General features: G+C 39.9%; 1 protein-coding gene across 3 annotated transcripts; it reads right to left on the bottom strand.

Moving 5' to 3' along the window:
* Positions 1 to 50,832: 50,832 nt before the first annotated feature.
* Positions 50,833 to 108,423, bottom strand: LOC126281573 (dolichol kinase-like). Of its 3 annotated transcripts, none has more exons than XM_049980646.1 (8): positions 108,021 to 108,423; positions 107,661 to 107,902; positions 83,816 to 84,036; positions 79,915 to 80,103; positions 63,251 to 63,460; positions 53,660 to 53,921; positions 53,018 to 53,095; positions 50,833 to 51,476 (listed from the first exon to the last, which is right to left on the bottom strand). In XM_049980646.1, the coding sequence occupies exons 1-8, from the start codon at positions 108,068 to 108,070 to the stop codon at positions 51,340 to 51,342; spliced, it is 1,389 nt and encodes a 462-aa protein (XP_049836603.1). In that variant the 5' UTR covers positions 108,071 to 108,423; the 3' UTR covers positions 50,833 to 51,339. The 3 variants fall into 3 exon arrangements, with proteins under 3 accessions (XP_049836603.1, XP_049836605.1, XP_049836606.1); XM_049980648.1 differs by having other exon boundaries at positions 107,661 to 107,918; positions 108,021 to 108,422; XM_049980649.1 differs by lacking the exons at positions 107,661 to 107,902; positions 108,021 to 108,423 and adding an exon at positions 102,079 to 102,229.
* Between the last annotated feature and the right edge of the window lie 35,756 nt (positions 108,424 to 144,179).

Genomic DNA, 144,179 nt, shown 5'->3' with positions numbered 1-144,179 from the left:
TTGAGGAATAGGATACATATGAGAAATGTTTGTGACAACACTTTCAAGGATTTGTGATTACTGACACTATTCTATGTCTTGCCTTGTTCTTTTCATTGATATCACCAAGAATGTATCAAGTCCTATGTCAACTTGCCCCTTTACGTTTCATCCTCTTTAATGTTTGGCCAAATGTGTGAACTTCTTTTAAAATACTACTGTAAGTGCACCACTTCATTGCATCCCGGGTTGAGTTTTACCACTGTAGGAAGCAACTACATCAGTCCTATCTCCACGGGTTAAGCCGTCATTGTCATTTTGTGTCTGATGTGTGTAAAGAGCCATATGCTGATCAGAAGGTTAGAGATTCTATTGTTTTGTTTAGCTCTGGATTGTGAGGTGCAAAAGTGTGCCCTCCAGTATGAAAATCCATCCCTCTCCGAGGATTTTCACAGTTGTTCGAAGTGTCATGAGGTGCAGGTAATCTGATTGTGTCATGATGTAAGGTACCAGCAACCCAGCTCTTTCCTCCATACCAAGCTTCAGATAGTTTACAGGGGGAAGGCAAGGTTGCAGTGGACCACACCGCGGCCGGCCTTGCTCCCAGCAGCAGGTGCATCAACGAAATAAACAGGCTAGTAAACAGCAATATATATGTTCCCTGCTCCTGTCCTGCCATTATCGTTTCATTGACCATGAGCACCCAAACTGCCGAAAAGCTGGGCAACCTGTCATAATTGCAACAAAAAGGGTCACATTGCTTCTGTTTTAAATGCAAAAATTCAGCGCAATGATCCTGATGCAGATATGGATGTAAACATTGTATCAGCAGTTTCTGTTGTAGCAAACAAGCTTTTCATTGGTATTATGGTTGAACTGCAGTAACCTCTTTAAACTCACAAACTTATAAGGTCTTGAACTCCTCTCTTCTTCTCCCTGTGTCATCAAAGTTTGTAAATCACAGTAAACAGAATATTCCTGTTCTCAGCCAATTCTCTACCTCAGTGACCTACAAGTCAGCAGTCCAATCGCTTACATTTCTTGTTGTAGATAACACAAATTTGGAGAATCTTTTTGGATTAGATGCTTTCAAGTTGTTTGGTTTCACAATTTCAGATGAAATGAATTTAGTGTCTGAACAAGTGGCATACAGACAGATGTTTTATGTTCTGAGTTTTTCTCTTTGTTCTCTCTTGGATCGAGGTGTGCCATCAATTTCCGAGTGTACATTACCATGAAACATTCTGCTCGGCCTTGTGTTTTATGGGCCCATCTGATTCCAGTGGCACTCAGGGAACAAGTCAAAGATGAATTAGATCACTTTATGGAATCTGGTGCTGTTTAGCCTATTGCATCAAGTGAGTGGTCTACCATAGGGCCACTTATGCCTCTGTGGCAATTTTAAAGTTTCTGTGAATGCACAATTTTTTAATGAACACACATGTGATACCATACCCACATGAACTCTCTGTGAAGTTAACTGGTAAATATTTCTAAAACATTGGCTTGGCCTGTTTACAAATACCTTTAGATACAGAGTCACAACATAAGTTGGTTGTCAATACCCTTTTTGGACTGTATCAATACTTGTTGTTGCTTTAGTAATTTCCAGCACTCCTGCTATTTTTCAACATTTTTGGAACAACTTGTAGCATCTGTGCTGTGTTGTACAAACTAATTGGATGACACTGTCATTTCCAGTGCCTCCACTGACAAACAATTACAAAATATCCATACTCTTTTTTCCTACCCTCCAAGTGTGTGGGTTGAAGTGTAATTTAGAAAAATGTAAATTTTTTAACCTTCTATCATTTGTCGTGGGTTTGGAGTTTGTCACGAGGTCTCAAACCCCTGCAGCAACATGATTCTTCTATTGTGTCACTTCCATACCCTACATCAGTCAAAGAACTTCAGGTTCTTCTAGGAAAAGTTGCCTACTACCATAAATTTTTGCCTGGGGCTACAAACTGCTGCCAAAACGAGCAGTTTCTCTATTTCTTCCATCATTATTTTCAGGGATTCCATCACCTATTCCTGAACAACCACTGATAATACTATCATCATCACCATGAGCACCGTTACCACAACCAATGCCCAAGGTCAACATGGATGCAGCCCTGGCATTGCCAGTGCTGCCACATAGTTTAACATGGCAAGCTGGGTGCAGATTTTGTCCATGCTCAAAGCACTTCAGATTGTATACTCCCATTGCAGCATGCCACCTTAACTAGGGCCCAGCAGATGAGGAGCATAGCATGGATGTCTCAAGATTCGGTGGCCTCCCTAAGAAACCACGTGTGGCATGGCAGTACTGTGTCATCTGCAGAGAGTGCCTCAGAATTGTGTGTGTGTGTGTGTGTGTGTGTGTGTGAGAGAGAGAGAGAGAGAGAGAGAGAGAGAGAGAGAGAGAGAGATCACGATCACCATCAGAACCCACAACAGGCCCCAGTCTGTTTAAGGTTAGCCAAGCAACACAGGGCCTCAATTCTCTATGTGCATTCCTACAGCTCTTTGTGAACATAATTGGTTCCTGGTAAATGTTACTTAAATACTGTGTTCAAGTTATTAATGCTTCCATGGCTGTATTGTACTTATACCTATTTACAACAGGTAACAATCGTTTTTTTTCCCCAAGTAAAACGGTAGAAATTTCTGCCACTAGTATCATATTTCTAAAAGATATATTCAACAGCATTACCTCTTCAAATTCCAATTGATAGTTTTAGAGAAATAACATATTTAGAACTTAGGATTCAGCTGTTTGGAACATGAAATTCATTGCTGTCTTATATATCAGTTCGTAATTTCATACCCAAAAAAAAGGAAATATGTCATGTCAGAGAAGGATAAAACAAAGTATTGCACTGTTGACATGAGTATAAAAGAAGCACACAGGAAATGTAGTTCTCATTCTGCCAGTATCTTTCACATGTTGAATGCTGTTCAATTTGGGAGGGAAAAAAAAAAAAATTCTGCAAACCAAGAGCAACTAGATTTGCTACTTCTATATTGATAATGCAGTATGATTGCGAAGAAAGCAAATGATATTTATGCAGAAAGTTATCCCAGAAGATGATGTATGAAAAGAATGACAATTTGGCAAATGTGCAAAAAACTGATTAGAATGACACTGGAATACTATGCAGAGGGTAAGATGCAGGCTTTAGTGAAAAGAGAAAATAAAATAGATGATATAGCAGCTGCTTTCTATAATACACATGTCAGCTCCATAGATTAGAAGTGTCTTTAGAATAAGTCAGCCTAGCTTTGTTCACATTTGGCACAAAAACAGTTTCTAGTCATCATGTGTCAATTCACCAGCAGATTAAACAGTGGGATTGCAAAGATACATGGAATTCTGTTGGTACATTAGTATAACAGGTTCTCTTTACTGTGAAGCTACTTTTACAAATTATGGAAAGCTGAACATAAGAAATATACATGATTGAGGCATTGAGACTTCACACTGGGTAAGGCAGGTTGAACATCACAGGAAGTGGAGTGTGTATGTTTGCTGCAGGATTGTTGGAGACTTGCACGACTGGTCCTTACTTCATTGAATAAACCTTACCAAAGTGCAACAGGTACTCCTAGAGTAAGTATCACTTGAAATATGTAGATGCATGTGGTAAAAGCATAATAGGTGCCTGGCTCAACACTCACCTGTGGCTTGAAAAAACTCTCCCAGCTTTTTCCTGATCACCGGGTAGAATGTGAGAACATTATCAGATGACATGTATGTTTGCCTGATTCAACACCACTGCACCTTTTTCAGGATTAAATGCAAATATGAAGTCTGTTCACAAGTTTGGGTGACACAAGATGATTTAGAACATCACATTGTTGCAATGTGCACAATGATATTGAAACAATCTCTTCAGTCTGTCTAGAAGCCCTCGACCTGTGTTGACAAGCATGTATTGCAGTAGTGTCTTGTGCCAGTGAAACATCTTGCTGCGCTGATGTTTCCGACTGAAGTCGACATCACGTGACCATACTCATTTGCTTCAGAGAACATATGTACATGTTCTACCACTCTGAAAGGTGTTGTACCACTCTGAAAGTGGATGGCAGGGAGTGCATCACATCAAAATTAGTGTCTCACACTCCTACTGATTTTGGTGAGCATCGGCGTTCAGTTTGGAATTTGAACTGGGTCATTCACCATGGCTGGAACAGTAATTCATCTGTCTTTGATTGATGTTGGTCACATGCAGGTTCATTCTGTAATTGAACTGTTTTCAGGTAGCAAGTCTCAGGAGCATTTTTACTATTCCCTCTGGGACACATCACACAGGATGTTGTGTCAAAGAGCGAGTCAGGGATGTCGGAAGGAAGGAATATCAAGGTACATGGACTTTCGATAATTCAGAGAGAGAATGAAGATGACTGACCCCGCCCTGCCACAGTAGGTCTGTATCAAGTGAAATGTTAAAGGAGTATTGTTGCGTATTTTGTAGACTTACTATTGGGAAGGTTTCTTGACCAGTTTCATTTCTTGTAGCGGGGGGACTTTCTATCCAAGTTATATTGGAATGTGATGTTTTAAAAGAAACCCATTGATGTATAGATTATTATAGTGGGGGTTTGTATTTTAAATTTTGGCTTGAGAAGAGAGTTCTGTTTTGTCCTCATCAGGACTCGTCCATGGTGGGGAAGGTTCAGACTAAATAAAATCCATTCAATATGTAGTATTTGCTGCCTGACCAGATTCAGCAATTAATTGTTGTATTAAAGGATTTTCTGCAGGCTCTTACTGATTAGTAAAGCCTAACTAATAAAATACAGTATAAGATCAGATTAACAGATAGTATACCTCTTGCTGCCCAAAAAGGAGGAATTGTGCAAGACTGTCAACCAGCTGTTAAAAGATTGAGTGATTAGGATATCTGTGTCACCTCATGCACAGTACCTATTTTTCTCATGCCTAAGCCTAATGCCTCCAGGTCTAGGTTAGTTGCTGACTACAGGGCTCTGAATAAAAAGGTAGTACTGGAGTTGGTACCCCTTCCTGACCCACACAACTGCTTTACTTGGTTTAGCAGGACTGAGATCTTCACTGTTCTCAGTTTAAATCACACATATTATCAGAAACCGTTACATGAACAGTCTAAGATGATAACAGAATTTTGTACCGATTATAAGCTCTTTAAGTTTAATTGGATTTCAGCTTGGCTACAGGAGGTATGGTGCTATACTGTTTATTGGATTTGGTACTAGGAGACATCAAATTTAAATGTGCCTTCAATTATCTGGACGACATAGTGGTATATAGTTTGGACTTCCTAGGGCATGTAGAACACCTCAGGCAAGTTTTAGGTTGTCTTAGGGAAGCTGGGTTGACTGTGAAGCTGTCTAAGCTCACATTGGTGGGAAAAGAGATTTCCTTCCTAGGGGATGTTGTATTTGCTGAAGGGGTGAAGATCAACCAAGCTAGAACACCGGTAATTACAAGTTCCCTAGGTCACAGAATGAAAAAGACAGCTCGTTTCATTGGAATGGTAAATGTTTTTAGTAAGTTCCAACCCAACTTTGCACAAATTGCTGTTCCCCTGAACCAACTTCGTTGGAAGGGCGAGAGGTTTGAATGTGTGGGGAACCCCAGAAAGCTGCATTTAAGGCATTGAAATGTGCCGTCAGTAATGTCCGTGTTTTGGGTATTCCTAATTTCAATTTGCCACTTATCATGCAAACTGACCAATCTAATTCTGGTGTCATGGCCATTATCATGCAAGAGCAAGAGGGAGAACATAGGCCTGTAGCTTATGCATCAAGAGCATTAACAAGCCCCGACTCATTACTCTCTATATGAGCTTGAGGTGTTAGTGTTTTGTACACCTAGGAGGAGTTCAGGTTTTATCTTGAACACAGAAGATTCCATTTAGAAATGGGTAACCAAACCTTAAGCTGGGACCTGGTGTGGCCGGGTAAGACTGAGAGAGTAGCCTGCTGGGCAGTTGGCATTTCGGCCTTTCAGTCTGATTTCAAATGAATTAGGGACACTCAAAATCAGGTGGCAGATGCCTTGAGTTGTAGGCTCAAGGATGTCATTACGGAAGATCCGAACGAGACTGTTTTGGTCCCGTCTCCTGCAGAAGATGTGGTGGAGCGTCCAGGGGGAGTAGTGGCGATGGCTAATTGTAACTGAGGTCCTGAGCAGTTTGGAGGTTTAGGGGAGGAACAGCATAGATACCAGGATACAGGTGAAAGTCTACTCCTTGCAGAAGCAGCTGCTGTGTTAACACACTAAGGACGATGACAGGTTAAAGATTTGCGTACCATGAAAACTGGTGCCTGTCGTTTATACTTACTTCCATCAATCCTTGTGCAGAGCACTTTTGGGTGCACACAAGACCAAAATCAAACTAAAGGAACAGCTAATATGGAAAGGAATAGCATCTGAGAATAAGGGTTTGGTATCCAAATGCGGGCAGTTCTAAGCTATGCCCGATACAGATGTAAAGAAAGGGCTTTTGTGTTCCATCAGAGAATTTAAATCAGAGGTTAAATTATTCATAGATTATCTTAGTCCACTCCCACACATGAGGGATGCCAATAATATGTCACTATAGATGTGTTTACTAGGTTTGTATGGTTGCTACCAGTTAAAGGTACCACAACCAATTACAGCATCTGGCAGTTAGTACCCATCTGTGGAAGTTTTGGGGCTCCTAAGGAGATGGTTAGTGACAATGCTTTAGCAATTACTTCCCACACATTTCAGAGGTTTTATTTTAATTTGGGGATTAAGTGTATAACAACAACGCTGTGTTATCCTCAAATCTCATTTCCTGAACAGATAAATTGCAATTTGCAATATGCCTTGATTACTTACCATTCCATGACACAAAAGATGTCAAACTGTTCATTGAGATAGTTAAGCTTGGTCTTAAACACTGTGTGCCTTGTGGCCCATGGACCAAACAATTCTGGCCAAATTGATGCTGGGATATGAAATAAATTCACACTTAAGTAATCTCTGGCTCCTAACTGCCTGCTGCCCAAGCGTGTTGATCCTAAGAGCCTGCACAAGAAATGGAAGACTGCCCATAAAAGCATTCTCAAGGCTCATAAAAGGCAAGCAAGCTTCAACAACAGAGGCAAACATGCAGTGTCTGTGGCTGTCAAGGATGAAATACATATCAAGAATTTTTTTGGGGACAGAGTAAGGGCATGGAAGGCATCACAAGAAAAATGCTCCTGTGCTTTGTGGGGCCATGTGAGGTGCTGAAGGTTTTTTCATAGGTGAGCTTCCTTATGGAAAACATTCAGATGCATGAAAGGAGCAGGCTGCATTTGAGCCAGATAAAGCCAAGTGACATAAGGGGGTTGGTTAGGTATAAGCTTATGGGAACGGGGTACAAGTAGTGGTATATGGAATAAACTGTCCCCATTTAAATCTGCACATACATATATGTTGACAATGATTGTACACATACACATAGTAAATTGTACAATAACAGACTGAATTAACATGGCAGCTCTGATGAGCTATCTGAATCCCAAAGATTATGTTATTCATGGTTGATATGACCTATCGACACCACTCAGCCACCCCCTCCCCTCCCCCACAGTACGGAGTACCGCAGGTGAGTCCTGAGGGAAGACCATGTGGGCATCAACGCTGTTGGCATTTGTACCAGTTGGTAGATGCACGATCAGGACCTCCACCTCGACCGGGGCATGGTGCGGAGGTGGAGTGACAGGAGGCAGGTCTACATCAAAGTCGTTGAGTCAGCGAGGACGGACAATGTGGCAGCCAGCCCGAGAGCAGGCAGGCAGAACTGCGAATGGTGAGGTGTAGATGTGGCAAGCGTGGATGCTATTCGAACCGTCCAGCGAGATGAAAGCATGAATTGTTTTCAGGTTGCACTCACAAGGGAAGGTGAGGCTATAATGAAACACATTGACAGTTAACTGGTCATTGGGTGGCGAGGCCGTGGTGTCTGTGAGTAGAATGAGAACTCGCTCGTCGAGAGTGACAATTGAAATTCGTCCACACAGTGTGTGGGGGGGTACGTTGTAGAGCAGGGCGACTATGGTAGAGGGTGTCTGTGTAGTCGATGAAGCAGCAGTGAAATGCGCACACATGGTGGAGGTTGATGTGTGTGAGAAACCCGTGAAAGGTGATGGGGAGGTGTCTGGTGAACAAATCGGCATGATGGCCCAAGGAGAAACATTGTTGGACACCATGGAGGGAGAGAGACTGGCGGGAGAGTCATTAGGAGAATCAGACTGAGCCAGCAGAGGGGTGTCAGGGTCCATGAATGCTGGTTTGAGTCGATGTAATGAAACAGTTTGCGGATTGTCTTTGACGATGATGTCAAAAGTTCTATCACCCCACCGCCGGACTTTAAAGGGGCCGAGGTAAGGTGGTTGCAGAGGTTGTCAGATTGAATCGTCTCTCAGCATTACATGGGAGCAAGTGTTGAGAGCGGTTGGCATGTAAGTGTCCAGTGGGGAGTGGGTGCAGGCGTGCATGTTTGAAGTGAGTGCGCATTCGACTTATGAAATCTGGGCGGGGGGATCTTCTGGTACCTGAGGCAGAATGAGTTCTCCTGGTAGGACGAGGTTCTCCCCAAAAACGAATTCTGAGATAGTTCCCTGTAAGTCAGGCTTGAAAGTTGAATGGAGGCAGAGCAGTACCCATGGAAGTGCTTCAGACCAGAGGCAGTCATGGCACCTGAGGGCCATTTTTAGGGTGTGATGTCACTGTTCTACTAACCCGTTGCTTTGTGGGTGGTAGGCTGTGGTATGAATTTTCTTTATGGCGCAGGCATTACATAAAATGGTGAATGGGGGAGACTCAAACTGCCGACCCTGGTCGGTATGTGATGGTGGTCAGACAACTGAACCTAGCAATCCATGAGGAGATAAAACCCTTGGGGGGATGTTGAACTTGCCCAGTGGTGGGGTGGTGTGGCAGCTGATTTTGTGGCCTTGGCAGGGGATGCAGCTGCATGCCTAGGTCTGACAGTCTCGTTTTATATTTTTCCAAATGAAATGCTTAGAGACGAACCATCTAGTGGACGGACGCCAGGATGAGCGATGTTATGCAGAGCATCGAAGGCCTGCCAGTGCAGGGATGGTGGGAGCAACAGGTGTAAGGTACCGGTAGAAGAGTCACACCACACCTTGTCCACAACGCTGGAGAATTTAGCATTGGTAAACACAAGGGATGTGTGAGGATCCTTGAGGAGAGCTTGAGATTCCTCGTCGAAGGCTTGTAGGGTGGCCAGGTTAGATAAGACAATGATGTGTGAAATAGTATTGATCCATGAGAAAAAAATCTCCAGTGATGTTGTCCGTGTCGTTGATGTAGCAAACGTCGGTTGTGAATAGGGGGGTGGTTGCAGATAACATCTGTGAGGGGTTTGTGATCCTCGAGGATGAAGAACGAGCGATCCTTCACATTGGGGCAGAAGTGTTTGATGGCCTAGTAGACCACAAGGAGTTCTCTATTGGAAGTGGAGTATTAATTGAAAGTTAATGCTGTTCAAAAAATTCATGACTATGTTATTTTTTATATATAAAAAAAAAAAATACAGAGTTTCTGAGCATGCCCCTCTGCGAGTGATACATCTCAAATTTGGTCCTGTGCATATTGATTGTTTCACTATGACTCATTCGCATCACATCTGCTTGTTACTGACAACAATAGCAAAGAAGGAGCAAGTCTTGAAACACGTTGTGTGTCCCCGTTTTGGAAATTTTTAGAAAATAATCCCAGAAAGGCCCCCTTCTTAACCTCTACCTGAAAGTATTCAGAAAATATCAGCGTTCTATATGTACCGATTTTTCGCATGGCCAGTGCTTTTTCTCATGATTTATATGCACAGGCTCGACTCTGAGATATAATGCATTCAATAACTACCATATTTTTTTTATTATTTGACCTTGCATATTTCGACACTTTTCATGCAATTTTTTTATGAATACCTGCGTGCATATTTTAAGGTTTTTATGATACATATAATCCTGTCTCTAGTGATCTCCACTTTCATCAGCCCTGCTACAGCCCTGCCTCTCTTTTAAGGTGGGGAGGTTGATCTGGTCATCTGATTTTTGTTTCATACTTTTGTGATGCATGTATGCGACCTCATCAATTTCTGGTGTCAGCTCACCTTTATGCTAAGAAAAATTGTTCAGTGGGCAGAGATTCCAGATGTGGATAGTAGTTTTAAGTGCACAGTGTGCAAGCCTGTGGACTGGGGGACTGGATGACAAGAGGGCAGAGTGAGCCATGTAGCAAGAACCGGGTGCATGCTACATGTGGACTGTAAGCACGGAGAGTGCTACGGCATTGTCCGAGAGATGGGTCATTTGCCCGGAAGTAGCTGTTTAGTCAATGGACGGCAGGGAGTGCATCACAGCAGAATTAGTGCCTCGCACTCCTACTGATTTTGGTGAGCATCAGCATTCAGTTTGGAATTTGAACTGGTCATTCACCTTGGCTGGAACAGCAATTCGTCCATTTGTGATCGACTCCGGGCATTTGCAGGTTCATTCTAAAAATTGAACTGTTTTCAGGTAACAAGTCTCAGGAGCATTTTTCCTATTTCCTCTGGAACACATCATACTGTATGTGGCACGGAAGAGCATGGGCTTGTCACTGACTGTAGTGTCATGAAATTGAACCATGGCAGCATTCTGAAAATTTGCATATATTTGTGGCTAATTCGGTGCCTTTCTGATGTAGGCTTTCCGGGGTGTGAAAATCATGTTGAACTGAGTTCATGATATAAATAAAATAGAAAGAAACTTCCACATGGGAAAAATATATTGAAAACAAAGATTCCAAGACTTACCAAGCGGAAAAGTGCCGGTAGACAGGCACAATAAAATAACACACAAACACACACACAAAATTTCTAGCTTTCGCAACCAACGGTTGCTTCTTCAGGAAAGAGGGAAGGAGAGGGAAAGACAAAAGGATGTGGGTTTTAAGGGAGAGGGTAAGGAGTCATTCTAATCCCGGGAGCAGAAAGACTTACCTTACGGGGAAAAAAGGATAGGTATATACTCACGTGCGCGCGCGCGCACGCGCACACACACACACACACACACACACACACACACACACACACACATATCCATCCATACATACATACATATACAGACACAAGCAAACATATTTAAAGGCAAAGAGTTTGGGCAGCCCAAACTCTTTGCCTTTAAATTTGTCTGCTTGTGTCTGTATATGTATGGATGGATATGTGTGTGTGTATGTGTGCGTGAGTATATACCTATACTTTTTTCCCCCTAAGGTAAGTCTTTCCTCTCCCGGGATTGGAATGACTCCTTACCCTGTCTCTTAAAACCCACATCCTTTCGTCTTTCCCTCTCCTTCCCTCTTTCCTGAAGAAGCAACCATTGGTTGCGAAAGCTAGAAATTTTGTGTGTGTGTTTGTGTGTTATTTTATTGTGCCTGTCTACCGGCGCTTTCCCGCTTGGTAAGTCTTGGAATCTTTGTTTTTAATATGTGTTCATGATATTATAGAGAAGTGGTTTCAGCTTCAGGGAACTTTGTGATTGTGGATACATGTTCTCAGGTTCCATTGGCCGAAATTTGCATGTAACAGAGTTAATTAATTTCTGCAATTACAAAGCTGTCAATCAATCCCATCAAGGTTTAACTATATTGTTCCAAATTGCCTCGTGTTCAGGAGGCTGGATGAACATAAAATTGGTCATGACTGACAGTGATAATTTGTCATTTACAGAGTTTGTCCTTAGCTTGGGACTGTAGTAAAGTGAGCCATGAACTGAGGTATCTGATATTGAGGAAAGGTTGATTAGTGTGAGGCTACATTAGTGCGTGTAATGCTTAAGTGAATTGTAATTAAATTTTGTTAGTAGTTCTTCTGTAATTACCCTAACAGTGCTTTTCTCACAACCAGATTGGTTGAACTGCTGTTAAGTTGTCAGTATCCCTATGGCCAGTTAAGATGCACTAATGTGAAAGAGTTTCTTAACTTACGCTTGTTTTGTTTAGAAAGAATATCTTGGATAATTTTAAGTTTTTAAACTTACTGGTTTAAATGTTTAAAGAAAAAGGACACTTGGGCAATCTAGAACTACAGAGACAATTCAAAATACCTAGGGTCATAGTAATTTTTGTAAGGTTATTTAAGTAATATAGAATTTCAATAATTACCTTTAAATATTTTGAAAGATTTTACATTCTAAAAAATTTTCATGATATTAATGTTTTAACAATTATTGGTTTTAATATTTTAAGAAAAAGAAAGTATGGAATTTCTGCATACCTGTGCAAACTAAGTAAACCAATAAATGTTCAGCTACTGTGCTCACCCACTTACCACACCAGAACCATTGTGTTTTAGTTTGACCAGCTCCAAATGTTACCTTTCCCTTTTCAATCCTTAAGAGAAGATACCATGCACTATATTTTTCCCTTCCATAGCAGTCAGCCATTTTAGTAGACTTGCTCATTTATTTAATGCTTATAGATAACTGAAGGATCAAAATAAGGACAAGTGCTCAAATCTTACAAATATACAATCAAAAATCTACTCAAGCTTAGAATTCCATGTTGGGTGTTTATCTGTCATTGCAGTCAGGCATATACAGCAGGTAGTTACATGATGCTGGCTTCCGATCCAAAACATCAATGCAGCCAAGCAGTTTGCTGTCACGAGATACTCCCATAACTGATGGGAAGTCACTGAATAAAACAGAAGTCATTTCTGGCCTTCCCCACAGTACCCACATTACTGTTATAGGCCCTCTGTTCCTTATCTGCATTGTGGCACCAATGAGGTCGACACCAGCATCGATATACGTTTGTCTCTAGACTCCGAGCATCATCTTTGGACGCTAAGATAAGATTATCTTTGCTCTCTTCCATCATGTCCAGTTCTTTGCAAGTCTCTCCAACCTTAAAAAACAGATTTCTGAACTACTAAGCTCCGGCGTCATTGAACCCTCTGCCAGTAGCTGGTCTACACCCATACATATGACATCCAAGAAAGACGGGTCCTGGTGCATGTGCGGAGACTACAGTTGACTAAACACATCAACAATTATGGACACCTACCCCATGCCCAACATTGCAGACTTTACCAGTTCCCTCGCAGGTGTGACCACATTCTCTGTCATTGATTGCAAATGGGCTACCACCAGATCCCCATGGCACCTGAAGACATCGAGAAGACAGCAATCACCACCCCGATCGGGTTATTTCAGTTTTGATTTATGCCCTTCGGCCTGAAAAATGTAACCCAGACATGGCAACACTTCATCAACGAAGTACTATTCAACTTAAATTTCTGCTTTGCATATCTTGATGACAGTCTTGTGTTCAGCTCCTCCATCGAGGACAAAATTCAACATGTGCTAACTGTTATGAACACTCTTGTGACAGCAGGCATTGAGAACAACCAGGACAAATTGCAGCTACATCAACCCGTTGTCACTTTTCTTGGTTTTTGGGTCTCTGCCGATGGCATTTCACCACCCCCTGAGAAAGTACAAACAATACTAAACCTACCCAGACCTGCGCCATTCAAAAAGCTCCGGCACTTTCTGGGGACAGTTAATTATTATCGCCGACATCTACCTTGGGCTGCAGAGATTCAAGCCCCGCTGGTGGACGCCTTGGCAGGCACCCACACTTCTGGATCTCAGCCCGTTCCATAGACCCCTTCTATGACTGACTCTTTCACTGCCTTCAAAAATCTTCTTGCCGAGGCCTGCACCATTGCGCATCCTCATCCCAAAGTGCAGCTTTTCATCGCCACAGAAGCGAGCGATATTGCCTTTGGTGCTGTCCATAGCCAGACAATCGATGGCTAGACTTCGTCTCTGCAGTTCTTCTTGTGCAAGCTCACCAATGCACAACGGAAATATTCTGTGTTTGACAGGGAGTTGCTCGCGGTCTACGAAGTGATCAAGCATTTTGAGACTGATGTTGAGGGACGCCCTTTCTATGTTTTAACAGACAACAAACCCCTGGTTGCCACCATTACAGACCCGCTAGCTGACCCGCCTCCTTGCCGTTTCAAATACATGGACTTCATCTATCAGTTCACCACCTATGTCACACACATAAAGGGTGCTGACAATATAGTTGCTGATATCCTTTCACGAGTTGATGCCGTTCATTCACTGTTAGACCTCTCTGAACTGCCCAACCTCCAACCCGCCAACAAGGACATGCAAAACCGGATTTCAGACTCTACCTTTTCACTACACTTCATCCGCACCACCTTCCCTGGCATTTCTGGTGAGATCCGGTGCGATGATAGTACGGGCACATTATGCCCACTCATCCCAACTGTGCTCCATCGAGCTGTCTTCAACGCACTGCATAATTTAGCCCACCTCAGTGTTCGTGCGTCTGCCCGCCTCGTTGCAGAGCGCTTTGTGTGGAGAAATGGCAACAAGGACTGCCAGCAATGGGCACACTCATGCGTCGACTTTGCAAAGTACACTAGCACACTTCACCCCCTTCGGAACCTTTTTGATCCCTCCTGGGTGTTCCCAGCATATTCATATTGACATTGTTGGCCCTATCCCCCACCCTTAAAGGCTTTCGTTATCTTCTCTCGTCTATCGGCCGAACAACTCGCTGGGTCGAGGCTGTCCCACTCCCCAATATTATGGCAGAAACTGTTGCTCGAGCTTTCGTCGAGTCCTCTATATTCCTCTGCCTGCTAGCCACTCCCACCCTAAGGTTCAAGTCCCGAAATCTCTGGATAATTGCGAATACGTCATGCTCCAAGATGACACTGTTCGTGTTCCCCTCCAACCGCAATATACCCGCCTGTACTGATTTCTCCAGTGCTCAGCCAACACCTATGACATTCAGATAAAAGATTCAACTGTTACAGTCTCTCTCAACAGACTTAAGCCTGCTCATGTCAAGCCCGTTTCTAGCCCCCTTCAGGCCACGACCACGCCACTCACTGTCGTGGCTCACAACACTCCGACCACTCCCTCCACATCGGACTCACACACTCAATCGAGTCACTTCCAGCTCCAATCGTCGAGCTCTTCTCCGACCTCACCCTCTACTCCGGTCTCGCACACTCCGTCGAGTGATCACATGCTTTCCACGTCGAGCTTACCTACAATCACGCCCTCGCAGCCGACCCCCCCCCCCCCCCCCCCCCGTCTTCAACGTGCCCCTCGCTCGAGGTGTTTGTGCCTGCCCCCCCCCCCCCCCCCCCGGACATAAAACATGGCATATCTATAATACTACATCTACATCTACACCCATACAACGCAAGCCACCTGACGGTGTGTGGCGGTTGGTACCTTGAGTACCTCTATTGGTTCTCCCTTCTATTCCACTCTCGTTTTGTTCGTGGAGAGAAGGATTGTTGGTATGCTTCTGTGTGGGCTCTAATCTCTCTGATTTTATCCTCATGGTCTCTTCGCGAGATATACGTAGGAGGGAGCAATATACTGCTTGACTCCTCAGGGAAGGTATGTTCTCGAAACTTCAGCAAAAGCCTGCACCGAGCTACTGAGCGTCTCTCCTGCAGAGTCTTCCACTGGAGTTTATCTGTCATCTCCGTAACGCTTTCGCGATTACTAAATGATCCTGTAACGAAGCGTGCTGCTCTCCGTTGGATCTTCTCTATCTCTTCTATCAACCCTATCTGGTATGGATCCCACACTGTTGAGCAGTATTCAAGCAGTGGGCGAACAAGTGTACTGTAACCTACTTCCTTTGTTTTCGGATTGCTTTTTCTTAGGATTCTTCCAATTAATCTCAGTCTGGCATCTTCTTTACCAACGATTAATTTTATATGGTCATGCCATTTTATATCACTCCTCATGTCTACTTCCAGATAGTTTATGGAATTAACTGCTTCCAGTTGCTGACCTGCTATATTGTACCTACATGATAAAGGGCCTTTCTTTCTATGTATTCGCAGCACATTACACTTGTCTACATTGAGACTCAATTGCCATTCCCTGCACCATGCGTCAATTCGTTGCAGATCCTCCTGCATTTCAGTAGAATTTTCTATTGTTACAACCTCTCGATACACTACAGTATCATCCGCAAAAAGTATCAATGAACTTCTGATGTTATCCACAAGGTCATTTATGTATATTGTGAATAACAACGGTCCTACGACACTCCCTTGCGGCACACCTGAAATCACTCTTACTTCGGAAGACTTATCTCCATTGAGAATGACATACTGTGTTCTGTTATCTAGGAACTCTTCAATCCAATCACACAATTGGTCTGGTAGTCCATATGCTCTTACTTTGTTCATTAAACGACTGTGGGGAACTGCATCGAACACCTTGTGAAAGTCAAGAAATACGGCATCTACCTGTGAACCCGTATCTATGGCCCTCTGAGTCTTGTGGATGAATAGCACGAGCTGGGTTTCACACGATCGTCTTTTTCAAAACCCATGCTGATTCCTACAGAGTTGATTTCTAGTCTCCAGAAAAGTCATTCTACTTGAACATAATACGTGTTCCAAAATTCTACAATTGATAGACGTTAGAGGTATAGGTCTATAGTTCTGCACATCTGTTCGACGTCCCTTCTTGAAAACAGGGATGACCTGTGCCCTTTTTCAATCCTTTGGAACGCTACGCTCTTCTAGAGACCTACGGTACACCGCTGCAAGAAGGGGGGCAAGTTCCTTCGTGTACTCTGTGTAAAATCGAAGTGGTTATCCTATTAGGTCCAGCAGCCTTTCCTCTTTTGAGCGATTTTAATTGTTTCTCTATCCCTCTGTCATCTATTTCGATATCTACCATTTTGTCATCTGTGTGACAATCTAAAGAAGGAACTACAGTGCAGTCTTCCTCTGTGAAACAGCTTTGGAAGAAGACATTTAGTATTTCGGCCTTTAGTCTGTCATCCTCTGTTTCAGTACCAGTTTGGTCACAGAGTGTCTGGACATTTTGTTTTGATCCACCTACCGCTTTGACATAAGACCAAAATTTCTTAGGATTTTCTGCCAAGTCAGTACATAGAACTTTACTTTCGAATTCATTGAATTCATTGAATGCCTCTCGCATAGCCCTCCTCACACTACATTTCGCTTCACATAATTTTTGTTTGTCTGCAAGGCTTTGGCTATGTTTATGTTTGCTGTGAAGTTCCCTTTGCTTCCTCAGCAGTTTTCTAACTCGGTTGTTGTACCACGGTGGCTCTTTTCCATCTCTTATGACCTTGCTTGGCACATACTCATCTAACGCATATTGTACGATGGTTTTGAACTATGTGAGGATACAATGTTCGTTGCTCATCCGTTGCACATGACACAACCTCTGCCATTCCCTGCCACCTGGTGAAATGTGTTCCCCTATCACCCGACGTCGACCTGGACATGCTTCGTGTGTTCGCCACGCCCACGGGAGACATCGTCTTCATCGCCCCGTTCCACCAGCAAACCGCCGGCCTCCCTGTCTCTGCACGACCTGTTCGACATCCAGCGCATTTAAACGACTTCCAGGTTCAGTGGCCGAACCTTCCTTCACCTCTGCCGATGCCTTGGTCACCCCCCCCCCCCCCCCCGGTCTCTCAAGAGTACTCCATACTGTGGGGGGTGGGGAAACTATGAGGCGCCGATGAGGTCGACACCAGCATGGCATAGATATACGTTTGTCTATAGACTCCGAGCATCATCTTTGGACGCTAAGCTAAGATTATCTTTGCTCTCTTCTGCCATGTCCAGTTCTTTGTAAGCCTTTGATGTGTTTAGGTGAATAAACGAACTAATGAAAAATGGGAGTGTTGTTTGGTGTAACTGACCCGAACTTCCCCCTCAATATAAAAGATTTAGGAGACAATCTGAGCAGTCGTCTCAGGTCATTTGCAGATGGTGCTGTCATTTATTGTCTAGTAAAGTCATCAAAAGATCAAACCTAATTCCAAAATGATCTAAATAAGATACATGTATGGTGCAAAAATTAGCATCTGACCCTACATAATGAAGAGCATGAGGTTATCCACATGCATGCTAAAAGGAACCCATTAAACTTTGGTTTCATGATAAATCAAACAAATCTAAAGGCCGTAAGTTCAATTAAATACCCAGGAGTTACAATTATGAATAACTTAAATTGGGAAGAACACACAAAAAATGTTGTGAGGAGGCAAACCAAATACTGCACTTTATTGGCAGAACACTCTGAATATTTAACAGATCTACTAAAGAGACTGCCTACACTACGCTTGTCTGTCCTGTTTTGGAGTACTGCTGTGCAGTTTGCGATCCTTACCAGACAAGATGAGTGGATTACATTGAGAAAGTTGATAGCAGGGCAGTACATTTTGTATTATTGAGAAATAGGGACATGGTACAGGAGTTTGGGTGGACATCATTACAACACAGACATTTCTTGTTGTGGCGGGATATTCTTAAAAAATTTCAATAACAAATATTCTCTTAATGCAAAAATATTTAGTTGTTGTTGACCAGGAGAGGGAGAAATATCATCATATCAAAATAAGGGAAATCAGAGCTCACACGGAGGGATATAGGTATTCTTATCTTCCATGCGCCGCTCAAGCGTGGAATAATAGAGAAGTGCAGCTCGTGGTCTTGTGGTAGCATTCTTGCTTGCTGCACACGGGGTCCCGGGTTCGATTCCCGACGGGGTCAGGGATTTTCTCTGCCTCGAGATGACTGGATGTTGTGTGCCTTTCATCATCATTTCATCCTAATTCACTCGCAAGTCACCTTAGTGGCGTTAAAGAACTTGTGGAGCAGCAGCTGAACCACACCGCGAGGGGTCTCCTGGCCACCAATGCCATACACTCATCATTATTATTGTGAAGTTGGTTTGATGAACCCTCCACCAGGCGCTTGTGTGAGTTGCTGAGTAGCCATGGAGATGTAGGTGGCAGTGGCAAGAAAAATGTTTCTGAAGGAAAGAAATCTGTAACATCAAATACAGGTTTAAGTGTTAGGAGGTCTCTTCTGAAAATATTTTTCTGGTGTGTTGTCCTGTACGGAAGTGAAACATGGGTAATAAACAGTTTAGATAAGAAGAGAATAGAAGGTTTTGAAACATGGCACTACAGAAGAATGTTGAGAAGTGCACGGGTATATGATGTAACTAATGAAGAGGTACTGAATGAAATTTAGGAGAAAAGAAATTTATGGCACAATCTGACTGCAAGATCACTTGATAGGACACATTCTGAGACATCAGGGGAGGGGGGTTACAAATTGTAGAGGGAGACCAAGAGATGAAAACAGTAAGCAGATCCAGAAGGATGTAGATTTCATTAGTTATTCAGAGATGAAGTGGCTTGCACAGGTTAGAGCAGCAAGCAGAGCTGCATCAAATGAGTGTTCGGTCTGAAAACTACAACAATAACACAACTCCATTTAATTTTTGGCTTGCACCTTACTTTCGAAACCCTTGTTAGAAGCAAGAGCAGAACTAATACAATATTTAACTGGCAAATTATTTTTAGATGCCATATCTTTTGCTTTCCAGTTGTTGATATGAGCTAACCACATATAGCCATGTGTAATTAGTATCAGCTTTAAATTAAACTTTTCTGTACTATGCTGCTCTAGACACACTTACTTGCATCATCTGAAGCAACCCATCAGCCTGAAGTGACAGCTCTGTACAACATGAACTTCTGTATAAAACAGCACGCAGTGTCATCTTTGTAGGAGATAAATCCTACTTTTTAAATATTGCAATTTCTACAAAGCTACTAATTTGATTTTGAAGAATAAAAAATCATTGAATTATGGTACTAGCAGCAGGAATTACAATAATTCCATAGAATTGATTGCTTGTGGTCTTCAGTCCTGAGACTGGTTTGATGCAGCTCTCCATGCTACTCTGTCCTGCGCAAGCTTCTTCATCTCACAGTACCTACTGCAACCTACATCCTTCTGAATCTGCTTAGTGTATTCATCTCTTGGTCTCCCTCTACAATTTTTACCCTCCACGCTGCCCTCCAATACTAAATTGGTGATCCATCGATGTCTCAGAATATGTCCTACCAACCGACCCTTTCTTCTAGTCAATTTGTGCCACAAGCTCCTCTTCTTCCCAATTCTATTCAGTACCTCCGCGTTAGTTATGTAATCTACCCATCTAATTTTCAGCATTCTTCTGTAGCACCACATTTCGAAAGCTTCTATTCTCTTCTTGTCCAAACTATTTATCGTCCATGTTTCACTTCCATACATGGCTACACTCCATACAAATACTTTCAGAAATGACTTCCTGACACTTAAATCTATACTCGATGTTAACAAATTTCTCTTCTTCAGAAACGCTTTCCTTGCCATTGCCAGTCTACATTTTATATCCTCTCTACTTCGACCATCATCAGTTATTTTGCTCCCCAAATAGCAGAACTCCTTTATTACTTTAAGTGTCTCGTTTCCTAATCTAATTCCCTCACCATCACCCGACTTAATTTGATTACATTCCATTATCCTTGTTTTGCTTTTGTTGATGTTCATCTTATATCCTCCTTTAAAAACACTGTCCATTCCATTCAACTGCTCTTCCAAGTCCTCTGCTGTCTCTGACAGAATTACAATGTCATCGGTGAACCTCAAAGTTTTTATTTCTTCTCCATGGATTTTAATACCTACTCCAAATTTTTCTTTTGTTTCCTTTACTGCTTGCTCAATATACAGATTGAATAACATCGGGGAGAGGCTACAACCCTGTCTCACTCCCTTCCCAACCGCTGCTTCCCTTTCATGCCCCTCGAGTCTTATAACTGCTATCTGGTTTCTGTACAAATTGTAAACAGCCTTTCGCTCCCTGTATTTTACCCGTGCCACCTTTAGAATTTGAAAGAGAGTATTCCAGTCAACATTGTCAAAAGCTTTCTCTAAGTCTACAAATGCTAGAAATGTAGGTTTGCCTTTCCTTAATCTTTCTTCTAAGGTAATATTATTTTAAATGGTTCAGGAAATATCTGACACGAACAGCTTAGGAAATATCTGACATGAACAGCTTAGCTGAATCACTCTGTATGTTGTGTATCACTTCACAATACTTAATAATCTACTGTACATAATATATGTAATTGGTGTAAGCTTTGATGGTAGAGCTATCACTGAGTTTAGACATACAATGGTATGAAATGTAGTGTTTCTGGTATTCTTAATTATACATGAGTGACATGATACAAAATTTGAGTAATGGCAGTCTACCGTGGTCTAGGGGTAGCATCTTTGATTAATAATCAAAACGTCTTCGGTCCCGGGTTTGATCCCCACCACTGCTTAAATTTTGATAAATAATCAGCATTGGCGGCCAAAGACTTCCGGCATAAGAAGTCAGCCTCATTCTGCCAACGGCCTTGTCAAAGAGGGCGGAGGAGCGGATAGAGGTTCAGGGCACTCTCTTGTCCTAGGGGTGGGAAATTCCCCCTAAAGGCGGAAGAATCAGCAATGATCAACGACATGAGGATGCAGAAGGCAATGGAAACCACTGCATTAAAGACACGTAACGTGTATCCACAGGACATGTGGCCTGTAGTTGAAGAAGTGTCATGATGATCTCTCCATTGGCAAAAGATTCCGGAATAGTCACCCATTCGGATCTCTGGGAGGGGACTGCCAAGGGGGAGGTTACCATGAGAAAAAGATTGAATAATCAACGAAAGGATAATGTTCTACGAGTCGGGGCGTGGAATGTGAGAAGCTTGAACGTGGTAGGGAAACTAGAAAATCTGAAAAGGGAAATGCAAAGGCTCAATCTAGATATAGTAGGGGTCAGTGAAGTGAAGTGGAAGGAAGACATGGATTTCTGGTCTGATGAGTATTGGGTAATATCAACAGCGGCAGAAAATGGTATAACAGGTGTAGGATTCGTTATGAATAGGAAGGTAGGGGAGAGGGTGTGTTACTGTGAACAGTTCAGTGACCGGGTTGTTCTATTCAGAATCGACAGCAGACCAACACCGACAATGATATTTCAGGTATACATGCCGACGTCGCAAGCTGAAGATGAACAGATAGAGAAAGTGTATGAGGATATTGAAAGGGTAATGCAATATGTAAAGGGGGACGAAAATCTAATAGTCATGGGCGACTGGAATGCAGTTGTAGGGGAAGGAGTAGAAGAAAAGGTTACAGGAGAATATGGGCTTGGGACAAGGAATGAAAGAGAAGAAAGACTAATTGAGTTCTGTAACAAGTTTCAGCTAGTAATAGCGAATACCCTGTTCAAGAATCACAAGAGGAGGAGGTATACTTGGAAAAGGCCGGGAGATACGGGAAGATTTCAATTAGATTACATCATGGTCAGACAGAGATTCCGAAATCAGATACTGGATTGTAAGGCGTACCCTGGAGCAGATATAGACTCATATCACAATATAGTAGTGATGAAGAGTAGGATGAAGTTCAAGACATTAGTCAGGAAGAATCAATACGCTAAGAAGTGGGATATGGAAGTTCTAAGGAATGTCGAAATACATTTGAAGTTCTCTAACGCTATAGATACAGCAATAAGGAATAGCGCAGTAGGCAACACAGTTGAAGAGGAATGGACATCTCTAAAAAGGGCCATCACAGAAGTTGGGAAGGAAAACATAGATACAAAGAAGGTAGCTGCTAAGAAACCATGAGTAACAGAAGTAATACTTCAGTTGATTGATGAAAGGAGGAAGTACAAACATGTTCCGGGAAAATCAGGAATACAGAAATACAAGTCGCTGAGGAATGAAATAAATAGGAAGTGCAGGGAAGCTAAGACGAAATGGCTGCAGGAAAAATGTGAAGACATCGAAAAAGATATGATTGTCGGAAGGACAAAATCAGCATACAGGAAAGTCAAAACAACCTTTGGTGACATTAAAAGCAACGGTGGTAGCATTAAGAGTGCAACTGGAATTCCAGTGTTAAATGCAGAGGAGAGAGCAGATAGGTGGAAAGAATACATTAAAAGCCTCTATGAGGGTGAAGATTTGTCTGATGTGATAGAAGAAGAAACAGGAGTCGATTTAGAAGAGATAGGGAATCCAGTATTAGAATCGGAATTTAAAAGAGCTTTGGAGGACTTACGGTCAAATAAGGCAGAAGGGATAGATAACATTCCATCAGAATTTCTAAAATCATTAGGGGAAGTGGCAACAAAATGACTATTCACATCTGGCGACATACCATCTGACTTTTGGAAAAGCATCATCCACACAATTCCGAAGATGGCAAGAGCTGACAAGTGCGAGAATTATCGTACAATCAGCTTAACAGCTCATGCATCGAAGCTGCTTACAAGAATAATATACAGAAGAATGGAAAAGAAAATTGAGAATGCGCTTGGTGACGATCAGTTTACTGAGCGAGGTGGCGCAGTGGTTAGCACACTGGACTCGCATTCGGGAGGACGACGGTTCAATCCCGTCTCCAGGCATCCTGATTTAGGTTTTCCGTGATTTCCCTAAATCGTTTCAGGCAAATGCCGGGATGGTTCCTTTGAAAGGGCACGACCGATTTCCTTCCCACTCCTTCCCTAACCCGAGCTTGTGCTCCGTCTCTAATGACCTCGTTGTCGACGGAACGTTAAACACTACCCACTACCCACCACGATCAGTTTGGCTTTAGGAAAAGTAAAGGCACGAGAGAGACAATTCTGACGTTACGGATAATAATGGAAGCAAGGCTAAAGAAAAATCAAGACACGTTCATAGGATTTGTCGATTTGGAAAAAGCGTTCGACAATATAAAATGGTGCAAGCTGTTCATGATTCTGAAAAAAGTAGGGTTAAGCTATAGGGAGAGACGAGTCATATACAATATGTACAACAACCAAGAGGGAATAATAAGAGTGGATGATCAAGAACGAAGTGCTCGTATTAAGAAGGGTGTAAGACAAGGCTGTAGCCTTTCGCCCCTACTCTTCAATCTGTACATCGAGGAAGCAATGATGGAAATAAAAGAAAGGTTCAGGAGTGGAATTAAAATACAAGGTGAAAGGATATCAATGATACGATTCACTGATGACGTTTCTATCCTGAGTGAAAGTGAAGAAGAATTAAATGATGTGCTGAACTGAATGAACAGTCTACACAGTATGGTTTGAGAGTAAATCGGAAAAGACGAAGGTAATGAGAAGTAGTAGAAATGAGAAGAGCGAGAAACTTAACATCAGGATTTATGGTCACGAAGTCAATGAAGTTAAGGAATTCTGCTACCTAGGCAGTAAAATAACCAATGACGGACGGAGCAAGGAGGACATCAAAAGCAGACTGACTACGGCAAAAAAGGCATTTCTGGCCAAGAGAAGTCTACTAATATCAAATACCGGCCTTAATTTGAGGAAGAAATTTCTGAGGATGTACATCTGGAGTTCAGCATTGTATGGTAGTGAAACATGGACTGTGGGAAAACCGGAACAGAAAAGAACCGAAGCATTTGAGATGTGGTGCTATAGACGAATGTTGAAAATTAGGTGGACTCATAAGTTAAGGAATGAGGAGGTTCTACGCAGAATCAGAGAGGAAAGGAATATGTGGAAAACACTGATAAGGAGAAGGGACAGAATGATAGGACATCTGCTAAGACATGAGGGAATGGCTTCCATGGTACTAGAGGGAGCTGTAGAGGGCAAAAACTGTAGAGGAAGACAGAGATTGGAATACGTCAAGCAAATAATTGAGGACATAGGTTGCAAGTGCTACTCTGAGATGAAGAGGTTAGCACAGGAAAGGAGTTCCTGGCGGGCCGCATCAAACCAGTCAGTATACTCCCCCCTCCCCCCCCCCCCCAAAAAAAAGTCTCTTGGAATCATACAAACACTACTCAATATCCAGTACATGTTACGGCTTTCTTCAGAATCTCGATAATCTGTATGCCTGTCCATATGGTGGGACAAGAATCAAATTTCATTTCCAAATATCATGATTTGTCACCACTACCCCTCTGGGGCCTTGTTGGTTATCTTACATAGTCTGTATTAATACAATGCTGGATTACTGAGATCTTATTCACATATACACAGTAAAATATTAAGATTCCTAAGGTTCTTTTTGTCCCATTATCTGCGTGGCTCACTTTATTGTAGGATTATTTTTTCACTTTGAAACAACAGACCCACCCAGTATTGTGACTCCATACTGCATATGCCAATTACAGTTTAAAAGACCATTATAATGTTCAAGAGCTCTTGATATGCATACTTATTACTTGGCCAGTTGTTTCATTACAAATATTATAGCTCTTAATTTACTTGAAACAAAGGTAAAAATTGTTTTTCATTTTAAGTCAGTGTCTGTTTTTATGCCTAAAAATTTAATTGCAACTATTTCTTTCAGCATTGTTTCATTCATAAAGACTTCCTCTTGTTCCCCTTTTCAGTTATTTTTAAAAATTGTGTACACAAATATTTTTTTTAGATTAATGATTAGCTCTGTTCCCATGAGTCACTGTGCTTTATTGTTGACAGTTATGATAATGTTTTTTCAGGTGCCTCAACATTGTTGGTTACATTCCTCACAGCATCATATCTTCTCCGTACAGTATGTTCTATTAATTTTCATCTGTTTCTTGAGCAAGCTAGATCCTGTGTATTTATTCATATTTTCTTGGCTCATTTCATTTAAAATCAACCAAAATAAATAAATCTCATTGCCATCATGTCACAGATACTTGTGAAAATTTTGTGTAAGAAAGTACATAAATATATCTAAAAACAAAGATGATGTGACTTACCAAACAAAAGTGCTGGCAGGTCGATAGACACACAAACAAAAATAAACACACACACAAAATTCAAGCTTTCGCAACCAACGGTTGCTTCTTCAGGAAAGAGGGAAATACGAAAGGATGTGGGTTTTAAGGGAGAGGGTAAGGAGTCATTCCAATCCCGGGAACGGAAAGACTTACCATAGGGGGAAAAAAAGAGAGGTATACACTTGCATACACACACATATCCATCCGCACATACACAGACACATGTCTGATTCAAAAGTATATAAACAACGAGTACTTGTGCTTGCACTAGGAGCAGGAAAAGTCATTAAAATGTTTTCATAAGGTATCCAGCAAACATCAGTGTGAAGTGGCCATGAATAACTTGAGGAAGGGCCACTTGGACTCATGAACTTGACTTCTACATCTCTGTGTTCTTCACTTATCCCTAGAATTTTTCCAAGCCACCACTGGTTATCATAGATAGCTGTGACAAATGTTTCTTCTTTATTGTGTTAGAGGCAGTGTTTTGAATTTCAAGAGGAACTTGAATGAATTTAGTAGATCATGAAACACGCTTTATTAGCAACTTGTTTTCATTCAGTGGTTTGAAAAAATAATTCACTCTTGTCCCAGGATTGGTAGAACCAGTCTCATATCGTTTTTGTAATATTTTTGTGAACTTTGTTATCTCCTCTGTTGTAACATAAAAGGTTTCTGTTCCTGGAACATGGGTTTTGGTAAATGTAAACAGATCTTTTTGACTTAAAATGTGACTGTCATATGGACACTGTAAACTTGCTCTTCTTGCTAAACATTTAATAGTACTACTGAGGTGTAGCGCCGTATAACGATCCTGCCTTGGAGGTGGTTAAGTGGGAGATGTGTCTCAGAGCTGGATAGTGACAGATGGTGACATGAGATTGGACGCGCATGTTGTTTATGTATCAGCCGATAGAGGACAATATTGGATAGGGGAGACTGTGATTTTAGTTTCGATTGTGCCCACTAGAGTGCACTAAAGTAATATAATGTTTTTCACAGACTGTTCTAGTATTTTCATAAAGTGTAAGGTTGTTCTCTAATTAGTCACACAACCTGTGCTGCATGTGAGTGTTGCTACTAGACTGAATTTTTCTTTGTTGTTTCATTTATTGTTGATTAGCTATTTGAAGCAATTAATTATTACAACATTATTGAAAAATTATAAGATCTAACAATAGAGGACTAACACCCTTATAATTTTTTTATGTTGAAAAGTAGGCAGTAGGAATTATTTGAAACAGAAATTCAGATGGTGAAACTTGTGATTATACTGAAAAAAAAATTCCTGAAATTTGCAAAAAAAAATTGGTGAGAAATTACATTAATTACAAATTTTCAAACATTTGTTGCTTAGACACATATATTATAGCTCTGTTCTTTTACTTTCCAATGACACCAAATTCAATAAAATTGATTCCTAAATAAAAAAGTTATAGTAGTTACAAACTTACAAGGCACTTTAGTTCTCAACGCCAGTTGGTAGAAGGGGCCCACATTTCAAAATGGTCTCCTAATTACAATTTTGGCCAAAAAATTCCAGAAATATATTTTAACCCTAATTCATTATGTACATTCTTACACCAAATTTTCAGAAAAATCTGTGACATAAGGGCGACGGCCACTGGGTGATTTCACATGAAATTACCCTCCTGGCAATCTGTTGACATCTTGAGGTGTTGGGTATTCTGCCCAATATCAGCATCGTTCTTGCATGATATTTCAACAATATGACTTGTCACCCATCAGGTGCTACCTGAGACTATTCATCAAGTAAGATGGGTCCAATATTTATACCTAGTCTCTTCCCCCTACGTCGTTGGTTCTTGGTGTTCCATCTGCTGTCTCCTCCCACTAGCAGTGTCCCTAGTGTTTTCTCTTTGGTCTGGAGCACTCTTCTGTAGGCTGGTATTCCACTTCTGTTCTTCTGTGGTTACCCCTGTTCTCTCTATAGTCCGCTCCCACTAGAAATATGCTTAGGCATTCTGTCTTTGGTCCAGTGCACCAGGCCAAGTGCTAGTGTTTCATCTTCAGTCTCATGCATCTGTCTGCATGCTGGCATTCAGTTTCCAGTCCTATGCAATTCTAGGTGTTCCCTTTGCAGTCCATTCCAACTGGAAGTGCCGTGCAACATCCCATCTTCAATCTAGTATGCCAGGTGACCTATATGGGATTAATTTCTCATATTCACACTCTCAGTTCTCATTTATGTGGAGTTCTGCTGCTGCTTCCATTGTAATTTCAGCAACTCCAGTTCAAGATCCCTGGCTCTATTGAGTTTGGTTGGTACTCATTGTCACACTTCTTCAGGTTATTCATCACTTTTATCTCTATAGACTCTTTTACAACACTGTCCCAAGATCTGTGGGTCTGTGCCAGAACCCCGTTTCATCATAGTTGGTGGAAAGACTGAGTTCCAACCAGTGCTTGGCAATGGATGATTTGATTGCCCATGTTAGTTGAAAGTGCCTCTGATGTTCTTTGCATCTGATGTCCACTGTCCTCATTGTTTGGTCACTGCACAACATGCCACATTGGCAAGGTATGTTATAAATTCCTAGTTTTCATATTCCCAGATCATCTTTGATATTTGCCAGTAGCCCTCTTATTTTGATAGATGGACAGAATTAGAGCTGTTGATAAAAAGATATCGATAAATATCAACTATATTTTGTATCCCAATATATCAATATTGGAATGGCAATATCAGGTGCTGATATTTTTATTTTATATTCATATATGTAGCTAGGGCTCTATTGGCTGTGGTGATCCCCAGGGTATGTACTTGGCCCCCTTCTCTTCCTCGTCTCCATCAATGACCTTCCCTTGTGTTCGTGTACTAGATTTAAAACTCATTTTACTCTTTTCACTAATGACACCTCCATCCTTGTGAACTAAACTCCCAACCACACTCTTGAGGAATTGGCCAATATTGTCAATAATGAAGTACTTAATTGATTTGAAAATAATGGCTTATCACTTAATGTTGACAAGATCCAGTTTGTTCATTTCCAAGTAAGAAAAAAGTGGAGGAGCAATTAATAATTAAATGTAATGGTAGAGAATTACTACAAATTGAGTCATCCAAGTTTGTAGGCGTACACACTGACAGAATTCTAAAAAGGTCAGAATATATTTTACAACTTCTCAAAAAACTCAGCTGGGCAGCATTCGCTATTCATATTATTTCCACTGTCTGTGACTGAGAAACCACAAAAATTGCTTATTTTAGTTACTCCCATGCACTATTGTTGAATGGCATAGTTTTCTAGGGTACCCCCCCCCCCCCCCCCCCCAAAAAAAAAAAAATCGTTGCCCAAAAGAGAATTATTAGGATAATCAGGGGAGTTCAGCCTAGACATTCTTATACAAACCTGTTTAGAAAATTAGGGATACTGACAACTGATTGTCAATATATCCACTCCCTGTTATGTTTCATTGGTAGAAATGAGCAACTATACAAAATGAATGATTCATACCATACCCATGATACCAGGAGAAAGATGGACTTCCATTATGAATTAAAAACCTTAGTATTGTACAAGATGGAGTCCATTAAATGAGCTGCAAGGTGTTCAATGCACTTTCACCATCACAGAAATCACTTGTCCACATGCTTACCAAGTTTAAACAACTCAAACACTATCCAGTAGATGCTTCTTTTTATTCGGTTGAAAAATATTTCAGTTGTTTTATTTCTAATTGATTTTTCTTTTATTTAAATCTGATATACTCTTATGCATTATGATAGTTGGAATCATTGTTAAGATTACTATCTTTTATGCTGCTATTAAGATCTACCTTTGTTATAACTTTTATAAGTGTAATTTTGTCTGTAACCATTAATGTGTATTTTGTCTTATATGTGTATCTTCCCTTGCAAGAGGGGCTTTTGTGTGTTCCTTTTTATAATTTGTAATAATCTGACACCTTCTACATCCATGCAAATGCCTCCCTCTATTAGATTTATGGGATCTAAATAAATAAATAAAACTTCTCTACTTTGGCCATGCAGCATGCACTATTCGTTGTGTTAGTTTTGTAACCATGACTTATTAAACTGATAGTTTGGTAATATTCACACCTGTTAGCACCTGCTTTCTTTGGAATTGGAATTATTAGATTCTTCTTGAAGTCTGAGGGTATTTTGCCTGCCTCATACATCTTGCACACCAGATGGAAGTGTTTTGTCATGGCTGGTTCTCTCAAGGCTATCAGTAGTTCTGATGAAATGTTGTCTACTCCCAGGGCCTTGTCTTGACTTAGGTCTTTCAGAGCTATGTCAAATTCTTCTCACAGTATCCTGTCTCCAATGTCATCTTCATTTACGTTCTCTTATGTTTCTATAATACACACACCACAAAAAGTTTTGCATCACCACAGTTCTCAGAACATCTGAAGGTAGATATTGACTGTGGATATTGTATCACAGTCCCTTTGACTGTTCAGGGATGTCACTAAATCCACCCAAAGATGTAGACAGCCATGCATGAGCAGTGCCTATTAGACGGAGGAGGTCCAACAGCCAATCAGTTACAGTCATTCCATCAGGAGGGAGGTATGCGACTTATGTTGTTTGTAGTTCAACCATGTCTAGACAGTCAATACCATGCTACAATCGTGTCCGCATTGTTACTTTGTGCCAGGAAGGGCTCTCAACAAGGGAAGTGTCCAGGCGTCTTGGAGTGATGTTTTTCGGACATGGAGGAGATACAGAGGGCCAGGAACTGTCAATGTCATGCCTCAGTCAGGCTGCCCAAGAGCTACTACTGCAGTGGATGACCGCTACCTATGGATAATGGCTCAGAGGAACACTGACAACAACTCCAACAAGTTTAATAATTCTTTTCGTACAGCCACAGGACATTGTGTTATGACTCAAACTGTGCGCAACTTCATTCCCGACATCCATGGCGAGGTCCAACTTTTCAACCATGACAACATGCAGTGCAGTACAGATGGGCCCAACAACATGCCGATTGGACCACTCAGGATTGGTATCACGTTCTCTTCACTGATGAGTGTCGCATATGCCTTCAATCAGACAATCATTGGGGACATGTTTGGAGGCAACCCAGTCAGGCTGAATGCCTTAGCCTCACTGTCCACTGAGTGCAGCAAGGTGGAGTTTCCCTGCTGTTTTTAGGTGGCTGTATGTGGGACCAACGTAAGCCATTGGTGGTCATGGAAGACACCATAATGTCTGTAGGCCATACAACATGTGAAAGCCATTCTCCAACTGATAGTGCAACTACATTGGCAGCATACTGGTGAGACATTCATCTTCATGGATAACAATTCACGCGCCCATCATGCTTATCTTGTGAATGATTTCCTTCAGGATTACAACATCGCTTGACTAAAGTGGCCAGCATGTTCTCCAGACATGAACCATATCGAACATGCCTGGGATAGATTGAAAAGGGCTGTTTATGGGCAATGTGACCCACCAACCGCTCTGAGGGATCTATGATGAATTGCCGTTGAGGAGTGGGACAATCTGGACCAACAGTGCCATCATGAACTTGTGGATAGTATGCCATGACAAATACAGGCAGGCATCAATGCAAGAGGACATGCTACTGGGTATTGGAGGTACCGGTGTGTACAGCAATCTGGACCACCACCTCTGAACGTCTTGCTGTATGGTGGTACAACATGCAATGTGTGGTTTTCATGAGCAATAAAAGGATGGAAATGATATTTCCAATACTGGCCATTAAAATTGCTGCACCAAGAAGAAATGCAGATCATAAACGGGTATTCATTAGACAAATATATTACACTAGAACTGACATGTGAGTACAGTTCCATGCAATTTGGGTGCATATATCCTGAGAAATCAGTACCCAGAACAGCCGCCTCTGGCCGTAATAAAGGCTTTGATATGCCTGGGCATTGAGTCAAACAGAGCTTGGACGGCGTGTACAGGTACAGCTGCGTATGCAGCTTCGACCCGATACCACAGTTCATCAAGAGTAGTGCCTGGCGTATTGTGACGAGCCAGTTGCTCGGCCACCATTGACCAGATGTTTTCAATTGGTGAGAGATCTGGAGAATGTGCTGGCCAGGGCAGCAGTCGAACATTTTCTGTATCCAGAAAGGCCTGTACAGGACCTGCAACATGCCGTTGTGCATTATCCTGCTGAAATGCACTGTCCACTGTTCAAAGTGCCGTCAATGCAAACAAGAGGTGACCGAGACATATAACCAATGGCACCCCCATACCATCACACTGGGTGATATACCAGTATGACGAATACACGCTTCCAATGTGCGTTCACCGCGGTGTCACAAAACACAGGTGTGACCATCATGATGCTGTAAACAGAATCTGGATTCATCCGAAAAAATGACTTTTGGCATTTGTGTACCCAGGTTCATCGTTGAGTACACCATTGCAGGTGCTCCTGTCTGTGATGCAGCGTCAAGGCTAACCGCAGCCATGGTCTCCAAGCTGATAGTCCATGCTGCTGCAAACGTCATCTGAACTGTTCATGCTGATGGTTGTTGTCTTGCAAACGTCCCCATCTGTTGACTCAGGGATCAAGATGTGGTTGCACGATCTGTTACAGCCATGCGGGTAAGATGCCCGTTATCTCGACTGCTATTGATACATGGCCGTTGGGATCCAGCACGGCATTCCGTATTACCCTCCTGAACATACCGATTCCATATTCTGCTAACAGTCATTGGCTCTCGACCAACGGAAGCTGCAATGTCGCGATACAATAAACCGCAATCGCAATAGGCTACAATCGGACCTTCGTCAAAGTCAGAAAAATGATGGTACGCATTTCTCCTCCTTACACGAAGCATCACAGCAATGTTTCCCTAGGCAGTGCCGGTCAACTGCTGTTTTTGTATGAGAAATCGATTGGAAACTTTCCTCATGTCAGCACATTGTAGGTGTGACCACCGGCTCCAACCTTGTGTGAATGCTCTGAAAAGCTAATCATTTGCATATCACAGCATCTTCTTCCTGACGGTTAAATTTCGCATCTGTATCACGTCATCTTCGTGGTGTAGCAATTTTAATGGCCAGTAGTGTATGTTGATCTCTATTCCAATTTTCTGTACAGGTCTATCTTTCACCTAGTGATATATGCTACTAAATCCTTACATTTATCCTCTGACCATTCCTGCTTAGCGATTTTGCACTTCCTGTCAATCTCATTTTTTAGACATTTGTATTCCTTTCACCTGCTTCATTTACGGCATTTTTATATTTTCTCCTTCTATCAGTTAAAGTCAATATCTCCTGCTTTATCCAAGGATTTCTACTTGGCTTGTTTTTCTACCTACTTGATCCTCTGCTGCCTCACTGTTCCATCTCTCAATGCTACACATTCATGTTCTATTGTATCCCTGTCTTCTATCCTTGTCAAGCATTGCCTAATGCTCCCTCTAAAACTTCTAACAGCCTCTGGTTCTTTCAACTTAACCATATCCCATCTCCTTAATTTCCCACTTCTTTGGAATTCCTTCAGTTTTAATTTTAATTACCTTCATTACCAGTTCTTTGTCATAAGGGTTGAAGGGGAAGGAAGAGGGGTAAAGGAAATGACTGGAGAAGTCTATAAAAAGGGGTAGAATTCAGAAAAGTCACCCAAAACTGCAGATCATGGTAGACTTACCAAATAGGATGAGAAGTTGCCTTTCCTTCTCATCTGGCTCTGACAAGGCGTGTGCTCTGTGGACCAGTGTCTTCAGTACTCTGCCCTCCTGCACTGGGTGGTGACAGCTGGCTTGCAGGTATAAATTAGCGTGTATAGGTCTGCAATACACGTTGTGGCCAAATGAGCCATTTGCTCTTCTTTTGACAAGTACATCTAGAAATGGGAACAGCCCTCCTTCTTCAGTTCCATGGTGAACTTAGTATTTTGGGTGAAGTGAGTTCAGCTGCTCCAGAAATTCATTGAGCCTATTGCCACCATGAGGCCAGATCACAAAAGTATCATTTGCATACCTGAAGAAGCATGTGGGTTTTTATTTAGCCGTCAAATGCCCCCTCTTCAAATCTTTCCATGAGCATACTGGCAACCACTGGACACAGAGGGCTGCCCATGGCTACACCTTCTGTCTGCTCTGAATATTGGCCCCCATACAGAAAATAAGTTGAGGTCGGTATATGCCTGAACAGGTACAGCAGAGCATCATCAGATTTCTCTGTAATCAGTCTTACGAGCATTTCACCGACACCCTAGTGAACAGGGATACCACATCAAAAGTCACAATTATAATCAGATTATGTGCTGTTTAGTTGCCTGAGGCATTGCAAAAAGTCCCCAGAGTTGTGAATGTGGTGAATACACTTCCCCAAATATGGGAACAGCAGTTTCTTCCATTACTTGGCTGTTGGGTACATTGATGTGCTAATGTTGCTGACAACTGGGTGCAGTGGCATGCTGTCTTTTGAGTACTTTTGGCAGCTCATAATAGTTTAGGTGGAACTAGCACTTTCATTTATAGTTGTTTAATGGGCTTGTCAGGCATACCGCTTTCCCTCAATATAGCACTCGCCTTCTTATCCACTCTGTTTGTAGGGTCACTTTCCAAAAGTCTGTATGCAAGGTCCTCCAGAAGTTGACATACTTTCTCATCATAATCATCCTACTTCAAAAGGACTATAGAGTTCTGTTTGTCTGCTAGCAACACCATGATGTTGCTCTCTTCCCAGAACCTCTACAGTGCAAGCCACTCATTACTTGAGATGTTCAGTTTTGGAGGATTTGTCATGGTGAGTGCCCTGTATATCTCCCAGTGAATTTCTTCTGCCACATTTGGTTCCACTGAACTGATGAAACCGGAAATGGGCACATTTTTAGGAGTTGTTGCAAAGCTGAGCCTCCCGCTGAGCATCGTCTACATGGTGTCACAAAATTGCTTGGCACTTAGGTTAATCGCAGTGCAAGTGTCCTCCATCTTACATGTTTTTTACTCATGTAATCAAACTACACAGCTTGGCGTACTGAGGCATTCTTCTTGGTGCACTCCATTAGAGACCAAGAGGCACTTTTTATTCTGTCTCAAATGTCAGTTGTTAAGGATGCTTATGTGCAAATGAAGGTGTAAAAGATCCCTGACTACCACATCTAGCCTGTGGCACATATATCGAATCCTGTCTCTCACAAGTGTCATGCTCCCCTGATGTTTTATCTCATTTGCCACTCTGGAGTTGATATGATGAAAACTATCTACTCAGAATCCTTCACTTCCTCTGTTGAAGCTTGTCCAGCTTCGTGATGTTTTGGTGTATCTCCTCCCTGTAGAGTCCCTTGCTGTGATTCTGTGGACTTTTCCAGTGATCTGTTGACATCTTGAGGTGTTTGGTATTCTGCCATGTATCAGCATCATTCTTGAATGACATTTCAACAGTGTGAATTGTTATCTTCACCAGGTGCTACCTGAGACTGCTCATTGAGTGGAACAGACCTGCACTCTTCCCTATCCATCATCAGTTCTAGGCATTCCATCTGTTGCCTGCTCTCGTTTGAAGGATTCTTTTGCATTCCCTCTTTGGTCCAGAGTGCCTGTCTGGGGGCTGGAATTCTGTTTTCAGTCTGCCACAGTTCCATCTTTCCTGTGGTCCATTCCCACTAGAAGTGTTATTAGGCATTCCATCTTTCATCTGGAGCTCAGGCCAAGCACTGGTGTTTCATGCTGGAACCACACCAGACCAAGAACAGAACGTCAGAATGCAGATGGGTGCATAGGTTTGAAGACAAAGTCCTTGGTGCTTGTCAGTGTGGCACGTCGGACGTTGGCCAAACAACTACAACAGTGGACAAAGAACAGAGGCACACCCAACTAAGATACATGACTAAATAAGCCATTGCTGAGCACTGTCGGCAATCTGTCATTCCATGTACTGTGATGGCACAGACCACCAGGTACTGGGCCTAAGACTGAAATCAAGACTATGAAATAAAACCAGTTGTACAGTCAAATGGGCAGTTACATCTTTCAGAAAGTTTTATATGACTGTGGATCCATTCAAAAGTAAAATCATTAATCCTATATATTCTTCTACATCTATGCCTACACCTTCAGTTCAGCTGCACGATTAATTTTGTTGTATGCCTTGGATAGGTCAAGCTAAACTCCAGACACTTAAAAAAATGTTTGGGGGCTGCACATTGGATTCTGTTAAATCTTAAATTGCTACTTATTTTGATTTTTCTTTTGGCTGTCCATACTGAAGTAATTAGTAGTAGATGAGTGCAGAGACTTGACTGTTCAGTATGAAATGTAAATTAAAGCACCAGCAGCTGTCTCTTTTACATTTAATTTCTATATACAACTAGTTTCAGTGTTCCACCACACAACCGACAAAGGCTGTCGCATTTTCTGCTTCTTCCTCAATACACGGGAATGACTGAAGCTGAAGCATACAGATCCAAGCCATGACCTGTACCCAGCACATTTGAATCACATGTGATTTAGCCAGAGTGCTGGTTTTCTTGAGCATTTGGCATCACACTGTTTTGGGCCATGCTGCAGGCTGCAATAACGAGCTTTTACTGCAAAAGAAAGAAGAAAGCAATGGGGATCATTACTTCAAGCAAAAAAACAGACCACTGTAGACCAATTTTCACCAGGTTAGGAATTCTGACGGTTTACAGCCAGTATATATTGAACTGCCTCTTCCACATAAAGAGAGACCATGATATCCACAGAAAGAGAAATGAAGTTCACAAAGACAGTATCGACATGCCGAAGTGTTGATTAGCAAAGACACAAAACAGCTTCCCAATGATGGCTCTAAAATTGTTTAATGCTCTACCTGATGACATTCTGTCTTTATCATGGGAGCAGTTTAAAACTACTATTTTGTGTAAGCTAAAAGAGCAACTCTTCTACAATATTGGAGAATTCTTCTGTAGTAGTAGCATAGTGTTTACTTGAGCTGCAGCTCAGTTCCATGACTCCAACAGCAACCAGTATATTTAATTTCATTATATACTTCTATCTGTTTTGTTGTTGTGATATTATTGTAATTTAATTTATAACTTAAATTTGTCTTGCGGTATTAAATTACTATCATAGTAGAGTTGTATTAATGTATTTTGATAATGTTGTATCTTGATGCTGTCTGTCCAGCTGTGGCTGGTGAATGACATAGAATTGGTAATAAAGGTAATAACAACACCCTCACACATGTAAGACCTGTAACAGAATATAATGACATCAAAGGAATGTTACACGGCCCAGAAAAATGGTGTGCTCTAGGTAACATATTGTTTAAATAACACTGCATGATGCAGATCTTGAACAGACACACAATAAACATGACAACAGAATCAGTGGGAGGCCACAAACTCAGACACAGTCAGAGACACTGATATAAATGTAGACACAGAAAATGGTACGAACACAATGACAACATTAGACACCGACTCATACAAAAGGAGTGTAACACTTAAAATAGATAAATAAGACAATTATAAAAGAAGTAGACATAGCACGTGATTGGTTCATGTATTGAAAATGCATTTTAAATGTGATAACTAAATTACGTAAAGAAAAATAACTAACATAAGCAATGAAACAATCATCTCACATTTAAGTAATAAGGGGAGGGGAGGCTCAAAGTTTAACTTTCGAGGCTTCCCTCCTGCCGCCTGTGGCACTGGTCAAGGGAAAAAGCGTCAGTCACACAAAGATACAACATAACAGCACACATGCAACATGTAGAACTACATCTAGTTATAATAACACAAGCAGTGCAAAGGGTATATGCTACATAAGCATTTAAAAGATGTAATAAGTGGTACTAATTTCTCAGTCAGTAGAAACAAGCACACAGAGTTACTCACGATGTATCTCAATTAGCAATGTAAGAAGACATAATTTTGTACACTACTTCAGATGAAACAGACTATGTTTCTCCCAAGGCCCTCCCAACTAGAATAGCAACACAAAGTATAATCTGTATGTTGTCTTTTGTTTTAACTGTCAAAAAATGCAGATTGTCCCTTTCCTATCTTTCTATTATTTTCTTCTAAATTGCTAATATTTATTATTTGAACACTTCATTTCCTACATGCAATTTAATTTTCTTTTAATGTGTTACCATCACCCTTGTTTTATTGCTCAAAACAAATTTTGCTAGTAATGTGGAACAATGTACTGTTATGTAAAATTGTATTATGTACTACTGGCTTTTTAAAACATCAGGCAGCAGGCCTTAAAATATGCAGCAAATGAAATGAAATTAATACACCATCTCAAACTCTTCACCAACATTAATTGAGAGGAATCCAGTCTAGTGTGCAGCCATAACAGGAGCCAGTATTAAGTAATGTGTCTGTAGATCTCTGGTTTACATGCCAATATCCAATCTTTCATCAACCAATGACTGTCAGGACAACATTCAAGTTTTTTCATGAAAGCCAATGGTCTGTTAAGCATGAGTGAAAGCCTGACTACAGATACTGGTCTGTAAACGTTAAAATCACACACACTACCTTAAGTATTTTAAGTTGGTCAGGAACTATAATTTCTTGGGATCAACATTTCACAATCTCCAATTGTAGTACAATTATTTCCACTGCAAAGAATTTGTCAAATCATGATTACATGAAAAACTAGCTAATCAAACAGGAGTGTTTGATTAGCTGTCATGTAATCATAACTTGACAAAATTCTTTGCTTTTACCTTTTAAGTAACTTATGCCAGCTCCATCTCAGTTATCAATTTCAATAAGCTTTCAGTTTCTGTGACTATAGTCTGATTACTTCTTTTGGTATTATTTCCATACTTCAATTTCTACTGAATCTCTGTAGTTATTATTCAGGATATTGGCAATATGTCTCTTACCTCTGATGATTTTGTTACATACATTCATATTTTTTTATTTAGTTTGTTCTATGTTTATGGTTTTGTTGACACTTAGTGCTGATGATCTCTCAAGCATTATTTTTCTTTATTTGTTGATATTTAAGCACTCACCTTTATTGATTTAATACACCAACAAAAATAATCAATTTTTGAAAATGTAATATAGCTGAATTAGATTAAAAAATCTACTCACCAAGCAGTGGCAGGAGAAAGCAGAAATAAAACTTAAACATACAAGCTTTCAGAGCCAATGGCTCCCTTTTTATGGCAGAAGGGTTGAAGGGGAAGAAAGAAGAAAGATGGGAAAGGACTGGCGAGGTTTAGGTAATGGGGAGAGTTATGTAAAAGTTGCCCGAAATGCTGGATCAGGAGAGACTTACCAGATGGGATGCGAAAGAAAGACTGAGCAGGCAGTATTATTGATTTGGATTTTGCTTGACTTAACAATGTGTGTACTTTTGCTTCTGGTGTGCTTTTAATGTTCCAATACTTCTGTTTTATTCCTCATATGTAGCAATCTGTTCTACTAAGTCCTTTGTCATCCACTGTTTATTTTGAAGAAGTTTTCTTTTCTCCAAGTTCATAGAAATGCTGCTTTGACTCGTTCCACATCATTACGAAATATCGTATTCATGATCCATGGAACTAGTATTAATCTAATCTAATCTAAATGAGGTAACATGCTAAAGTACATTGAAAAGCATTGTACAATTCACTTGTCTACTGGGCTTGAATACTATTCATTTCTCAAAATTGCTTTTAATACATTGATGTTTTGTTGGTTGAAGAACCTGAGATCTCATCCTTTAATTTTTGTTTTCTGTTTACGAGTTTCCTGTTATGTATATTCTGTCACATTGTGCCACTGATATTGATGTCCAATTGAATCTTAATGAAACAAATACTCTATTTCCATCCACTCACAAAAAGCTCATACATTATTAATATCCATAGAGCAAGATCATCAGGTTATTTTATGGAAACTTAAGACACCAAGGTAAAAAGAAAAAAAATAAATAAAAATAAATGTAAAACATCTGACACAATTGTAGGACATTACTCGTCAGTACAAAAATGATGCAAAGTTTGAACTTAAATTCTGTTTACATATACTCACAGGCATACACATTTATATTTTTCTTAAAATCCTGACATATAGTGTTCAATGTGATCATGGACAGCAATGATTTATACTTCTCTCAACTCACCTTGCACAAAACATGTAGCCTGTTTGAAATACCATATAACTGAAGTTTTTAAAATTATGCTTCACAAAAACATTGTCATTGATTGAATTAATAGCTAATCTGTTCCTTTCATCTGTCCACTGCACTCTTGTTAATGGAAATACTCTCAATATTAGCATTTTTAGTTTAGTTTATTAGCATCCTTTGCGTCACTTACATGATACAGAATTGACAACACTATACAGCGTAGGTGCAGCACAGTTCTATTAATTAATATGAAATTTACACTTTACAGTGTATTAAAGAAATTACACAATGAACTAATGTAGTGGTATTACACATGTTCTCTGAATAAGTAAATAATAATTTGACATACAAGCACTGCAGTTTGGCGAACACATTTATCACATTGTTTTCACTTAAAAGAATACACAAAAAAATAAAAAATGTATAATGAGAATAGGATGATTTAAATAATATTGAAGAAAATACAAGTGTTTGTTAGTGATTTAGGGATTCAAAATATTCCTCTACATGATAAAAATATTTCTTTAACAGGTAATTCTTTTAATTCTGACTTAAATTTTCCATCATCATTGATTCCCTTGATGCAAATTGGCAGAGTACAAAATGGCTTTACTCCATAATGGGACACATTTTTTGAGTTTTATTTTTCTTGCTCTTTCCACATGCAGATTCTTGCTGATACATATATTATTGTTTTGGAAATCTGAATTTATATGTAAGCTACTCAAGTGTGTTCTTACATACAGAACAACTAGTTTCAGCAGTTCAGAGTGGCACTAAAATATCGAATCCACTTATCTTTAAAGGGCAATTTCCCAAGTTCAGAGCTATGCCAGTACAAAAGCTGGTTCACACTACACACTTTATCACAACATTTTACATCCTCTATTATAATTCCTTTATCACTCAGTAATTGCACACACTTTTGTACATCTGTGCATACTTTATCATTTAAGTTCACTAACTAAAGCATTTGAGTTCTTTAAATGTCATACACCATTTGTCTAAGTAGTCTAGGCATTCACCAGACAACGAAGTAGCCATCTGCTTAAAACTGTCAACTTTTCATCAAGGCTCTCCTCCCTAACATTTATCAATTTTTTCATCTCTAGTGGCATGAAATTACTTTCTAATCTGTTCTGAAGAAGGTGAGTTGTTAGAACAGAAGTCCTGGTGGCAGTGTGCAAATAAATGTGCACTGCCATGCACTGAGTCTCTCAAATAAATTGCATTCTTACGTTACTCGATACAATGATTTCTCAGATTTACGAACAGTAATTTCATTGTTTTCTTAATAAATATATTGCTGGAAGTTTGTATGAGGTCCATCAGAATGAAAATTTGTCAGCGACAACATTTTTTGCCAGGTACAACAGTTTCACACCTATTATGGTATTTTACCTTTTGTTTCTAAATACTTTTATCTTTTCATTATGCCTTTATAAACTCAAGAATGTTCACGGTGCAGATCCACCTTACCTTCACTGTGGCAGCACCATATTCAGGTTCATCAAGTTGCCGAGTTTCTTAAAGATGATGAACAGTGTTAGGTGTTTGTGTCATCTTCCCTGTCGCGTGATTCGGCATATCCACCAATCCTGCTAGAAGACTTCCAGGATGAAGGAACTGGCATGCCAGTGTGTTTACTGGTCTTGTATGTTCAATGATGATGTACAGGTGGGGCAGTTGTCAGGCACACTGGTCAGCTCCACTGCAGTTCTCGCCATTATCAGATCAGAGGCAGCAGTGGGACAGAGTTCACACCAACTCCTTGGGACTCCTTTATCCACTTCCTGTATGACCTCCACTTCTAGCAGACAACCACAGTGGTAGCCTTGGAGGGTATCTTTAGAATAGAGGGTGCACCCCTGCACACTGGTGACCTAGAAGTCCCCAATTCACAGTATCAAAATTCAAAAAAGTTTTGCACCCACAATGTATTTTAGCATCTTACCACACCCCTCAGCCTCAAACAGGCTGGCAGAACGGCCCATGCCAAAGTGCGACGTGGGGACACACAGACATTGATCCAGCTTTATTCAGAGTTGAATCACTGGATGTGCCACATGCTGCAGGGATGCCTCCATTCTCAGAAGACTGAGCCTACACAAGAAACTCCACATAACAACACCACTGTCACCAGCAGCCCTGGATGTCTTCCAGGAACCTTTGATCTTGACATCACCCAGTCTCTGGCCATTTCTGCTGCCTCTTCCTCCCTCATACTGGCCAGACAAGTACTGGAATTACCTGCTAGAGCAACAGGATGGAGAGGGGTGGATGGGTAGGTTAAGTAACCCTACCGAATGTATGTTGGAAGGTATGGGTATATCAAAATGTGTAAAATCACCTATGTCTCCTCCTGTAATGGACAGAAATGTGACACCCCAGTGATGATTTTCCTGTTATCTGATTCACCTCCATCTGTGGACCAACTGCCGTGACTGTTTATTATGTCCATAGTGCTACAAAACAAACATTTTGGTTTCCATGATTGTTAGGTTTAATGGTACTTTGACTACTAAAACACCTTCATAGTGGCTAAGTAGTAATTGGACTTTCTGACACTTAACTAATCAGGAACTGTCTGGCTTTTATTTCTATTGTGGCTCAGAAGAACAGTCTGCTGAGAACTTCTACTGCTTGGTTTGTCAACATACACACAATTTTAATTTGTTGTTAAAGAAGCTACTTGAGTTCAATAAATGTTGTAACAACTTCCATTAGACTTTACCAAGATAGTGAAAAATCCAGAATTGAAATAGGAGTCAGGCAACAGGTGTTATATCAAAACTATTGTCATTAGGCCATTTAAGTAGGTATAATACGCAACCTGTCACTTTTTGAATTTGATAGTTTAACTAGTTTGTGAGACACTGTGGGCTCATGTGTTACAGCAATACTACTGGACTGTGCAGCTACACTCTAAGGTTACCATTATTGTAATGGCTCATGGTATCCATGACAAATTCATTTCACTTTCAGACATGCCGCCGCCGCCCCCCCCCCCCCCCCCCCCCACACACACACACACTGTGCCCTATTTTCCAGATGAAACTGGAATCTCATTTGTCATTCCACATATACCTAGCATTTCCAGTTTCATTAGTATATTTCATACCCAACAACACCAAAAGGCTTGGATACACCTGCAAGTATGCCTCTTACCCTGTCGCAGTCTTCCAAATATCACTTCTGCAAACCTTGTTATGATTGTTACTGTACTTTTACTACTATGAAGGGGTGCAACTCAAGCAAGCATTAGATACTCTGGAAAAAGTAACGAAACCGGAAGACTCATTTATTAGTTTTGTTAAAGGAGTTTGTAAGCTGTTCATGCATGCTTTTAGAACAGATACTGTCACTGCATCTAGACCTGCTGATTTTGCTATTGTTTAATAGTCTACCTTCCTTCTTCCTTGATTATAGGATACATAATAATAATTGTTCTGGCTACATAATTCATTGTGGGTGCTACACTTGTTCTCAAAAATTTTGTAGCAGTTTCTCCTCAATTATGACTCTACCCCTACCCCCTTTCTCTATCCTAATTCTTAATTTACTTTTCATTTCTTTTTCCCCCATTGTACCATTCATTTCTTTTCACCCAATGTATCATATTTTACTCTGTCCTTGTATCTGGGCATGTCTCGCACAGTGCTTATGAAATTTCCATCTCAGACTCCTCTTCATCCTAGTTAACCTGTCGTCACTGCAAGTGGGATCGCTCTCATTCTGGGGCCTGACTCATCTCAAGGAACAAACTATTAATTCCAAAAGGTAGGAAGCACATCCGTTATTATTGTGGGTGTCTACTGGCTAGACTACACATTTCACCTTCTGAAGGTAAGTTATGGACAGCGTCTATTACTGGTTTTACAGCACCTAGTGTTTCTACATCTACATCTATATCTACATGATTACTCTGCAATTCACATTTAAGTGCTTGGCAGAGGGGTCATCGAACCACAATCATACTGTCTCCCTACCATTCCACTCCCAAACAGCACATGGGAAAAAAAGAACACCTAAACCTTTCTGTTCGAGCTCAGATCGCCCTCATTTTATTTTCATGGTCATTCCTACCTATGTAGGTTGGGCTCAACAAAATATTTTCGCATTCGGAAGAGAAAGTTGGTGACTGAAATTTCGTAAACAGATCTCGCCGCGACGAAAAATGTCTTTGCTTCAATGACTTCCACCCCAACTCACGTCATACCTGCCACACACTTTCCCCTATTACGTGATAATACAAAACGAGCTGCCCTTTTTTCGCACACTTTTGATGTCCACCTGGTAAGGATCCCACACCATGCATCATTATTCTAACAGAGAATGAGCGAGTGTAGTGTAAGCTGTCTCTTTAGTGGACTTGTTGCATCTGCTAAGTGTCCTGCCAATGAAACGCAACCTTTGGCTCGCCTTCCCGACAATATTATCTATGTGGTCCTTCCAACTGAAGTTGTTCGTAATTTTAACACCCAGGTACTTAGTTGAATTGACAGCCTTGAGAATTGTACTATTTATCGAGTAATCGAATTCCAACGGAGTTCTTTTGGAACTCATTGTGGATCATCTCTCACTTTTCGTTATTTAGCGTCAACTGCCACCTGACACACCATACAGCAATCTTTTCTAAATCGCTTTGCAGCTGATACTGGTCTTCGGATGACCTTACTAGACTGTAAATTACAGCATCATCTGCGAACAACCTAAGAGAACTGCTCAGATTGTCACCCAGGTCATTTATATAGATCAGGAACAGCAGAGGTCCCAGGAAACTTCCCTGGGGAACACCTGGTATCACTTCAGTTTTACTCTATGATTTGCCGTCTATTACTATTTCCTGAAAGGAAATCACGAATCCAGTCACTTGATTAGAAGTCGCTTGTGAGGAATGGTGTCAAAAGCTTTCCGAAAATCTAGAAATACGGAGTCAACTTGAGATCCCCTGTCAATAGCAGCCATTACTTTGTGCGAATAAAGAGCGAGCTGGGTTGCACAAGAACAATGTTTTCTGGAACCACGCTGGTCACGTATCAATAGATCGTTCCCTTCGAGGTGATCAAAATGTGAGTACAATATACGCTCCAAAACCCTACTGCAAACTGACGTCAATGATATAGGTCTGTAGTTCGGTGGATTACTCCTACTACCCTTCTTAAACACTGGTGCGACCTGCACAATTTTCCAATCTGTAGGTATAGATCTATCGGTGAGCGAGCAGTTGTATGTGATTGCTAAGTAGTGAGCTATTGTATCAGTGTAATCTGAAAGGAACCTAATCGGTATACAATCTGGACCTGAAGTCTTGCCTGTATCAAGCGATTTGAGTTGCTTCGCAACCCCTAAGGTATCTACTTCTAAGAAATTCGTGCTAGCAGCTGTTCGTGCTTCAAATTCTGAAATACTCCATTCGTCTTCCCTGGTGAAGGAATTTCAGAAAACTGCGTTTAATAACTCCACTTTAGGAGCACAGTCGTCGGTAACAGTACCATCGGCACTGTGCAGCGAAGGTATTGATTGCGTCTTGCGTACTTTACATACGACCAGAATTTCTTCAGATTTTCTACCAAATTTCGAGACAATGTTTCGTTGTGGAACCTATTAAAGGCCTCTCGCATTGAAGTCCGTGCCAAATTTCGCACACCTGTAAATTTTAGCCAATTGCTGGGATTTCGCGTTCTTTTCTGAACTTCGCATGCTTTTTCCGTTGCCTCTGCAACAGCGTTCGGACCTGTTTTGTGTACCATGGGGGATCAGTTCCATCTCTTACCACTTTATGAGGTATGAATCTCTCAATTGCTGTTGCTACTATATCTTTGAATTTGAGCCACATCTTGTCTACATTTGCATAGTCAGTTCGGAAGGAATGGAGATTCTCTTAATAAGGCTTCTAGTGACACTACTTCTGCTTTTTTGAATAAAATTATTTTGCATTTGTTTCTGGTGGATTGGGAAGAAACGGTATTGAGCCTAGCTACAACGACCTTGTGATCACTAATCCCTGTGTCAGTCATGATGCTCTCTATTAGCTCTAGACTGTTTGTGGCCAGGAGGCCAAGCGTGTTTTCGTAACTATTTACAATTTGCTTGGGTTCGTGGACTAACTGCTTGAAATAATTTTCAGAGAAAGCATTTAGGACAATCTCGGAAGATGTTTTATGCCTGCCACCGGTTTTTAACAAGTATTTTTGCCAACATATCGAGGGAAGGTTGAAGTCCCCACCAATTATAACAGTATGAGTGGGGTATTTATTTGTTATGAGATTCAAATTTTCTCTGAACAGTTCAGCAACTGTATCATCGGAGTCTAGGGGTCGGTAGAAGGAGCCAATTATTAACTTAGTTCGGCTGTTAAGTATAAACTCCATCCATACTAATTCGCATGGAGTATCCACTTTGACTTCACTACGAGATAAACCACTACTGACAGACACAAACACTCCACCACCAATTCTGCCTAATCTATCTTTCCAGAACACCGTCTGAGACTTTGTAAAAATTTCTGCAGAACTTATTTCAGGCTTTAGCCAGCTTTCTGCACCTATAACAATTTCAGCTTCCGTGTTTTCTAATGAAGTTCAGGGACTTTCCCAGCACAACTACAACAATTTACAACTACAATTCCAACTGTTCCTTGATCCAAGCACATCTTGTATTTGCCATGCACCCTTTGAGATTGCAGCCCACTCCATACTTTCCTGAGGCCTTCTAACCTAAAAAACCGCCCAGTCCACACCACACAGCCTCCGCTACCCATATAGCCGCCAGCACGTGTCCAATAATCTGGATCCTCATTTAACAAAATAGTTAAATTAATACTTCCCTTCCCCTCTTAATGACTTAATGATCATGGAATGTAACAATACCAGAGAGACAGTTGCTACTCACCATATAGTGGAGATGTTGAGTCGCGCCCCCCACCCCCCCCCCCCCCCACACACACACACACACACACACACACACACACACACACACACACACACACACACACACACACACACACACACACACACACACAAACTTGCACATACGTCTGCAGTCTCAGAGAGCTGAAACTTTCAGTGATATTTGTCCATTTGGTTTTCAGAAGCGGCCTGTAACAGATCTCAAAAGAATTCACATTCTCCCTTTTCATTCCCCACAGTCCAGTTCTCATAACCCTTCATTGCCCTGTCCAAATACTCTTAATAAACTTTTGATGTTTCTTACACTGTATCATGCCTTAACTTCTGAAGTTAATCTGTTTTTTTAATTTAAGTATTACCTCTAACAGTGATATTCCACTACCTACTTGACTTACGCAATATCCTAACCCCTCTTTATTCAACCTTGCTCCCAACTGCTTGCCCCATGGCTTGTATCCCTGCAGCATACCTAGATGTGAGACCTTTTCCATACACTCTTCCACTACCACCCATTCCAGTCCTGCCACAGGTATCTCCACATGTATCTCCTACATAGTCATGTTAACTACCAATGTAGACGCAACCACTGTACGGCATTCTAAATGGGCCTGCCAATAGGAAGCTGTCTGTCCATATGAATGGCAACCACTAACAGGCAAGGGAGAGCTGAACAACCCAGTTGCTGAGCAGGCCATTGTACATGATGGGCCTGGTTTCAATAACTGCTTCACAGGCCTGGATTCTTGTCACCAAAACAAGATTAACTGAACTGTGCGCATGGGAAATCTCCATGGAACTTATCTTTCATTTCCAGGAAGCCCCTTGCGTCAACCATCACCACTCCCTGTTCCCCACCTGCCGGTATACAGCCATCAACATTACTATCCCACCAGCATACCTGTGCAGTCCTTCCCCCCACCTCTACTTTTCTCCTCGCGCACCTTTGCAGGCCCAAATCTTTCTCACCACAGTCTAAATATTTCCGTGATGTCCATGGCTTTAAAACTTCATTGTGGTCAAGAGCACTTTTAACACAGTTCCTTAAAGACCCTTTAATACAACAGGCATTAAATTTCTCAAAAATATTGTTAAATATTTGGTAAAAAATTGTAGTAGTAGTAGCAGCAGCACATGACGGCATGGTGTCACAAGCAACACACACACACACACACACACACACACACTTGATTGCAGTTTGTGTGTGTGTGTGTGTGTGTGTGTGTGTGTGTGTGTGTGTGTGTGTGAAAGATCTATTTTTGATGAAGGCCTTCCTGGCTGGAAACTTATTTGTGACAGTCATTTTGTTGTGCCTGTCTGCAACTCACCATCTCCGCTATATGGGGCGATTAGCAACTTTCCGTTTCATAATATTGTTACATTAATGTAAGTTTGCTGTATAAATCAGCTTTTATATATCTTTCACAGATGTTGAAAGTGAAATTATAGTAATTTGATTACAATAACATGTTTCAGGGATAAATTTTCACAAGCATTTGAGTTAATTTTTTAAAAATGTAACACTAATTACTTTGATTATGGTTTTGTCTGGGTCTACTAGGAGCTGGAGATAAGACAAATCAACTTTTGATGTGTGTTATACTTTTCTTAAAAGAAAGTTTTTATGTTCCCTAAAAAATATGCACTTATGAAGTTATGCTATTTCTAAAATGACTGATTCAACTGCAGAGCTTACCTTTTTTTTGTTGGGAAAAGCTGGCTGGTAGTTGGATGAGCTGGGAAATGTTATTGCACAAAGCAGAACCAAGCCACCCGCCATCTGAAGTATGAATTATGTTGGACCTAACTAAACTGTTTCTAATGATACAAAATTAGATTGTTTTCTTTCATGTACTAGGATTGGAAAAACTTTATAGTCCTTAGTCTGTACCTCGAATCTCTTAAATTTCGTCCTAAGTCAGGCACATTTCTCGAACGAAGCCAATTTCTGGGAAGTCTTGACAACATAAATATGAATCAGATGCATAGCTTTTACTGTTGCTTTGAAAACTAGCACAGTAATAGCTGTCAAAACTTCAAAATGCCTTTACTCGTTGTGACCCACACATTATTGTAGGTAAGTGTCCTCAAACCCAGATAATGGAGCTAGTAAACATTATGTTTGCCATTAAGGCCATCTCACAACAAACAAACAAAGTTTAATAGTTTCTGACAACTGTAGTATTTTTACTTCAATTTCACATGAAGTCCATTGATTTTTGCACACTATTTTCCGAGACATTAAAATTTAATTAAACTACTATATCTCTGATACAGTAGCAACAATGGGGGAATTACTGTCTTTTGCTGTAAAATAGATTTTCTCCTTTTTAACCTTTCATCATTACATTTTTGTGGCAGTTTCCTCCTCCGTAACAGTGTCTGCTGGTTAATTTTGTACAGTAATCATTTTTCTGCAAAATGTCTTGTCTTCTGCTACTTACTTGCCATTTCCTAGTCCTAGAAAGAAATGGCAATCTTTACTTAATGTAGGTTACATGAGAACTTTTACTGAACAATCCCCTGCAATGTGATGTTACATCCCCCTCAAGAGTCCTTACAAAACCTAAAGAATGACTAATGTGAATCCTCTGTTACTGTTGCAACTTACTGCATTACAATGCTTTTTTTGTAAAAAATAAAGAAAATTAGAAGTCAACAGAAACAATACTATTAACTTTCACATGTAACTGTATTCAACTGGAACCTGTTATCCACTTGGTATGCTGCCATCGCAGTAGATAAAGACTAGTTGGAGGATCACTGATGGATGTGTCCTACTGTGTTAGTGTGATGATCACTGACTGATAACTGGCCATAGTCTTGTTGGTCAAAGAAATTTTCATCACCAGTGCTTGGTCAGGAATGAGGAGATGGGAGAACGAATGAAATAGTGAACATTTCTTTAATATCAGCTGCTGTTTCAAAGTCTTAGGTTAAATCACAAATTTGTGCATAGTCTATTACCAATAGAGGACACAGGATGCTTCCGGTGATTAACCCCTCAGACACACACACACACACACACACACACACACACACACACACACACTTACTTGCATAAAACTGTTACTTCTTTGGCAACAGAAAATGTGAATGAACTTTATCCATTGTGGATGCTTTTGAGCTCCCTGACTGTTCCTTCATAGGGTGTAAAAAAATTTCCGCTAGCAGTCACAATAAAAGGTTATCTATTTGTCATACGAGTTTCAGATTTGCCCTATCCTCAGGTGTTTATACACTCACGTACATGTTTATATTGAAAGCAGTGTTTGTGGAAAATATATCTGTAGTTATTGAAGATGAAGCATTTTTATGATGCTTTATCTTCATGAAAGATGAAGCATCTTCAGGTAAGTACAGATATATTTTCCACAAATGCTGCCTTGCCACTTACAGTTGTCCCACTTGTACCTGTTTAGTCACCAGCAAATAATTTTCTGTATTTATACATTGATCTCCAGTAATATAAACATGTACATGAATGTATCAACACCTGAGGATGGGCGCAAGCCTGAAACCAGTCATGTGACAAATAAATAACCTTTTATTGGTTGGTTTGGTTGGATTGTTTTGAAGGGGAGACCAGACAGAGAGGTCATTGGTCTCATCGGCTTAGGGAATAACGGGGAAGGAAGTCGGCTGTGCCCTTTCAAAAGAACCATCCTCACATTTGCCTGGAGCAAACGCAAAACCTAAATCAGGATGGCTGGACACGGAAACTGTCGTCGTCCTGAATACAAGTCCAGTGTGCTAACCACTGTGCCACCTTGTTCGGTAAACCTTTAATTGTGACAGGTAACGGAAATTTTTCTACACCCTAAACAGTAAACACCCCTTTGCTTGTACAAAATTGTAAATTTCATGAAGTAGTTCAAAAAACTCTTGGGGGTCTTTAGACCAACAGAATGATCAGAACATTTGTGACAAATTACAGTGGTACTATCAAAACCAGAACAAAATGGATTAAGCAGAATATGGTTGTGACCTACAAGGCTTTGAGGCCTCTGTGTTAAACTGATGCTCCCATAACAGAGTACCCACAACCCTACTTCCTATTCTATTGACTGCATGTCAAGAGGTACACATGCAACCAGTGCCAAGATACCATTATGATTGTGATTTCCAATATTTTGTCTCCAGAATTCCCAAATACGCCATCATTATACACAATGATTAATATTAAACAATACTGGAAAGGTTCAAATAGCAGAATAAAATTTATTGGCATGAAGCTATGATGTGGATACAGTGATTTTTCAGTCCCAACAAATGAAGATATAGCTGGCTGAAAATTTATCTTGTCATAAATCTTATTATAACTCTGTAAGAGAAAATGAGAGAAATGCGAGTCTTGAAAGTGTCATTTAATAACTTCAAAATACACTAACAAGTAATATGCAACAAATCTACATTTCCTAAAAAAAACTGTTTTTATGTAATAACATGAAGGCACTTTAAAAATCTATAAATTATCATTATAAATATAAAAATACAGGTTTGTATATGTAGCTCTGAAATTAATTTCCTCTATTGCAGTTACATTAATGTGTAAGAGATTGTAGACCTATATTCTTTGGCATACAGATATCCTCTGTTTCTCTCTCTCTTTTGTTACATAAGTGAATGGAGCTATTATCAGTACTTCAGATCTTACATGTTCTATAGGAATGAGCACAGCCAGTCACAAAGTTTGCAGTTTCTATTTCGTACCACCATTACAGTTCAAGAATGCAATACATAAATAGTGGAAGCACTAAATTGTCCACCTGATCTGTTTTTGCCTCAAGAAGGGATGTCAATACCACCGACATTACCAGCTTTGAAACAGATGCTACACTTGCATCAAGGTAACCTGGAACAAGAGATTTTCAAAAGAGTTAGTTTGCTCTGAACACAATATCAATGTCTAAAGTAGAACCCAACCTTTAACATGCAAGATACATCAGCTCAAGACTTACTAAGCAATAATTCTTTTCACACTGTGTAACAAAGTAACTGAGGGATGAATGAAGCAGAGGCCACAGATATTCCTAATATAAAGGAACCTATGTACAAAAGTGATTATAAACCACCATCAACCACAACCGCCACCTCACTGTTAATTACTTTCTAGCACAGAAGTGAATTTCTGGGGTTTGATTTCTCATCAAACCCAAGATTTTTATCTGTAGCTTATTACTTCTTTCACTTCTGATAATGTTCGAAAATAAGAAAAATGCCAAACTGCAGCGTGGTTCAGAATCCACATTAAGCTGTAGGTCCCCCTATAACTGGCTGGGTCAGTCAGTTCAAAAATGGGAGGAAAGCAATGGTATACCACCTCAAAGAGGACCAGGAAAAGTAAAGGTTGGGTTGTTTACGAGAGGAGATGAAACAGCGAGGTCACCGGTCTCATTGGATCAAGGAAGGATGAGGAAAGAAGGCGGCCATGCCCTTTCGAAGGAAGCATCGCAGCATTTGCCTGAAGTGATTTAGTGAAATCGCGGAAAACCTAAATCAGGATGGCTGGTTGCGGGATTGAACTGTCGTTCTCCCAAACGAGTCCAGTGTGCTAACCACTGCATTACTTTGCTCAGTCATGGCTAATAAAGCACTGAGGTGTTCAAAACAAGCTTCAGACTGATGACTACTTCACTTTTAAACTATGTTATAAGCTGGGATTAAGTATTTGATTCACCACACTGAAACAGACTGCAAATGACCAAGTCTTGAATGGAAACATCTGGAATTTGATGAAGTGATGTTTTGGGACTTGCAAGGCCAGTTATTTGTGATTATTAAGGACGACAATGTACTGTGAAAAGTGAGTGGTGTTCATAAATGCTTCAAAGCTAAATGGAATCAGTGATATGAATAAAGTAACATGGTGTTCTCGGCGAAGGTTCCAAAGCACAGCATCACCTGGCCCCATACTGAGAAACAAACACAATGATCATCAATAATCTGGGCTGAGCACAGAGGAAGGGGGAGAGGGAGAGGGGGGGGGGGAGAGAGAGAGAGAGAGAGAGAGAGAGAGAGAGAGAGAGAGAGAGAGAGAGAGAGAGAGAGAGATTATTACTTGTTCAGACACAGCAAAAGGATGAAACAAGCTGTACACGAGTAGTTAGAAACAAATATTAAGAATTCTTTACAAATATTAAGAATTCTTTACAAATATCATTACAAAGCTCAGAGTGATGATGATTATAATGGAAATTAGTGAAATGTTTAAATTAATTGTTTAGTTAGTTAATTCTCACTGAATATTTCTTTCTGCGTTCAAAATAAAATACCAACTGTCCCTTATACCTTTAGTGAATTCAAAAACCACCACCTCTGCAAATGTACATACATTATCTGCAGAGATACACACACACACAAATTATGGGCACGAAATCACCAGCTGCAACTTACCCAATGCCATCAAACACCCACTCAACAAAATCTGGCTCAATATACAAGCAACAGTTCCTTCAATTGTTTTCACCGAATCTGTAAAAGAAATTACATATGCTGTATAAGAGACCAGAAGGTGTGTGTTTCAATACTGACTTCTCCCAATAAAAAATAATAAAAATCCACGTTGCTTCTTTCCGAAGAAGCCAATTATATCTACGATCATCATTACAACTGTGAATGTACCCACCCATGTAATAAACGATGCATTAATAAAGCTATTTGCACTACTGTCAAATTTGCTGTTATTTTCACAATATAATGAAAAGAATATTGGTACTCACAATGTAGCTTAGATGCCGAGTCGCAGGTAGGCACTACAAAAAGACTGTCACAAACTAGCTTCCGGCCAAAGCAACAAACTACACACATGACCAGTGTCTGGCAGCTGAAGCTGGTCTTGTTTGCTGAAAGCTCATACTGTGACAGTCTTTCTGTTCTCCTTACCTGCGACTCAGGATCTCCATGCTATGATGAGTAATAACTATCCTTTTCATAATATTGTTACATTCCATCCTGGATTTTCCACAATTTGATTTTGCTGTTATTTTCCATATTTATAATATAATTATATTAGTAAGTGTGATGGGTGATACTCACTTGGCCACCTGTGACGACCTATCCAGGAACCAAATGCAGATGCAGCTGTATCTCCTATTCCAACAGCTAGAAGACCTGCTAGAAAGGATGCTGGCAAATAGTTACTGACAGCAGCAGGGTGTAGCCACAATGGAAGTGACACACCCGTCAGCAGGTACATAGGAGTCAGTGCTCCACCACCAGCATCTTTCTCATCTGCAAACAGTTCAAAACCTTGCTGCAGGCCAACATGTAGCGGTGGTATATGCAAAAGACGCATTGCCTGGAAATCGCATTCAGTGTTAGTAATGTGCACATAATATTTTCTGTATGTGTAAATGAGTTCTCATTATATTAAAAACAAAGATTCCAAGACTTACCAAGCGGGAAAGCGCCGGTAGACAGGCTCAATAAAATAACACACACACAAAATTTCGAGCTTTCGCAACCGGCAGCTGCTTCGTCAGGAAAGAGGGAAGGAAAAGGAAAGATGAAAGGATGTGGGTTTTAAGGGAGAGGGTAAGGAGTCATTCCAATCCCGGGAGCGGAAAGACTTACCTTAGGGGGAAAAAAAGGATAGGTATATACTCGCGCGCACACACACACACATATACATCCATACATACACAGACACAAGCAGACATATTTAAAGGCATTATTATTTATGAACAACAGAAATATGCACTGTAATTATGTCTTTGTCAGTTCACAAATTTGAGTACCACAAAACAAAGTTAAAATATTCTTATTATAATAAAATAATTTTGTTTGCAGCAGGTAGAAAGAATGTAAAAGAAATATGAGTAATAGCTTGGAACTTTTACACTGATAAATTTAAAATTTGAGGCACTTTGAAGTTAATATTAAAATCAGTACAAATAAATTATGGGATTTTTCTGCTTTTATTTTATGTGGTGCGATGTCACATTTATATATTACTGGCCATCCTAGATTTCAGTACATGCTGATAAGATACTGAAACCAGAAAATCATAGGTAGTTACCTTCAAAACTTTGTTCCTCTTTTGTAACCCACAAATTTTTTCCAACTTTAATATTTATGGTTTCGTCAACTAGAATGCATGAACCTACATGTCTCTTCTCTCTGCAAAAACTAGCTGCCAGCTCAGATACTATCAAGGTTTTTAGAGTAACATGTGCTAAAGCACAGTGTTTTGCAGTATACCACTTTGGTAACACCTATAAAGCTTCATCAACTTCACATTATCAGTTTTAATATAGTAGGTATAAAACTTTCACATATTCTTAATACTTTCAAGGAAGACTTCCAAGTCAATAAGCCTGCTTATCACTACTACTGAAAATTCTCTAATTTTTAAATACATTAATATGGAAAAAATTCTATTACAATAGGGTATTTTTTAGTGCGTGCACAAAGGTTTGCTTCTAGTTTCATTTTTCTGGTTCTAGTCTGAGCTAAGCCTCCTCTCTTTCCTTGCTGATTTAAGTGCATGTTGTGTCCAGCAAAATTACTCATTCCATAACTACTAATGTCCAGTAACTTTACGTTCAGAAATCTGGCACTAAAGATTTTTAGTATTTTATTAGGTAATCTAATTTTTCTGTTTCCACAAGACCGATGTGGTAGGTTGTATGCGAGAGGCACAGTCATTACATCAACATTTGTGTAATATGAAATTTGCAGTACTGTGGTAAGTTCCCTTCATTTCTGTAGGTGTCATTTGCACCTCAAGTAGAGCTTCTCTACTTGAAGATGGCATTACAATGTTTGATCTTCATAGATCTTAGTGTAACACTTTTCTCAGCTGCCTCAGCAACCTTTTTGGAAACTTATTCCTGATTTAACTCGGAATGACCTTGCTCGAGTTTTATTACACTGAGTACTCTTTATTTTCTCAAGTTCTCCAGGTACTGTTTCTTTGTGGGGTCATGTGGGTCATCTTATTTTTGAAGAACAGTGGTTTCTTAATATTAATTATTTTCATAACTTTGGTGGTAATGATTTCTTTCAGACTGTGTGTGGATATTGACATTCCTATGTGAAATTCTGAAAGTGTTCAGTTTGAGTTTAGTCCTTTTGTTTGCTGACATGTTTTTACTAAATTCTGTTAGTTTTACACTGTTTCGATTTATCTTTTTTCTGTGCAGCATACTCACTTGTCTTTCAGAATACATTACTATGGAGACACCTAAGGCAATAATTAACATTTTACAGTTTCTTTGACAATCTGTGTTTATTATCCAATTTTATTTGGTTACTTCAGCACCTTTGCCCCTTTGCTGTTGAAATGGCTCTGAGCACTATGGGACTTAACTTCTAAGGTCATCAGTCCTCGAGAACTTAGACCTACTTAAACCTAACTAACCGAAGGACATCACACACATCCATGCCCAAGGCAAGATTCAAACCTGCGACCGTAGTTTTCTCGCGGTTCCAGACTGTAGCACCTAGAACCGCTCGACCACCCTCGCCGGCCCCTTTACTGTGCATATCTACTTAAGGAAATAACTTATTTTTGGATACAACAACAATCAATTTATAAAAATTGTAATAAGAGTTTTGTCAATTTTACTGAACAATCACTTATCTTCTGATTTTCTTGCATTTGGTGCTTAAATATAAGGTAGTATAATATTTTTCCCACTAATAAGTGGGTCCCTTATGAAAATATATTGATGCAGTACATATGAACATTTAAGCCAGTCCAAACTGTGTGTGCATCATGAATGTTTACTACACGTAGTGGCCACAATATGTATGCAGCGGGATGTAGGTGTAGCTGAATGGGGCAGTAATGTGTCACCAATTTTGCTGTATTCTACATCTACATCTACATGACTACTCTGCAATTCACATTTAAGTGCTTGGCAGAGGGTTCATCGAACCACAATCATACTATCTCTCTACTATTCCACTCCCGAACAGCGAGCGGGAAAAACGAACACCTAAACCTTTCTGTTCGAGCTCTGATTTCTCTTATTTTATTTTGATTATCATTCCTACCTATGTAGGTTGGGCTCAACAAAATATTTTCGCATTCGGAAGAGAAAGTTGGTGACTGAAATTTCGTAAAAAGCTCTCGCCGCGACGAAAAACGTCTATGCTGTAATGACTTCCATCCCAACTCGTGTATCATATCTGCCACACTCTCTCCTCTATAACGCGATAATACAAAACGAGCTGCCCTTCTTTGCACCCTCTCGATGTCCTCCGTCAATCCCACCTGGTAAGGATCCCACACCGCGCAGCAATATTCTAACAGAGGACGAACGAGTGTAGTGTAAGCTGTCTCTTTAGTGGACTTGTTGCATCTTCTAAGTGTCCTGCCAATGAAACGCAACCTTTGGCTCGCCTTCCCGACAATATTATCTATGTGGTCCTTCCAACTGAAGTTGTTCGTAATTTTAACACCCAGGTACTTAGTTGAATTGACAGCCTTAAGAATTGTACTATTTATCGAGTAATCGAATTCCAACGGAGTTCTTTTGGAACTCATGTGGATCATCTCACACTTTTCATTATTTAGCGTCAACTGCCACCTGACACACCATACAGCAATCTTTTCTAAATCGCTTTGCAGCTGATACTGGTCTTCGGATGACCTTACTAGACGGTAAATTACAGCATTATCTGCGAACAGTCTAAGAGAACTGCTCAGATTGTCACCCAGGTCATTTATATAGATCAGGAACAGTAGAGGTCCCAGGACGCTTCCCTGGGGAACACCTGATATCACTTCAGTTTTACTCGATGATTTGCCGTCTATTACTACGAACTGCGACCTTCCTGACAGGAAATCACGAATCCAGTCGCACAACTGAGACGATACCCCATAGCTCCGCAGCTTGATTAGAAGTCGCTTGTGAGGAACGGTGTCAAAAGCTTTCCGGAAATCCCACAAAACTTTAGCATCTTTCAAATGTATTCACAAGGAATAGCAGTCATGACATGGAAATAAAAGGAAACTATGAAAAACTCCAAAACACTGACACACAGGAACTGCAGATGTCTTTAGTGAGAGCTAAAACCATTTTGGTACTACTAATTAGTATCTGGAAGTAGACACAGTATTGGAGGCTATTAGTCACTTACAGGAAGTCATTAAGTGTGTTGTTATGGCAATGAAAATCTTGCACCACCTCTCATCAATACACGGAGTATCAGTTCCTTGAACTACGGATGTTAAATCCTACCATGCAGCACTTAATTATTATCCACAGGACAATCTGGAATGGTATCCACGGGACAATCTTTTCATTATAAACAAGATGGTGCCACCTTTTTGTTAGGCACCATCTGTAATAGCTGGTTTGAAAAAAGAGTAAAACAACATACCAAACTAAATAAGCCTCTCTGGTCTCAGACAGTGAGGAATGGTAGCCAGACTATCAGTAACTAGCTGACAGACTGCGAACCACCATGATGGAGAAGTAGATAAAAAATACAAAATCTTGCCATAACTTATTTTGGGTGTTCCCTACAGTGAGGCTGGAAGCTTTATTAGATGCAAAAGGTATTAATGAGAATGGTATGAGATGTACATAATAATGTGCATCCTCATTAGAGAGAGAGACAAGCCTGAGCAAAAGTGGGTGTGGCTGGCCAGCCCAGCGAGATAACAGCAGACATTGATGTTGCTTGCCACAGACAGTGTGCGAGCCAGCACTGACAAAGCACGTGCCGGGCCAGCATCTGGTAGAATTCCCAGAAGTTGCTGTCCAACACTACCTGGTGGCTGCATCTGGGTGCTGCCAAAGAATGCCACAATTTCAGTTCCTTATCAATATAAAGTTGCGATAACACTGTATGTAGTACTTATTAGGCAAAATCAATGCTACATTCGCAAAAATAAACATTATTTAAAACAAGGGTGCTTTTCATTGGATGATCAATGACCAAGTCATGCAAAAGTAAGTGGCATGTTTCAACATTTATTTTTGATACTTTCATAGCAAAACTGTCATAGTTGTACTCAAGATGTCATTTGGTGATGCATTTCATGTGGTAGTGAATGATGTACGAAAAGTTTGATACGATTGCAATTATAGTTAACTGATATTCGGTAAATGGACAGCAAATTACAACAGGAAATTTTAGAATACCTTAGCGATTAGTAATATTAAATGTTCATCGATCAAGAACTGGATGAGTGCTATTTGCTAGAATTAGATTTTTTAATCTTAGATGTAGTTTGCTGGTTTGAGGGATAAAGGGACCAAACTACAGGGTCATCAGTCCCTTGTTCCAGATGCAAACAAGGCTCACGGTAAAACAACTCCCAAAGTACGTTTGGGAAAGTAAATGGGTGGGAAAATGAATGTGGAACCGCACCTAAAAAGAAAACAAATGGTACGAACAAAAAACTGGGAAAACATACACCATAGGGAAAAGTAGGAAGATTGTATTAAACTATAGAGCAGATAGTCTGGGCTGGCTGATCACACAAATAAAAGACGATGAGCCAGCCATTCTGTAACATATTGAAATGTTCACCCCAAACAGACAAGGCGAGGTGAACACATGAATGGAAAAGACGAACACCAAGACCGACAAATGCAAAGAAAGTGTGATACAGTTAAAATGGAGGAAGGGTGGAGGCACCAGAAAGAAGGCCAAACGTCCACCCTTATATAGTATGATAAAAAAACCTCACGAACAAAATGTGAAACTAAATCTGCCATTGTGGCACTGTCGCCCAACACCGAGGGTAGGTTTCTGGGAAACTTAAAAGTCCACTGCAGAGCGGCTAAAATTGGGCAGTCAAGCAAGATGTGCACGACAATCAGATGGGAGCCACAGCGACACCAAGGTAGATCCTCGCAACGGAGAAGGTAACCATGTGTTAACCATGTGTGGCCAATGCGGAGTCGGCAAAGGACAACAGATTTCCTGTGAGTGGCTGGCATGGATGACCACCACACAGTCGTTGTCTCCTTGACAGCACAGAGTTTATTTGGCATACTTGTAGTGCGGCACTCAGTATCCCAGATCGCAAAAACTTTGCGGCAGAAGACTGCTCGCAAATTGGTCTCTGGTAGGCCAATCTCCAGAGCTGATTTACTGGTGGTTTGTTTGGGCAGGCGGTCCACAATTTCATTGCCTGGGGTCCTAATGAAGGTTACTAGGTGTCCACTGTTGCAGAGGGCATAAAGAAACTACTGGATTAACAGTACCAAAGGATGCATACGGAAGCACTGGCTGAGAGCTTCTAGGCTGCTCAAGGAGTCACCACAAATGACGAAGGACTCACCAGAGCAGGAGCGGATGTGATTAAGAGCACAATAGATGGCAACCAACTCTGCAGTGAAAATGCTGCAGCCGTCCAGCAAGGAGTGTTGTTTGGAATGGCCAATGTGAGAGTAAGTGTAACCAACAAGACCGCCGACCACCGGTGTAGATTATTTCTGAGCCCTTGAACTAGCCAAGAAGAGAGAAAATGCCAATGGAAGGCCTCAGGTGGAACTGAGCCTTTGGGGGCTTGCAATAGGTCCAGCCAAAGCCGAGGTATTGAGCATCGAGGTGTACGGAAGTAAACCAGCGGGGAAGGTGGTAAGGGGAAGTGTCGAGTTCATGAAGAAGGGACCAGGTATGGATGGCAAAGGGAAGTCAAATTGTAGGCTGCCGTTGCAGGAGATGGACCGCCATGTTGGGGAAAAGAAGACAATAATTTGGATGGCGAGGCGAATTATGTTATGTGGGCAGTATAATTTGCAAGCAATAGCTGCCGATGGAGCCGCAATGGAGGAATGCCAGCTTCCAAAAGTAGGCTATTCACAGGTCTAGATTGGAAGGACACCCATCATGAGGCAAACTCCACAGTGATGGATAGGATCTAGTAGACTCAGTGTAGAGGGGGGCTGCCGAACCATATACCAAGCTCCCGTAATCAATACGGGACTGTAAGAGGCCTTCGCACAGCTGCAGCAGTGTACGACGATCAGCACCCCAGTTGGTGTGGCTCAGGCATCGAATAAGATTAAGGTGCTACCAGCACTTGTCCTTAAGCTGATTAAAATAGGGAAGCCAACTTCAGCGGGCATTGAAGACTAGTCCCACAAACTGTAAGTCTCCACTACATCTAGCAGTTAGTCATCAAGATAAAGTTCTGAATGGGAGTGGGCGGTAAGACGACAACAGAAGTGAATCACTTATGTTTGGGCGGCTGAAAACCGAAAGCCGTGAGTGAGGGCCCACAACTGCGCCTTCTGTATAGCTCCCTGCAGATGGCATTTAGCTACAACAGTAGAAGAGGAGCTGAATAAAATACAAAAATTGTCAGTGTATAGGAGGGGAGATACTGACGATCCTACTGCTAATGTGAGACCACTGACGACAATTAAAAAGAGTCGGACACTCAGGACAGAGACCTGCGGGACCTCATTCTCTTGAACATGGGATGCACTGATGTGAACTCTGATAGTGTTGTGCGACAAAAAGTTCTGTATAAAGAATCGGGAGTGGGCCCTGATGACTCCACTCATGCACAGTAGCGAGGATGTGGTGTCGCCAAGTGGTATCAAAGGCTTTCATGAGATCAAAAAGGATAGCAATGAGTCGTCGTCGCCACGAAAAGGCTGATAGAATGGCAGACTCCAGGTACGCCAAACTGTCAATGGTGGAGCGTCCTTGGTGAAAACCACCCTGAGACTGTAGCCAGCTCACCATATGTTCAAACAGCTTGCACAGTATGTTGGTGAGGCTGATGGGACAATAGCTGTCAACGTCAAGTGAATTCTTCCTGGGATTTATGACAGGAATGATTAAACTTTCCCGCCATTGCGATGGGAATTCGCCATCGCTCTAAATGCGGTAAAAGACAGCAAGGAGGTGGCGTTGGGAATCTGCTGACAAATGTTTTAGCATTTGTGAATGGATGCGATCTGGGCCAGGGGACATGTCAGGATAGTCGGCAAAGTCACTGTAAAATTCCCACTCACTGAAGGGAGCATTATAAGTCTCAGGGTGGCTTGGAGCAAATGAGAGGAGTTGTCACTTCACCCTTTGTTTGATGAGACGAAAGGTGGGGTGGTAATTCTCCAACACAGAGATGTGAGCATAATTCTCAGCGAGATTCTCTGCAATTACATAGGGATCGGCAGATGTGGCTCCTTGTTTGAAAATTCCAAGGACACCTGCTGGGTTCTGATAGCCGTAAAGTTGGCGGAGCTTGGTCCAAACATGCAAGTGGGAGGTTTGTGTGCCATTGGTGGAGACATAGTATTCCCAACACTCCTGCTTCCTTTGTTTGATGAGGAGGCAAACCTGCACTTGGAGCCATTTGAAGGCAATAATTAGATGTAGAATAAATATTCAACAAATACTATTAAATCTAGGGACAAATGGTTATCAGTGGAAAGAGCAGGATAAAATCTTCAGAAATCAATAGGCTCATGCTTATTTTTAATTATCTCTTTTAAGTGAATATAAATGTGGTTACATATGACAATAGAAATTTAATAAATTATTGCTGAAGCAGACTTTGAAAGTGGCACACTGTGAGGTCGATAGTTTTGATGTAGTTTAGAAGGCATAGTTTTTATCTTCATTATACTGTACTTGTGTATTAAATGTAAAGGATTTGAAGTCAGAGTGGGGAGGTCTCTATATAGTGTTGGGTGTGCAGAGTGTGAACTATGGGTTACTCAAGTGAATTTCTCATGTTATTTGAGGTGATAAGTTTAATAGGTGCCACAGAGCCAGACACTGGGTGGTTAGAATGCTACAGTGTTGAACTTTGTAGAGTGCGGTGCAGAAGCCTAAGTTTCAGATTCAGAGAAAATCAGAATGCAATGCATGTGGCACAGTGCCCTTTTACTATCCGTGTGGTACATCATGTCGAACTTAGCAAAACTTTCTTGCAATGTCCCCAATCTTTAGTGATTTGGAGTCAACAATCAGTACTCTGACCTTTACTGGCTAATTAGTGTTAATCTTTAAGCTCATTTTACAGTACAAAATTGTTAAGGCTTTTGTGGCCGCTTGCTGACAAACTGCCTATTGGCTTCTGTCTCAGGTTCTTCGGCCGACGTTCATATTAGATGAACGTCGGCCGAAGAACCCGAGACAGAAGCCAATAGGCAGTTTGTCATTTTACAGTGCTGAAATCTGTGGAATTATTTGACAGAAGAATGCAGCTTGGATCTGAAAGATGACTTCATCCTAGCACAATCGTATACTCCACTACAAACACACGTGCTCATCCTGGGCAGGAGGTTACTAATATTTATTTCTGAATTCTGCTGATCAAAGTAACATTGAGCAAATTCTAATATGTATCCTAACATTAGTGACCTCCCAGTTCTTACATTTTAATAATAACTAGTATTAGAAGCAGAAATTTTGAACTTGATTGAAACAAAGTGCAGCTATGTGTTGTTGCTATGCTGAACAACCAACAGACAAACAATTTGGAGGCCACATATAATATTAGGAATTTCTTAGTGCTGATAGGAAGCATTTATTATAGGAAGCATTTAAGGCAGGTGGAACTATGTCAATCAAACCGCTCCTTATTAGTAACTTTATGCAGATGTCTAATCAGTAATGACTATTAATAAATATATTTTCAAACACTACTGTCACTATAACTAAAAAATTCTCCATCTGGAAAAATATTTCAAAAATACATACCTCTAACATGACGAAGAGTGCCAACACAATGCCACTTGCTAAGTACAGGAGGCAGTATGTTCCAATAAGACCTGGTACATATACAGCAACAACCAAAATATGGAAGGACTTCCTGGTAGCTGTCGAAGCATGTTTACCAGCTTGTATTTGAACTACTATTGCAGCCACCGCTACAGCGCAGCATGCAATCCAGTAGCATACCATCAGTATCTGTCTGACAGTTCCATCAGCTATTATTAGATCACAAATATTTGTACTATAGATACAGTGACACTGTACAAAAGTTTATCTAGTACTATTGCTCCAACATACATCACACGTTAAAAACATTTTTAAGTTTACAGCAAATTTATGCAAGGAAAGCTATTAAATTTAATGCAAGTATTTATAACAAACCAGCTGTAAACGTTGACAAAATTTGTGACATTTCTGTAAGTTGTAAAACAAGAATTCAATTTATGAATGCCTCCTTTCCTGAAATTACACATAATTTTGGTTACCATGTCTTCTTTCAACACACAGAGTCAGGTACATCACAAACAGCAGTTATAAAATAAAAAAATCAGAATCCAGCTTTTTTTTAAAGATAATGGTTGAGTTTGTATGAGAGTTACTTATGATGGCTTACAAAAGCAGCTGGAAAGTAACATGATTTTGTGATTAAAAAGGGTGAAAACCTTTCTTTTACCGACCCAAACACCAGCAAATATTTGTTATTTACTGTTTAAAATTTCTGGAAGGTTCTTGAAATTTCCTATGTTTATAATGTTTGCATATTCTGGAGTAATACTGTTCATATAATTTGTTGTAGCACTTTCTATCCAGGAGACAGTTCTGTTCTCTATTTAGATTTGTGTCTCCAATAAACATGCTTTCAGCACATTCAGTCTCATACTCTCATTGGATCTCTGCTTTTGGTTTTGCACTTGACTGCAGCTGCTATGTGACAATGGTCGGTGGAGGCATGAGGTATTTCAAAATGTCTACATTGCTCCGACTCCAATTACACAATTACACAAGATAAAATTCATAGCCTGCTCACACAGGACCCAAAATACACATAGCACTCTGTTCCCAAAGTTCATTTATTCAGGAGATCAACGGATCTCATATGGCAGAAAGGATTTGAGAGTGTTACCAAATACGAAGGGTGCAATGACAAGATGTGGTGGAAAATGTATACTTTTCTTAGGATGGCACAAACCAACAGTGGTTCAAGAATAATGAAGGTAAGCTCTACAGCTGCAACAAATTCCAGCAGTAACTGAAGAGAACATTTGGTAACAATCAACTACAAATCTGCTTAGCATGAAGGATAAGGATAACATCATGAGGAAATAAACAGTCATCCTTACAGCATATTTTGTACCTGTGCCACATTGTGATTACAAATATGACAGAAGCCAACAAACCTCACATTTAATTACAGGAGTCACAGAAGATATGTACCAAGTGCTTATTGTAAAGGATGTTACAACAGAGGAATTCCGTAAGTTGTCCCAGTACATTGAGGAAATACAAGAGAAATAAGTCCAACTTCCAAATGTGGTCTATGCTGAATGTAGTAGACCGTCATGGCCTCGACTCTCATACAGCAAATACCAACTTCGCCAGCAGTCTAACACTCCATGAAGAATCGTCTTTCCCAATTTGGACTTACAATGCGCGTGTCAAATGAAAACCCAGCATCTGACCAATTTAAGTACAACCAACTCCACTGTCTAGTATAATGCCTCAAAGAAGAATAAACATTTGGAGGCCAGAGTACAACTTGCCAGTATATTTTTACTGTGGATGCCTGGGACACATTGTATGTTTCTATCTACAGAGAAAGAAGATGAGGGTTTGAAAACAATCATGTTGCATGCTGTCAACCATTACAACAGTCTTACACATGCCAGTCAATTGCAGCCAATTATAGTCTATGTGTAGGGTTAAGACCATGACCTTACTCTGATCAAAGTCACACCCCAACACACTGCAGCCGTTCCCCAGTCACTGTACGGAAGTGCAAATCACTTTCCTAGCTGCCCAATTCAGGAAAACTATGCAACGTGACAGACCGCCACAAACGAAAATGTGAAATACAAGACAGTTACACATATCTCAGGAACTCTCAAAGGCCAATGTATCTGGGTGTTAGTTGACTCATGGGTTCCTTTTTCTGTAATGTCGAATGCTTGTCACTACCAGCTACAGAAGAATATGCTCCACGATACAAAAGTGATTGTGTTGAAGGTCACAACTGGGAAATATTCCCACCTGATATTAACTTGTACTGCAAGCATAACTATCAATTACAGAACACAATTCTTCAAATTTGCCACTTTCACAGAATGCCGAATACATATTTGTCAGAATATTCTAAGAAAGGACTTCTTGCAGGTAACGCAAGCATTCAGACTGTGGAATATCGGAGCTCCAGACTGATGAAGCTATTTGACAAGCACATAAAGATTGCTCTGGATGGTTGTTGGCCATTTACGACACTGCAGGTGGTCAAGGGGAACTTTTAATTGCTAACTGTCACAGAAAACCAAACCAGTCCAGAATGGGTAGCCCCGTGCCACTGATGAAGAATTGTGCTCTACTATCACTACAAACAACACAGAAGAAGAAATTACTATCTAACTTGTGGTATCATCCGAACGTGGTCATAAGAGAAGATAGGCACTGCAAGTCGCATTGACAAATGGGCAACACCGGCATAGTCCACCCCAGAAAGTTTTGCTGTGTCGTTGCAACTATTCAGCAACACAGAACCACTCAGCCCAGTCTTGATCATCAACTAGGACAACAGCATCATCATCTAAGCCATTCAGTCTAATCAATGATCATCTAAGACAATGGCATCGTCTTCTAGTAGGCCAGCAGAGTAATCAATGTATGAGGCAGACCTCAAAGTGAAAGTTATTAAATACAGTCTGAGTGAGAGACTTATTTTGTCTGTCTCAAGCAATATGTCAGTGTTCAGAGATGGTTGTAAATACTCAAGACATTCCATGGAAGTGGACTGTAAAAGATTAATAATTCTCCTCATCTCTGTTACAATAAAGGGAACTAATATTTCGTGTGTTACAGTATCCACTACGTCTCCACCTGCAGCAAAGTAACGAACTCTCAATTTTACAAACAAGTATACTTGCATCTGGTACAACACAACTGCTCATAGGATCTGGCCCAACCAAGGAATGATGGTGCCAATTTTTGGATGCTTCCAAATCTGGAAGTGGAGAAAATGTAGACCAAGCAACCTAAGGTAGAACACTGTATCAACACTGGGTATCATCCACCCAACTAACCACAACTCGCAAAGGTGTCACAGGCTAAATAATGGACAATCTAGGACGACATGAAGAAGATGCTACAAGATGACACAATGAACGTTCAGAGTGTGCTTGACCCTCTCTTGCGGTCCTTGTGAAGGACGGCACATGGCGTGTGTGTCAGTTGCTGAAAGATGTCTACCCACCCACTGATGCACATCCATCCTAGACTGCTTGAAGGAATAAAGTATTTTGTAAATACAGACATGCAGACAGACTACTAGTAAACAGAAATAACAAGACTGACAAGATGAAGAGCGCCTCGGCAACACCTGACAGCCTCTGTGAGTTTAAAGTTATCTGTTTGCTGCCCAACAACCATGCTGAAAACCTCCACCTGAACGTGAGAAATTGCATCTTGATCAACCAAGAAATAAAATTTTGGGGTATCTAATCTAGTTAATGGCAATGGAGTCTTTTCCAATCCATAGAAAACAATTTGTCACTGGTTTTCCCGCCTCCTCAGTACATTTGTGGTTTGAGAAAAATTCTCGCAATGTGCTTATACTACCAGTGATTTATAATTGACTTCTGTACCACAGCATGTCCACTGCTAGAAATACTGATGGGATACATCAAGTTTTCCAAGAAAAAGGTGCAAAAAAGATCTTTCTTCATCCGTAAGTAGATGCTAACATTTTCTCGTCCTGGCATTCTATGAGAAGAGTGCAAAGACAGAACTTCACACCACTGACACTAGCAGGTAATGAATGGGTGTAGTTTTAGTACAAATTCAGCAAGGTGTTGAAAAGGTGACTGCTTAGGGTTCCAGAGTTCTCTCTATGCACAAGACAAACGATTATGCAACTGAGAAAGAGTGCCACCCTGTAGTTATTAAAGCCATCGACCAGTTCTGACCATACTAATTTGGCAAAACATTTACAGTTATAGCACACCACCATTCTCTACACTAGCTGACTAGCCTGCAGTACCCATTGGCGAGATGGATAATGAGACTTCAAGAGTACGGCCTCACAGTAATATACAAATAAAAAAGGACACAAACACAAGTGACTGCCCTTCAAGGAATCCTTTGGTGGAACACATCAGCACTGATGAAATCTAAGTCATCTTTGCATTAAACTTCCTGGCAGATTGAAACTGTGTGCTGGACCAAGACTCAAATTATTCAGAAGAGCTTCTGTGAAGTTTGGAAGGTGGCAGATGAGATACTGGTGGAAGTAAAGCTGCAAGGACGGGTTGTGAGTTGTGCTTGGGAAGATCAGTTGGCAGAGCACTTACCTGCACAAGGCAAAGGTCTCGAGTTTGAGTCTCAGTCCGGCACAGACCATTAATCTGCCAGGATGAGTGCACTCTATTGGAGAGTGAAAATCTCATTCTCAGATCATTGCATTAAGTGACATTGTTGCTAAATAGAAGGAAGGTATAGCACTGCTGAAATAATACAAGCCTTGAAGAAGGGGTAACTGACTAAAGGTAAATTCCAATGAATAGAGAGACCGTTGTATGACAAGTCCAGAAAGTAATTACCATTTTGGAAAAAAACACCAAAAATATTTTTTTCAACCAAAATTTGTTTTTACAAGAAAGAGCATTACTTAAACTATTTTTCTACATAGCTGCCACCATTATTCAGACATTTGTCGCAGAGAGAAATTTTTCTGTGCCTTCTTCATAGAAAGATGCCACCAATTAAGAGAGCAACTCCTGAACACCATTCTTTTGCACTGCCATTGTTGTCTAAGTGCTATTGTCCAAATTCAAGAACAAGTGGTAGTCAGAAGGTGCATGATAGGGGTTGTACAGCCTGTGATTGAACTGCACCCACTGAATTGTTATTCACTGTCATGATGCACACAATACCTTGACTGAGCATTCCCGTATCTTGCTTTGAATTGTGAGCCAAAGTTGTCTCTCAGTGTTTTGCAGTATAATATTTAATTGAAGGTTTCAACTCTAGGAATGAACTCAACACACAGAATGCCCAGCCTGTCCCAAAACACAGACCACACTTTTTTTTCAGCTAACACTTTTTAATTTTTGCTTTTTGGGAGATCATGTGCGCCTCCACTCCATCAACTGTTCTGATACTGGAGTGACAGGAAAAAACCCAATTTTCATCATTGGTCACAGTTCTTTTTAAGAATTCATCTCTCTCATCCCTGTATCAGGTAAGGAATGTTAAAGCAAAGCCATGTTACTTCACTTTGTGGACACCCATAAGCATTTACAGGAACATAATTTGTGAAAAGTTTGGCTATTTGTGACAATCTCATGCATAACAGTTTTTGAAATTTGTGGAAACTCATCACAAAGCACTTTAATTGTGAACCACACAATTATGACACCACTACTGCTTGGTTGCAGCAGTAATGGAAAAAGCGTTCTGGATTGAGCCAATATGTGACGAAGGGGCCCAGCCACCACCTTATCTTGTGCCACTTATAACTCAGTCTCATCTTTTTGCATTTATTTCTGATGTACTGTATTCAGCAACAATATCAATCATCAACTCTTTAATTCGAACATTGACACTCTAAGAACATGCTCAGTCATGATCGGCTAGTGAACTCTTATTGCTTGGTGACTTTTGTTAAGTCACATAATAGCCAGCATGGCCACCACACCACACCAACACATGTAAAATGAGCTCACCTACTGGATGTACAGAGAGGGGGAGTGGCCCTTCAGTGATGGGAGTACTGGTAGGGATGAAAGCATTTTGTGAAGTGCTGAAAATATACTTTTCATAAAGATGGTGTGTTATGACAGGGATTTCACATAGAAACAGAGCAAAGGTTTTGTGCTAACACATTTTAAAGACTTCCGTGTTCAAATCTGATGTGATATAGTTGCAACAACTACATACACTACTCATGTATACACTTTGCACCACAGGCTGTACATCATTAAGATTGGCAGCTGTGACTGAGGGCATGAAGCGAAACTGTAGCACCTGAGCTTTCTTTCAAATTTAAATTTTACCAATGTGCAGAAATTCACTGAGTCCACTTCTAATAAGCTTGTAACGTCAATTGGGGAAGTGAACTCATTTTCTCACATCTACATTTCTCTCAGGAAGGTTAAAATAACATTTTAATGGTCATGAGCATATGAAGTGTGGCATGTAAGATACACATTACACAACAACAGCAATGGTGAAAAGTATGACATTAAGTAGATGTCTGCATTTATGGTTATGGTTTAACTACTTACCTGGTGTGATGTTTTTGGTCTCATTCAACATTTTCACCTATTTTGTTTTTTCTGGGTGAGCAAAAAGGATGATCTCTCAAAACATTGTGGTTATAGAATGTCAATTACCTTGTACCCACAAACCAATTTCAACTTCAAGTTGCTGTATAAACATTGCATTTATACAGATTTTATACGAAGTATTGGAGAGGATTGAGATTTTTAATCATATATGCCAATTACATGTATTTTTGCTCACATTTTGAGTGGTTTTAATACTTTCCTTGATCCAGCATTTTCGACAATTTCAAGTTTTTTCTCAAATCAGAACCTCATGAAAATGTGAAATATGGGTTTCACTGTATGTATCTTTCTACTTCTTTCAGTTGTCCTTTGTACTGAGGTAAACATTGTTGCCGCAACTGCAATCAAGGTCAATGATACCAGTTCAGCTGTGGTCATTCTCAAAGGGGTCATGTCTATTTATTGCAGTTACTGCAGATAAAATATATTCTCGTCATGACTGGTACTCTTAGCTATTTGCTCTAGCTAGTGATTGGATCAAGGAACAGTCAGAATTGTAGTTGTAAACTGTTGTAGTTGTGCTGGGAAAGTCCCTGAGCTTCAAGCGCTATTAGAAGGCACAGAAGCTGAAATCGTTACAGGTGCAAAAAGCTGGCTAAAATCTGAAATAAGTTCTGTAGAAATTTTTACGAAGTCTCAGACGGTGTTCTGGAAAGATAGATTAGGCAGAATTGGTGGTGGAGTGTTTGTGTCTGTCAGTAGTGGTTTATCTCGTAGTGAAGTCAAAGTGGATACTCCGTGCGAATTAGTATGGATGGAGTTTATACTTAACAGCCGAACTAAGTTAATAATTGGCTCCTTCTACCGACCCCTAGACTCCGATGATACAGTTGCTGAACTGTTCAGAGAAAATTTGAATCTCATAACAAATAAATACCCCACTCATACTGTTATAATTGGTGGGGACTTCAACCTTCCCTCGATATGTTGGCAAAAATACTTGTTCAAAACCGGTGGTAGGCAGAAAACATCTTCCGAGATTGTCCTAAATGCTTTCTCTGAAAATTATTTCGAGCAGTTAGTCCACGAACCCAAGCGAATTGTAAATAGTTGCGAAAACACACTTGGCCTCTTGGCCACAAACAATCTAGAGCTAATAGAGAGCTTCATGACTGACACAGGGATTAGTGATCACAAGGTCGTTGTAGCTAGGCTCAATACCGTTTCTTCCCAATCCACCAGAAACAAATGCAAAATAATTTTATTCAAAGAAGCATATGAAGTGTCACTAGAAGCCTTACTAAGAAACAATCTCCATTCCTTCCAAACTGACTATGCAAATGAAGACAAGATGTGGCTCAAATTCAAAGATATAGTAGCAACAGCAATTGAGAGATTCATACCTCAAAGTGGTAAGAGATGGAACTGATCCCCCACGGTACGCAAAACAGGTCTGAATGCTGTTGCAGAGGCAACGGAAAAAGCATGCGAAGTTCAGAAAAGAACGCTAAATCCCAGCAATTGGCTAAAATTTACATGTGTGCGAAATTTGGCATGGACTTCAATGCGAGATGTCTTTAATAGGTTCCACAACGAAACATTGTCTCGAAATTTGGTGGAAAATCTGAAGAAATTCTGGTTGTATGTAAAGTACACAAGTGGCAAGACGCAGTCCATACCTTCGCTGCTCAGTGCCGATGGTACTGTTACCGATGACTGTGCCACTAAAGCGGAGTTATTGAACGCAGTTTTCCGAAATTCCTTCACCAGGGAAGACGAATGGAGTATTTCAGAATTTTAAACACGAACAGCTGCTAGCATGAATTTCTTAGAAGTAGATACCTTAGGGGTTGCGAAGCAACTCAAATCGCTTGATACAGGCAAGTCTTCAGGTCCAGATTGTATACCGATTAGGTTCCTTTCAGATTACACTGATACAATAGCTCACTACTTAGCAATCACATACAACTGCTCGCTCACCGATAGATCTATACCTACAGATTGGAAAATTGCGCAGGTCGCAGCAGTGTTTAAGAAGGGTAGTAGGAGTAATCCACCGAACTACAGACCTATATCACATCCGAAGACCAGTATCAGTTGCAAAGCGATTTATATAAGATTGCTGAATGGTGTGGCATGTGGCAGTTGACGCTAATAACAAGAAGTGTGAGGTGATCCACACGAGTTCCAGAAATCCGTTGGAATTCGATTACTCGATAAATAGTACAATTCTCAAGGCTGTCAATTCAACTAAGTACCTGGGTGTTAAAATTACGATCAACTTCAGTTGGAAGGACCACATAGATAATATTGTGGCGAAGGCGAGCCAAAGGTTGCGTTTCAATGGCAGGACACTTAGAAGATGCAACTAGTCCACTAAAGAGATAGCTTACACTACACTCATTCGTCCTCTGAATACTGCTACGTGGTGTGGGATCCTTACCAGGTGGGATTGACGGAGGACATAGAAAGGGTGCAAAAAAAGAGCAACTCGTTTTGTATTATCACATAATAGGGAAGAGAGTGTGGCAGATATGATACGCGAGTTGGGATGGAAGTCATTGAAGCAAAGACGTTTTTCGTCGCGGCGAGATCTATTTACGAAATTTCAGTCACCAACTTTCTCTTCCGAATGCGAAAATATTTTGTTGAGCCCAACCTACATAGGTAGGAATGATCATCAAAATAAAGTAAGAGAAATCAGAGCTCGAACAGAAAGGTTTAGGTGTTCTGTTTTTCCCGTGTGCTGTTTGGGAGTGGAATGGTAGGGAGACAGTATGATTGTGGTTCAATGAACCCTCTGCCAAGCACTTAAATGTGAATAGCAGAGTAATCATGTAGATGTCGATGTAGTTTTCAGAGATGCTGTTTTCGCAGGATGTCTCATCACACCCATCACTCACAAAACTAGTTTTTCCAATTAATTATTGGATGATTAAAGTCTCCATTTATGATTATGGTACAATTGGGGAACTTACATAGAACTGGATTCAAGTTATCTATGAGTCAACTGGGTGATAGCACGATCCAATTATCGTTTTATGCCCATCCCTGGTACTGAGTCTTGTATTAACAATCTCACTTGCATCTGCAATTTCTGTGTCAATGGATTTGTTTCCTGTCTAAAGTGACAAATACACCTCCACTTTTTCCCATTTGACTATCCTTTTGATACATAATCAAGTTTTTTCCAAAAATCTCACAGCTATCAATTTCAAGTTATAATATGACGACTTCATACAAAATAGCTATTTGATTAATTTATGTGTATTACATTTAAAGTAATCAGTAATGTGTCTTTTAGATCTTGACATAAATAAAACTTGCTGCATATTTCAAATTAAATGTTTTTTTGAATTTCAAGTAACCACAGAAATAGTTACAAATTTCAGCAAGATGACTAACATATTTTATTTTTTTCTAGGACATCTGATTTTCAGATGGAAGTCACACTGTTACTTGAGTGGAAAAGTGTAGATACGTATTCATGCTGCTAGCTGCTCAGTATGCCATAATGAGCACTTGACCAAATAGCATTTACTACCAAAGTCTGTATAATGTTATTGGTTGCAAAAGTTTTCACAGTTCCTCCAACATGATAATTACTCTCTGTAAATCTTATCGCTTTCTGAAGCATAGTTAGAGCCCTTGGAAACATTTTTCCATATCTACACTTGTGTTACCAGATACATAGCCCATATGAGGCTTTGGGACTTAACCCTGAAGATATGCACAGTGAAAAAGTACCGTAACACATCGTGTCATTAGAACTGAAAAATGCATGAAGCAGTTCCTTGTTATTGTCATGTGTCAATGCAACTGTGGAGAGCTACTACAATGAGCCAGTTTCTATGTACTTTCTTGAAATGCATTAGAGGAGAAAGGAATTACATATCCCTTACAGCACATCAAGCCCATTCACCACATTCAGATTCTTGCATGTGTAATTTACCTAGACAATATTTTAGCACCTGGCTAAATTTTTGACAAGACCAGCTGTACTATTTCACATGGTAGGAAGGAATTGCTTCTCTTCTTGACTCTTTTAAACTGTGACCGACTTTTACAGGAAGTAGCAATATTTATACTCACATTAGAAGAAGGAAAGAGGCATTTGACTTGATGCTGCTGTTGTGTTCAGTCCAAACACTGATCTCATACAGCTCTCCATTCTAGTCTATTCTTAATCTTTGATTAACTGCTACAACAAACATTCATTTGCATCTGTTTACTCTAGTCAGGATTTGGTATCCCTCTATCCCATCAGCAGCTTAATTTCCGATCAGACTGACGTGACCAGGGACCTACATGAATGTCACAGTGGCACTGTCAACAGTGATCAAGTGGTAGCTTTCTTGGTCCCACTGCACTAAGAGATGTACATCACACACAAGCTCTGAAAGGCACAGAGAATAGGAGCCTGTGATGATAAAGAAAGCCTGTGACACTGGTTGCACTGGATGGTCAGAGAGACAGCAAAGAGCTCTGCTGTAAATGTTGAGCAGTGTTCTGGAAGCCAATACCGATAATAGTCTGTGCCAATGGCGAAGGCACACCCGACACCACAGTCAGTCTTAAAGCCATCAGTGTAGACCAAGGTGAAGTTGCGTGCGAAAGTCAAGAAACTTACAGTGAGAGATCAAATCTGGAGCTGTTTTCTTAGGAAGCAAATGAAGTCCAAGATGAACATGAGCTGCCACATGAAGCCAAGGTGGTGAAAGGTTCCCACACATCAGGCACGTGGTAGGTAACATGAAGTTAAGCTGCTGGAGTAGTAGCTGAAATAGAACTCCTGGTCATAATAGAGAAGAAGGGTGAGCCCAATACTAGTGGTCGTGGGAGTCACCAAAAAAGGTGTTATCTGATGAAATGACAGAAGAAATAGGAGTTGACAGGGAAGAGCTTTGGATGACTTACAATCAAATAGGGCAGACAGGATAGATAACATTCCAACAGAATTTCTAAAATCATCGGGGAAAATTGCGATAATACGAGGTCTGTTAGGAAAGTACTTGACCCATGACCAGGAAAAACAAACTGACTTACCTGGAGCACTGGACACCTAATCACCCTGAAAGTAGTTCCCTTGGGACTCCACACACTTCTCCCAGCAGAGCCAGCACGCCGAAAAAGCCTCTTTTGGAATGGAGTTCAGCTCAGCTGTTGTTGCTGGTGCTATAATGTCCTCCCTTTTCTGAGACAGCTTTCCTTTCAGTGGCCTCCTGAGTTTGGGGAACAGCTATAAGTTGCAAGGGGCCAGATCATGAGAGTAATGACCCTATTGAAGCACAGGATTCTGGTTTTTCACCAAAAACTTCTGAATGAAGTATGAGGAATGTGGTGGAGCATCGTTGTGATAGAGGCACCAATTTCCTGTTGACTGCAAGTATGGTCTCTTGCAGCAAACAACAGAATGTAAGCAATGGAGGGCATTCCCTAGTTACGGTTTGGTGATTGACCCTGTGCTGCGTACTAATGGTGTACCACACTATGGGAGTCAACAAAAACAGTCAGCATCACTTTGACGTTGCTGCACACTTGGCGGGTCTTCTTTAGTCTTGGTGATGACGAATACTTCCATTGTGATGACTGGAATTTGGTTTCTGGGTATAACCATACACCCAGGACTCGTCACCAGTGATTATGGTGTTTGCAAAGTCGGGTTCACTGTTTGTGGAGTTCAACTTGTCCTGTAAGGCTTTCAATATGAAGCTGCTTTTGCTGCACTGTCAGCACAACCTTCATTAACATTCTCTTCATGGCCAAATCGTTGGTCACAATGCAATGTGTCAAAGTGCTGATGCTCACCTCTTCAGCAATTTCTCTGATCATCAAAAGACAGTCCCACATCACCATAGCATTCACTTTGGCAATGACCTGGTCATTTTGGCATGTTGATGGCCAACCAGAGTGTGGCTCACTCTCCAGCAATGTGCAGGCTTCTTTAAACCAGTTGTACCACTTCTAAATATGAGTGATGCCCAGAACACAATCACCGAAAGTCATCTGAATCTTCCAAATGGTTTCCACCTGTCTGTCATCCAGTTTCTGGCAAAATGTGATGCAGTAGTGCTGCTCCAGAATTATCCTACAATCAGCTTAACAGCTCATTCACTCAAGTTGCTGGCAAGAATAATATATACAGAAATGAAAAGAAAACTGAAGACCTGTCAGATGACGATCAGTTTGGCTTTTGAAAAGGTAAAGGCACCTGAGAGGAAGTTCCAACGATGCTGCTGATAATGGAAGCAAGACTGATAAAAGTCAGTATCCGTTCATAGTATTTGTCCGCTTGGAAAAGCATGTGACAATGTAAAATGATGTAAGATTTTTGAAATTCTAAGAAAAATAGTGGTACACTACAGGGAAAGACATAATATACAGTATGTACAGGAGCCAAGAGAGAATAGAAGTGGAAGATCAAGAACAAAGTGCTTGCATCAAAAATCGTGTAAGACAGGGACGTAGTCTTTTGCCCCTGCTGTTCAATCTATAGGCCGAAGAAGCAATAATGGAAATAAGACAAAGGTTCAAGGGTGTGACTAAAATTCAGAGTGAAAGGATTTCCGTGATAAGATTAATTGATGACATTGGTATCCTAAGTGAAAGTGAAGAAGAACCACAGGGTCTCTTGAATGGAATGAACAGTCTAATGAGTACAGAATGTGGATTGACAGTAAACTGATGAAACACCAAAGTAACAATAAGTAGCAGACATGAGAACGGCAAATAACTTATCAAAACTGGTGATCACAAGTAGACAAAGTTAAATAATTCTGTTGCCTATGAAGCAAAAATACCCCATCAGAGATAGCGGACGTCATAAGCAGTGTGGCATTGGCAGAATGGGGCATTCCTGGCCAAAGGAAGTCTACTAGTATTAACCTTACGTCTTAATCTGAGGAAGAAATTTCTGAGAATTTATGTTTGGAGCACAGCATTGTATGACAGCAAAATAGAGGTGAAGAAAAAACAAAACAGAAGAGAATCAAAACATGTAAGATGTGGTGCTACAGAAGAATGTTGAAAATTATGTGATCTGATAGGGTTAGGAATGAGGAATCAAAAGGTAAGGAGTATATGTAAAAACACTGACAAGACTAAGTGACAGGATGGTAGGATATCCACGAAGACATCAGGGAATCACTTCCATGGACTAGAGGGAGACAGGGATTGGAAAAAATCCAAGCAAACAATTGAGGACACAGGTTTGTAGTGCTACTATGAAATGAAGAACTTGGCACAGGGGAGGAATTCATGACAGGCCACATCAAATCAGTCAGAAGACTGCTTGAAAAAGTTCACATCAACTGAAATGAATTCCTCAGCAACACCAGGCTACATTCCGTTACCCTTGTTTCACTTTAGCTCATGTTCAACTTATAAATTATTTTTGAGTCACTATTTATTCCTTTCAACTAACTCTTTCAAGTCCTTTGCCCATCTGTGACTTAATTACAATAACATTGGCAAACCACAAAGTTTCTACATTTCTTCTCCATGAACTTTAATTACTTTTCAAAATGCTTCTGCATTACCCCTATTTGTTTTTCCTGCCACTGCACTTCACTCAGTCCCACTAACTTCATCCTAGACATTTCTCTCTGAATTGTACTCCCAACATAAGTCAAGAGAAGCCTTCCTCAGATTTTTTCCATTTCTCTGATTGCTCACATTGGTAAAGTGTACAGGTGGAAATACACAATGGATTTGTCACAGTTACTTTTGTTGGTTTTGGGTGATCTTTGAACACCCAAATAGCCAGCTGCTGCTTAGTTTGGAGCATGTATAAATAATGCCTCCTGTTATAATGTTGATTTTGGATTTCCTTGGTTGAATTTTTTTGAGCATTTCCTATCATAAAATAATGCAAGTCCACTTTTGAGCATGGTTGAATTGTCCACAACCCTCTGGGATACGATATTTTACACACCTATATCTCCTCACAAAACCAGATGTGCTGCAGCATTCAATACTCCTAAGTATGTTTCTACCTCCTGTTAATTCACATTCCAATCCTCTTCATTCCACACAATGTTGATGTTAATTTGGAAAAATTGATTTTGGTCAACATTCATGACTAGTATCAGCAATGGCTCATCCAAAGCAGCTACTAATAGTCTTATCTGAAGGTGAATGAAGCTATTCGACTGCTGTGCTGGGCATGCATGAGAATCTTAGAATGGCAACCATATACCAAAAACCTTCATGTGAAATTCCATTTTTTTCACCTGACCTGTGTTTGTTTTAATAATAAGAGACCTTAAAAAACTGCATTTACAATATGTGTGAATTCTGCCTCGAAATAGGGGGAAAATGTGAATTTATGTAATAAATGCTATTTCACAGAGTTTTTTCCCCCCAGATGAACTCTATTTTATCAGAGATAGTTTTAAACAGCCTTATTTTTTGCATATAAAGATAGATGAAAGTAAGCAATTTTTAGTTACCGGTATTGCATAACATCTACTGAACCAAGATTTGGAAAGAGAATGTATGTTTGCAGAATATGTTTCACACTTGAGTGTTGGCACAAGGGTATAACAGTACACTTATAAGCTGTACTCCATGTCAAAAAATGCATGGTTGAATGATTAACATACATGCTGCATACGGCAACTTAGGACTCAGCCAAAGAGATGGGACTGTTTTGTCTACTAACTAAAGTTGGTATCATGCAAAACTGCAGTCACTGTAACATGGCAGCTTCTGGTGTGGGGTACATAAGATACCAACAGAGGTTGCACTGAACTGCTTCATTTACGAAGTTGCCAACGACAAAATTCAATTTTGTGCTAGCTATTGCCAAATGCTTTGTGCACGCCACTTTATTCTTGTTTTGCTTAGCATGTTATTTTCTGTTCTTATTTTGAAATGAGAGACGAGACTATTTCTGGTTCATCAAGGGATCCGAGTATGACTCATGACACCACAAGGTATTGGCGATCCATGTATCAATTCTCCTGTCACAGAAACACAATCATTGAAGGCTGTTTAACTGTGAGAAGGAAGCAGGGCTCGTCTCGCACCTGCATAGCGCTCCTCGCCAACTGAACATCTGAAATCTTCTGTTTACTCTCACACTACATTGTAATGTCTGCACTGCAGAAATTGCATCAACAGTCTTCCTCGAAAGGATGAAGAAGAGTTATTTTTGCCTCTACATCCCCTATTTGTCAGTCCTATATGCAGCATTGATAAGGGCTCTATAGTATAACCAACTTTGATTCCATCAGGAACCACCAAGTACAGTGACCGTAAACTATAAGAAAGGAGAGGTACGCAGTCGTCAGTCGAAATTCCATTAGTTTTTATCACTCTTGCAAATCTAGATTTCAGATATAAATAGCCACCTTCAATGTATTTTTGTTATGATTCAGTAGACTTGTGGCAGTTCATGTCACCATATGTTCTTACAGGCGCACAGGCAGAAGGCCTGTACACCTATAGGAACATGACATGAACTCCACGAGTCTACTGAATTGCAATGAAAATGCACTAAAGACTGGCACTTATAGTCAAAACAGATTTGCAACACTAATAAAAACTAATGGGATTATGAATGATTGCTGTATGGCTCTACTGTATGCTAACCACGGATTAAATGCCACAGATTCAATAGTGTTCTGCAGAATTTGTACTTATTGAACTGGGCAGGAAAAAACAAAAGGTCAACATACACCTTAAATCAGGAAAGCACACTGCTCACCAGTGAGAAATGCAGCTGATTCTCAACAGCAACAATCATTTGATGAAAGTTTAAATAAAGCCAAAAGAAGAAAGTAAGCAAAGACTATTCCAGAGAAATAATTGAAATTTCTTTAGAGGCAAACATTCCACTCAAAAACTCTTCTTTTTGAGAATAAAAATTAGTTTATCGCCTTATTACTGTTATTTCAATCCAACAATGGCTTTTTTTTCTTTTTATCTTCTTTTGTGATCAACTACAACTTAGACACACAGTGTGGCAAACTTAAATTTACATGTCAAACAATTTTAAACTACATCAATTATGGGAAAAAATGATAATTTTGCTAAAAATAAATGCTATATTTTCAGTTCCCTAACAATAATAAATGACAAATTTGAAAAAAATAATATTAGATTACAATAGCATGATCTAACAGTTGTTTGCAAAAAATCCTTCATACAATTTACCGTTTTCACATCTGCAACCAGCAACTGGATAATCCACATAACTGGACTGGCTCCCATGATAATGTGCAATGGGAAGATCACAAGTCCAATGAGTACACTTGCACAAATGCTGTAGAAGCCAACTGTTGCTCTCAAAGCTGGAACCAGCCACAGTCCTAGACAAATAACTGTCACACCCACTAGGCCGACCTGTAAATTTCATTTGCAAAAGGACTCAGTATATCAACACACAATGTCTCTGCAAGCTAGGTGACACTGACCTTCATAATCTCTCTCTCTCTCTCTCTCTCTCTCTCTCTCTCTCTCTCTCTCTCTCTCTCTCTCACACACACACACACACACACACACACACACACACACACACACACACACAAACTGGAATTGCTATGCATAATTCATTTTGCTCATGATTCACTGGCCTCATAACAGACGTAAAAATACACAGTAAATTATTCATTGTTATTCCTAAAAGAATGCATGTATTTTATTACTGAGTGAGTAAACACCTTATGTCACTTAAAAGAATTAATAATGTTTTTTGTTCGGCAGTCTTCTAACTATGCCACAACTGCCTCACCTGTGCCAACCTCTTCATCTCAGATTAGCATTTACAGTTATCAATTATGTATTACACAAGTAAGATCAGTTTTCAACAACTACTGTGGTTTGTCTTTATGGGGTACAATGTGACACAAATCTATGTAAAAAAGGATTAGAATTGATAAATAATAAGTAGTAGTAACAACAACAATATCAATAACAAACCAGCACATGAATGGATTAAAATCAAAGAATAGAGAGGAAGAATAACTGTCCAGTGCAAGTGAGACGAAGGCAAAATGTGAACTGCAATACAGAATGGTCAATGATTTTAAGAAAAAGTTGGACCAACACTCAAATTAGTTGCTTAGACAACATTCAGTGTGATACACTGAACCGTAACTCTGATAAAATGTTACAGGTTGTTCAAGGTTTCTGAGTATTGTATTCTGATGTAAGGGACATGTGGTCTCTTGTGGCTTGTTACTGAGTAATACTATAATAACAATTCATTCAGTTTGTTCCTTCAGTTACCTATGTTTCTGGGCAAAAATCTTTGCAATAGTGAAAAGGCCTATAATATGCTGTCATCAAAACAGAGTAATGCAACAACCCTCACAAGAAAACACAGTTACTTTCTTAAACAGAAAAAAATTAATTCTGTCACAAATAATGATTTTTATTTCAACATACAATGCATTTTGAACCCAAGGGGCTCATCTTCAGGTGCTTGATCAGCTAAAAAAAAAATATTATTACTGGTCCTGTTAAGTGTACATGGGTGTAGCACAATATGGCACATTGCAGCTTTATTTTACAAAAATTGTAGTCACAATGTGCTGCCTTGTAGTATACCTATGAAGTCTTAATAGGGCCAGTAATAATCTGTTTTCAAACAATGATGCAGACTGATGGAGCACTTGAATATGACTCCCAATCCTCACAATGCATCATGTATTGGAATAGAAATGACAATTTCTGACTGTAGACAGTTTGTTTTCTTTTTTTACAGAATAAGTCACAGCAGCAACACTGACAACAGTGGACAAAATTAAGATACACTTCTTTGGTTACTGTTTCTGCATTAACAGCTCAGCATAACTTCTCTGTGCAGTCTCTCCCAATGCATTCAGCGAAACCATACACAAGGTGTATTCTGGACAACTCTTCAGAGGTAAAACCATCCACACAAGTGTGTGACTTGTTAGGATAGAGTAGGTGGACTTTCATTGGTAAAGCATATGGACCACATGAAAATCTTAAATCAGAGATGCATACTTGCTTGCATCTTAGAACTCATTATACTATATAGTATTCCAGTCACTGTGTGACCTTACTTCCCTTTGTGATGAATATCAATAATTATTTCAGTCCAAGTAAGTAATAATCTGAATTCTGGGAATACTCAAAGCTTTCTGTCTTCATCCCAGTACTACACAGAGTTCCCATACTCGTTTTCTGTGCCAAATTCCACTTCAATTTGAATCATCAATCATTTTATTATTAATTTTTTAAAGGAACACAGCCATTTCTTGTAGAAGTAATATTTGGGAGGCTCCTGTTTTGTTACAAGGTCTATTAAACCTGTGATAATTCACACTGCCATCCTTTCTACAAGTTGAGTATCTCCTGTTATTTCTGTTTGGTAAGAGTCCACACATCTGAGCATAATTCCATTAACTAATGAGTCAAATTTGGTGTTGGACCTCCAAAACAGTCAAGAAGTTCAAGTGTTCAAAAAAATTTAAAGATTTATGACTGCAGACCAAGATGTGGAACAATTGCAAATACTAATCACAGGCTTGCAAATGTGAAACACAGCATTTTGCCAATAGGCGCATAAATAAAAATGTGCTAACAAAGGGAAAATTGATATGGAACTCATGTTTTCACCAGAGATTACTACCAAAGCACAAAGGGACAAACTTGGGTTATATGCTTCCACTTAAGACCAATTCACACTGGCCGTCATGTCATGTCTGCTACATCATGTCAAAACTTTCTCAAATGTATTTCAAATGGTGGCACACATACTGACTTTCCATCATGATATGGCATCATCAAGGTTTCTCTGGAAGAAAGTTTTGATGGTTGGCATCATCCAACCATTGTTTATTACATGACCCCCAAGCTTATTTCCTCCCAATACACAGCCATATGGTGATCTTCATATTTTGTTTTGTCATGGTTTTCAAAGTGTATATCATTTATCTGTTTGCTATTTGTTATAAGTTTTTTGTTTCATTATTTCTTTTATTAAAGCTTACAATAAATGATGAAAGATTAATTGAAGCAACGAGTTTGCAGTCTGAATTGTATGAGATGAATGTACTGAATTACTTGCCCTTTACTATGCTTACAAATTGTAGTAGCTCTCGGGAATGTGTGTGAAAGTTCAAGTGTCGGTGGTCAATATTTAACTATGTGGTTTCAGTAGGTAATGCAAGTACAAATAAAGCACTAACTATTAAAGCCAAATACACAATGTAAACAAATCCTAGAAATTTTTAAGGGAAAGGTAATGAAAATATGGCTACTGCACAAAAATTTGTACTGCACTGGCAACTAAAATTAATCTTAAACTAACCAGTTTTTCACGGATGTGATGGTAGATGTTCCTTTCAGTAATTCTGGGTGTAATTTGACAAAATAAATGAAAATACTGTTGCTTTAACTTTCTAAAATTTGCAGTGCACATTTCTCGTGCTTTACCTCCTTGTATCGTGTAAAATTCCCTTTCTGTATCATGTAATGACATTTTTGAGACACTAATTTTTGTTCTATTTTACACATGTGCCTTCCTTCTCTAATACACAAGCTACCCTTGCAAGCAGCAAACACTCTGAGTCCAATAAATGTCATTTTCATGCATATGTGGACTCCAGCACCCATTACATAAGCTATCACATTGTGTATATACACCTTGGTGCTTAAAAACATTTGACAATCATCTTGCAAAAGTCGCAATCACTGAGAAAAAAATTTAAGACAGCCGTGCAAGTTCAGATCAAGTGACTTGAATTGATTCGACATGTCATGACATGATGGACAGTGTGAATACACTGTGACGTGACATGATGGTGCCATGACAGCCAGTGTGAATTGGCCTTCAGTGACAAAGTCCACCGGTTGATGTAAATGATGAGGACTGCCCTGAGGAGGGTTGTTGCAAAATGTTTGAAACATCTATTACTTTGGGATTTTGTGTCATGAAGTAGCAGTACATCAGAAGGATTGGAACAAATCTAAATTTTTTTAATTCCGTTATTTAAAGGAATTTTTGTAGTGAGTTATTACACATAAATCTCTTTTTATATAATTACCTTAAAATGCAACTGCACCTGTTCATTGTTTTAATTACCTGTAATATCACTGTAGCTCTATCAATGTCTTCAAGTGAAGTCATATTCCAGAAGTGAGGTATGTTGATTGCAGCAGAAAATAAAAATGTCAAGAAAGACTGCACAATAACCCCTGCTTCTCCATATGTGAAATATTTTGGGCAGTGTGTTAAAATAGTGGGAATGCCTAATGTATAGGCATATGAACCCAACACTGAACCAATAAAGCATAGGGGTATGCCTAAAACAAAGAACATGTATTATAATGGTGTAATAACTGTGCTAAAATATGCATGTGAACACATCAGGCCAAGAATGAAAAAACAATAAGAGGAATGTGGAGTACTTTGGCATCCTGGAAATAACTGTACAATAGAGACATCACAATTACCAAGAAGCTTAATAGAGAATACACCTGAAAACATGAAGTTTACACTATATATTCAGGATCAATGGAAGCGTCCGATTCCACCCGTCTGCTCTCACCCACACGTAAGGGTGTTATGGTGTGCGACATCATTACGTGGAGTTTATGAATTGGTTGTGTTTGTAGATGTCTTGTGTCTGATGGCGCCTTCTGGTGGTGTGTGAGTATGTGCTGAATGTAGTGTGTGGTATTGGGTTTATTTGAACCTTGGTGTGGGATGTGTGAAGTCACTGACTGTGTTTGTAGTTCGGATCTAAAGTTTGGAATTTTTTAAAATGGTTATAAATTAATTTTTTTGTTTGTGTGTTTGGTGTTTTTGTTGAGTGTTATTGGTTTGCTGTTCAAGGTGCGGTAAGACATTTCATTTATTCTGTGGCTTCTGTTGTTAGGTATGGATATGGTGATGAAATGTAACAGGGCTATGTTGCAGTGCTGAAAGCAAGGGGAAACTACAGCCGTAATTTTTCCTGAGAGCATGCAGCTTTACCATTTGGTTAAATGATGATGGCGTCCTCTTGTGTAAAATATTCTGGAGGTAAAATAGTCCCCCATTCGGATCTCGGGGCGGGGACTACAAAAGAGGACATCATTATCAGGAGAAAGAAAACTAGTGTCCTACGGATTGGAGCATGGAATGTCAGATCCATTAATCGTGGAGGTAGGTTAGAAAATTTAAACAGGGAATGGATATGTTAAAGTTAGATATAGTGGGAATTAGTGAATTTCAGTGGCAGGGGGACAAGACTTTTGGTTACGTGAATATAGGATTATAAATACAAAATCAAATAGAGGTAATGCAGGAGTAGGTTAAATAATGAATAAATAAATAGGAATGCGGATAAGCTTCTAAAAACAGCATAGTGGACTCATTTTTGTGGCCAAGATAGATACGAAGCCCATGCCTACCAGAGTAGCACTAATTTATACGCCAACTAGCTCAGCAGATGACGAAGAGATTGACGAAATGTATAATGAGATAAAAGAAATTATTCAGATAGTGAAGGGAGATGAAAATTTAATAGTCATGGGTGAAAAATTCGATAGTAGGAAAAGGAAGAGAAGGAAATGTAGTAGGCGAATATGGCTTGGGGTAAGAAATGAAAGAGGAAGCTGCCTGGTAGAATTTTGCACAGAGCATAATTTAATAATAGCTAACACTTGGTTCAAGAATCATGAAAGGAGGTAGCATACATGGAAGAATCCTAAAGATACTAGAAGGTATCAGATAGATTATGTAATGCTAAGACAGATGTAGGAACCAGGTTTTAAATTGTAAGACATTTACAGGGGCAGATGGGGACTCTGACCGCAATCTACTGGTTATGAACTGTAGATTTAAACTGAAGAAACTGCAAAAAGGTGGGAATTTAAGGAGATGGGACCTGGATAAACTGACTAAACAAGAGGTTGTAGAGAGTTTCAGGGAGAGCATAAAGAAACAATTGACAAGAATGGGGGCGGGGAGATACAGAATAATAATAACAACATTGTGTCACTCGCTAATTTACCTACTGGTCACTGGTCAAATATTCAGCGGCCGACTGCGAAACAGCTTCAGCCTGCAGCAATCTATCCGCGATCCCCATGGAGGCCCGGGAGAAGAATAGGCCTCCGATATGTTCTGCCAGTCGTAAAAGGCGACGAAAAGAACAAACCACTAATAGGGCTAACCCCTCTTTTAGTGTGATTAGTTGGTTCAGGACACAACTAAAGAAGCCTCGGACAAGCGCCGTCATGGTCGGGGACGACGCTTGAACCCTATGCCCGCCCACAATGGTAACGACACTGCTAGCCAACTGCAGAATGATTTAAATCCAAATATAGGTGTTTTGCAGGATATGCTTCCTGCAACCACCCTAGAAGGAAAACAAAGAGGATGAGATGGTCAGATGAAGTTAATCGACACCTCATGTTCTGTTATTACCAAGCAACAAACCTAGGAACCAACACAACTGGATACAAATCACAAGTATACACAACATTTATTACCAGATACCCAGAATTAAAATCTTTAACAGAACAACGACTAGCTGATCAGATCCGTGTAATAATAAAAAATAACTGGATAACCCAGTCAGAATTAGTAAACAACAAGTACAACAAATACTGGAACAAAATAATGTGCAATCAGAAGAAGAAGAAGAAGAAGAAGAAGAAGAAGAAAATGGAGTAATGGATTCACACATCCCAGAGCAAACAAAGAACAACACGCATCAATTAAACAATCAGAGGAAAACAAAATCTTAAGACTGCCACCAGAACAAGTACAAATAGAACACGAACTGACACACATGTTAGATATAGAAGAAAAATTTCAGCTGACATATATAGAACACAAAGACACAAATACAGACATTAGACCATTCTTGCATAGACCGCCAAATAACACACAAGTTTAAACAACAATAAAAACTATCAACACAATCTTACACAACAAAATAAATGAAAACAGAACAATGGAAGAGTTACAACTACTGGTTTATATAGGAGCACTCACTACACTAAATATACACACTAGGCAGGGATCAGAACCAACCAACACACAGAAGAAACCCACAAAACCAGCATGGCAACACAGGCTACAGATCAGAATAGAAAAACTGAGAAAAGACATTTGACAGCTAACACAATTTATAAGACATCAAATGTCAGAAAAGAAAACGAAAAGGTTAGGTAAAATCTCACAAAAAGAAGCGATAGAGCAATTAGATGACAAGAAGCAGAAATTACAAGCATTGGCCAATCGACTTAGAAAAAGTGAAAATAGAAGGAAACAAAACCAAACATTCAACACAAACCAAAAGAAATTTTACCAGACAATAGATAACATACACATTAAAATAGACAATCCACCAAACATAACAGACATGGAACACTTCTGGAGCAACATATGGTCAAACCCGGTACAACATAACAGGCATGCATGGTGGATAGAAGCAGAAACAGACACATACAAGATGATACCACAAATGCCTGAAGTGATAATTTTGCAACATGAAGTCACCAAAGCAATTAATTCTACTCACAATCAGAAAGCCCCTGGAAAAGATAAAACAGCAAATTTCTGGCTAAAGAAGTTCACCTCAACACATTCACATCTAACTAAATTATTTAACAGTTACATTGCAGACACATTCCCTGATACACTTACACATGGAATAACTTATATGAAACCTAAAGATGGTATGTGCGGATGGATGTGTGTGTGTGTGTGTGTGTGTGTGTGTGTGTGTGTGTGTGTGTGTGTGTGTGTGTGTGTGTGTGTGTGCGCGCGCGCGCGTGTGTGTGTGCACCTGTCCTTTTTCTCCCCCTAAGGGAAGTCTTTCCGCTCCCGGGATTGGAATGACTCCTTACCCTCTCCCTTAAAACCCACATCCTTTCGTCTTTCCCTCTCCTTCCTGAAGAAGCAACCAACGGTTGCAAAAGCTAGTAACTCTGTCTGTGTGTTTGTGTGTTTTGTTCATTGTGCCTGTCTGCCAGCGCTTTCCCGCTTGGTAAGTCTTGGAATCTTTGTTTTTAATATATTTTTCCCATGTGGAAGTTTCTTTCTATTTTATAAACCTAAAGATCAAGCAGACACAGCAAACCCAGCTAAATACCGCCCCATAACATGCCTACCAACAATATACAAAATATTAACTTTAGTCGTTACACAGAAATTGACGACACATACAACACAGAATAAAATTATAAATGAAAATTATAAAGGCTGTTGCAAAGGAGCACGAGGATGTAAAGAGCAACTGATAGTAGATGCAGAGGTAACATATCAAGCTAAAACTAAACAAAGGTCGCTACACTATGCATACATTGATTACCGAAAAGCTTTTGATAGTGTACCCCATTCATGGTTACTACAAATATTGGAAATATACAAAGTAGATCCTAAACTGATACAGTTCCTAAACATAGTAATGAAAATTTGGAAAACCACACTTAATATACAAACAAATTCAAATAGTATCACATCACAGCCAATACAGATTAAGCGTGGAATATACCAAGGAGACTCATTAAGTCCTTTCTGGTTCTGCCTTGCTCTGAACCCGCTATCCAACATGCTAAATATACAATTTATGGATACAGTATTACTGGAACATACCCACACAAAATCACACATTTGCTATACATGGATGATCTAAAACTACTGGCAGCAACAAATCAACAACTAAACCAATTACTAAAGATAACAGAAGTATTCAGCAATGATATAAATATGGCTTTTGGAACAGACAAATGTAAGAAAAATAGCATAGTCAAGGGAAAACACACTAAACAAGAAGATTACATAGATTACATATTGGATAACCACAGCGACTGCATAGAAGCGATGGAAAAAACATGCCTATAAATATCTAGGATACAGACAAAAAATAGGAATAGATAATACAAATACTAAAGAAGAACTAAAAGAAAAATATAGACAAAGACTAACAAAAATACTGAAAATAGAATTGACAGCAAGAAACAAAACAAAAGCTATAAATACTTATGCTATACCAATATTGACCTACTCATTTGGAGTAGTGAAATGGAGTAACACAGACCTAGAAGCACTCAATACACTTACACGATCACAATGCCACAAATATAGAATACATCACATACATTCAGCAACAGAAAGATTCACATTAAGCAGAAAGGAAAGAGGAAGGGGATTTATCGACATAAAAAAAACCTACATTATGGACAGGTATACAATGTAAGAAAATTCTTTATAGAACGAGCAGAAACTAGCAAAATACACAAAGCAATCACTCATATAAATACATCGGCTACACCACTGCGATTTCATAACCACTTCTACAGCCCTTTAGATCACGTAACATCAACAGATACGAAGAAAGTAAATTGGAAAAAGAAAACACTACATGGCAAGCACCCATATCATCTAACACAGCCACATATCGATCAAGACGCATCCAACACATGGCTAAGAAAAGGCAATATATACAGTGAGACGGAAGGGTTCATGATTGCAATACAGAATCAAACAATAAACACCAGATATTACAGCAAGCATATTATTAAAGATCCCAACACCACAACAGATAAATGCAGACTTTGCAAACAACAAATGGAAACAGTAGATCACATCACAAGTGGATGTACAATTCTAGCAAATACAGAATACCCCTGAAGACATGACAATGTAGCAAAAATAATACATCAACAGCTTGCCTTACAACATAAACTTATAAAACAACACGTTCCCACATACAAGTATAGACCACAAAATGTACTGGAGAATGATGAATACAAATTATTCTGGAACAGAACTATTATAACAGATAAAACAACACCACATAACAAACCTGACATCATACCAATAAAAAGAAGAAATTAACACAACTAATCGAAATATCCATACCCAATACAACAAATATACAAAAGAAAACAGGAGGAAAAATACATCCAACTGGCTGAGGAAGTCAAGGATATGTGGCATCAGGATAAAGTTGACATTATACCAATTATACTATCAACTACAGGAGTCATACCACACAATATCCACCAGTACATCAACGCAATGCAGCCACATCCAAACTTATATATACAACTACAGAAATCCGTAATTATTGATACATGTTCAATTACCCGAAAGTTCCTAAATGCAATATAACATATACCGTACAGTTAAAAGGAAGTCACGCTTGATCAAGGTCCGCGTCACTTTCTACTTTTGACCACACATAACGTCTGAGATAAGAAAGAAAGAAATAATAATAATAATAATAATAATAATAATAATAATAATAATAATAATAATGGGTAGCTTTGAGGGATGAAATAGTGAAAGCAGCAGAGGATCAAGTAGGTAAAAAGACAAGGGATACTAGAAATCCTTGGCTAACAGAAGAAATATTGAATTTAATTGATGAAAGGAGAAAATATAAAAATGCAGTAAATGAAGCAGGCAAAAAGGAATACAAACGTCTCAAAAATGAGATCGACAGAAAGTGCATAATTGCTAATCAGGGATGAGTAGAGGATAAATGTAAGGATGTAGAGGCTTATCTCACTAGGGGTAAGATAGATACTGCCTACAGGAGAATTGAAGAGACCTTTGGAGAAAAAGAGTACCACTTGTATGAATATCAAGAGCTCAGATGGAAACCCAGTTCTAAGCAAAGAAGGGAAAGCAGAAAGGTGGAAGGAGTATATAGAGGGTCTATACAAGGGCCACATTTGAGGACAAAATCACGTAAATGGAAGAGGATGTAGATGAAGATGAAATGGGAGATATGACACTGTGTGAAGAGTTCAACAGAGCACTGAAAGATCTAACTACAAACAAGGCTCCGGGAGTAGACAGCATTCCATTAGAACTACTGACAGCCTTGGGAGAGCTAGCCCTGACAAAACGTTACCATCTGGTGAGCAAGATGTATGAAACAGGCGAAATACCCCCAGACTTCAAGAAGAATAATTCCAATCCCAAAGAAAGGAGTTGTTGACAGATTTTTTTTTTTTTTTGGGGCGCACAATTACAATGGTCATTAGCGCCCTGACTAATTTAGGAATGCACCGCGAGGCACCAGGTTAAAACAGCAACTAAAAGGGACAACACTACAAAAGACGTATTAACAGACATAGGATTAAAAAACTACAGATTAATCAAACGTCAGACAGGTGTGTCAAGTTGATAAAACGAAGAACGCGAGCAGCAGCTCCTGGGTCATACGCTAAAATGGCATCCAGAGTACATGGCAGGCCAATATCAAGACGTAGCGTAGTAAAATCCGGACAGGACGTTAAAATGTGGCAGACCGTCAGCAATTGCCCACATGGAAAGAACGGCGCCAGCGCTGCCATCAGCAGATGGCGATGGCTGAACTGGCAGTGTCCAATTCGTAGCTGGGCCAAAACGACCTCCTTCCGCCGAGAAGGACGTGAGGACGACGTCCAAGCTACGGGAAGAGGTTTCAAGGCCCGAAGCTTCTTGTCCGTAAGTGCAGCCCAATCGCCATGCCACAGCGATGAAATGCACCGACAAATGATCGTGCTACAATCTGATGAAGTGACACAACAAGAAGCCGTCCGAGGCTGGAGGACCGCAGCCTTGGCCGCGGCACTCAAAGAATCGGAGCAGATGACATAAGCAGAATGTCGGTGGCGGCACACGTAAAGAACAGCCTGATAGAGGGCAAAGAGCTCAGCTGTGAAGACCAAACAATGGCCATGTAGCCGGTATTTGAAACTTTGTGCACCAACAATAAAAGAACACCCGACCCCGTCATTGGTCTTAGAGCCATCCGTATAAATGAAGGTCATATTAATGAACTTCGAACGAAGTTCGACAAAACGGGAGTGGTATACTGAACTGGGGGTAACCTCCTTTGGGAGCGAGCGGAGGTCAAGGTGAACGCGAACCTGAGCCTGGAGCCAAGGTGGCGTGTGGCTCTCACCCACTCTAAAGGTTGCAGGGAGCGAAAAATCAAGGTGTTGAAGGAGACGACGAAAGCGAACTCCAGGGGGTAGCAGGGCATAGACATACAACCCATATTGACGGTCAAGAGAGTCGTCAAAAAAGGAACGATACGATGGGTGGTCGGGCATTGACAGAAGCCGACAGGCATACCGACAAAGCAGCATATCGCGCCGGTAGGTGAGTGGCAATTCACTGGCTTCAGCATAAAGACTCTCGACGGGACTAGTATAAAACGCTCCGATCGCAAGCCGTAAACCCCGATGTTGTATGGAGTTGAGGCGGCGTAAGATGGACGGCCGTGCAGAGGAGTATACAAAGCACCCATAATCCAGCTTGGAGCGGACGATCGACCGATATATGCGAAGTAGGACGGTTCGATCCGCTACCCATGACATGCCACTGAGAACACGGAGGTCATTTAGAGAACGGGTACAACGGGCAGCCAAATATGACACATGTGGAGACCAACTAAGTTTCCTGTCAAATGTAAGACCTAAACATTTTGTTGTCTCCACGAATGGGAGAGCAACAGGGCCGAGTCGTAAGGACGGTGGGAGAAACTCTTTGTAGCGCCAGAAGTTAATACAGACCGTTTTCTCGGCAGAAAAACGGAAGCCATTGGCGACACTCCAGAAGTAAAGACGGTCAAGAGAACACTGAAGAGAGTGCTCCAGGAAACATGTACGCTGCGCGCTGCAATAGATGGTAAAATCGTCCACGAAAAGGGAGCCTGATACATCATCTGGGAGGCAATACATTATAGGATTGATCGCTATGGCGAAGAGAGCGACGCTCAAAACGGAGCCCTGTGGCACCCCATTTTCCTGGCGAAAGGTGTCTGACAGGACAGAACCCACACGTACCCTGAACTGTCGATCCATTAAAAAGGAACGAATAAAAAGAGGGAGGCGACCGCGAAAGCCCCATGTATGCATGGTGCGGAGAATGCCCGCCCTCCAACAGGTGTCGTAAGCCTTCTCCAAATCAAAGAACACAGCCGCAGTCGGGCGCTTTCGCAAGAAGTTATTCATAATGAAGGTCGACAGGGTAACCAGATGGTCAACAGCAGAGCGGCGCCTACGAAATCCACATTGTACATTGGTAAGTAGGCGTCGAGATTCGAGCAGCCAAACCAACCGAGAGTTAACCAGTCACTCCATCACTTTACAGACACAGCTGGTAAGCGAGATGGGTCAGTAACTGGAAGGCAAGTGCTTGTCCTTCCCCGGCTTAGGAATCGGTACAACAATAGACTCGCGCCAGCATGTGGGAACATGTCCCTCAATCCAGATGCGATTGTAAGTACAAAGAAGGAAACCTTTACCCGCAGGAGAAAGGTTCTCCAGCATCTGAATACGAATATGAATAGAATCAGGTCCCGGAGCGGAGGACCGTGACCGGGCAAGCGCATTTTCGAGTTCCCGCATGGTGAATGGGGCATTGTAGTTTCCACAATTCGAGGATCGGAAATTAGGTGGCCCAGCCTCCTCTGCCTGCTTTCGGGGGAGGAAGGCAGGGGGGTAATGAGTGGAGCTCGAAACCTCTGCGAAAAAGCGGCCGAAGGCATTGGAAACATCCTCAGGGGCCACAAGGACGTCATTCGTGACCGTCAAGCCAGAAACTGGTGAGTGGACCTTAGTGCTACATAGCCGGTGCAGGCTACCCCATACAACAGAAGGAGTAAAACTGTTGAAGGTGCTTGTGAAAGCAGCCCAGCTGGCTTTCTTGCTTTCATTAAAAATACGACGACACTGCGCACGTAATCGTTTGTAAGTGATACAATTCGCCACTGTAGGGTGGCGTTAAAAGGTGCGTAAAGCTCGTTGACGAGCACGTAAGGCGTCTCTACATGCTGCGGTCCACCAGGGGACCGGTACGCGGCATGGAGAAGAAGTAGTGTGAGGGATGGAATATTCAGCAGCAGTGAGAATGACTTCCGTGAGGTGTGCGGCCTGACTATCGCACCTTGTCTGCTTTGGAGAAGTTCCAACTAGTTTAGCACGGAGAGGGGATATGATGCAGGAGATGGATAACACACGGGAAGTGGTCGCTCAAATATGTATCAGAAAGCGCATACCACTCAAACCGGCGTGCAAGTTGGGTTGTACAGACAGAGAGGTCCAAATTGGAATAGGTGTGAGAGGTGTCTGAAAGGAAAGTAGGGGCGCCAGTATTAAGGCAGACTAGATTGAGCTGGTTGAAAACGTCTGCTAACAGGGAGCCCCTCGGACAGGATGCTGGAGAGCCCCAAAGAGGATGGTGAGCATTGAAGTCTCCAGTTAACAAAAATGGTGTAGGGAGCTGAGCAATAATTTGCAGCATGTCTACCCTGGTAACGGCAGACGCCGATGGAGTGTAAACAGTACAGATGGAAAATGTAAAATTGGGGAGAGTAATGCGGACGGCAACTGCCTGCAGGCCGGTGTGCAATATGATGGGATCATAGTAGATATCATCCCGGACCAGCAACATAACCCCTCCATGAGCCGGAATACCTGCCACAGGGGGTAAGTCAAAACGCTCAGAGGTGTAGTGTGCCAAGGCAATTTGATCACATGCGCGTAGCTTCGTTTCCTGGAGGGCTACGACGAGAGGACGGTGCGAGCGGAGCAGCAATTTCAAGTCCTCTCGGTTGGAACGAATGCTGCGAATATTCCAGTGAATAAGTGCCATCGTAACAAGAAGAAGGTGCAAGAAGGGATCATCGAGAAGGCCGCTGAGGGCCCGGCTTCGAGCGAGCACTGCCGCCGCTAGCAGGAGGCGGACAGTCATCGTTCATTTGTTCTAGAGGTTCATCGGCCATCTTGTGAAGACGGCCAGAAGGGGGAGCTTCCTCCGCTGGTGAACGGCCAGATGTTCGGCTACCAGCGGTGCGGCCAGGTGAAACGGATGACGGCCTGGGGCGGCAACCGCTGGGGGGGCGCAGGAGGAGAAATGCGCCGTGGCGGGGAAGGAAAACTGTGCTTCCTATGAGCCTTCTTGGAAGGCCGTTTTGTGGAAGGAGTGGTCGATGGCTGAGGGTTCGAGGTACGTAGAAGGTCTGCACGAGACGGTTCTTTCTTGAAGGCCCGTGCTTCTGACTTCTAGGTCTTCGTCCTGGCAGAAGCTGATAAAAGTGCTTGTGTCGGAGGGGCGACAGGAGGAAGAGGAGACATCGACCGGGCGATCTTAGCACTGTCCGAACGGACGACCGCAGTGCTGAAGGTCAGATCGCATGTCTGCGTCGCCACCTCCCTGGTAGTCCGAGGAGAGGCGTGGACAGTACTGTACTTCTCCGCTGGGAGCAACGTGGGCTTCCTGCTAGCGAATAGCTTGCGAGCAGCCAAGGTGGAGACTTTCTCTTTGACCCGAATTTCTTGGATACAGCGTTCTTCCTTGTAGACGGGACAGTCGCGGGAGGACGCTGCATGGTCACCGCGACAGTTTACACAACGAGGAGACGGAGGTGGACAGTCACCCTTATGGGCAGCCCTGCCACAAGTCACACATGTAGCCACATTGGAACAAGAATGGCTAGTGTGATTGAAACGCTGACACTGGCAGCAGCGCGTAGGTGTCGGGACATAGGGGCGAACAGAGAGAACCTCGTAGCCCGCCTTGATGCGTGACGGCAGCTGAACACTGTCAAAGGTCAAGAAAAGTGTCCGGGTCGGTACAAGGTCATTGTTGACCTTCCTCATGACCCTATGGACAGCCGTCACGCCCTGCTCAGCGAGGAAAGACTGAATCTCCTCATCAGTCAATCCGTCGAGTGATCTAGTATAGACCACTCCACGAGACGAATTCAAAGTGCAGTGAGCCTCCACCTGGACAGGGAACGTGTACAGGAGTGTGGCCCGAAGCAGTTTTTGTGCCTGAAAGGCGCTCTCAGTTTCTAGTAACAAGGTACCATTACGCAACCTGGTACAAGACTTGACAGATCCGGCTATGGCATCTACGCCCTTCTGGATAACGAAAGGGTTGACAGAGGAAAAATCCTTTCCGTCCTCAGATCGAGAAACTACGAGGAACTGTGGGGCAGGCGGTAGTACTTTTGTCACTGGTGGCTGGTCAAGTTTCTGTTTGTGGGCAGAAGTCTAGAGAGGAGAAGAAGAGAAATCCATTGCGGAGGAATCCCCCATGATTGCCAGTGTCTCCGATGGCGCGCTCCTTCCTCGTGGGGACCCTCTCAGAGGGCACTCCCGCCTTAGGTGATTGTTCACACCTCAGGTGACACCTCCCGAGAAATGGACGGAGGGACCAATCGGCACAGTCGGAAGGCGTCAGCTCAGGCAATCACCCCTCCCTGGGCCTGGCCTTTACCAGGGGGTACGTGCGTGCCTTACTTGTCTACCAAGGGCGGGGAATTAAGCGTTACCTCGTCACTGGCAACGCATGCGAACGTGTGGGTCGGCCTTCAGGCACGCACAGGGAGGAAGAAAGAAGAGGAAAAAGAAAGGAGAGAGGGAAAGAAAGGACAGACTGTCTCAAACACCGAAGCGGAGACCAGAGAAGGAGAAGAAGGCAAGGAGAAGAAGGCAAGGAGAAGAAGGCAAGGAGAAGAAGGCAAGGAGAAGAAGGCAAGGAGAAGAAGGCAAGGAGAAGAAGGCAAGGAGAAGAAGGCAAGGAGAAGAAGGCAAGGAGAAGAAGGCAAGGAGAAGAAGGCAAGGAGAAGAAGGCAAGGAGAAGGAGGCAAGGAGAAGAAGGCAAGGAGAAGAAGGCAAGGAGAAGAAGGCAAGGAGATGGAGAAGAACAAAGAAAGGAACCAACCAAAGGAAGGAAGAAACCAGAAAAAGTGAAAAACCAAAATGAACGCAAATGTAGGTCGTGAAACCGTCCATCTCCGGACACAGGCGGGACTCCTTTTAGTCGCCTCTTACGACAGGCAGGAATACCTCGGGCCTATTCTAACCCCCAGACCCGCAGGGGGGGGTTGACAGATGTGGAAATTACCAAACTATCAGTTTAATAAATCACGGCTGCAAAATACTAATGTAAATTCTTTACAAACGAATGCAAAAACTGGTAGAAGCCGACCTTGGGGAAGATTGGTTGGGATAACGTAGAAATACTGGAACACGTGAGGCAATACTGACCGTATGACTTATCTTAAAAAATAGATAAAGTAAAGGTAAACCTACATTTCTAGACATAGAAAAAGCTTTTGTCAGTGCTGACTGGAGTTGAGGGGCATGAAAGGGAAGTAGTGGTTGGGAAGGGAGTGAGACAGGGTTGCAGCCTCTCCCCGATGTTATTCAATCTGTATGCTGAGCAAGCAGTAAAGGAAACAAAAGAGAAATTCGGAGTAGGTATTAAAATCCATGGAGAAGAAATAAAAACTTTGTAATTCTATCAGAGACAGCAAAGGACTTGGAAGAGCAGATGAATGGAATGGACAGTGTCTTGAAAGGAGGATATAAGATGAACATCAACAAAAGCAAAACAAGGATAATGGAATGTAGTCGAATTAAGTTGGACGATGCTGAGTGAATTAGATTAGGAAATTAGACACTTAAAGTAGTAAATGAGTTGTGCTATTTGGGGAGCAAAGTAACTGATGATGGTCAAAGTAGAGAGGATACAAAATGCTGACTGGCAATGGCATGGAAAGCGTTTCTGAACAAGAGAAATTTGATAACATCAAGTACAGATTTAAGTGTCAGGAAGCCGTTTCTGAAAGTATTTGTATGGAGTGTAGCCATGTATGGAAGTGAAACATGGACGATAAATAGTTTGGACAAAAAGAGAATAGAAGCTTTTGAAATGTGGTGCTACAGAAGAATGCTGAAGATTATATGCGTATATCACATAAATAATGAGGAGGTATTGAATAGAATTGAGGAGAAGAGGAGTTTGTGGCATAACTTGACAAGAAGAAGGGAAAGAAGGGACCGGTTAGTAGGATATATTCTGAGGCATCAGGGGATCACAAATTTAGTATTTGAGGGCAGCGTGGAGGATAAAAATCGTAGAGGGAGACCCAGAGATGAATACACTAAGCAGATTCAGAAGGATGTAGGTTGCAATAAGCACTGGGAGATGAAGAAGCTTGCACAGGACAGAGTAGCATGGAGAGCTGCATCAAACTAGTCTCAGGACTGAAGACAACAACAACAACAAATCGCAGTCAGAGATGGGGGGAGGACTTGTCTGCTATAACTTCCTCCAGTTATTTGGACTGATTGCTGGGATTGTGAGGTGTAGTGTTTTTCGTGAGAACATGACGTTGACCAAGAGTTCTCTTGTACATGTGGCGATATCTGTGTATGTGTGTGTGTGTGTGTGTGTGTGTGTGTGTGTGTGTGTGTGATGGACGACCTAATCTGTAGTGCCAGAATTTGTTGGTGGCAAGTAATTTTTTTTTTTAAATCAATAGTTATGGTTGACCTATAAAGGTCATCATAAACAGCAATAGCATAGCAACCTGGTTGTATGTTGTTGCTTTTGCTTCTGAATACTGAGTCAGACACACTGTGAAGACATGTTGTGCAAGAACCTATAGTTAGTCTGCTCATATGCACGTTGTCAGAGTCCGCTGGAGAGAAGTGATGATGGCTCCTTGTGCCTGCAACAGTTAACGTGTTCTAGTCTGCTTTTAGCAATTCTTTGACTGATTTCACCTCATCTTTTGAAACACAGAATGACTGTATGCCAGAGATATTTTTCTGTACCCAGATAAATAACTGAAGAGGTGTTAGAATGTGACCTCCTGTAGGGCGCTGCAGACTAGCTCGCGTTACCACGTGCTTAATGGTAGCACTAACACCATCACATACATTTTTACCAAGACTGTTGCGAAAAAATTCCATTCTGTATGAATCTGTAAAGCATGGTAATGCATGCATAAATTTTTGAGATTTTTACAGTTTTTGTACTGACTAGCTACCCCATCACTGAAGTATTTCACAAAATGTAAGTGAGGCAGCTTGTTTTGCCATGACAGCGCGAATGTGGGCATGAACTGCAAAGGCATCATGAATTAAACAGTCACTAAAAACGCACAGGTTCATGTCACACACACACCTCCTGATTCACCTCTATAGTAAATCGCAAATGGCTGGAGAGTTGCTTGACTGTTGTCCCAATGATATTGTTGGATGGCATCTTGAACTATAGGCCTAAATGCATAATTTTCAGAAAAGTCTAGTATTACTATAATTTCATCTTGTTTCAAATTATCCTTACAAAACTGGAGATAAGCCGACTGTGCTGTTGCTGCGTGTGGTCAGTTTGTCCATTTTTTGACAACACATTTCAACAAAATTTTCCACTGTACTTTGCTTTGTTTAAAGACTTGTGTGATCCATGTATGTCCATTGTTTATAAGAAACAAGTTCATCGTCATCCACAAGGGGTTCACCATACAGTTTGCTATTCACGTGTTCTGCAAGATTTGCCTTACCAGGACACTTTTCACATCTGTGTATCATGTACTGGTAGGAACTGATGTCACACACTAGCAGCTTCATTGCATCTTTGTAATCCAGACCAGAATCCTTTATAGCAGCAGACATCAGCTTAGCATTTTGATGGGTCTCACATAAACATTGTGTGTGCCCCTTGCACTTACAGGCACAACCTATTTTGGCCAAAGATTGAAAAAAAGATGATAAACCTACTTTGTATTGGGATACTTTCCCTTGAATTCTACATACAGTTCTGATATGTTGCATAGCAACAGTATTTTTTGCGTCTGTACACGTACATTTCCCATTTTCACCATTACATAGTCTTTTTTTCCAGGCACTATTCAGCTGTAGTCATTATTTTCATAAAACTCCGACACTAGCACCTTTATTTCTGAACTCAATTGCTTACCCTGAGCCTGCTCAAGTTGTGGAAGCACTCCTTGGGTTGCTTTTATTTTCCTAGCTTGCTTTACCACATATGTAGAAACATTAAATTCCTTTGCAGTGTAGTCAATAGACCAGCTGGAATGTGCAAGGGTAAAAATAGCTACTTTTTCCTGGTGTGTGGATATGGCACATTTTTCTTTCAAATCATGCACAATTTTGTCCAAATCTGAGCATTTCTGGCATCTCAGCTACTTTGTGTTTTAATTCCATTTGAGCTTCTTGTAGTTTTCTTCTACCATAGCTGGGCCCATCTCTATTCCCAACTTTGTGTGCCTTCATGGGAGACAAACCAAGAGCAGTCACTTAAGTATTTAATTGTTCGTCCACTGTGGTTTTAGGTGGTTGATATTCTTCGTCACTGTCATGTAAATTATCAGAATATTCCTCATTTTTTTAGTGGTGTAACACCTGGAACATAACTTTTGTCCTGGTTTCATGTTAAGTCCCATGCAGTGATTCGCTTTCAATACTGATTTTATATAAATTTCTCCGAGGCTACACTTCACTGTCTTCTTATGAATCCGAAATGGATCAAAACAACTTCTTTGTAGGAAAGAATACTTATCCAGAAACACTTTCATATGATGATAAAAAATCACTAAAGTTCCCTGGAACTGTACTTCTTGTGCCCACAGGGTGTATCCCAGATCTCCATAGCAACAAATCTTGGTACAATTCATCCAGATTATACTGCACAAAGTGAATGCCACTTTTTGTTCCATATGTTGTTTTATGACATTCAGATGCTTGTGCTCTACCAATACTGCAACTTGTTTGAGCAACTCTGCCTCCATACTGACTTTCCATAACAGTACTGACCAGTCTGAACTAGAATCTTAAGAACATTAGTAACCTGTAATTGTTGCTTTGTTCCCTATGTTGTTCCTGCCCAACAATGACTCATTCTGTCCCTGAAAACTACCACTGTCTAACTTTTTGTTGCCTAATGGTTCCCAACAATTACTTCAGCTTTATCTGAAACAAGCCATCTCCATCGTCACTATTACTCGCTAAATCGCGTTAACAGCAATGTAACCAAATACATCTCTGTCAACTTTTATTGTACACAAATGCCTTGCAATAACAAGTTGAAATTTTGCCACATATTATATCATGGTCTACTTATAAAGTGTTTGAAATTTGGCTTGGATATCACTTGTCCCTTTTGTGCTACCACACTTAGAAAATCCATGTTTTCTGGTAATTTTTCAAATTTTTGTATTTTCGTGTGCATGTAACTGTGTTATATACTATTTTTGAGTGAATTATATTTGGCACAGAGAGTACCTACAACTGTACTTTTTAACGCATTACATTTTTTAAACCACATTTTGGAATTTTTTATTTTCCCTTTGAAATATGTTGTTGGTGTTTTGATTAATAGTGTGTTCTGTAAGTGGATGTTACAGGGTTGTAAAAATTTCACTGGACTGTGGGGAATAGTCTGAAGATAGATTGCCAGATGCGGGTTGCAATTTCTGGATCATGCCACTTTCTTTCACAAGCCATAATTCTTGAACTAATTGGCAGGAGAACTTAAAATTTTGTACAAGAGTGTTCCACACTTGGTAGCACTGGTGTGCTATATTTCAGCCAAATCTGAGTGTATCAGCTGGAACATTTTCTCAAATTGGTTGAATTGACATGGAATGAACCTTGTCTTATGAATACATATTTTACGTTTCTTGCCCTGTGTATATAGTAACATAATAGGCACCATGTTGGAGACAGAATAGCCATTTCCGCAATACTGATGACGGCATAGATCAAATAAGACATGCATTTATGTTTCTATGAAAGCATATCTGAAATAACGATTATTTAAATGATTTTTGGTAATCGTGACAAATGTTGTTGTTCCGTGTTACAAAATACTACAGCACAAAGCTATTACAAATAGTATTGCTTCCTAATTAAGCATGACACCTACTGGAAACAGCCACACACATCTCAACCTTAATATCTACACACTTGACACCACCCCCAAAAATTAAGAGATACTGTTTGTGTAGTATGCACAATGCCAACTTTATATTGCGTGGCATAAATATTTCAGTCAATGGAGCCGACATCTTACTGTTTGCAACTGAATAATTTCTTTTATAATTACTGAATTACGCGTGGGTAAACACAGACAGACACTTCATCGACAAAGAATTTATACCCCACTTGGAAATGATCGATCGAAATAAAACTCTATACGCAATATTGTGTGCTAAAGATCACTAAATTGTATACGCAACGGAAGTAGCCTATTGAAGCATGCTGATCAAGATTTCAAACAGAAATATCTTGGAATGAAACTTTCATAAACACCATATCCAGCCGGTTTTGCTCTGAAAAATTTCTCACTGTCTGACAATCGCTTGCAACTGTCAAATATAATTTTAGGATAAAACCAGTGTTGTATGTCGTCAGTGTTTACAGTGTTAGACAAATTGTTAAAAGCAACACTGACCACTTTCCAGTATCATCAACCAAGTAAGTATCGTTTAGCCGCCAGATTTATTGGCAAATAATAATACGATAGCTTCTACTGCAACATTTCTGGGCCTACCTTCATGGAAGAACTACGGGTGATGTACTTACTTGTTTTCTGCAACTCTAGAAGCAGAAATATTACAGCGCCAGGTATCACATCATAAACATCGAAATGTTTCAAGGTATAATTTTCACATAAAGAAATTCTTATAAGTTTCCATACGGCAGCGCCTAGCAGACCGGCACTGAAAGTCATCAGCAAATATCAGGATAACGTAGAAATACTGGAACACGTGAGGCAATACTGACCGTATGACTTATCTTAAAAAATAGATAAAGTAAAGGTAAACCTACATTTCTAGACATAGAAAAAGCTTTTGTCAGTGCTGACTGGAGTTGAGGGGCATGAAAGGGAAGTAGTGGTTGGGAAGGGAGTGAGACAGGGTTGCAGCCTCTCCCCGATGTTATTCAATCTGTATGCTGAGCAAGCAGTAAAGGAAACAAAAGAGAAATTCGGAGTAGGTATTAAAATCCATGGAGAAGAAATAAAAACTTTGTAATTCTATCAGAGACAGCAAAGGACTTGGAAGAGCAGATGAATGGAATGGACAGTGTCTTGAAAGGAGGATATAAGATGAACATCAACAAAAGCAAAACAAGGATAATGGAATGTAGTCGAATTAAGTTGGACGATGCTGAGTGAATTAGATTAGGAAATTAGACACTTAAAGTAGTAAATGAGTTGTGCTATTTGGGGAGCAAAGTAACTGATGATGGTCAAAGTAGAGAGGATACAAAATGCTGACTGGCAATGGCATGGAAAGCGTTTCTGAACAAGAGAAATTTGATAACATCAAGTACAGATTTAAGTGTCAGGAAGCCGTTTCTGAAAGTATTTGTATGGAGTGTAGCCATGTATGGAAGTGAAACATGGACGATAAATAGTTTGGACAAAAAGAGAATAGAAGCTTTTGAAATGTGGTGCTACAGAAGAATGCTGAAGATTATATGCGTATATCACATAAATAATGAGGAGGTATTGAATAGAATTGAGGAGAAGAGGAGTTTGTGGCATAACTTGACAAGAAGAAGGGAAAGAAGGGACCGGTTAGTAGGATATATTCTGAGGCATCAGGGGATCACAAATTTAGTATTTGAGGGCAGCGTGGAGGATAAAAATCGTAGAGGGAGACCCAGAGATGAATACACTAAGCAGATTCAGAAGGATGTAGGTTGCAATAAGCACTGGGAGATGAAGAAGCTTGCACAGGACAGAGTAGCATGGAGAGCTGCATCAAACTAGTCTCAGGACTGAAGACAACAACAACAACAAATCGCAGTCAGAGATGGGGGGAGGACTTGTCTGCTATAACTTCCTCCAGTTATTTGGACTGATTGCTGGGATTGTGAGGTGTAGTGTTTTTCGTGAGAACATGACGTTGACCAAGAGTTCTCTTGTACATGTGGCGATATCTGTGTGTGTGTGTGTGTGTGTGTGTGTGTGTGTGTGTGTGTGTGTGTGTGTGTGTGTGTGTGTGTGTGTGTGTGTGTGTGATGGACGACCTAATCTGTAGTGCCAGAATTTGTTGGTGGCAAGTAATTTTTTTTTTTAAATCAATAGTTATGGTTGACCTATAAAGGTCATCATAAACAGCAATAGCATAGCAACCTGGTTGTATGTTGTTGCTTTTGCTTCTGAATACTGAGTCAGACACACTGTGAAGACATGTTGTGCAAGAACCTATAGTTAGTCTGCTCATATGCACGTTGTCAGAGTCCGCTGGAGAGAAGTGATGATGGCTCCTTGTGCCTGCAACAGTTAACGTGTTCTAGTCTGCTTTTAGCAATTCTTTGACTGATTTCACCTCATCTTTTGAAACACAGAATGACTGTATGCCAGAGATATTTTTCTGTACCCAGATAAATAACTGAAGAGGTGTTAGAATGTGACCTCCTGTAGGGCGCTGCAGACTAGCTCGCGTTACCACGTGCTTAATGGTAGCACTAACACCATCACATACATTTTTACCAAGACTGTTGCGAAAAAATTCCATTCTGTATGAATCTGTAAAGCATGGTAATGCATGCATAAATTTTTGAGATTTTTACAGTTTTTGTACTGACTAGCTACCCCATCACTGAAGTATTTCACAAAATGTAAGTGAGGCAGCTTGTTTTGCCATGACAGCGCGAATGTGGGCATGAACTGCAAAGGCATCATGAATTAAACAGTCACTAAAAACGCACAGGTTCATGTCACACACACACCTCCTGATTCACCTCTATAGTAAATCGCAAATGGCTGGAGAGTTGCTTGACTGTTGTCCCAATGATATTGTTGGATGGCATCTTGAACTATAGGCCTAAATGCATAATTTTCAGAAAAGTCTAGTATTACTATAATTTCATCTTGTTTCAAATTATCCTTACAAAACTGGAGATAAGCCGACTGTGCTGTTGCTGCGTGTGGTCAGTTTGTCCATTTTTTGACAACACATTTCAACAAAATTTTCCACTGTACTTTGCTTTGTTTAAAGACTTGTGTGATCCATGTATGTCCATTGTTTATAAGAAACAAGTTCATCGTCATCCACAAGGGGTTCACCATACAGTTTGCTATTCACGTGTTCTGCAAGATTTGCCTTACCAGGACACTTTTCACATCTGTGTATCATGTACTGGTAGGAACTGATGTCACACACTAGCAGCTTCATTGCATCTTTGTAATCCAGACCAGAATCCTTTATAGCAGCAGACATCAGCTTAGCATTTTGATGGGTCTCACATAAACATTGTGTGTGCCCCTTGCACTTACAGGCACAACCTATTTTGGCCAAAGATTGAAAAAAAGATGATAAACCTACTTTGTATTGGGATACTTTCCCTTGAATTCTACATACAGTTCTGATATGTTGCATAGCAACAGTATTTTTTGCGTCTGTACACGTACATTTCCCATTTTCACCATTACATAGTCTTTTTTTCCAGGCACTATTCAGCTGTAGTCATTATTTTCATAAAACTCCGACACTAGCACCTTTATTTCTGAACTCAATTGCTTACCCTGAGCCTGCTCAAGTTGTGGAAGCACTCCTTGGGTTGCTTTTATTTTCCTAGCTTGCTTTACCACATATGTAGAAACATTAAATTCCTTTGCAGTGTAGTCAATAGACCAGCTGGAATGTGCAAGGGTAAAAATAGCTACTTTTTCCTGGTGTGTGGATATGGCACATTTTTCTTTCAAATCATGCACAATTTTGTCCAAATCTGAGCATTTCTGGCATCTCAGCTACTTTGTGTTTTAATTCCATTTGAGCTTCTTGTAGTTTTCTTCTACCATAGCTGGGCCCATCTCTATTCCCAACTTTGTGTGCCTTCATGGGAGACAAACCAAGAGCAGTCACTTAAGTATTTAATTGTTCGTCCACTGTGGTTTTAGGTGGTTGATATTCTTCGTCACTGTCATGTAAATTATCAGAATATTCCTCATTTTTTTAGTGGTGTAACACCTGGAACATAACTTTTGTCCTGGTTTCATGTTAAGTCCCATGCAGTGATTCGCTTTCAATACTGATTTTATATAAATTTCTCCGAGGCTACACTTCACTGTCTTCTTATGAATCCGAAATGGATCAAAACAACTTCTTTGTAGGAAAGAATACTTATCCAGAAACACTTTCATATGATGATAAAAAATCACTAAAGTTCCCTGGAACTGTACTTCTTGTGCCCACAGGGTGTATCCCAGATCTCCATAGCAACAAATCTTGGTACAATTCATCCAGATTATACTGCACAAAGTGAATGCCACTTTTTGTTCCATATGTTGTTTTATGACATTCAGATGCTTGTGCTCTACCAAAACTGCAACTTGTTTGAGCAACTCTGCCTCCATACTGACTTTCCATAACAGTACTGACCAGTCTGAACTAGAATCTTAAGAACATTAGTAACCTGTAATTGTTGCTTTGTTCCCTATGTTGTTCCTGCCCAACAATGACTCATTCTGTCCCTGAAAACTACCACTGTCTAACTTTTTGTTGCCTAATGGTTCCCAACAATTACTTCAGCTTTATCTGAAACAAGCCATCTCCATCGTCACTATTACTCGCTAAATCGCGTTAACAGCAATGTAACCAAATACATCTCTGTCAACTTTTATTGTACACAAATGCCTTGCAATAACAAGTTGAAATTTTGCCACATATTATATCATGGTCTACTTATAAAGTGTTTGAAATTTGGCTTGGATATCACTTGTCCCTTTTGTGCTACCACACTTAGAAAATCCATGTTTTCTGGTAATTTTTCAAATTTTTGTATTTTCGTGTGCATGTAACTGTGTTATATACTATTTTTGAGTGAATTATATTTGGCACAGAGAGTACCTACAACTGTACTTTTTAACGCATTACATTTTTTAAACCACATTTTGGAATTTTTTATTTTCCCTTTGAAATATGTTGTTGGTGTTTTGATTAATAGTGTGTTCTGTAAGTGGATGTTACAGGGTTGTAAAAATTTCACTGGACTGTGGGGAATAGTCTGAAGATAGATTGCCAGATGCGGGTTGCAATTTCTGGATCATGCCACTTTCTTTCACAAGCCATAATTCTTGAACTAATTGGCAGGAGAACTTAAAATTTTGTACAAGAGTGTTCCACACTTGGTAGCACTGGTGTGCTATATTTCAGCCAAATCTGAGTGTATCAGCTGGAACATTTTCTCAAATTGGTTGAATTGACATGGAATGAACCTTGTCTTATGAATACATATTTTACGTTTCTTGCCCTGTGTATATAGTAACATAATAGGCACCATGTTGGAGACAGAATAGCCATTTCCGCAATACTGATGACGGCATAGATCAAATAAGACATGCATTTATGTTTCTATGAAAGCATATCTGAAATAACGATTATTTAAATGATTTTTGGTAATCGTGACAAATGTTGTTGTTCCGTGTTACAAAATACTACAGCACAAAGCTATTACAAATAGTATTGCTTCCTAATTAAGCATGACACCTACTGGAAACAGCCACACACATCTCAACCTTAATATCTACACACTTGACACCACCCCCAAAAATTAAGAGATACTGTTTGTGTAGTATGCACAATGCCAACTTTATATTGCGTGGCATAAATATTTCAGTCAATGGAGCCGACATCTTACTGTTTGCAACTGAATAATTTCTTTTATAATTACTGAATTACGCGTGGGTAAACACAGACAGACACTTCATCGACAAAGAATTTATACCCCACTTGGAAATGATCGATCGAAATAAAACTCTATACGCAATATTGTGTGCTAAAGATCACTAAATTGTATACGCAACGGAAGTAGCCTATTGAAGCATGCTGATCAAGATTTCAAACAGAAATATCTTGGAATGAAACTTTCATAAACACCATATCCAGCCGGTTTTGCTCTGAAAAATTTCTCACTGTCTGACAATCGCTTGCAACTGTCAAATATAATTTTAGGATAAAACCAGTGTTGTATGTCGTCAGTGTTTACAGTGTTAGACAAATTGTTAAAAGCAACACTGACCACTTTCCAGTATCATCAACCAAGTAAGTATCGTTTAGCCGCCAGATTTATTGGCAAATAATAATACGATAGCTTCTACTGCAACATTTCTGGGCCTACCTTCATGGAAGAACTACGGGTGATGTACTTACTTGTTTTCTGCAACTCTAGAAGCAGAAATATTACAGCGCCAGGTATCACATCATAAACATCGAAATGTTTCAAGGTATAATTTTCACATAAAGAAATTCTTATAAGTTTCCATACGGCAGCGCCTAGCAGACCGGCACTGAAAGTCATCAGCAAATAGTTTGGATTGTGAGTTTTTATCGTACTCAATACCACTGCCATTGGTAGGAGAGAAATCAGCCATTCTCCTGTTGACGCGCCGGGCCTGTTAACAGTAAAGGCTGAAACAATCCTTAAATTGACAGAAGCATCTTACTGAAGGAAAACCGTATCTTGTCAGTGTTTCACTGCATAATAATGTAGAGACAAGGTTTAAAACTGACCTCGTGTTATACTTATCCCTCATTAAAATTGCCTGCAATCGACTGCCCATTATTTTGATTTGGCACCTCTGCAGTACTCTGTTCTCGGCCAACAAACAACCGCTGCCACCAGTCAACGAAGGCAGCCTACGTACTGAAATCAAAGTTCAGTCATCGTCAGCAGTTCGGAATAGATAACTCCTGCAACATCTCAGCTTCTTGCATTATTCCTGTCATGGCTTGTTTACATCAGACACACACCACCACAGATGCTACATACACACGACTGACATTCCAAAGTCGATGGAAATGTCCACCGTCAAATAATGGGGGAGACTTCGATCAACATCACTTCACTTAAGGCTCGTCCACACGCAACGATCTGTCTGCGCAAATGTCTGCGCACATCACATCTGCGCAGACAGATCGCCGTGTGTGGACAGAATATTTGCACCAACCTAAGGTGTGTGCAAACCTGGAAGTTGGAGTTGGAGGTTTGAGCGAAACCTCTCAAATCTGTGGGTTCAAACAATATCTGCGCAGACAAGTTGGAGCGTGTGGACAGGAGATCGCCGCAAATCTGGCGCGAAACAGCTGTTTGCTAAGTCTACTGTTTGTATTTGTGCGCACAGGGCATTAAAATGGCTGATTCTCGTCAGTGTTCTCGAGAGTTTGTAAGTGAGTTCATTGAAATATATAGAAACCACCCATGTTTGTGGAAGATTAAAGGTAAAGAATATAGTGACCGAGAAAAAAAGACAGCAGCATACAATGATCTAATTGAAAAATTGCGGGCAGTTGACGCCTCAGCAAACAGAGAAACGATAATAAAAAAATATCATCGTTGCGAACTGGCGAAATTATTTGAGGCTGGATGTCGAAACTTATAATTATCTCATAAAGCTTGTAACCCCTCATATTATGAGAAAAAAATACTTGTATGAGAAGGGCAATTTCTCCTCATGAACGGCTGGCGGTAACATTAAGATTCCTAGCAACAAGAAGGAGCTACAAGGATTTGGAATTTTCAACTGCAATATCGAAACAAGCGGTGAGTGAAATAATACCCAACACATGTGAAGCTATTTACGCTGTCCTGAAGGATGAGTTCATGAAGGCAAGTCAAGTAAATTAAGTCTGTCAGTGAACTGTTTACAGAAAAAAGTTATTCAAAGTTCAGAAATCTAGAAGATCCGGTGTAGGAGTTGATCAAGTATACCAGCCAACGTTATGGTATTTTGCTCTGCTTGGCTTCCTTATTGATCAAGAAACGCCAAGACCAAGCAGGAGTACAATTGAAGTTGAAATTGAAGTGTCAGTGTGCGAGGAAATGGAACAACGAGGTAATGTAAACCAAAACAGGTTCGCCCTGCAACTCTCGCAGTAAATTTACGTGAGAAAACTGCTTTCGCTTTAGCAGCCACTGTCTACACCATTTTGACCGCTTTCTCTGTTTCCTGCAGTTGGTCTGAATGTTTTTTGCAACACAAGTTGCGAATACAGATCACAACAGAACTTCCTCCATTTCTATATTTCAAAATAACTGATTAAATTTTTGACGTTTACGGGGAGCGTAGTCGCTTGTCACTGATATTTATTTTCTACGTTGACAGATGGCGGGCGAGTGGTAGATTGTGGTTTGTGTCGTGTGAACACACCACATTTGCAGCGATCTATTGCATGTACAGACACCTGCGCCGATGTCTGCGCAGACAGATCGTTGCATGTGGACCGAGCTTTAGTCCAGTGGCAAACGGTGAAAGTTTACAGCCAACAACACCTGGTATGTACCATCTACAAGACACAAAATTCAGAATATGTAATCCAAAGCAAGAAACTAAAAATAGGTGTTTATCAATGCCCAAGAAAAATTCGTAATAGATGTTCTTCACAAAGGTTGTACAGCCAACATCGTACAATGCAGAGAAGCGAAAGATGAGGAATACTGTCATCCAGATATTTCAGTTATATTTTATTTGCCCCAGGAAACTTATATATACAAATATGTTTACATGGCTATATATACAGTTCTTTTACTTTTTCTTCTTTGTCAAGTACCAAACATCGACAAAAACAATGGAGTTTTTCTCCATCAGTAGAGACAACTTTTCACTGTAAAATCCTTCGTCTATTTATGTTCTTGTTTACGTGCACTTTGGACTGTTTCTTTGTCCGCGCATGTAATACGTAAATCATTTTTTGCGTTTCAGAAGAACACACAAAAGTAAAAAATATTCAGATCCTCATGGAACTTCGTAAACAGAGCATGTAAAATATATGGGCTGAGAAGACACAAAAGCACAAATTCCTATACTATTCTTCTGATGACGATAGCACCTCCATGCCCCTACCTAGATATCATTAGTTTTTTCCACAGAATCGTTGACGTTACGTTCCATCCCACTCCTTCGACGATCGATGAGAATGCCCCCATTTAAAATGCACTGTCGCATTGTGAATTGTTTTCACTTCTGTTTTGCTATGTCTTTTGTGATTCAACATAAAGATTCGGGAAAGGTGCCTGTTGATGTAAAAAAATCGAAAGAAGTAAATAAATCTAACTTCGATATATTTTCTGTTCCGCCCTACTGTAGCATCTCGCTTCATATTCATTGAAACCCCTGCGAAACTGTACACTCTTGGTCTAGTTTATGCTTTGGCTCAATGTGGGCTGTGCAAGAACGGAAGCGACACAGTGTTTTGCGTTGTCCCTACCACGTCGTCCCAGCTCTAACCAAGCGATCAATGAAAAATCGGAACTCGAAGGCCAATCGGAAAGTGCTATGTTATGCCCATGTGCCTGTAAAAACAAATTATTATTGTTTATTGGCTACAGCAAAAAAAATGGTACAAATGGCTCTGAGCGCTGAGGTCATCAATCGCCTAGAACTTAGAACTAATTAAACCTAACTAACCTAAGGACATCACACACAACCATGCCCGAGGGAGGATTCGAACCTGCGACTGTAGCGGTCGCTCGACTCCAGACTGTAGTGCCTAGACCCACACGGCCACTCCGGCCGGCATTGGCTACAGCACTGCTGCTTCTTCGAAAATGTGCCTACTTAAGTGCGAAAAATGTTTCCTCTGGAAAATATATTTATTTGCGATAATTGTACTTGTTTGTGAAAATTTTGTTCATTGTTTTTTCGTATTGCTGTTTCAGAAAACTATTCATGTATGACGTGAAATGTGAAGTTTCTAGAATACTTTCTGCCAGAAATGTTTGGTGAAGGTGTACTTAAACGATAGCACAGTGGTAAAAACAAGCCCTGTTTCATGAATTCTATGAAATAGGCGCCAAATAAATTACATGAGGCGCACTTATTTACACAGAGTGTAAAAGCATATACCGAGAAATTGGTATTTTTCATAGCTATTTGATACAGTATTCACACACAGCATATATTGTGCTCTGATACATTTGTTGTATCAATCATTTTTACATTTTGATTGGATGTTTGGTTAAAAAATTATTTTGCTATGAAATGTAGGTAAACTGGACCTCCTGAAGTTCCTTAAACTGGGCGCCTTTCTATTTCATGATTAAAGTCTTCCCGTATTAGTGCATTACTGTTTCCTTGTAGTTCTCTTGCTGATTTCAAGAGGATAATAGAGAGGGTAAATCAAAGAAAGTGGAGTCTGTCGAAAATGACTAAAGCTAATGATGTAGTTCAAAATCAACTGAGTTGGAAGAAGTGAACAGTTCAATGTCACAAAAAAAACTCTTATAAGGGTGTCCAGCAAGAAGTACGATGCACCTGATCAATAGCAAAAACAAGAAGATGGAGACCAAGACATCTTGGTAAAGATCTTGAAGAAGTGTCGATTTAGTGATGTCTTGCTATGGAAGCTTCTTCCTTCATGCTTAATCGCAACGAATGTGAAGAATGACATCACAACTGTAAGAGGGAAATAACATTGAACACCCATTTAAAGACGAAATTGCTGGGAAAATGTGGGGTATTTTTGGAAGACTGGGTGGTGTTTTCTCTAATTTAATACCTCCTTCTAATTTTGTTCAGTGTCATTTTGATTATTTGTACATGGGATCAGATTTAGCAGCTATTTCAGGAACTTGCTAAGTGTAAAGTTTTTAAAAATATTTTCTTCCTGATAACTTCTCGTTTATTTCCTATTACTAAAATGTAAATGGCACATAATATTATAAATTAAATATTACATGCTTTTAAAGGATAAGTTTGTACTATTTTCTATTTTTAAAAATAAAAACGGAATGGGAGTTCACTTTTAGGCACTTTCCTCTCGAAATGCCACTGCTGTTAGTTCACTCACAGCAATGTAAGCTGTAGTCTTAGGTTGCTGCCTAACCACACTCATGGGAATTGTGACCTTAGTCACAAAAACTGTCAAATATTTATAACAATAAGAACATAAATATCATTGCTGGTCTCAGAATCCGTCACAATGCCAAAGATTAAAAAAAAACTTTCAACAAGTTTTGAATCTGCGACACAGTAATCTGATGATTCTAAGTATAGGACCAAAGATAACAATTAGAGATGGAGGGAAAATGTTTTTGTTTATACTATAATCTTCTGCTGACTCTGACAATGTGTCATTAGTTGATATTTAACTATAAGAAAACCTATGATGGGTAACGTATTTGTGACCAGTCTTCAATGCACCAAAAACAGCCTTAGTAAGGAAACAAGGAGAAACCTGCATGTGGGTGAAACATAGCACATTCCAATTGATCTCCCAGTACTGACTATTCATTGATCACTTGGTTAGAGCTGGGACAACATTGTGTGGTTAGTGCAAAACCCTGTGTTGTTTCTGTTATCGCTCAGTGTTGTAAATGGGGCGAAACAGTTATTTTGGAGTAACTGTTATCATGGTTATAGTTCTTTTTGTAACCATTACTTTTAACGATTGTAAATAATTGCCAGTTATTTTTCACGACCGAATACTCCAGATGGGGTTACCGTTTAAAAAAAAACTAATAAGGTGGAATCCAACAGTTTAGTTATCAGTATAATTATAACCACGAGTAGCGCAAAGTGACAGCAATGTCATATTAATCATGCCATAAGCTTAGTAAATTAACTGTCTGGTACGTTTCAGTTGATGTCTGGATGGTTATTGTGTTTCATATTATATGTAAGCAGAAAGTACACGGAACTTCGCCACAGCTCTGTTTCAGTGAAACGTTAAAGACACGCTTTTTGAAGTATGAACTAATATGTAAGCTGAATACTGTAGATAAAATTCGAAGCTTCATTTCTTGTGCTGTTCACTTAATTGAATAGGTGGATGGCCCTGTAATACAACACAAAAATATAGGTAACATGATAGATTCGTTTTCTCTTGTACAAGATAGTCCATTTGAGGAAAGTGCGACTACTCTAACTCAAGTCTTTTGTGAGATTTGAAAAACTGATCGATTTCTTCAGGTAGTGTGAGGGTCTTCACTTTTTGGTGGGAGAATGACTAGCTTTGATTTCTCCAAGCCTTCAGTTTGTTGTGTATCTCTTATGTTTCGAATTACTGTATGCAGAATTCCAGTGGATGATTAGTCGTGTTGACATCATAAGGGTAACAGATTTAAATACCTCTGACGTTATTATGATATATTTTTTACTCTGTTGATCTAATTCTTCTTTGGCTATCCAGATTGTGAGAGTATGAATTAATAGTATTGATGTTGGGAATACGAATTTGCCTTAAGTTTTCAGAAATTTGTTAATAACAAAATTTCGTGTCCTGAGGAATACTTTACTTGCCGATTCAGTGTTTTACTTTTTTCCTTCTATCACACATATGAGGCAATAATACACACTTCATCTGTAAATGCCAAGTGTCTGCTTTGACATTTTTCCTTTTCACAGTTAATGTCGTGACAGTTAACTGTCTGAATACATAACAGACTAATTCATGAACGAGATTGGTGAGCACTTAAAATGAACAGCTGAGTTTTGCATATAACAGAACCCCAACATAGCAATGGGTGCACCTGACAAAGTTTTTAGCGTTGCTTAAGACAACAGAAAATGAACTGACTTGAGCTATTTGAAAACAAAAAAAACATATATTATTCAAAAACGTTCTTGTTGTATGCACAAGTACTAGTATGCTCTGATACTGTTAAATCTATACTTTTATTTAAATACCGCTGAAAAAGTATCTGAACTGATTATTTTTGCAAGTATACCTGTATTCATTCCAAATATGTCTCCATGAAATGGTTAATTTGCCATACATTTGTCTGAAGTTTAAATATTTCATTGTACAATTTTCCTGTATAAAACTGATGTGCTCAATACTATGTAAAAGATGTTTCAAAGTCAGTGGCCAAAAATAAATGAAAAAGCCCATTTGCAATGGATGTGTACAAACTGAGAAAACTCATTTTGCTCTTAGTAAAGCCACAAAGCTACACTTCACCAAATTCCATAAGTTTTTTTGTTCTCCAGTTGATAAGACACAATTTAATGAGATTGATCTTATACAGCACCAGCACTAAGTGTTAGGGTATGGTATACTATTTTCCACTTTTAGACCACCTACGACACTCAAATATTTCAGTAAGTGTGAAACTCCCAAAAAATATTAACATGTTGCATACTCATTACAGCGCCGGCCAGAGTGGCCGTGCGGTTCTAGGCGCTAGAGTCTGGAACCGCATGACCACTACGGTCGCAGGTTCGAATCCTGCCGTGGGCATGGATATATGTGATGCCCTTAGATTAGTTAGGTTTAAGTGGTTGTAAGTTCTAAGGGACTGATGAGCACAGCAGTCAAGTCCCATAGTGCTCAGAGCCATTTGAACCATACTCTTTACAATATTTCGTAGCTTTCCATGTATATGACTATTGCTGGTGCTACTAGTCTAGTGTCAACAACATAGAGGAAACAAGAACACAAAACGAAAGTCAATACCCTCTATCGCAACCAAAGGCCAGAAAGAGAGTGACACCTGTTCCAGAACCACAAGAAAAGGAAAGAATAGAATCCCTTTATTTGTCAACTCTCTGGAACCTTGAAGGCCAGCGGTTATTTGCGTAGCAGTAAGAAAATATTTTGTTCACTCCAGTAACTATCCTTTCTGCAAATATCATCAGTTCTATGACTTTTAACTGGAGTTATGAACACGGTTACCATCTTTGAGGTGCTGCAAAATAACAAGAACTGTGAGTGAATACGCTAACTGCCAAAGAAAAATACCGACCTCTGAGAGTTATTTCCATAGTTGCACGAATTCCTTACGGTGACCATTTGTACTACCCACACTAAGTAAATAGACACACGGAGTGGTGAATTAAAGAAAGAACCGTACATGTGCAATGGCTTTGCGGTCGCTCCTATTAACCACCGCTCTGACATTAACTTTATTTAATTGTTTGTGTAAAAAGTAGTGAGAGCACACGAAATAGTACACAGTTCCATCAACAGATGGCGCACAGTCTCACAGTTATTTCCATGACATGCATAACACCTTTCAGATGTTGTATTCCTTCCATTGTAGCCAGATCTCATACGAGTTGACGCGAAAGCATAGCACGATCTTTGGTAAACAGATGGCGCTAGACACTAGTTGGCAGTTATTGAAATAACTGCTAGTATCAGATGTAGTGATGGGCTAAACTGCGATTTTCCGATATCAGTGATTTCTGTGACTGCTACTTTTCATTATCTGTTATTCTTAACTGTGATTTGTCGCAGTTAAGAGTCGTAGTTAAGGAACCTAGGTCGTGTATCCCTCCGCCACTGCTATTTATGCTACTTCCGAGATTTCTGTGACTCCTGCTACTTCTGCGATTTCTGTGACTCCTGCTACTTCTGCGACTTATCACCATATGAAAAAGTTACATCTGTCCGCACAGAAAACTGCATCTCAACAAACCTGTTATTAGTAAGTATGTTTTACGTTTGTTCTTCTGTTGGCTTTAATTATGTATTAAAGAAACAACTGTGAAAATATTAATAGTGTAATTAATATGTAAGTAGCCATACAGTACCATAATAGTTCGTGTTTAGAAAATGAATTCTAACATATTGTTATGTTCACAGGTGCCCGAACTACATTTCAGTCACTCAGTAAAGTGATAACTCAAAATATCATTGTCAACAGATCTGCAGAAATTGCCACTTCTCTTTAGACCTTTTTCGTCAGACGAGAGGTTAGTTTCTAAGTGTTTCGATGGAGTTAATTACGTCAGTGAGATCGTTCTTGCAAATGTGAAATACACCCCATTGAGTGGCTTTCATTACAGCAAATATTAGCAATCTACTCTGTCAATTATATTGCTTGTAATTAGTGACAGCAAAAATTTTTTAATAATCCTTGTGATTTTGCAGACACAGTTCTGACTCTGATTCGTGGTTGCTGTACATATCTATCCACATCAAGGCTGTCGAGAGAGACTCATGAAGATTCAAGACAGCTCTTAGAGGATTTGCAGTTTAAAACTGACATAATAGTGAAATAAGTGTGCAGATGAGTGATTAAACTGTGTTTTGTTGAAGTAGTTGTGCGATTTTAAAGGAATAATAAATGTTAAATACAGTGAGTGAATAATGAAATCTCATTTTCCACATGTTTAAGCCGTCCTATACCCGTAATTTTCCGCCACTTATTTATTGGTAAACACTTGTTGGAGAGTGATATGCCGCCCCCCCCTTCCTCCACAATCTTGATGTGACACTGACCTGTAATATATCCCAAAGCCTACAATATGCATTTTGAGGCTGTTAATATGAAAGTGGGAAGTACAGATCTTCCAATAAAATCAGGGATGGCTTAAGTGCATTACTTGAAAGTAACACAGGAAAAGTTTAGTTATGTAGGTGGCAGTAGTGTTGGCAAAAAGTTCTTGTGTGTGAAGTTGCATGTAGAATACCAGGTGTAAAACCTTTCTCCCGAGTCTTGAACTGTGTCATAACAAAAGTGAGGCATCATATGTCTCAAGAATACTTTTTTCATTTCACTGCACTTATACAGATGTCTGAGTTCTGCTGTGTTAACATTGTAAAGTCCTGTAGGCATGTGGAGTATTAACCAAAACTGTCATATTGGGAGCAGAATAAAACACATTTGATACTTTACTTGATAGTTTCAGGAGAAAAAGGCAATGTTGCTTGTTATTAATATAATACATTCAGAGTCACAGCTGTGTTTGACCAACCATAACTGATGCTGAATGTGCATGTCGTCATATAATATGAAGGGCTTATTTCAATAGTGGTACAGGTCCATTACCTCCACTTTTCTCTCTATAATGCTTCTGAAATTAATGCTCCAAACAAACATAAATAAAGGTACATCTCCAGCAAGGAGCCAGTGCTTGAATATTTCTCAACTGCAGATTTTTCAGTACTCATTTAACTTTACAACTCTGTATCTCAAAATGAACAAAAATGGATTTCTACCAGTATTGAAATAAGCCCTTCATATGCACACACAGCACATCGATCTCGTGAGGCACAAGGCACGTCTAACGAAGTCCGTACGCCAGTCAACAGATGGCACTAGGAAAAGAATGTTAACTGCGCTTTTCAGTTGCTACTTTTGACTCTTAGTTGCGATTTGTCACAGAAATCGCAGTTTGACTCGGTAGCGAATAGCGTAGTATGAACTTTGCTCAACAGATGCACTGCTAACTGCGCTTTTTAGTTGCTACTTGCGACTCTTAGTTGCGACTTGTCACGTAAATCGCAGTTGGACTCGAACGGGTGTCGCAGAGATGAGCGTAGTTCAAACTTGGGCCAACAGATGGCACTGTTAACTACGCTTTTTAGTTGCTACTTGCGACTCTTAGTTGCGACTTGTCACTGAAGCAGTACGGAATTCAGCCAACAGATGGCTCACGTCGTCGAATGTGAAATGCTACTTGCGACAGCTAACTGTGACTGAAATCGCAATTAGATTTTGTAAAGTTGTTATTGTGATATCTGTGACTTCTCAATCACTGTGATTTCTAGCAGATACGTGATTTCCTGCCCACAAATAATCAGATGAGTGGTCATCAAAGTAAGTGCTACTTCTCAATAACCAGTTATTTCTATCAGTTACAAAATTTTTTGCCACCTCTAATGCGCTGTTGTTTTGTGTATCTGTGTAGCTACAGGAAGTGAGCCGTACTTACTAAGTGTTTAGCTCATTTATTGCTACAAAATGTGTCAAAATAGGGCTCTAAGGCGAACTAGAATCACTGCCGAATGATATAAGACACGATTATACATGAACTGTTTTATTGAACAGAGTGAATTTACAGAGCTTCCTCAACCTTTAAAATGCCGAGAATGTGCTGCTCCACTCGTTTTCTCACAGTCGTCTGGAGCTACCAAGCAAGGCGATAGATGTCGCTATGGTCACACTACTGTCATACCTTACCGATTAATTAAAAAATTAACTTAAAAAATATTTTAGGCCGTTCAAATTTCCGCAATATGTATTTTTCTTTAGAATATGTACCGGTATGTGTACAGTTTGGAAATTTACTCGAATAGCTCGCAGCTCCAAATGAATTCTGTTGCAGAAAGGAAGGTGCAGGAATGCGGTTTATCCAAAATAAGGTTTCCCGATTTAAACAAAACTATGATAATTAAAAGGGGATAGTGTGTGGTTGGACCCAGAACTGAGGTTTGATTGTGGTGACACACTGCTGTGTAGCCTAGCCCAAACTGTAGTGTAGTTTAGGAGGTGATACTTTTGCCTGTGAGTTGGCAAATGTGAATGCTAAATAAAGGTAGTGGTAACAGATTGACATGTTACGTTACCTAAAGTTTACATTTGCACTGTATACAATGCATGCTTATGTAACTGATGAACCATAAAAAATAAAATTGCAAGGTGAATTCAGGGAAAGTTTATTAGATCATGGGTATGTTTCAGATACTTTAATAATAATACAAGCATTTCTGTTATATTTTCTGTGCCTATGTTTACTTTAAAATCATAGTGATAAACAGCCATTTTGAGTATTCTTCCTCCTGAGAAATTTGTTCCGACTGCAGTGTTGTATCCTGTATTGATGCCTTGCTCATGCAGCTTGAGTAGTTAAGTCAATGTAATTTTCATAGGTTAAATGCTCATGGTTTATTTGAAACATTCGATACCACTGTCGTCAAAATACATGTGTAACCATATAATAACAATAATTATAGCTATTCTCATGAAAGCACATTCATTTGCTTCTCGAACTTACCATCAAACTGTCACATTTAGCCTAGTCTAGACTTAGACTATTCCACATACCTATCTGCCAAAACCTATAACCAAAAAATACTACTGCTACGAAAGATCACTGAAGAATGAGTGTGAACATTTGATCAAGTCCCCTGAACTCACAAAGGATCATGGTAGCATGGCCATAGTGATATCTACTGGTCTATTTAGTGACTGAGTTACGATGTTGCATAGACCATATACAGGGTGTTACAAAAAGGTACGGCCAGACTTTCAGGAAACATTTCTCACACACAAAGAACGAAAATATGTTACGTGGACATGTGTCCGGAAACGCTTACATTCTATGTTAGAGCTCATTTTATTACTTCCCTTCGAATCACATTAATCATGGAATGTAAACACACAGCAACAGAACGTTCCAGCGTAAATTCAAACACTTTGTTACAGGAAATGTTCAAAATGTCCTCCGTTAGCGAGGATACATGCATCCACCCTCCATCACATGGAATCCCTAATGCGTTAATGCAGCTGTCGAGAATGGCGTCTTGTATCACAGCCATCCACAATACGAGCACGAAGAGTCTACATTTGGTACCGGGGTTGCATAGACAAGAGCTATCAAATGCCCCCATAAACGGAAGTCAGGAGGGTTGAGGTCAGGAGAGCGTGGAGGCCATGGAATTGGTCCGTCTCTACCAATCCATCGGTCACCGTATCTGTTGTTGAGAAGCGTACAAACACTTTGACTGAAATGTGCAGGAGCTCCATCATGCATAAACCACATGTTGTGTCGTACTTGTAAAGGCACATGTTATAGCAGCACAGGTACAGTATCCCGTATGAAATCATGATAATGTGCTCCATTGAGCGTAGGTGGACTAAACTAAAATGAGCTCTAACATGGAAATTAAGCGTTACCGGACACATGTCCACATAACATCTTTTCGTTATTTGGGTGTGAGGAATGTTTACTGAAAGTTCGGCCATACCTTTTTGTAACACCCTGTATAACACAGACCACGCATGTCCCTCTCTGTGCTGCGTTCAGACTTGAAACCAACATCTAAGTCACATGACTTGAGGCAGAAAGCTGAGTTCGTGTCATTACTTGCTGTGTGAGGTGGAGCTGACAGTTACAGTTTTTCTCATATACAGCTGAATTTGTCAATTCATCGAACTGTAACACTACTGTTATATATAGACACATATATACTAGTGCAGTTAACATAGTTTCTTCGAAATTACTGGTAATAAAGCAATGGTTATTGTTTTTACATGTGATCAAGACCAAACGTATTGACAGTTCTTTTTAACAAGTAATGGAATCCTGTTCATTAGTGAATCCTTTTTTGCGCTGTGAATTCTTGTAGTTAACCGAAACGATATCAAGATAGGAAGTGTAATATATTACAAAACATTATTATACATGTGTAGTGAGCTAGATATTGAAGATACATCATTTCAAAATCTTAGTTACATATCAAATTTAACATGAAGGGACCAGCATCCATCCTAACTTTCAACTTATGGGAATACCTCTGCAATGTTTTGATAATGGTTCCCTTTCACAATTGAGATTTTAGTCTGTTTGTGAAGTGTGTGGGGTAAAAAGAAGATTTCTCTGGGAATATATGAAGGTCAGTAATTATGCTACTAATACAAAGCACAAAATTTGATCTGTAAGAAAATTATATTTTAGATGGAGAACGCTCAGTCAAGATTTACTGATTTACTATAATAAAACACAAATTATAGATAATCTGTATTAACATTAATGTACCCACCTCTATACTGCATAGTTGTGTAATAACTCACAGCACCTAATTAGTTAAAGAAAAAGAAAGAGGCTACTCTGAAAAAAGCTGCTGCATTCACAGTTACACTAAATACTTGCTGCTTGCCTCCCACTGATAGCTTAATACTAACTTCACCACAGTTGAATTTTCCAGACAAAATATAAGATAGTTACCTATATCTGCAAAAACAGAGTTTTGCTTGCAGTGCACTACTATGTAACATATAGCATTGCAGCACGTTTTTGTACCTGCCAAGTAACCAACAGAACTTTTTAATTATTGCATCTAGATCGTCAAGTAATAAAAATAGTGTCTAATTTAAGTACAGTTTTCTTTTGAATTAGTAGAAATTCCCAATTTCTTGCTTCATGAAGCAAGATCAGAGCTTGTTGGATACCATACCTTTGTAGCACAATCTGTTACTCATCTCAGAACACAGGGCATGAATGCAAAGTGCACATGAAAATGATTTTGATTGCCTTCTATTGTGTTAAGTACACCACAGTTCAGCTGAAGTTTGTTTTTGATGTCAGGAAAAATACCATTAAGGAGTACAGGTAGTGGGGTGTAAGCATTCCTAGAGCCTTAAAAAGTACTCTACACAATGTGTGGTTATGTGCTTTACACAATAATCTTGCTGCTCATTTCTGGTGATTGGACACTATTTACTAAACACATGCCTAGTTACTTAAAGTCCTCTGCTCCAGGGGATTCATTTACAACAGAGTGAAAATTTGCGAACACCAATGCCACCCCCCCCCCCCCCCCGCCCCAAAATCATCATTTACATGCACAGCAATGCACACCCAAAACACTTTGTACAGACATTAATCAAGCTTGACACCATTGTTTTTGTATAAATATTGATCCATATTTCTTATAGATGAACTGCTCTCTTAGACAAGTTAAACAGCTTTTTTTAACAGGACCATTATCAGTGTCATAACTTATTTATGATCAGCAATAGGCTATATTATCTGTACTAAGGATGCAGCTTTTTCTGGTAAAGTGTCTGGAGGGGAGTACATTTCTGATGACAACATTTTCACTTTCTCACCCAGCATCAACATGTTGAACAGAATTCTAAATCGAGCACTTAAACAAAATAAAAATAAAAGTACTGATGATAATAATAGAATTACTTAATTTGTCACAGAAAAACGGCATTTGTAAGACTGACATCCCTTTAATGTGGAAGTTTATTACTCTAGCACTTAACACAGATCATTTAGAATCAACTTTATTTAACCCAATTTTTACTGCAGTGGAAGCTGTATGTGAGGGAAGAAGAAAAAATTGTTCAGTCATCTTAAAATTAAGATGATAACACAGTTTTAAGCAATATACATTTTGAAACTGATATTCTGAATTACACTATGAAACAAATATAAGGCATTGGTTTCTCACTTGTCAGCAGCAGAGTTTAAGAAAAATACAGAGCAGGTCTACTGAATGAGACTCAAATTCATTAATTTATTTCACACAAACAAACAAAAGAACTGCAGTTCAGCTGTAAGTGACTTGACCTCTGCAACTGTAGGTGCTACCAGATATGTATGCAGTTCTATTTTCAAAATCACTGAATATCATAGAAAACTATTTTTGTGTGGCTGCTTCTAATCAGAGCATGGTGTAGTTTCTTGCTGTGGAGTCCCACTACAACGTGTGGTCTTATTTTACAACACTCAATGAGTACAGCATTTTTTCAGTTTGTTGTTGTTGTTGTTGTCTTCAGTCCTGGGACTGGTTTGATGCAGCTCTCCATGCTACTCTATCCTGTGCAAGCTGCTTCATCTCCCAGTACCTACTGCAACCTACATCCTTTTGAATCTGCTTAGTGTACTCATCTCTCGGTCTCCCTCTACGATTTTTACCCTCCACGCTGCCCTCCAACGCTAAATTTGTGATCCCTTGATGCCTCAAAACATGTCCTACCAACCGATCCCTTCTTCTAGTCAAGTTGTGCCACAAACTTCTCTTCTCCCCAATCCTATTCAATACCTCCTCATTAGTTACGTGATCTATCCATCTTATCTTCAGTATTCTTCTGTAGCACCACATTTCGAAAGCTTCTATTCTCTTCTTGTCCAAACTAGTAGTCGTCCATGTTTCACTTCCATACATGGCTACACTCCAAACAAATACTTTCAGAAACGACTTCCTGATACATAAATCTATATTCGATGTTAACAAATTTCTCTTCTTCAGAAACGCTCTCCTTGCCATTGCCAGTCTACATTTTATATCCTCTCTACTTCGACCGTCATCAGTTATTTTACTTCCTAAATAGCAAAACTCCTTTACTACTTTAAGTGTCTCATTTCCTAATCTAATTCCCTCAGCATCACCCGATTTAATTTGACTACATTCCATTATCCTCGTTTTGCTTTTGTTGATGTTCATCTTATATCCTCCTTTCAAGACACTGTCCATTCCGTTCAACTGCTCTTCCAAGTCCTTTGCCGTCTCTGACAGAATTACAATGTCATCGGCGAACCTCAAAGTTTTTACTTCGTCTCCATGAATTTTAATACCTACTCCAAAGTTTTCTTTTGTTTCCTTTACTGCTTGCTCAATATACAGATTGAATAACATCGGGGAGAGGCTACAACCCTGTCTCACTCCTTTCCCAACCACTGCTTCCCTTTCATGCCCCTCGACTCTTATGACTGCCATCTGGTTTCTGTACAAATTGTAAATAGCCTTTCGCTCCCTGTATTTTACCCCTGCCACCTTTAGAATTTGAAAAAGAGTATTCCAGTCAACTTTGTCAAAAGCTTTCTCTAAGTCTACAAATGCTAGAAACGTAGGTTTGCCTTTTCTTAATCTTTCTTCTAAGATAAGTCGTAAGGTCAGTATTGCCTCACGTGTTCCAACATTTTGACGGAATCCAAACTGATCGTCACCGAGGTCGGCTTCTACCAGTTTTTCCATTCGTCTGTAAAGAATTCGCGTTAGTATTTTGCAGCTGTGACTTATTAAACTGATAGTTCGGTAATTTTCACATCTGTCAGCACCTGCTTTCTTTGGGATTGGAATTATTATATTCTTCTTGAAGTCTGAGGGTATTTCGCCTGTCTCATACATCTTGCTCACCAGCTGGAAGAGTTTTGTCATGACTGGCTCTCCCAAGGCCGTCAGTAGTTCTAATGGAATGTTGTCTACTCCGGGGGCCTTGTTTCGACTCGGGTCTTTCAGTGCTCTGTCAAACTCTTCACGCAGTATTGTATCTCCCATTTCGTCTTCATCTACATCCTCTTCCATTTCCATAATATTGTCCTCAAGTACATCACCCTTGTATAAACCTTCTATATACTCCTTCCACCTTTCTGCCTTCCCTTCTTTGCTTAGAACTGGGTTGCCATCTGAGCTCTTGATATTCATACACGTGGTTCTCTTCTCTCCAAAGGTCTCTTTAATTCTCCTGTAGGCAGTATCTATCTTACCCCTAGTGAGATAAGCTTCTACATCCTTACATTTGGCTTCTAGCCATCCCTGCTTAGCAATTTTACACTTCCTGTCGATCATATTTTTGAGAAGTTTGTATTCCTTTTTGACTGTTTCATTTACTGCATTTTTATATTTTCTCCTTTCATCAATTAAATTCAATATTTCTTCTGTTACCCAAGGATTTCTAGCAGTCCTCGTCTTTTTACCTACTTTATCCTCTGCTGCCTTCACTACTTCATCCCTCAGAGCTACCCATTCTTCTTCTACTGTATTTCTTTCCCCTATTCCTGTCAATTGTCCCCTTATGCTCTCCCTGAAACTCTGTACAACCTCTGGTTCTTTCAGTTTATCCAGGTCCCATCTCCTTAATTTCCCACATTTTTGCAGTTTCTTCAGTTTTAATCTACAGGTCATAACCAATAGATTGTGGTCCGAGTCCACATCTGCCCCTGGAAATGTCTTACAACTTAAAACCTGGTTCCTAAATCTCTGTCTTACCACTATATAATCTATTTGATACCTTTTAGTATCTCCAGGGTTCTTCCACGTATACAACCTTCTTTCATGATTCTGAAACCAAGTGTTAGCTATGATTAAGTTGTGCTCTGTGCAAAATTCTACTAGGCGGCTTCCTCTTTCATTTCTTAGCCCCAGTCCATATTCACCTACTATGTTTCCTTCTCTCCCTTTTCCTACACTCGAATTCCAGTCACCCATTACTATTAAATTTTCGTCTCCCTTCACTATCTGAACAATTTCTTTTATTTCATCGTACTTTTCTTCAATTTCTTCATCATCTGCAGAGCTAGTTGGCATATAAACTTGTACTACTGTAGTAGGTGTGGGCTTCGTATCTATCTTGGCCACAATAATGCGTTCACTATGCTGTTTGTAGTAGCTTACCCGCATTCCTATTTTCCTATTCATTATTAAACCTACTCCTGCATTACCCCTATTTGATTTTGTGTTTATAACCCTGTAGTCACCTGACCAGAACTCTTGTTCCTCCTGCCACCGAACTTCACTAATTCCCACTATACCTAACTTTAACCTATCCATTTCCCTTTTTAAATTTTCTAACCTACCTGCCCGATTAAGGGATCTGACATTCCACGCTCCGATCCGTAGAACGCCAGTTTTCTTTCTCCTGATAACGACATCCTCCTGAGTAGTCCCCGCCCGGAGATCCGAATGGGGGACTATTTTACCTCCGGAATATTTTACCCAAGAGGATGCCATCATCATTTAATCATACAGTAAAGCTGCATGTCCTCAGGAAAAATTACGGCTGTAGTTTCCCCTTGCTTTCAGCCGTTCGCAGTACCAGAACAGCAAGGCCGTTTTGGTTAATGTTGCAAGGCCAGATCAGTCAATCATCCAGACTGTTGCCCCTGCAACTACTGAAAAGGCTGCTGCCCCTCTTCAGGAACCACATGTTTGTCTGGTCTCTCAACAGATACCCCTCCGTTGTGGTTGCACCTACGGTACGGCCATCTGTATCGCTGAGGCACGGAAGCCTCCCCACCAACGGCAAGGTCCATGGTTCATGGGGGGGGTTTTTCAGTTTATGAATGTGATTATCAAGAGGAGGACTATTTGGACTATGTTTATTCAGCTGAAGGAAAACATCATTCCTTATGTCCCTCAAAGCCAACTAATTGCTTGAAAGGATTTTTCACATTAAAACTGGACATTTAAAGAACCACACATTTTTTTCCGTTCAGTGTAATGGAACTAGAAATTTTAGGATACAGTGAAATTTGCCAATTGTGGCACTACAGTTCTTTGTTCAGTTTACTAGCCAAATACAAAGTGTTACAAACTGGATGAAGTATGTAATCATAGTCGTTATTTATTGTAATAGCAGAACAGTTTGCGCTAGTAGATGTACCAGTCTGAATGTGCACCAAAAATCACTTGGAAGCAGCTTCAGACTGCTGGACTGATATTCTGCTCCTCCACGACTTATCACAGCATTAAATAACACTTCCACCAGTAGGAAAGTCCTTTGTGGTGCAGATTTGCTTCTGACAGCGTCATACACAACTAAAGGTGTATGTAAACTGTTGATTGTACCTAGAAAATCTGTTCTTGTTGAGTGAACCAGCTAAGTTCCCTCAGGAGATTCTTTTAACATAAACTGGCAGTCCTTTACTTGCTTTACATATCTACATCACTAAGTGGCAACACTCATAAAAGTGAATGCTTATGTTGCATAAAAACCGAACCTTATTGTTATAAAAGGATTTAATATCTTGTAAAAGCACAACAAAACATCTTCCACATTTGTTGATGGATCAAAAAAAAATGTTCAAATGGCTCTGAGCACTATGAGACTTAACATATATGGTCATCAGTCCCCTAGAACTTAGAACTATTTAAACCTAACTAACCTAAGGACATCACACATCACCCAGTCATCACGAGGCAGAGAAAATCCCTGTCCCCGCCGGAAATCGAACCCAGGAACCCGGGCACGGGAAGCGAGAACGCTACCACGCGACCACGAGCTGCAGACTGTTGAGGGATCGTCAGATAAGTAACGTTGCCTGCCAATCTGATGTTTTTGCTCCACTCTTGTGGAAACGGTGCACTAAAAGATTCACAGCACAACAAAAACAAGTGTTCACTGAAGATCTGTAATTTTGTTGCTTGTAAACAGAACTGTCAGTAAGTTTCATATCGCTACATACAAAAACTATAATCAACGCATTAATATCTGGAATTTCGGAGAAACCAGATTAACTGCACTACTACATGTGTAATAACAATAAGGTTAATTGTTTTCTTGTTAAAATCAATGTTTCATTCCAACTACAAATGAGAAAAGCTGTGTCAGCTCTACACCATCAGTGCTTAATAAGAGAAACTAGTGCGGGATAAGCTAAGCGGTCTAAGGCACTGCAGTCATGGACTGTGCGGCTCGTCCCGGCGGAGGTTTGAGTCCTCCCTTGGGCATGGGTGTGTGTGTTTGTCCTTGGCATAATTTAGGTTAAGTAGTGTGTAAGCTTAGGGACTGATGACCTTAGCAGTTAAGTCCCATAAGATTTCACACACATTTGAACTTTTTTTTTTTTTTTAGAAATTCGGCGTCCTGCCCTGAGTCAGATGCTGGTTTCAGTCTAATGACATAACACGCAGTCTAGGTTATTTATGGTCAATGCGATGTTGGCTCCAGATACCTGTCTTTTTTGCCACCAAAGGTCCTCTCCCTGGGTGTCAGAGAGGTTTCGACCTGTCAACATTCTTTACATTACCACATATATATTCGTAGTTGACCACAACAAATTACAGGTCCTGAGTTGAACGCAGTAGTTGTGATAATTATAGTACTGGTACAACAGACTATTTTTCGGTTACTAAACTACACGAGGCAGCAAAGTTTGTGGCATAAGACTGACACTGTCCTTCAGCAGAATGATGACAGTAGTCATACAGAAATTTGTAAGTTCTCAAGTGAAGATCTGTGGGAACCATGGAAAATGGCAAGACCAATTTTATTTCAACGAACATTGCCTTTGCTTTATTGTAGATTAACGGAAGGAGAAGAATCGTTTAACACATTTTGCTGCTAGCAACATAAGAATGCAGTGGTAGCTTTTGTCATCAGAATGTACTGGAGGAACTATCTCCTCTTCATGTATGATGTAAGACTGAAGCAAAATAATTCTGAAAACCCTTTCATCAATGTTTGAACAATCTTCATTGCAACGACCGTTTGTTTGAAATGACACATGAGTAACAAAATATCTGTCACTGCTCACAAACATTTCCGATGACTTATGCAACGAACAGAGAAAATTATGATGCAAATGCTTTAGCATCATATTTTCAAAACATTAGGTCCTGAATATTAATTTTATAGGTGGACATTTTATCGTTTTTTTAAAAAATCTGAGCAGATGAGACGATAAAGTTTCTTATTGAGAATTCACTGGTTACATATGAGAAGACTCAGGCAGCTGGCATTTTCTATGGAAAATCAAAATTGGACAAGCAACAGCATAAACAGAAGAAATTGACAACAGAGTACAACAAGACAAAGAAACCTCACTCATAACTATAGTACAATAAAGCTGGACACATTACTGCAAACTGCTGAAAACCCATTGCTGCAGAAGATATTTAAGACAGATAACTATAATACACAGATCAAAAAAAGTTTTGCATCACCTTGGTTCTAAGAGTTCTGGAACCTGTACAGAAAACTAAAATACAGATCAACCTATACATCATTCCCGCCCTTTTCACTGCTCATGAAAACCACACATTGCTTGCTGTACCATGATACAGCGAGACCTTCAGAGGTTTTGGTTCAGATTGCTGTACACACCAGCACCTCTAATACCCAGTAGAACTTCCTCTTGCATTGATGCATGCCTGTATTCGTCATAGCATACTATACACAAGATCATCAAGGGACTGTTGTGCCATTCCTCAATGGCCATTCGGTGTAGATCCCTCAGAGTGGTTGGTAGGTCACGACATCCATGAACAGCCCGTTTCAATCTATTCCAGGCATGTTCGATAGGGTTCATGTTTAGAGAACATGCTGCCCACTCTATTCTAGCGATGTCGTTATCCTGAAGGAAGTCATTCACAAGATGTGCACGATGGGAGCACAAATTGTCGTCCATGAAGACGAATGCCTCGCCAATATGCTACCGATATGGTTGCACTATCTGTCGGAGGATGGCATTTATGTATCGTACAACCATTTTAGTGCCTTCCCTGACCACCAGCGGCATCCGTCGGCCCCACATAATGCCACCCCAAAACAGCAGGGAACCCCCACCTTGCTGCACTCGCTGGACAGTATGTCTAAGGCGTTCAGCCTGACCAGGTTGCCTCCAAACACATCTCCAACGACTGTTTGGTTGCAGGCATATGTGACACACATCAGTGAAGGTAACGTGATGCCAATCCTGAGCGGTCCATTTGGCATGATTTTGGACCCATCTGTACCTCGCTACATGGTGTCGTGGTTGCAAAGATGGACCTCGCCATGTATGTCAGGAGTGAAGTTCCACATCTTGCAGCCTATTGCACACAGTCTGAGTTGTAACACGACGTCTTGTGGCTGCACGAAAAGCATTATTCAACGTGGTGGCGTTCTTGTCAGTGTTCCTCCGAGCCATAATCCGTAGGCAGCAGTCATCCGGACTAGTAGTAGCCCTTCGGCGACGTGAGCCAGGCATGTCATCGACAGTTTCTGTTTCTCACTCTCTCTTACACGTCTGAACAACATTGCTTTGGTGCTATCTGAGAAGCCTGGATACTTCCCTTGTTGAGAGTCCTTCCTGGCACAAAGTAACAATGTGGACGCACTCAAACCACTGTATTGACCGTCTAGGTATAGTTGAACTATAGACAACATGAGCCCTGTATCTCCTTCCTGGTGGAATGACTGGAACTGATCAGCTGTCGGACTCCCTCTATCTAACAGGTGCTGCTCATCCATGGTTGTTTACATCTTTGGGTGGTTTTAGTGACAGCTCTGAACAATCAAAGGGACAGTGACTGTGCTACAATATCCACAGTCAACGTCTATGTTCAGGAGTTCTGGCAACCGGAGTGATGCAAAACTTTTTTTTATATGTGTAGTTCTAGATCCAATTCAGAAGTGGACAGTAGCTAATAGTGCTGATAGTGGTGACTCCTAGATTTCTGTACATTTCAGCAAATGGACTGTACTTCGCTATATTTGAAAAGTTTGTGATTCTGCTATGTGTACAGACAGATAGCAATAAAGTTATTTTTGAATGTGGGAGTGGCAATATTATTACTGAAATATGCATGAACAAAAAGTGGATACCTGTTTCCCTAGATAATGTTTGGTATATACCTAATATCATACACCAGCTTTTCTCTTTTGGTCAAGATGAACAAAATAGTTGTAATATGAATTATGATAAAAATGGCGTTATCAGTCTCTGATGTATTAAAACAACTGCAGTGGAAAACTTGTTGATTCAGTGAACATTATGAACATGCATATTCATTATGCAGACTCACAAACACAGGTTAACTTACCAGGTGCAAAAGAAAAATCACATTGCTGGAATGAGAGACTTTGCCATCAACATGTACGTTATATATGAGATGTGCTCCCTCGCTTTGGTATGTTGTTAAAGTTTACAAACTTGTGTTGTGTTGGATGTGTTCTTGGTAAACTTCAGCACAAACCATTCAGTCCTAACAGAGATCATCCACAATCTGTTAATGAATTGATTAATGCTAATGTTAATGGTCCAGTGTCTGTTGCTTCTATAAGTGGTTTTCAGTAGTATGTGATTTTCAAAGGTGATTATTCTTGTTTTGCTGGTGTATACCTTATGTGAAATAATCTGAAGTAGCTGACAATTTGTAAACATTTTTGAAGGAGTGTGATGCTGCTAGGTAGAAGTGTTTCAGTCTGATGGTGATAGATAGTTCAGTTGTAAAATGGTCACTGCTGTGTTATGCGACCATGGTATTGAGTTTCACTTTATATATCTGAATAAGTCTGAACGAACTGGTGTCATCCAACAAACAAATCGACAAATAACAGAATTAGCTCGTTCCATATTATCTTTTAGCTAGTTGCCAAAACCATTTTGGGGTCATGTATGGGCAACAGCTATTTATCTACTCAGTCATACTGGTAAGTAAAGTGTTAAAGGGAAAAAACCTTTCGAGTTGTGGACTGGCAAAGTGTTTGGAAATTTTAGTTATTTATGCAATTTTGGTTCAAATAGCTATATTTATTTGCCAAAGAGATGTTCCACATTCAGTGACAAACATATATCTTGCCACTCCATTTTATTGATTGTGTGAATGAAAAAGATTGTCACAAACCGCATATATTATCAAAACATTGAGTACTGAAATTATGCAATGTTGATTTTTGACCAGAGAAATTATATAAAACTGGAAACCAGCTTAAGCTGGAACTTATTTCTATACCTGGAGAAATATGAGAGGAAAGTGAAGAACTGATTAGCAATTCTCCATCAAATTAAAGAGTTAAATCTACTATTGATCAGACTGAAATTAGGAACCAAATATGTTCAGATGAATTACTAAATCGTCATCCAGTTTAAAAAAATACATCAACCAGAAAGTTTTCACGCTTATGAATTAGGTTAGCAGACTCATCAGTCTCAAGAAATAAATACATTAGTCAGTCAGACAAAAGCAGTCCATGAAGAGGTTGCACCAAACAAACCAAACAATTCTTAAAGTTGTACATATTTATTATTATAAATGCTATTTAATATCTGTAATTGAATTACTCATCGTGCACATTCCCAGAGAAGCCAAACTTGATGTATATATGTAAACAATGAGGAGGTGCTCCACAGAATTGATGAGAAAAGTAATATATGGAAAACACTAACTAGAAAAAGGGACAGGATGGTAAGAAATCTTTTAAGATATTGGGGAATAACTGTCATGGTATTAGAGGGAGCTGGAGAGAGGAAAAACTGTGGAGGAAGTCTGTATTTGAATACATCCAACAAATAATTGAGTACATAGGTTGCACATACTACTCTGAGATAAACAGGTTGGCGTAGGAGAGTAATTTTTGGTGGGCTGCATCGAACCACTCAGAAGACTGATGATAAAAAAGTGTATATGTCAGTAACTGCGGTGAAAACCAACAAAATTTTATTTCCGAATTTTTGTGAGTTGTTGTCTTCTTTTTCTGTTATCCTACTCTCTCTGGCCTTGGTCATTGCTTGAGTAAGCATTTGTGATTATTATGTAAGAATAACTGCATTACCTGGGAATGGTATGCATGCATTTATTGTAAGACTAATAATCACCATTTTCACAGCTGACAGACCAGATGTTCAGGTTACAGTAAGTAACTGTAACATTTTCCAGAGTAACATTCTGCCGATGAACTATTAGCAGCCATTTTCTACATCCCATGCAGATTATTACTAAAGGTCGCAAATTGTATGGTGTTTCAGCAAGGAAGTACTATGCTGCATGAACTCATTCTGAAAATATAGATAGTTTTCTTTGTCAATGTAACTGTACTTCTCAGTCAGAGAGGGAGAACTAAACTGGAAACATCATAAGCAGGGCTTGATTTGTATGCTGTATATTATGCTGAATAGCAGAGGTGCCAAAACTTTCAGCTTCTGTGGGCCCCATTGGAAGAAGACTAATATTTTTGTGCCACACGTAATACACTTAACATTACTAAACATAACTGAAAAAAATTAACTAATGAGAGAGTAGCATCACATGGTGGGAGTTTCAGATTGAAAATACGCAGTTTATCATAGTGTTACATAAATAGATTTTTTAAAGGCCACTTTGATACTTGTTTTTTGCCACATACGACCAGTGGGCTACAGGTTGGACACCCCTGATGTATGTGTTGTAATAATTTAGTTCTTTCCATGAGAATAAATAATGAATGAAATCAATGGGCCAGTAATTAAATACACTGAGAAATTCTGACCTGACAAGAAACAGAGGATAAAATAGGTAAGAAAATCTGTAAGGGAAATAATCTGAAATCAAAGAGTTTCAAATATATTATCATATAGGTTCTGGTGTATGCAGCACCAGGCAATGAGAACAGAACACTCAATGCTTTTAAATTTAGGTTGGCTTCAGTAGAGATAAATTTCATGGGCATTGGGACCTTTTTTGCACTTGGTTATATTATTTAGAATTTTTCGTAACTAAAATTGGAATCTGTAGAAATTCCTCAAGATGGCGGACAATCGTAGTTAAGTGCATGCCACTGATTAGTGTGATCAGCATCTGTTACCAAAGATACGTTTCGCCACATTTATTAGCAAGTGACAAGTGATATTTCTGTAACATCTTTAATTCTACTATGTAAAAGTGATAACGTTTTAGGAAGCTACAATTTCTTGTTGTGGTGTTAACTCGCCAACAATTGCTCAAAATGCCACAAACTAATACTGTAAATGAGAATATTCAGTCCAGCTGTGGTGAGCAGCGTTAACATCGCCAGCTAAAACTGACATGCATACAGAATACAGTATTATGATGTACAGTCCTTTTGCTGAAGTTAAAAGTATGGATTTTAATCATGTACCTGCAATTGATCCAGATGCAATGATTTCTAGCCCTATTATGGGACAAAATAATGTAACATCAGCCCCCAATACTGAACCTATAACTAACTATAGTCTCTTGCACTGATTTTGCAAAAATTAGAAAACTTTTCTCTTGACTTATCAGCACTAAATCAAAAACAGAAAGCTGTGAATAGTGATCTATTCTCTATGAATCAAAGAATAAACGACATAGATCATAAGCAAGACACTATGTCTAATGATTTTTCTACTTTGAAACAACAAATGGAGCAAGTCACTAAACAAGAAGGAAGCAAATTAAGCAATTGAAAGTACAGGTGCCTAACAATGTAACAGAAGTATTGAAGATATGAATCATATAAATACCGAAATATCAGGTTTGCAGGAAACCAGTAAAAGTCTTGCTAAAAATTTAACAGATTTGTCTGAAAGTTTTACACTTTACAACTAGAGGAAGATATCTAAAACTCATAGTGAAACAAGCAGAGTCGCCCATAGAAAATCAATCTGCTGAGCCTGAGAGCAAAATATAGGAATTTCTAAAGGGAAAGAGTAATCAAAAATTGCTGAAAAATTCGAAGTAAAACTAAGGAAAGTGACAGATGAGACTCTCACTGAGGTACATGCTGAACAGGGTACTGCAGGGCAACATGTCAAAGGCGAACTTATTTTTGTGATCTGCCAAAATCGCAACAAGAGATTCAAGTTAAATTAGCTGCTCAAACTGATAATGTGGAAAAGGAATTACATACTATAAAAGGGCATACTGGTGATAACATACCAAATATAACTCAAATAGATGGAGCCAGTGACCGGTATTAATGATACATTTTCAGGTGGACAACTGCCACAAAACTATACCAGTAGGAATTTAGTGGAAAGACCCAACGTTACTTCTATCTTGTTGGAGGAAAGCCTTGTCAGACATAGAAAGTTTCACATGATCATACCAGACAAGAAACTGTACATCCTGTTGAGGCTGCACTATGGGCCACAGCGACTGCAAAACATTGTCACTCATATGAACAGTTCGAAAATGCTTGTTTGGTAAGGTTTTTGTCAAAATCTATTCAAGAAAAATTGAGAAAGGAACTCTTTATTCCAGAGTTATATAATCCTAGACAAGAAATTCCAAGAAAGTGATTTGAGAAATATTTGAACAAGACCGGGTTCTAGGATGAGCCTATATCACATAAAAACTTGTTATGTATTTTGAAAGTCAAGTTGGCAATTTACATTAGAGAAAAGCTTGTGTAGGTACCTGAATAGAATTTGGAATAATTTTTATCTGTACTAGACTGTGCTGATTTAATAAATGAAGATACAAGGACTAGTAAAAATGTAAATAATCATAAGAATGGGAATGAAATGGGTCAACAAACGCCAACTCACTACAGTATGTCAACAATGGCGACCAATCAGCTTAGACTCGCGCCAGATTTGTTGCCCTGGTGCAAGCTCCTCAGTTGTCAGGTGCTGGTGGATATGTAAATATTGACTATCCAGATTATACAAGGAGGAGCAGGACCGATTATAGGTATAACATGAGTTATGAAAATAATGAAGTACTCCCCTCAAATAATCACAATAACTGTAATCAGTGGTATTCCAATGCTCAAAACACATCACAGTTCAGTACAACACAAAATAATCCAAACAACCAGTGGCATTCCTATCAGCAGAATCAGCTATCCTTCAAAGAAAATAGTAACACCCACAACAGAATCCTGAAGTAAATCATGATGTCTACATTAACTGGCCTGATCAATATGTCACTACGTATGTTGTCAGAGTCACAAATGAGACTTGTCCTGTAGTGGATAGTTGAACAAACTTAACTGGCCATGTTAGTACCCCTATCCCGAAATTGGCAATAGGATGGAGTGGGGGTGAAAGTGCCATCACTGTTGATGTATAATGGATATGTAGATTTGAGAGATGAAATAATGGATAATTTTTACATGTATCCTGAAGGTTCAAAGGAAATAGTGTGAGCATGAATCAAAGCTACTATTGAGACTAGCCCAACTGTTACCATTCTCAATACTGGGGCAATGATCAGTGTTATGTCTATAGCATTAGTTGATAAAATAAGTAAAATTCGAAAGCTGTCAACTTCCCAGTTCAAAACTGCATTGTCTTGGGGCAGTGGATATTAAGTTGAAACAAGTAAAAATTCAAACCCATACTAACATGATAGTAGCAGGCACAGCCACAAACTACATCTTTTTAGTAGTGGGAGATTTGATAGGAAAGTGTATCTTGGTACCAAGTTATTAAAGGAGAAATGTTTCAAAATTGAGTTAGAGATAGGAATATGTTCTCTTCATGTTGATCAGAAAGAAGTCAGTGAGGGTTTAATCAAAATTCCTAAGTACCACGATATGTATTGTCGAAACATTCGATTACATCTTGTCAAAATGAGATGGTATTGACTGATCATTCGTTGGATCATAGCACTTTGAGTTGTGAAAAATGAAAAATTAGTTCAGGGTAAAGTATCAGAGTCTACCAATATTACTCTTCAATGGCAGGAGGAACTGAAAGATTTACTATCAGAATATATTGGCGAGTTTGACAAGAAGTCTGGAATAATTAAAACTACAAATAGCACGTGGAAGTGAAACCACACGAAATCTTGGTAAAAACACCCAATTAACTCCTTGATCTAAGAGAGAGGTTGTGATTCAAGAAATATGATAAATGTTAGAGTGGAAGGGGGGAGGTGGCTGTCATGAAGCCTTCATTCTCCCTTTACTGCAGTCTGCTTCTTGCAGCAGGTAAGCCCAGTGTGAAAGTACAGCTTGTACTCCACACAAGGGAAATAAATCACATAATTGTGCCAGTATGAACAGATTCTGAAAACTCAGAGGAGCATCTACAGAATTTTTTCAGCGTTAGCACTTATCTAGCTTCAACGTGCAACCTTCATATTGATAGATTCTGCTGTCAAAATACTCGAGGGAATCTACTGCATTTATCTGTGCTGTAAGATCTAACCAGTACCACATGTTTCCCTTTGAATTAAACATTTTAGACACTGGACTCGCAATCGGGAGGACGACGGTTGAATACCGCGTCTGGCCATCCTGATTTAGGTTTTCTGTGATTTCCCTAAATCGCTCCGGGCAAATGCCGGGATGGTTCCATTTAAAGGGCATGGCCGACTTCCTTCCCTAATCTGATGAGACCGATGACCTTGATGTCTGGTCTCCTTCCCTGACACAACCAACCAGCCAATTAAACATTAGTCCAGAAGGCTTTATAGCTTCACTTGACATGGTGCCTGGATCAGAATTACTGGATAAAATAAATGTGTGTCTGTATGAAATTCTAACTGCCAACGCTGTCTGGCAAGAACATAATGAATTTTTAGAGAAAATGTTGCAGAAATTTTATCTGCTGGAGTTACTAGAAATTTATGAAAATACAAGATAGTGCGATACGAGGGCAAATTCCTAGGTCATGTAATTTCATCTGGATGTGTAATACCTGATCCTGAGAAACTGATAGCTGCTAAGAACTTTCCACTTCCAAGGAACAATGACTACTGAAAGTTATGTCCATTTTTAGGTGATTTGTGCCACATCAGTTGTTGAATAGCAATGCTTCATAAAATATTTTAAAGAACGTCAGTGGTGCTCTAAAGTGCATTGCGAGAAGGACTTTGAGGCTACAAAGCACATGTTACTTCATTCTGATGTATTGTTTTATCCTGAGATGCTGAAAGACTTTTGCTTTGCCTCTGATGCCTCATTTTCTGGGATGGGGACATGCCTCTTCCAGTTCATACAAAATAAAGAAAAGATGAAAAAACTATAATCATCTTCATTGGTACGATCTTATCCCATTGGGAAAGTGGATATTCTGCAACTGAACTAGAGACTTTGGTTACTGTCTGGGATTAGAAAAAAGAACTATTATTTGTTTGGGAGACTTGTCAAGGTTTACTGTGACCACCAAGCCTTGAGTTTCTTACTGTCATGTAAATGGCTAAAGAATCGTCTTGCCCGGTGGGCAACATTTTTTCAGTTATAATTTTGAGATTGTTTACAAAATAGGAAGTGAGAAAATAATTGCTGATGCCTTATCATGAATACCTCAGGGATTACCCGAATTTGACCATCTGGTAGAACAAATCTCAGAATTAAAATAATGCTGATGAAAGATTCAAAATATAAGCAATATTTTCAAGACTTTTGTAAGGGTACGAAGAAGTTACAAAACAACGACTCCAGGTGAAGTAAAGTCAAGTATCTTCTACAGCAAAGGAATAATGCCAAATGCAACAACATAATCAATTATATGAAGGTGCTTTCTTTTACAGGGGAGACATCCAATGTGACAAGTGGTGCATGTGTGTTCCTGCTCGCTATCCAAACGCTCTTGTATGACATTCAGGCGCAAGAAAACGCAGCAGGAAATTGAACCTATATTGCTACTTCGCAGATATGTTTCAGTACACACAACAAATTCTGAAAGGTTGACTAGTCTGACAAAAGACAAATCCTCGAAACTTGGGTAGCAAGGCAGAAATACATCTCATACTACCTTTAAAACCTTTGATTATGGATTTTATTAACATTTCAGGAACACTACCTTCTGCCTGAGGAGGCGTTAAATATACTGTTGGCTTGTATGATATGTTTTCTAAATATGTTAAGTTCTATAGAGTGAAATCAGGTGCTGCCACGGCAGACATGAGAAGAAAGGTAAATGACTATCTTTCTATGTTAGGCAAGCCTGAATCGATTTTATCTGACAATGCATCCAATTTCGATTATCGTAAATGGAGGGATTTTTTGAAAGATCAGCAGATTAAGGAAATAATGGTCTCGTGGCTTATCCCACAAGACAGTCCAATGGAGAAGATACTTCTTGAGTTTAATCGTTTTATCTCATAAACACACCAAATGGGTAGAATGTTTAGGTGTGTTCGATGAAATAGTGAATAATCTTCCTGTATATTCCACCTCAAACACTCCAGCTGGTTTAGTGAAATGGGGAAAGAAAAGAATATGTGGCAAAACCACATTTCCCATGTGCCACGAGCAGAGGAAACCATGGAAGCAAACATAAAACAAGTGTTGATCACTATCATGAAAAATGCTGATTTGCGAGAGGACAGTATGACAGTAGGCTAGGCAGAATGCAAGTATACCCTATAGGTAAGAAATTGATGTCGAAAATCCACATTGTTATTAATTAGCAATGAGAAATGGCAACTACTATAATTGTACCATTTCAGATAATACATATTTCGCTATTGGCCTACCTGATTACGAGGAAAATTAAAGGTCTGCACACTTATCACGAGCTGAAGAATTATTTCCAACAGCTGGATGCATGTGTTGACAGAACCAATAAAATACAATGAGCATAGGCTTCAGTAAAGCAAATGGGCTAATTACAGTGAATATAATTTTCTGCTGAACTGATAATGTTAAGAAGTTGGTTTCACTCGTTTCAAAGTTGTTGTTGTTGTTGTGGTCTTCAGTCCTGAGACTGGTTTGATGCAGCTCTCCATGCTACTCTATCCCGTGCAAACTTCTTCATCTCCCAGTACCTACCGCAACCTACATCCTTCTGAATCTGCTTAGTGTATTCATCTCTTGGTCTCCCTCTACGATTTTTACCCTCCACGCTGCCCTCTAAAACTAAATTGGTGATCCCTTGAAGCCTCAGAACATGTCCTACCAACCGATCTCTTCTTCTAGTCAAGTTGTGCCACAAACTCCTCTTCTCCCCAATCCTATTCAATACTTCCTCATTAGTTATGTGATCCACCCATCTAACCTTCAGCATTCTTCTGTAGCACCACATTTCGAAAGCTTCTATTCTCTTTTTGTCCAAACTATTTATCGTCCATGTTTCACCTCCATACATGGCTACACTCCATACAAATACTTTCAAAAACGACTTCTTGACTCTTAAATGTATACTCGATGTTAACAAATTTCTCTTCTTCAGAAACACTTTCCTTGCCATTGCCAGTCTACATTTTATGTCCTCTCTACTTCGACCATCATCAGTTATTTTGCTCCTCGAATAGGAAAACTCCTTTACTACTTTAAGTGTCTCATTTCCTAATCTAATTCCCTCAGCATCACCTGACTTAATTCGACTACATTCCATTATCCTCGTTTTGCTTTTGTTGGTGTTCATCTTATATCCTCATTTCAATACACTATCCATTCCGTTTCAAAGTATTTCTAAAAAAAAATAGTAAGGACCAATTTCCTCGTACTTAAGATCTGGGTTTTCACACAAATATAAGGCGTTCGTGTAAGTATTAAGTGATGAATTAAGGTTGCTTTTGTTACACTTATGCAGGGTGTTTGAGAAAGAAGATCCTAGTTGTAAGTATTAATTTAATGGTGAAATGAATGAAAAATTACATCAGTGAGTACATATCATTAAAGAGAATTCGTTCAAGTTGTGTTTAATGTTAGTGGGATCCATTTGTTGCCCTGCACACATCAAGACGATATACCGCGCAATTTAAGTCTTTTACCCACAACATCATACATAGTACCTTTAGACACTCCTAATTGTAGACTACGTCAGGCCAATGACTTCTTTGGGCCCTGAACACAAAAAACATGGACCTGTTCAACAACATCTTCAGAAGTTCTCACTCTACTTGGTGATTTTGCTTTTAAAACTCTACTGGTTGGGTTGGGTTGTTTTTGGGAAGGAGACCAGACAGTGAGGTCATCAGTCTCATCGGATTAGGGAAGGACGGGGATGGAAGTCGGCCGTGCCCTTTGAAAGGAATCATCCCGGCATTTGCCTGGAGCGATTTAGGGAAATCACGGAAAACCTAAATAAGGATGGCCGGACGCGGGATTGAACCGTCGTCCTTCCGAATGCGGGTCCAGTGTCTAACCACTACGCCACCTCGCTCGGTAAAACTCTACTGGTTTCCTTGAAAATCTTTAGGCAATGACGTATAGTTGTTGCTGTAGGTGGTTCACAACCATACTGATGTCTAAAATTATGTTACACTGATATACCTAACTTAGTTTTCAAGAGCCAAATAAGACATTGCACTCTCTGTTGTGGAGTACACATTATGGCTGTGTTGCACTACGCTGAATGCACACCTGGATTGAACTGAGGGAATAGAGGAAAAAAAAAACAGCACTGGTGCCATCTCAAGGTCAAGCAGACCTGCCAACTGCAAGGGAGCCAAACTTGTTGAGTTAATGAATCAAACACCACATACTAGAATAGTGTATGTCACTTTGTACAGATTCTAGGACACATTAAATCTAGGGAGTTATTTTTCAAACACCCTCTGTTTAACAGTGCCATATCTACCAGAAGAATCAAAGGTTTTAAGCTCTACTCTTAAGCTTTTTTCAAAACGCGTAAAGTCCATATCGCGCAAATGCGATTTTAAACCTAATTTTTCTGTTAATTGCGTTACATTACTATGTTAATAGTATACACATATGTTAGCGTTGCACATAACTTTATTGACTGCTGTGATCTACTGCTAACAGAATATTACTGTTATTGTCTAGATAAATTTTGTAAGAAGATTGTAAATAATTGTGAGTGAGAAGTGTTTGAGCTGCTGTAGGAAAGTTGGTTGTGGGGCTCTATGCAGCTGTTGTGACATATGGTTACATTGGGGGGGGGGGATGTAATAGAATGGGAATTTGGGAATTAAAGGGATCCCTTCCATGCTGTTGCAAAGTATGTTCAAGGGATGGGAAAATAGCTGAATGGGAAGGGAGGATTAGAGACCTTAAGGTTGAACTGTATTGTTCTAGAGAGTAACTAGTGACGTTAAGGGGACAGAAGGGTGAAGACAGGTGGGAAGTGGTAGCAAGGAACAGGGGCCACAGAAGGAGAACAGTGTCTGACAGTTCTATCTTTGGGACAAACAATAGATTGGCCTTGCTACCTCACTTGACTAAGGAAGAGACTCAGGCAGATTTAAGTGTAGTTAATACTCAACAATTTTTCACCAGGAAACCAACTGTTTTAAAAAAAAATGAAAGTAGGAGGAAAGTTATGTTGTTAGGTAGTAGGAGCCGTGGCAGAGGTTTGGGCCAGATCTTGCAGGAAAAAAATAGCTGAGAGGTACCAGGTCACAAGTTTTTTCAAGACCAGTGCACATCTTAGCCAAGTGACAGAGGATGTAGGATAATTGTAAAAGACATTTTCAAAGCAGGATCATGTTGTGATAGTGGCTGGAGAAGGAAACAGCATTGACAGAGATCAGGGCTACAATATTAAATGCAACCTGGCAAAAACAGTATTTGCAACGAACCAAGCAAATGTTGGCTTGGTTTCTGCTTTCATGCGAAATGATCAGCCCCAACTGAACAGGTCTGTCAAGAGGATCGATATGGGGCTATATCAGCTGCTTTGTCAGGCACAGTTTTGGTTTCTGTTAATGCTATTGGTAGGTGGGACTTCACAAGACATGGACGGTATCTCAATAGGAAATGGAAGGATAAAATGGGCAGGAGGATGACAAAATCTTTAATGGGGTGGGGGCACTGAAACCCTTATGAGTACCTCTTTTTTAGGGTAATACCAGAATCTAATAGTTCAACACTGAATAAAATTAAGCTTAGTGAGAAGCTCAGACATGTGAGTACTAGAGATGTTAAAATATCACAATATTCTCATAAAAGTACAGTGAAAAGTGATGTTAGTATATTACATCAGAATAATGGTATTAAAAACAAAGTAGATGAGCTTCTTGTTTGTTTAGAAGATTTAGTAATGGAGGGTGGATAGATGTACTACACTTGTCTGAACATCACACACTCACAGATATGGAAAAGGTAAATTTAGGTCGATATAAGCTTTCAGCACATGTAAGTAGAGATGCTATGAAGAGAGGAGGAACTGTCATATATGTTGAAATTAATCACAGTATGAAAAATTTAGTAACTAAAAACTTTTGTGCAGAGGAACATCTAGAACCATGCATATGTGAGCTTAAACTGAATAATGATACTTCTCTAACTATAACTGTGTATAGTTCCACAAGCGAAATTTTCGACAATTTTTGAAAAACTGGGATTTTTTGTTATGCTGTCAGACAGAGAGAAGCAAATTATTGTTTGTGAGGATTTCAATGTAGATTTTCTGAAAGAGTCCAACAGAAAGCTTGACCTTTAAATATTATTTGGTTCTCTCAATCTGACAACAGTTATTGATTTTCGTATGCAGGTAGTACCTTATCAGATAAAGAACTTTCCTGTTAAGAATGATCTGTGGGATCATTATGCACAGCTAGTTACAGTATATGACATAGCTGCATACAGTAATGCAAAACAGTCCTGCAAAATAGTGGATTCAGTTAACTATTTAACGACTGAAAAGTACAGGAAAATCTTTTAACGATTAGACTGGGATGATGTGTAAAGGGTATCCAATGCTAGTTTAAAGACTGACCTATTTCACGATAAATCTGTGAGTATATTTGAAAACAGTTTCGCTAACAAAAGAGTGAAATGTAATTGAAACAAAGCATGTAAAAAGCCATGGTTTACCAAAGGATAAAAATATCTTGTAAGCAGAAAAGGGAAATGTATCTTTAAGCTAAAATCCAGAAACTGTCAAACATGATAAAAACTACAGGACTGAATTAAGAAAAGTTTTAAAAAGGTCCAGAAATATGAGCATTATGTCTGAGATTAGCGCCTCAGATAATAAAATTAAAACAATTTGAAATATTGTTAAAAGGGAAACAAGGGAACCAAGAGCACAGTAAGACTATATTTCCATCAATCTCAATGAAAAGTTCGTCATGAAAAAGCCAGAAGTAGAAAACATCTTTCATAATCATTTTTAAGTGCTGTAGCGAAATTGACTCCAGCTATTCATTAGAAAATGCAAGGCTGTATATGGTAGAAGGAATTCCTATGCAACTTGATAAAATTTAAGTTCAGCCCAACACTCTGACTGAAATTAGGAGAGTAATCAATTCACTCAAAGTAAAAGCTCGCATGCAATCGATCGCATTTCCAACAGAGCACTAAAAGCTTGTTCCTAACAGATAAGCAGGATTCTCAGACACATATTTAGTAGCTCATTGATACAGGGCATTTTTCTGGATAGACTGAAATATGCTTTTGTTACACCATTAGTTTAAAAAGGGGATAGATCTGATGTTAACAACTACCACCCAATCTCACTTCGGACAGCTTTATCCAAAATTCCTGAAAAAGTAATGTATTCAAGTAAAGCTTCATATATTTAGAAAAATGAACTACTACCAAAGCGTCAGTTTGGTTTTCACAAATATTTTTCAATAGAAAATGCTATATACACAATCACTGATAAAATATTATGAATACGTGAATCATGAAATTTTTCCAGATAAACTTAAATGTTGTCATATGAGTGCAACTTTGCTCAAATGGTTAAATTCATATTTAACTATAAGAATGCAATAGGTTGGAATTGACAGTACAGATGGTATGCAAAAATCAGCAGAGTCCTCTAACTGGGGAGGTATCAAGAACGTTTTCCCACATTGGATCAGTCTTGGGCCCCTTATTGTTTGAAATATATATTAATGACTTGCCACTCTATATTCATGAAGGTGCAAAGCTAGTGCTTTTTGCTGACAATACAAGTATAGAAATCACAACCAACAAACAAGAATTACCTGAGGAAATTGTAAGTAATACATTCCAGAAAATTATTAAATAGTTCTAGCAAATAGCCTCTCATTAAA

The sequence above is a fragment of the Schistocerca gregaria genome, chromosome 7, assembly GCF_023897955.1.
Source record: "Schistocerca gregaria isolate iqSchGreg1 chromosome 7, iqSchGreg1.2, whole genome shotgun sequence".
NCBI classification, from domain to species: Eukaryota; Metazoa; Arthropoda; class Insecta; order Orthoptera; family Acrididae; genus Schistocerca; species Schistocerca gregaria.
This window is presented reverse-complemented; position numbering and strand designations above follow the sequence as displayed.

Coding starts and splice junctions, on each gene's coding strand:
- LOC126281573 (XM_049980646.1), bottom strand. CDS start 108,070: ATGGGCAGTCGATTGCAGGCAATTTTAATGAGGGATAAGTATAACACG. Junction 80,104..83,815: donor GAGCTACAGTGATATTACAG/GTAATTAAAACA, acceptor TGAAATTTACAG/GTCGGCCTAGTGGGTGTGAC. Junction 53,922..63,250: donor CACTCTTCGTCATGTTAGAG/GTATGTATTTTT, acceptor TGCGATTTCCAG/GCAATGCGTCTTTTGCATAT.